We start from the raw sequence: 144,179 nt of genomic DNA on the forward strand, positions 1-144,179 counted from the left end.
TCACAGGGAAGGAAGCAAAGATGAGGGTTTCCACCAATCATCTGCAGCAGCTCGCAATCTTCACCACTGTACTGACTGGTGGAGAAACTGGCACCATGTACTACCTGATGCAGAGTAAGTACAAATTAGGACATTTTTGTGTTGTGAGGACATTTCAACCAGTCCTTACAACTTCAAAGGGCTATTTGAGGTTAAAGGCTTGGCTAAGGTTAAAGTCAGGTTTAGGGTTGGGGTTGGGGTTAGGCATTTAGTTGTGATAGTTAAGGTTACGGCATGCATTACGTCAGTGAGTGTCATTGCAACTCTAGAAAGACGTGTGAGTGAAGACAGGCTGTTCTTTTTATGTGACTGCAGGAAATGCAGAGCTGTATTTAAACTAGTGCAAGCAAGCGTCTGTATATGCTGTATCCCACATGTTTTTTTCTCTCACAAGTCATGTGACATCATAAACATCCAACATCCGTCTTGGAAATCTGTGCCCCTTTGGATGGACATCTCCTCATGTTGTTGCACCACTTGAGACTGGCAGTCTCTGCTGACTCCAACTAAGTAAGCCTAGAACTGGTGGCTGCTAATCTCTGTGTTGTACCAACATTGCACTGTGAAGCAGAGCGTGAGGCCTTGGTGGGGTTTATGTTGGCCAGTTATTAGCATCAGTCTCACAGACTACTCTCTGGGTTTTCTGTTGGGTCCCGTAGTCTTGCAATGGTTGGCAGGGTACCAAGGCATGTCCAGATGCTGTTGGATATCTTTGCTGCAACTCAGGGTTCCAGAAGTACAGGCACACAGTACTCCACAACCATGTTCTGTTGCATGAGCTAATAAAAGAGTCATTCAAAGAGTAACTCACCTTGCAGTCTTGACTTGTGATGTCCTCAGTAAAGAACTTAGGGTAGTGCTGTCCCAACTTCAGCATAGCTCTGAGTGCCCTGTTGCATTTACCTCTTGATTTCTCACTACAGCTGAACCATATTATTGTGGAGGAGGAGGCTCTGGCATGTGAGCAGCAACACTTGACACACTTGACAGACCAACTGGCCCTGACAGCCTGGTCAGGGTTAAGTGGGTGGGGACACAAATCATAAAGAACTCATTACTGATCAGAGGGGCTATAGTAATACTAATACATCTTCTCTCTCCAGTTCATTCTGGGCTGCACATACTCGTGGTGGTGTATGACCTCTATTCCAACTTGGAATTTCCAAGTAGAAGAAGTGGTCACCACAGGGTCTGTTACAGCATTTGTTTTCATAGGCATCCTCTCCTCTCTGTTTGCTTGGTGCAGAATCCCTAAGGCCATCACCATAGATAATGGCCTGCAGTTTGCCTTGGCTGAGTATGCAGCCTTCTTAGGAATTAGGGGAGGTTCAACCAGACAGTAAAGAATTGCTGGCAGATGGTCTTCAGCCACACTGCACTGCATGTGGCGTTAGGTGCCAGCCTGCTATTTGTATCCACAGTGCATAACAGCCTTTCGTGTTTTAGTGGGGGCTATTCTTCAACTGGCAGTTCAATTTCCTTCAGAGCATTCACTTTTAGTGAAGCTGCAGCTGCTTTCACCTCTTAAATGTCAACAAAAATTTCAGCCTTTCTCATCTTTTACTTCTCAACTGACTATTTAACTGGTTTCATACAGTACCCTTAGAATGAAGTTAAACTGCTCTTAGTCAGTACACTTAAATACTTAAACAGTTTTCAACATTTCTATTTGCTGTTATTATTATTCTATAACCCGTTTCATTTTCATTCACTCTTCTGTCCGCTGTTCAATTAGAGAAATTTGCTGGGTCAGACTACTACACACTGGCTCTGCAGAAATTGGAAGAATGTCCAGAGGCCATGGAAAGCCTAGGGGTCCCACCTTTAAAAGTCTACAACATCCATCTGACTGACAGACACAACCGTGTAGATCACAACACTGCACAGGTACCATGTGCATTCATTAAACTATTACCAGTTTCTGTTTCTCTTTACATAGATAACACAGTTTGCTGAACAAAAAACACAAATGCAGATTCCAGCAGACAATCTTCTGCTTACAGTACTCTACATGAAGAGAAATGTGTTTCTGTTGACTAAGCTCATCAACTGTGTAAAAATAAACAAAAAAAGTATGAAGTCTGAAGTGAAGGGACACACCTTCCCCATCCACTTGCCTCTATAAGACATTCAGTCTCTTATAAGCGATCTAGAATGCTGCTGCAAAGCTATTAGTCAGGTCCTTCATGAGGTCTGTAACACTGATCTTGAATTTGCATTGTGTTGCAGATCAAGATCCCTGTGACTGGGTCAAAAACTGGCGGTTATCTGTATACTTTGTCAATCAGAGACACTAATACCAACAGGTTAGTATATTCTGTGCACATTCTGTTCTGAGTTCACTGGAAATAATGGTGACAATTGTCTCAATTTATGCACTTACCATACTCACATTTGCTATTCGATTACATAAGTGTGATCACCCTGTCTGGAGACATGCAATGCACTGCAAGTGCCAGGATGGTGCACTCAAACGGTTGAGTGTGGGATGATGGACACTTACATGTCATTCGAACCAGGGCACAAATAAGAGTAAAACCTTCATTTTTAAGTCAAGTGAACAAAGCAGCCTTATCAAAACACACTATGCCAATGAGTATACATGTAAGTGTACTAACTGAAGTATCTGATTTGAGACACAGCAAATGATTTTTAAAGTTCAGTTTATTGTGACATGGCAAGGCAAGGCAAGTTTATGTACAGTGACAAAAAAAGTAAGTGAATTATCTCCATATAAATTTATCTTAAAATTTGATCAGATCTTCATCTAAGTTACAGTTCTGTGCAAATGTTTTAGGCACTAAAGGTAAAGTGAGGATGCTGTAAAAAAAAAATAATAATCCCATGATTAATTTGTATTTATTAATTAACCTCATTTGAAGTGCAGTAAACAGAAAAAACCTAAATCAGATCAGTATTTATTATGACCCCCTCCCCCACCTCCCATCTTAAACCGCTCCAGTTCTTCTCTGTACACCTGTACTTGTAGTTTTTTTTCCAGCATCTTGGAGAAGTTGCCTCAGTTCCTCTGTGGATTCAGGCTGTCTCAGTGTCTTCTGTCTCTTCATGTAATCTCAGACTGACTCCATGATGTTGAGATCAGGGCTCTGTGTGTCAGACCATCTGTTGCAGGACTCCTTGTTCTTCTTGTCTCCGAGGAAAGTTTTTTATGATGCTGACTGTGTGATTGGATTCATTGTCCAGCTGCAGAATTAATCTGGGACTGATCAGACACCTCCCTAATGTGATATCTTACAGGATAATATCAGGGTGGCTGTCCACCAGCTGAAGCTCAGGAGAAGTTGGGTGGTGCAGCAAGACAGTGACCCTAAGCATCAAAGTAAATCTACTACAGAATGAATAAAAATATAATAAATAATAATATAACAAAAATCCACTTTTCTTTTGGAATTGCCCAGACCGAGCCCAGACCTTAACCCAGCAGAGATGCTGAGTATGGCAGAACTGAAGCAGTTCTGTATAGACTGGTCCAAAGTTGCCCCTGAATGTTGTGCAGATCTGGTTCACAGCTACAGAGAGAGCTTGTTTGGATATTGCTACCAACGGAGGGTTGATCAGTTCTTTAATGCAAGGATTCACTTATTTTTTTTCACCAGCACTATGAATGTTTAATGCAAGTGTTCAATCTGTGGACTTTGGTCTGTGATGTTAGTATAGCTCCTCCCACAGAGCCTGCCCCAGCCAAGGTTAATGATGTTATGTTCATGTTGCTGAATGCATGTTCCCTAAACAGTAAGGCTTTTCTTATCAATGGCATCATTACAGAAAAAAATAGAACAGAAATATTGATATCCTCTGTATTTCTGAGACATGGCTGAACAAACAAGACTTTATTACATTAAATCAAACCACCCCCTCAGGCTATGCTTATATGCAGAAGCCTGGCTCCGAGGACTGTGGTGGTGGGCTGGCAGTTATCCATTGAGCTGACATCCTGATTACAGAGGTTGCAGTACCACCTGCCACCTCATTTGAGTGAACGGTTTTTACTCTGGCTGGGTCCTCCCAGCTTCAGGTCCTTATATTCTGTCCACCTAAAGCTTCCAGCTCCATGGACTTCCTGTCTTAGCTGTCTCAGCTACTTACCACTGTCTGCTCTGCAACACCATCCACACTCCTGTTCAGGGGCCTCAACATACATGTTGACTCCAGCAGCTGCACGTTCGCCACAGAGTTCCTGTTGCTGCTGGACTGCTTTAACTTCACGCAGCATGTACAAGGCTCCACCCACACTAAAGGTCACAAGTTGGGTCTCGTCTGCACCTCTGGCACACCACCCAACAATCTGCAGTGCCTGGACTTGGCTGTATCCGACCATCATACCATCACTTTCACTTTTCCTGTCTCCTGTCTCCCTGCCTAGGCAGTGCCATAAATGTACCATCACTAAAACCTCCCTCAGACGCCACGGTGGATGACTTGGTGGCCCTTTACATGCTGCCTTATCTGGCAGCCTTGACTGTCTCGCTCCCATCAAAACCAGGTCTGTCTCTTTCACCCATCCTGCCCCCTGGTTCACCCTTGAGTTCCGCACCTTGAAGGCTACCGGTCGACGGCTGGAGAGACTCTATAAAAAAAATGGCCTTGCTGTCCACGTCTTATTCCACCCTTATTGGTAACCAGGAAAACAACCCCAGAATGCTGTTTTCCACCATAAACCGTCTACTGTGCCTTCTCCGTGTCGTCCAGCCTTCTGGTGCCCCAAACCTCTGCTCCAACTTCTTGGACTTTTTCCAGGCAAAAATGGACTCTATCCATCAGCAGCTCCTGGCACCTGCCACCGGCACCCCTTGCATCCCCCAGCCTCAGGATTTTGTGGCCCCAGCTGTATGCCTCCCCCAGTGCCAGCTTTCCTCCTTCGCGCCTGTAGATGATTACCTTGTCAGTGAGTTGGCCAAGTCCAAAGTTTCCACCTGCTCCCTGGACCCCATGCCCACAGTACTAGTGAAGGCCTGCCTTCCTACCCCATGCCCATGATGAATAATAATAATAAATCTTATTTATAAGCACCTTTCTAGACACTCAAGGACACTGTACAACATTCAATTATCAATAAAACAACAATGGATAAAATCAACAAGGACATTATTAACGCTTCACTCCTAACTGGGACAGTACCATCCATTCTCAAAACTGCCTCAGTCACTCCTATTCTTAAGAAGTCTGCTCTGGACCCCAATGACCTGAGCAACTACTGGCTGATCTTCAACTTTCCTTTTCTGAGTAAAATCTTGGAAAGAGCAGTTGCAGCACAACTACAACAATATATGTCTGACCATGAGCTCTATGAACCCCCTCAATCTTGCTTCAGGGCCCATCACAGCACAGAGACTGTCTTAGTGAAGATCACCAATGATCTTCTTATCACTGCTCACTGGTACAGATCTCTCCTGGTTTCAGTCCTACTTACCTAACTGGCAACAGTTTATCACCATTGATGGATCAACCAACTCTGCCCCGGTGAACCATCGTGTGCCACAAGGCTCTGTCTTTGGTCCCCTCCTCTTCACCATTTACATGCTCCCCCTTGGTCAGATCATCCGCCGCCACAGTCTGAAGTTCCACTGCTACGCTGACGACACCCAGCTGTACCTTAGGACATCACCATCTGCTTAGCTCCCCCCACAGTCCCTTGTCAACTGCCTCCATGAGATAAAAACCTTGATGACCACTAACCTTCTCAAACTGAACAGCAATAAAACAGAGCTCATAGTCATGGCAGCACCCCCAACCTCACTCACCTGCACTGGCCTCCGGTTAAGTACCGCATCACCTACAAACTCCTCGTGCTTGTCGATAAATTGCTCCACAACCTTGCCCAACAGTACCTATCGGACCTCCTCCACCAGCATACCCCATCATGAAACCTGTGGTCTGAAAAGACACTTATTCACTCAGGCCTTTGGCAGCTAGTCTTTTGTTTTGTTTTTGACTTGACATTTTCTCTGAAAACATTTTTCTTGAAAGGTGCTATATAAATTCAAGATATTATTATTATTATTATTATTATTATTATTATTACTATTATTATTATTATTATTATTATTATTATGTAGATGTTGCTTAGAAGAGGACTGAAAATAGACATCTGAAGAACTCTACGTGAGATTTTTGTCCACTCAGGTTCATGATTACCAATTGACACAAGTATTTCCTGTGTTGCACACATGATTTAAACCACTTTAACACAGAACTACAAAGTCCCACCTGTGTTTCCAGCTATTGAGTGTAATCTTATGGTCAACCGCATCAAATGCAACACTGAGACCTAGTAAAACTGAAACTGAAATTTAGATGTGTCACTGCTCAGTCAAATGTCATTCAACAAGTGCAGTCTCACTGCTGTGATGTGGTTGAATTCCAGACTGAAAAGCATTAAAGAAGTTGTTTTGCACCAAGGTTGAAGATCAAGTGTGACAGGGCTTTTGGTTAGGTTAGCTTACCTGAGGAACCTAGACCAGAAACCTCACTGTCTGCCTTCAAATTATATCTCAAAACGTATTTATTTTTATAATATGTAATTGTATAATTATGTCACAAGGTGTATGGTACTACTCTGGGTGACTTGTGATGTGACTTTGAGATTTTGATGCAAATTAGGAGTGACATTTGGGGGGTTTAGGCAAATAATGTGAGCTTTGTGCCATTGATTCATTATATAAATTAGTGATGAAAGCTAGGGAGTTTTAAGCAAATAAGGATGTGTTTGTATGTATGACACATAAACTAAATCTTTGCAGCAAATGTTCCTATACTGTTATGTCACCCAAGAACACATTGGAGGACATTTTTCAAATAAACATGGAATATATGTAAATCTAAACAAACTCAGCTCCTCTTATCCATATTTTTTTGAGGGGGGTTTACTGTATGCCAAGGTTTATATCACATTGCCAGTAGTGGAGCAGTCAATGCTCTGTATGTACCATTGCTGACTTGTTTGTCTCTCCCTGCAGGTGGAGTCTGAAGCAGGTGGTGCTAAAGCTCCAAGAAGGACAGACAATCAACCTGCTGACTCCTCATCAAGCAACTGCTGCACAGGAACAGAGCACACGCAGGAGTTAGACACATAACACTGGCACTGACATACTCCATGTAATAATGATCAGATTAGAAGTCTAAATAACCAATAAAAGGGAGGTACAGTATATTTACAAAATGGCAAATTCTCAGCTCCAGTATCATTTTGATGAGACAGCTGACTGTCACAGGGCTTCTAACAGACTGCTTTGGATTGTTGTTGGGTTAAGTATGTGTTTGGTTTTGAATGAATAATATGATACAGGCGGTTGTTGTACTGTCGTGATGCTCTGTTTTTTTTTTTTTCGTTTTTTTTTTTTTCTTATTTAATTAATTTCCTCTCAAAAACCATGACATATTTGAAAAGTCCCACAGGTGCAGACCAAAGTTAATCAGCATATATCAAGGATTCAATTCAATTCAGTTTTATTTATATAGCACCATATCACAACAAAAGTCATCTCAAGGCACTTTTCATATAGAGCAGGTCTAGACCGTACTCTTTAAAATAGGCATTTACAGAGAGAGACCCAAGAAATCCCATACATACATACATACATACATATTTTGTCTTCTAAGATAAACAGTTATCTTCTGGCTATAGCTGTCAATCAATGCCATTTTTAAACAGATTGACAGAGCAAGAGGGAGAAAGAGAGGATGTATGTGTGTGTGTATTTGTATGTAAGAGCAGGATGAACCATAGCACAGGACATAAACCTGTGGTTTCACTGACTTAATTTACCACAACGTCCTGCTTCCTGTGCAGATGCAGATGAGGGAAGTGCAGTATTTATTATTTTATTTCACCCACATAAAAACTATGTTGTATAACATAAACCTACATAGGCTATAATCATGTCTGGCTCTCCTGTGAGCTTCTTCTTTTCAAACAGCAGGGTTACTGTGGTGGGGATGGAAGTCTCAAGGTGTTTCAGTTTTTTCCAGTGTTTCCAGTGACTAGTTTGCATACAGTTTGCAAAACACCAAACACATTGTTGAGCATTTAGCTGCAAGAAAGGTGTTTTTCTCAGACGTTGGTGTTAACCAAACCAAAGCTTAAAGAAAAGTGAGATTTGGACTTAGAGTCATCAGGAGCGCACAAACAGGATTCCAAATAAATAGTAATGTTGATCGGCTGGATGTGTAGATACAGGTAGTATTAGAGTAGAATAAAGAATGAACAAGCAAGTCTAAATAGTAGGTCTTCTGCTGCTTTTGTCCACAGATCATAAATTGAAAGAGAGTCAGTCCAAAATGTAGGAGCCATAATCTCAAACAGCTCTATTGACAAGCCTGCTGTACATCTCTGATGAAGCCGGTGCCTGACCTCATCTGACCATGCAGAGCTCTATTCAAAAATCATTTTGGATTAAATTGTAAATTTGATGGGGAGCCAATGGAAATTAAAATCAGTGTTATGTGAAACATCATGGAGCAGCAGCATATTGGATCACAGTGGAAAAGCTGACTCAACAGAAACACATTTCTCTTCATGGAGAGTATAGTGAGCAGATTGAATGAATTTGTTGATGTTCACTGCACTTGAATGAGATACACTGAGTTTGTTTCTTTTCTGTGCTTACTTATACATGGAAATTACTTAAAATTAAGATTTGAAAAAAAACTTTTATCAGTTTAGATTGTTTTATTTTGACAGTGTCACATAAATGGTGAACAATGGTGAACACAAATTAACGTGGTGTACTGTGCTTGTGTGGGTAGATGTGTGACTTTCAAGGGGAAAGAGTTTGAGAGGAAATGAGTTGGTGTTTAGCACATTTTTTCACAGCTGTCAGTTCCAGGAAGGAAATTTAAAAAATCAAATATATGTAAATATTTTTGTCTCCATGAACTTGATTCTTGGTGTGTGTGTGTCTTGAAACCACTCAGTGTGTTTGTATATCAGTTCGATCATTTTTTAAAAATGAGCTGCATTATCATTTTCCCTCTTGTCTTATGTCATAATAACCCATAAGATAGTTACTCAACCAATGATCTACGTGTGAAAAATAGGAGGGGGTTCATAGACAAATCTTAAAACTAAACTGACTCGGACTCAGTCGACTCAGTGTCCAACCAATACATTGACCTGGGGCTATGGGGGTTGAAGGGCCGTCATCTTTTGTAAATTAATTTGTCAAGTGCTTGTGGTTTTTTTGTCAATGCTATTTTTTGTTTTTATGCACACATTCAACCTTACTGCCTCATACCATACTCCTGGACATGACTCTCATATTTTACCTAAAATCTCCATATTTAAATGTCTTTGTTAATCATCTGGGATGTGAAAATGTCAGATTTCCACAGAGATAAAAGAAAGGTCTTAAAGGTCAAAGCTCAGTTATGAAATCCTGCTGCTCTGCAGAGTCTCTCTCCTTCCAGCCAGCTGACAGTGTCTTCCACCAAGCCCCGGAGCTGAGCATCAGAGCGGCAAACAGAAACAAGTCATGCTGCCCTGCCTCACACTATGCTATACCTTCCATTATCATCACCCATCTCTACATTCACTCCTCTCAAGTGTCTCCTCTCAAAGACCCCACTGACACTGCTGTCAGATGAACTACATATTTTAACCAAAACCATGCTTGATGGAGAAACATCCTGTAGTGGCTACCCAAACTTACCCTCACTCTTTCTAGTTTCAGATGCGCAAGATGGAGAAGTGAAATGCCAAGATGTTGGTAAAGAGGAAGAATAGAGGAAACTGTATCAGATAACATCTGCATTGTTTTTTGTGTAGAAGCTTTGCACCTCTTTCACACATAAAAATGTATCAGTGTCTGAACTATGTTAGTGGAAGATTAATATTAAATTCTGTTAGAGCATGGTGTATATATATAAGTGTCAGTCCAGCTGAAATTACAGCATATTAAATCAACATCATTCGGTTTAAATGCTAAATGGTCACTCTGCCAACAAAACAGCATCTCTGCTTGTAGGCTATAGTCACAGCTTGTTTTGTCTCTGACACCTCAGCTGTCAATCAAACATGTCCAGTCCAGCACAGCTCATTTATGACCAGGTAGAGTCAACAAACTAAATCTGCAAGGTCAGCCACGTAGTGGGAAGGGAGGATTGGATCTCTGACAGCAGTGTCAGAGAGGAGAATGTTGCCCAAGAAAAGAACAATATTGGATAACTCCTCACACCCTCTCCATGACGTGCTGGTCAGCCACAAAAGCATGTTCAGTCAAAGACTCATTCTCCCACAATGCACCACGGACCACCACAGGAAATCATTCCCACCCATGGCCATCAAGTTTTTTTAACCCCTCCCTCTGAGAAGCAATTGTTCTCTTAACAGTTTTTCTCCAACCAGGTGCAATAACCCAATATCCTGTACATAATCCATCTGTAATACATTGTAAATGGCATGTAAATATTAACTATGTACATATTGTTTATTACACATGGGGTTTATCTTTATATATTGAAGATGGGTGTTGGAATATTATTATTTTATTATTATTTGTTTAATTCTATTTTTGGATTTTTTTCTGTTCTATTTTTCTATTTGTATATGTGAAATGGAGCACTGATGCTTGACATAGAAGTCAAGCAGGTCCTATATAGAGAAATATTTGAAACGTTTTGTTGCTGTTATTGCACAGAAGACAGTATTTAAATTATATTTATATATATTTATATATTCTGAAAGGCACATTTCAATTAGTTAAGAAACAAATTCAATCCAAGTCAACAGTGTTTACAACCAATACAAATAGAGTTACATCTGAAGACGAAATGGCTGCTGATTGGTCAGTAATACTATCTGACTTCCAAGAAACCTCACCCACACTGCAGCACATTTAACTGTTTTAGGACAGCCCCCTTTTAGCAGATGTTAGCCTCTCACTAAAACTCAACTTAAACTCAATCAGCTGTAGTGAGCACTCCAGTCACTCAGTGCCTCTTTGTGTTCCCTGTTGTCCTCCACCTCCTGCACACCTAGCAAGCTCCACAGGTGAGTTCAGTCAGCCTTTAGGACAGTGACATCAAAAAACTGAATTTGTTTGTTTGCATTCATAGCATAAGGTGTATTTCACACCTTATGCTATGAATGTACATAGTTTGCTGATTCATTTGAGATATGGGTATTTATGAAATATGACATGCATGATCAAGATAGAGTGTGCTTTCAATGTGAGTTTTAATCAGATCAAACTAACCACTAGTGGTAAGCTGAATTTCCAGCTTCATACTAAATACTAAAATAGGTTCATTTTTTTCTGTGTAAAGGTGCATGTCTCATGATTGTTTTGAATTGTTTTCAATTACATGAAAAAGACTTCATCACAGTTTGTTGCAGTGACAAGCAATAGCCCGATTCAACCAGAATCTATGGTCTTATCAGCCAATACAAAGCTGCGGAGTAGCACTGCAAACTACACATGTGAAGTTCATTATAAATAACTGTAAACCATTGATTTACACACATAATGACCATTTTAAATGTAAAATAGACAAGCCCCAACAAGACATTTAATGTTGTAATGTTACAAAAATATGTTCTCAGATATTTTATTTATTTTGTTAATAATGGCATTCTATGCATATTTGTGACTGATGATGTATAAGTGAAGGTTCATCGGGTTTTAAAAGGGTGATTGGACACAACCATCAAAAAAAAAAACATTAAAAACTAACTACACTTTTGTCAAAAAACATTTTTTATTGAATTGGTCAAAAAGTAGAAGTCCTGATGGGTAACAAGACATAAGGTATATAAATATAAATAGAAGTGACATTTTTAACAGATTTGATTGCTCATCACAAAGAGAAAAAGTATTTATTAATGGATTGTCAACATTTACAGCATTAATATTGTAAACCCACAGCTTATTAATTACTAAAACACATGATAAACAGTGATGATGCAGAATGCATCACAGGTCAGGAAATGAGCCACAGTCCTCCTTTAATGAACTTTCACAGTGTTACACAGGGCAGATAAATTCAGAACGAGTCTGTGTAAGAACACATAAAACATATACTAATATAAAAGGTATGAATAAATCAAACATTGATCTACTTTACAACTTATAAATCCACACATAACTGTTTCATTAATAGCTATCAATACAAGCTCATCATGTGTCAGGATAAATTATCTCGGCAATAAATACGGTAAATGAATATACAATGTCAAACAAGAAAATAAACTCACAGCTTTCTGGGGGATACACCAGCAGTGACAGATCGGAACATGGTCTCTACAGCTCTGCTCTAAGCAAACTGCAGAGAGGAAGGTGAAGACCTGCTTCCTGTTTCCTGTTACTGTTTCGTACAGACTTTAAAGTGAGGAACTGTGCTGCTCACGACAGGATTTAAAAAGGTGTAATATTACGGTGAAATCAATTAATTCCAGTGGAATCAGTGATACTCACAAAAGTTCCATGCAGAGTTCAACTTTTATTAACTGTGATAAGCAAATGTCAGCCAACAGCAAGCTGTCTTATAAGTGCTGACCATCTACAGAGAGTTGGGGAGTCCAAATGAGAGGAAGCCACCATCACCTTTTATCTGTGTTGTTCCACTCATTTTGATTTAACCTTCTCTGTCTAAGTAAAAACTGGAGCAATGCAAAAAGGAGCAATGGTTTACACACAGTTAGGAGATTTGATGATACAAATAGGTCTTTTGAATAAACTTTGTCAAGTTATTGTCCCTTAAATTACAAGGTTAGGCTAGCTTGTTAGCAAACTTGATAGTTTGCTAACTGACTGTTCTCATTAGAGAAGTGTATTTTCCCTCTTCAGTAACCTTTTAATGAAAGAACTGGTGTATAATGGTGAACAAAATGCCAGGGAGAACTAAACAGAACAGTTGAGAGTAAAAGAGAAGATGCAGGCTGGCTAGGAAGTCAGTGGTTAGTATGCCAGCTGCAGCAACTTTATCAATACGTCACCAGGCTTCCAGCCTCACCTATCTTGCATGAATGACTCAGTGTCACTTTGTGTTGTGATCACACTAAACAGTGATGACCCACAAACCCAATCTTTTTGTATGAATCATTTTGCAAGGTATTGTGGGATTCCAGCTGATTGACCTGAAAAGTGTTCCCATGGCTATACACTGCAATGCAAAAACAAACAAACAAAACTGACAAAAACAAAAAAGCAGTGCAGTGGTGGCACAGGAAGTTAAGTCTTCATCAGCTGTGAGGACATGTCTGCGAAGGCGAAATGTGTGATGTATTTATCAACAGGACACAGCAGACTGAAGTCACTTTTATTTTTTTATTTTTTTTTCTTATTATTTTTATCAAGTGTTTGCAAGGTGTCTCTTCTTACTGCATATGCATTAAAAGGAGAGCCATGCAAATGGAGATTTGCTAATGGAGGTTAATATCTAATGGATTTACTGAGGTCTCACAATTTGTGACTGTTGGTTTTGCAGGAAAAAAATTCTCCACCTCTGAAAAACAGGTGTTAACATAGTTCAAATAGGATTTACAGAGGGAAGGTTGTGGTGAGGAGAAGAAATATGTGCTAAGGTCACAAATAGGTCCAGAATATATCCAACCCACAGCAGTGTTAACAGAGGCTTAGCATGTTTTAATAATGATCCACCTCTTGTTTTTGTAAGGAGCTTCCACTTTATGGACACTTTGGCTCCCACAAACTTATTGTAAGACATTCTAATCTTGTACCTGTGGTGATAGAGCAGGACAAGACATTAATTATAGGGTTGGTGGTTTGATGCTCCTACAATACTATAATATCCCTCAGAAATTATACTCTTTAAGATCAGAGGTAAAAAAAAAAAAAAAAAAAAAAGCTCAACCCTGTTTAGCTGATAATGAGTCATTTCTGGGAACAAGTGTTACATACCAGTTGAGAGAATCAGGAGTTTTTAAAGAGCTGTAGTAAGCAGTTTCTGTTCTGTTCTCTCTCTCTGTTTTGAAGTTGATGGAACATGCCTGAATAACTGACTTAGCTAAGTTATTTCGTAACACTACTATGTACTTTTATCTTTAAAAGCAGTTATTCTCAGTTTGGCCACCCTTATTTCTGGATTTTTTGTTTTGTGAGAGGTTTGAGTTGTCCAGATCACTTTGTGAACCAGGAACCAGGCGTGTTTTATGAACAATTTCTTCAGCTACGAGCAAATAGACTAACATGAGTCTTTCACATTTCTGTGCCACAGGACAAACATCAGCCATGGACAATGATGAAAACTCATTTAAGGACTTCTTGAACCTACTTGATGATGAGGAGAACACAACTGACCCGAGCTATGTAATCAGTGAAACTGTCAAGTTCTGTACAAAGACAACTGTCAATGAGTTTGGTGCAAGATTCATCCCAGTTTTCTACTATGTCAACTTCCTCTTGAGTTACCTTGGCAACGGGCTTGTCCTCTTCATCATCTACAAGTATGAGAAGCTCAACACAGTGACAAACATCTTCCTCCTGAATTTAGTCCTCTCCAACATTCTCTTTGCCACCAGTCTCCCTTTCTGGGCAACCTACCATCTGTCTGAGTGGATTTTTGGCAAGGCTCTGTGTAAGATAGTCAGCAGCGCCTACTTCATTGGCTTCTACAGCTCCATCCTCTTCCTCACACTCATGACATTTGACCGATACCTCGCAGTGGTGCATGCAGTGGCAGCTGCTAAGAGCAGGAAAAAGGTGTATGCAATCATCAGTTCAGTGGTAGTTTGGTGCATTAGTGTTGTGGCAAGTGTGAAAGAGCTGGTTCTCCAAAATGTGTGGGAGAGTCCATATTCTGGACTGATGTGTGAGGAGTCAGGATTCCCTGAGAGCACTATGGAGCGCTGGCGTCTGGTCAGTTATTACCAACAATTCCTGCTCTTCTTCCTCCTCCCTCTGTTCATGGTGATGTACTGCTACATCAGCATCACCGTCCGCATCCTGTCCACCCGCATGAGAGAGAAGTGCCGTGCCATCAAGCTTATATTTGTCATCATCTTCACTTTCTTTGCCTGCTGGACACCCTACAACATCGTCATCCTCCTTCAAGCTATACAGATCTCCAGCACCAGTGAGGCCAGAGATGAGTGTTCTGACTCTGAGAGCTTGGACTACGCCCTTATATGTGACCCGGAACATAGCCTATCTGTATTGTTGCATTAGTCCTGTGTTTTATACATTTGTTGGAAAGAAGTTCCAGAGCCACTTCAGAAGGCTGATAGCTAAGAAGATCCCCTGTCTGAAGAGACACATTAGCCTCAGCAGCCAGAGCACCAGAACCACATCACAGAGAACTGCTTATGAGTACTAGACAGAAAGACTCACTCACACACACACACACACACTGCACAATCATCTGCAATGTAAACACTTTTCACACACACTCTTTGGCATGAATTGAGAATACAAGTTGTTAAGATTTAGAAATAAATATTATCAGCATTACAAGAAAACTGAGGTTGCAACAACAAAAAAGTGAGCCCTGATAACACAAGATCTTTTTCTGATTTATCTCATTACAACATCCAGAAAGGTCAATTTACTTGTGTTCTTTAATTGGGGAATGGCATGAAACCACATCTCCAAGTTTACCATTAACTTCATTAGATAAACTTGTCAGTTTGAAGACTACTCAACTTAAATCATCTAGTTCTCACATTTAGATTGCCAGGTTTTATCATACTTATTGTAGCATAGGCTACGCTGTATTTGTGCAAAGAGATTCTTCTTATTTGAAAGAGGTGACTATGATGAGAGTTTTTTTTGTGTCTTTATATTTGTCTTTACCATCAGTTTTACCAGCAATAGCTTCCGTATAAAATTGCAAAGTGACTCTGCTGTTGATCATGTGTAGGTATAATGTGGAAATGGTTTTGTTTAGTAAAGGCTGGCTTACCAGACATGCAAATCAATTAATTCCAAGGCCTCAGAAAAAATGGTTTGAGGTAATTTCATTGAAAATTCAAGGCCTGTATAATCTGATAAGATAAGGTTCTTAAAGGTTAGGACCAGTCTTTTCTATATTACTCTTACTGTCAATGAATCCCATGATAACCAGTACTCTCTGGCTCAGTACTCTAGCAGTGGGTCTCAGTCCCTTTAGTTCCTACTAGTCCTACTTGACTTTTTAAAAGGCCTCAAATGGAGAAATCCACAAATGCTAGTTATTACTGACACCTGTGGCCTCTGTCCTGTTGCTCACCCTCTCATGCATATGCTCTGTAAGTAGGTGTACGCAATCATGCTAATGTTCTTACTGACACTGTTACCAGTCCTCACTGTGGCCTTGCTGGGTGTGTACAAGTCGTAGTATGACCATTGGTGATAACGTTCCTGAGCCAACAAGCAAAGGTTAGCCAGGTAGCTGTAAATTAGCTACACTGCAGGGATCCAGCATTGGTTTGTTGGCTGATTAAGTAATTATCAAACAGCAAGCTTCTCAACTTACTAGCTAGATCAGCCCCAGGGGTTTGAATGAATTAGTAGATGTTATCCACTCAGCACAGTAGTTTGCTACCGATTTGTCCATGTTAGCAGGAAAGCTAACATCAGAAAGAATTTGCTAAATACCACAGTATCACAACAGATTTCACAGGCTTTGGAGTGATGTTAGCTCATCTGTCCAATAGTAGAGCCAGCTCGGGGTCGGTTTTGATCCCCAAAGTGGGACAAAGGCCCCTCCATGAATTAAAAACCCTGCTGACCCTAATTTTCCCCTGAGCTGTCATCATTCATGTATGGCCAACTGGACTTTATGAAATGAAGTTTTCTGTTTTGTGTTTGTGTTTTTCTTGGTGCTGGTTGTTTTGTGACAGCGATGGCTAACGATAGTACACTGTTGGAGCTGTAGCGGCGCAGAAGAGAGGCCTTAATTGTATCAAAGCACATGGAAGTGAGCATCCTTACATAGTTACATAGAAATTAGTCTACAGGCTATTATAGGCAATGGAGAAGGTCAGGGAATGGCAAATCTTTTATGTCCCATTACAGTCTTTTCACACATTGGCAATAAAAAAGGAAATTATTACATGTAGATTGCTTCAAATTCTCCCATACAGTACCTTTAAGTGCTGTGCTGAAATAACTGGACACTGGTTTTTAGTGAGCATTATTCAAATACATGCTTGCCTAGTGGGTTGTGTCCATAAACTTTAAATGACACGATAGTTGAGGCAGACCCCCAGCAGCAAAGTGAAGGACATAGGCAGTTGTCCATGTTTCTGTGTGCTGCTTGATGATTAACACATCTGCTTCAGACCTGCTCTTGGTCTGGTGTTTCAGTCTTGTTGATTTGATGTGCATGATAGTGCATGTTTGTAATATTATGTCCAAGTGCTTTAAAATTAAATGTTTTTAACCTTCCAATAAATATGATAATCAAACTTAGATCTGACATCTGTCCTTTTATGGAAACATATTTTCTACTTCTCTTCTGCTGTGTTTTGTGGGATTGGACAAATTATTTCATGTTTCCCTTTTCTGACAGAACATCTGGAGGAGTTTTCTGTTAGCTAAGCACATTTCTCCGGTGAGTAAGTACAGTTAAGTCTGGTGAAACAACATGACGTGCACATTGTGGTAATATTTTGAAACAGCACAATGAAAAAAAGCTTTATGATGCATGCAGGGTGAATCAAATAAACTGGGTCTTTAAACAACAACAGCACTGAAAGTATTGTAATAACATTTGTTTTGAGGTATTACACTATAAAAACACATATTACAAATTTCTAGTAGTTTTTGTTAACATTTCATATTTAAAGGGGTAGTCAAACAGTTTAGGATTGTACTTCCATTTTTCCATTTTCGGGATGTGTCTGTGTAGCTTATGCTATGAGACATTACCTTAAATATGACTGTTGAGAAAGAAAGGCACTTTCATATGTATTATAGAATGTTTATTTCTTTCAGTACATAGGTCCTTGTTGAGGTCATTGCCTATGATGCCTCCCATCACGCCTGCCACACACAGCATAAACTGTAAGCTACTTGTAGGCTACTTGACTTCAGACAGCTGATATTACATTGTCATGTTGTGCCCTTTATAGTGAACTTTTTTCTATATTTTTCATTAATTGACAGATTAATGGATGGATGGACAGAAAGTAATCCCCCCCCCTTTTATTTAACCCTGCTCTCTCTGTCTCTCTCTCTCTCACACACACATACACAGGGACACATTAAGGGAGGCAGTGAACGCTTGTTTTTATTTGTGGTCCCCACCAAGCTGGTGTTTCTTGCCAGGAGTTTGTTGGAAAGGGGGAGAGAAGTGAAAAAGTTGTCTATTGTGACATTTCTCATAAAAGGTTCCATCAGTTTCAGAACCACAATTTCCCCTAGGCTCTGTGTTGCTGGGTGATCAGGATCCCCAAACAAGGATATCCAGCATATATTTTTGTCTCCACATCAGCAGTGAGCCAGAATTCTATGCCGAATTTGACAGGTTTATTTGGCATGTATTAGTTAAAGTGCAGTTGGGCCACCTCTCTCTGTCAGGATGTTTTGGGACGGGGCTCTCCCAGTCCGCAGTCCCAGCTGTATAGGTCTCCAAACGGTGCCGTCCTTGGAAGTCTCACATACGTACAGGCTGAGCTGGTTATAAATAATACAAATATGTAGGATTAGTTTAGAGTACCAGAGTGCTACTACGATGCTACGAAACTAGGATGCTATACACTCCTAAGTGGCCTGAGTGTGTCTGGAGGGTGACTCCTCACTTGTCACTAGAAGCAGAGGCCTTTTTGTGATCTGCCATCCTTCATTGCTCCTCATCCTCAGTCAATGACTCGTTGCCCAGTAAAAATGGCAGGCCATCGTTCCCTCCCCCCACCGATTCCTCCTCCGCCCTGACAGATTCCTCCTCACCCACATCTACCGTTACCTCTCCTCCCTCCGGCTCTCCCTCACTCATGTCTTGGAACAATAACTAGGCCTCCTTGGCATTCATCCACCTTTTCTTTCGTCCCATGTCTAAAACTTATCACTAGATCAGATTGTTACAAAACTACTGTCACTCTACGACTGCTGTCAAACTCACGTGCGTTGCTTAACAACCGGGAGTGGCGCCAGTGGGTGTGCCCTGAAAACAGCTGACCGCTGAATATAAAAGTAAGGAGTAAAAATTACCCCCTTGGCGATTCTAGTGTTAAAGGAGAACACAGTCAAGCTGCTGTATAGTTGTATGGAAATCTAATTGTGTTGTGTGTGCAGCAGGAAATCTGTGATAATATGTGGGTGACCACAATACAATATTTATTGTGATGTTTTAAAAAAAAAAGGCAAATGAAGACTTAGAAAAAATCTGTTTATTGAACAATGAACAAAGCATTCATTTTAAAGTGCAAAAAACAGTCAGTTGTATTCCCCAACATGTAGCTAACCTCAGTCTGGCAGTGTCTGTACACTGTTTTTTATCTGACACCTTTTCCCCTCTCTCATGACACAGGGAGACGGAAATGCTTCCACATGTCAGATCTAAGAGACACTGGAGCATCCATAATTTCAAAGGACTCCCACACTGGAGTCCGTCAGCTTTGCTGTAGATTTAAAGAGGGAGAGAGTGGAGCACTCTCCCTTTGCTCTACTCCACCATAGGTGTAACAAAACTACAGTTTTGCCCAGAAGGCCTATTGCCTGTTACAGTTCAGGTCCACAACACACACTTTTGTTATCACCATATCATGAATTTGATAGACCATACAATCCCTACTGGACATGTTTGAATCATCCTTCCACTAAATCCACTGAACTAGATCCATTCATGAAACAGCTGAAAATATCTCCTGCTGCTCCTACAACTTCACTCAACACCTGCTGCTATAATTAGAAATTACTAGTACTGCTATTCGTTTTATTGCTAGGTTAGCAGTTAATACTTTATCACTGCTATCATTACTGTTAGGTGGTGGGCCAAGGGGAGATTTCATGTATTGAGACAATCCCTGCAGATGGAGGACCTCATTTTTGTTAACAACATTTTTTAACAACAACATGAATGTAATAGGGCTGTCATCTCTCTCCCTGGCTAAATAAACTAACCAGTAACATTAATCTTAACACAGTGTGTGAGTATAATTTTATACTCAGCTTAGCTCTTAACTTCTTGTATAGGGTGGAGTGTGCCTTTCAGAATCATGTCCAGTCAATTTAATTTACCACAGTCAAGGTAAATATAAATACCTTAAAGATGATCCAGATAATCAGGAAGAACCTGAGATAATTTTCATGTTTCTTTTCAAAGGGTCCAAATACTGTAGCAGATGTGATATTTTGGTTTTTCCTTTTTGATAAATTAACAAACAAAAAAAAAAAAAAAAAAAGAATTAAATTTTAACTTCGTTATAGGGTATTGAGTGTAGAATGATTAGGAAAAAACCTTACTGCAGGTGTAGTAAGCAGAAAAGACAGTGGCAAGCCCAGACAGAAAAAATTACTTGATGCCCTCCCAAATCATTAAGCAGTGAAAACAGCTTCCTGGTGTTTCACCTGAAACTCGACAAAGAAAAACCCATTTCACATTGACATTGCCATTGTCACATTGCAAATGACGCAGTGCCACAGAAAATTATTATATACAGATTATCCCTGTTCTTTTAACATAAGAAAAGTATTTTTAATATTACATTGATGGTGGATTGGTCTGAATGGATGAGTATTTGCTATATACATTATGTGTCTGGTGTAATGCAGAAAAAATACAAAATAACGCAACTTACATTAGCAAGAAGGATCAATCCATCTAGGGTCTCAAAGAAGTGAGACATCAGAGTGACCCAGTGAGAGGACTTGTCCAGACATCTGCAGTGGCTGGGTTGTTCTTGAAGAACTCCATCATGGCTCCTCCACACTCCTCCACAGCTAGCTCAAGTCCATGCAGCACTTTGTAACTTTAGGTTGTAAATAAAACTGAGCAAATGATTCACATTTGGCACAAAGTTAACATGGTATGCTGGGAACACTGTAGGGTATAGATTTAATCTAAGCTCCATCACTCATTCATGGTGATGTCTATAAAGATATGATTGCAAAGCTTCACTTTTTTGGAAGTTCTTACTGCACTCAGGGAGGCAACATGCAAGGACTGAGTTAGGAGTTTTTTTGGTCCACAATAATGCTAGATTGATGTCCCCATATGTGTCATGGAAACATGTTGACAATTTAAAAATTGAACAGTCCAGGGCATAAAAGAAAACTCAGCCGGAACAGAACATGTGAACAGAGGTGGTTTTACCAGAGCAGCTTTACCAGCTTCATCCAGCTCAAACTGCCATTCATTTCGTGCTGAGCTCAATAACATTGGATCACAGGTCAGCTACAGCTGAACAGCAGCATTAATATTTTAATATTATTTTCTGATTATTCTGTCACTAGCCTCGACACAGTTCAGTTTTACAAGTGCAGGGACAGCTGAACTGAAATTAACATTTTAACTGTAGGTTTTGGTAGTTTTGTTATTATTTTGGTACTATTCCACTATCTCCAATGGTCTCAGACACAAGAGAATGATTTTTCCTGCTTAGCAACTTTACATATATATACAGATATTTTAAAGTGGCTAACATTAGCTGACAAAGTACTCCCTGAGCTTGTGTAAAGTATGTGTACGTCTGTGGTGTTTTGTGTCAGCTCAGACTATAATCTCAAAACTGAATTAAAACTTAAGTCGAATGCTATGTTAAATAAAACAGTGTTAGCTAAAGAAGCCAAACATAAGGGTTGGTTAATGAGTCAGAAAGAGATCTCAGGCTTGTTGGATGGTGAGATCTTACCATGACACAATACAAGTTGATTGGAGATATGTGTTCAGCCTATAGATGCTAACGAGCAAAACAAAAAGGCTCTCATCTATTATTCTAAAGGATGAAGATGGGTGAAACGTTCCCAGTCCAGTCAAAATGTGAGCTCACATCTTCTTTGTTTTCCCAAAATGCAATTCAAAAAGTATTGTTTGTATTGTTTTCCTTCCTCCAAGTGATGAGTGATGAGTGACACGATTTGTTTTGGAATAATAAAATTGGGAAACAAAGCACAACTAGTATTTTTAACACATGCTGGTTCCCCATAAGCTAAGTCCTTCCAGCTAAGGTGAAAGTAGATGACCTTAACTAGCTACTTTTGCTATTTTAGGGCAGCACAGCTAAGGATGGATAACTGAAACACGTAGATATGGTCTCATAGCAGGGTGTTTCTTGTTCATCTATTTTCACCTTAGCTGGGTGAAGATAGCTAGTGTGGCGGGTGGAGGGATGGAAACAGGGAATGTGTTAGCCCGACAACGCCACGTGGGGAGTTTCCCCAGGAAATAGATAAATAACTAACAGGTCACGCCAGGTTCAAACAATCACCACAGGGAAAGAGATGGTTGGAAAGAAACTACTCAAATCAAATTTATTTAATAAATAACAAGAACCTATATAAATCTATAAGATTCAATAGAGCGTCAGTTATACATCCACAGAAAAAAATACACTTGGCCCAAAAGGGGGTGGGGGGCTGAACTGGACAGGGCTGAGGCTGACCACAGCGGCCCCCCCAAAAAAACCAAAATCAGGGGAAGAGGAGAAACTAACTTGACCACCCGTGCACCATACACTAGATTGTGAAGAAAACCCACCACCAGGGATTGGGTCGCCGCCGTGGGCCCGCAGGACCTGTCCACAAAGAGAAGGAGAATTAACAGGCCTCAGTGATCGGTGCAGCTCACGCTCACACACTCATATACACATACATGAAAGCGCATGCACACGTGCACACAAAAACTAATATGTAATAATAAGAAACAAAACTGGATTAAATCACCAAACTGATGTTAAACAAAAAAAGAAGAAAATAAGAAAATAAAGTAAACAGTGCTCCGGCTGCATCAGCTAAGGCCAACTGTTAAAAAGTGTTGTCAGTTGAACTGTGGCCATGGATAACAGATTCCGCGCAGGAAGGAAAAGTCGTGACCCTAAGTATGGATTGGATTTAAACAACTGTATTTATTCTAATTTTATTCAGACAACGCCTTTATTCATCAATGATACATTGAGCAGTTTGATAAATTATTTTGTTAAAAGAACAAAATAGACTAAAATATGCTTTTACTCCCTAAACTAATACCAAAACTAAGGTTTCATATAGGTTAGATAAGCAGCATTACAACCCTGAGATTAGGCCCAGTCCAAGTCTGCATATCCCAATCTGTCAGTGATTTGATCTGCTCCCTTGAAGTGCTGCTACAGGACCCCCTACGACCACCAAGAACCTGGTTAAAAGGTCCATGATTGGTTGATTTCTTCATATTGATTTTTATTTCATACCTTATGTGCCTTGTCGTGCTTTTTCTGTGTGTTGTGTTGTAGTTAAAAACATCTGTTATCCATGTTGTTGATGCCAAACCCTGCTGCAAGCTTTGTGTTAAGAGTATAGTCGTTAGCCTATACCTTTCTTTGCGCCCCCCCCACTCTCCCCACCCTTGTCGTACGGACCCTGCTGCCCCCCTCGGCCCTCTCTTCATTTCAGGGAGCCCTGCATTGTTGTACGTAGCGGGCCGTACCAAGTGTGGCACAGACTAGGGGTGTATTGATTAGTCCGGCTGTTCAGCGGTTGGACAGCTCCTGTCTGTCTGACCATGCACCTGGAGCTCGAGGCCCAGCCCGTAGCACAACCGTGTTCTGTTCACAGGCTAATTCCAGAGGTTGTTTGTCAGACCCCGCTGGAGTGCCGCTGGGCAGGTTGATAAGAGAGGAGAAGAAAGAGAAGACAATACGCACAGGACACAGCCATTGCTTGTAGCTTTTCGCTGCTAATAAAGAAAACAGCGTCTCGGCTGTATATCACCGGAACAACAGACAGCCCCGCGGAGGCAACACCGCTCTGACATCCACCTGGACCCGCTTTGATTGTGTGGATATTCTGTGGAGATGTCTTATGTGACCGCTTTGTTGTTGCTACCAGTCCTGTGTAGCATCATCAGCCCCTCCAGCTCTGCATCCTCCGGATCCCGTAAGTAGACTAATAAACACACACACACACACACACACTCACACAATGGCTAATTTTTGCTCTTGCTGGGCTCTCTGTGCAGTCAGGGATGTGGACTACAGTCAGGACTTTGCATGAGGCCAGACTACCATCATAAACAGCAGAGCTGGGGATCATACAGTATACACTCATCATCATCCATCACCTCTGATGGAGGAGGAGGAAAACATGATCCTTGAAGAGTTACGTGTTTTTAATGCTGGATTGGAATCAGTCGTATATTTTATGAAGCCTTCCAGTGATTAGTCATAGATCCTGTGCTGGACGTGCAGACACAGACAAGAGTTCAGAGCTCAAATTTGTGCTGTCAGTGTATCAATGAATGCCAGTTTCAGATGTATAGAATAATAATCTGTACACCCCCCCCGCAATAATGACCATTACCTTCACCTCGCTCCACAAATATATCCAAAAATTAAAGGAGCCTTTCACACTACCTTGCTGGGTAACATTTTCTAACTTCTCTATTTAGGAAACACACAGTACAGTCTATGGTTTACAACACTGTAATATAGTAGTAAGCAGATGTAGAGACCATGTTTTAAGTGTACAGCCTCCATTACCTGCATTATAGATGCTTCATGGGATGAGTTATAGTTGTTGACACATACATTAAAACACCTTAAAATCTATTTATGTCTACATAAACTAGCCTATATTGTGATGTGTCATGAATCTTTTTTTTTTTTTTTTAAATGTTTACTTAATGCTGAGAAATGCTACTGTAATGCTACCTTACTGATTCTCTTCGGGGGGAACTTTGTCTGAAAAAACCCAGACCCCTGATGATGTCATCAGGGCTATTCAGGGTTAGGCTTGAGAGACTTTAAAAGAAAGTCTATGGATGTGTAAATGGAGGTGAGGTGTTTAAAAGATGCAGACCTTTTAGATAAGCTAAGATCAAATAAACTTTATTGATCCCACTTAGGGAAATTCATTTCACTTAGGAAGCAACTCTAATATTGACTTGTGTCATGGAAATGATAGGGTCCTATGGGGTATTACTAAACTTAAAATGTGAATATTATGTGCTTTAACACCAACTGTCACCAATTGTCATTTGCACTCATCTGTCAGTTACCTATTGCAGTGCATAGGACACATGGTCTACTCTAACTTTTAAAATATAATGAATGGTACAGTCTTGACTGATCATTTCAGTCAGATAAATCAATGGTGGCTGAAGATAAGAAAATTTGGTCCCACAGCTAACAAATAGGTATTATAAGTCACAGGTGTGACTTGGTGTGTCTAATGTAGCATATCATAAAGTGCACACTCACACTCTCCAACTACTTCACTGTTGTCTTATTCCACACCTCTGTATCTAACACATGTAAAAAATGAGAAAAACAACATATGTATGGTTTAAGGTGCAGGTTCTGTTCTGAATTTTAAGTTTACCAACAAGAGCAGAATACAGTGATGACATGCAGTATCTCAAAAGTTGATGTTGACTGAGGGGTTTCACTGAGCTCTGTGCCAGGTCTGAACAAAACCTAGCACACTCATGATGGTCTCCAATGAAAAAGAAACATGTAAATAAGATAACTTTGGAATAGCTGAAAGGTAGTTTCTTGTTCCTGTGTCTTGCTCTTGATCTGTTGTAAAAATGGTACAAAACTGGAAAAACAGCCAAAACATGGCAAAAAAAGGTTTTGCACATGACTTTGGAGAAATTAGCATTCTAAAAAAGGAAGTAAAAAACACAAACACTACTTTGATAAGAAGCAACAATGAAATGAGACTTACAAGTGCTCAGGTAATCGTGTCATCTGACTAATAGGAACATGCACTAATTTACCAATTAGTTTGCCAAGATTCCTGAATTTTACTTCAAATTCAGCAGAAAATTTAATGGGAACATATCCAGTAGAGACAGAGGGAGGCAGGTTAGATACTTGGCTTATATTGACAGTTGCTGCCCAGATGTCCCAGGTTGGAGAGCTTGTAGCCATTTTTGTGTAATGGCTGTCTTATTAGCTGCTCAAAGTAAAAGGTATTCATCCTGTACCATCACTTTATGATGACAAAGGAGCAACCAATGTCTGATCCAAGTATTTGACAATGGCTGAAGCAGTCTCATGTCAAGAGGATATATTTGATGGACGGACCCCAAAAATATAAAATGATCTGCCATTTAAAAAAAAAAATTTTTTCCAGCAGTAGTTTTTTTTCCCAGCAGCGCTTTCACCAGGACCTTGAATCAGGCAGTTACCCCACATACTAGTTCTCTTCCTTGATCAGATGTTTTCTCTTTAATTTTGTATTTCTCTGTCTTTCTTTATCAAATCTCTGATCTGGAGATATTGGACAAAGGTTTTTGTGTATTTAACAGGTGTTAAATGTAAAAGACTCCCTATCAAGGTGCAACCATTGCAGGTCTTAATTATATTCCCTTGCTTCTACTCTTTAATCTAACTCTGTATCTCCTCTCTCCCTGACATTGCCCTCCTCCTCCTCTCTTATCCCTGTATCCTGGAACATCCCAGCTTGTTTGCTGCCTGTCATACCCACTGTGGCTTGAGGGCAGAGTAGTAAAATTGCATCTGTGCAGTACACGTTCATCCATAGAATAGCTGGTAACAATACAGGTTTTGAGTTCCTGCTGTTATACAGTTTAGCATCCTCAGTACCAGTTAATGTTATAGAACTGGTTCCAGTACTATTTTCCATCCCAGTCCTTATTGAAACGTTGTTTCTCTTAATAATTGCTGTGTACAGCACAGTGCCACAGATGGCTTTTGTTTTAAGAAACTCAGCACTTCTCTGCAGCTCTCACTGCATGTCTTAACAGACCAGCTGGTTGGGCCTTTAGTGACTGAACAACAATTAAAATAGGAAACACAGTACAGTCAGACATATCATTCTACTGATGAATGTTTTTATCCAGCAAACAACCGTTTTAAGATTGCAGAACTGCCAGGTAACCCTGAAAATAAGGTAAAATGGAAGTCTGTTTTGGCTGCAGAGAGTGGCATTAGGGTGATATCTGCACACTAGGCAAGAGGCAACAGCTGGAAACATTAGGGAACAATGTTAGAAACTGAAAACTCTGACCTGGTCCTAGATCCTCTTTTACTCAGGATCCAGGTGACACATCCTCACTACTGATATGAAACATTATCAGTATATTGGAAATGCCATCTGCAGTAAAACAGATGGTGTGGCATAAAATGCTGAATGGAATACAAACTGGATGGGAGTGCTGTAACTCTTTATACATTGCTGTAAGAAGGGGCCGAGGAAATGGATTTGATATGATTCTTGAATCAAGTAGTGTTAATCTTTATTGTCTAAACGAGATTGTGCAGTTCTAACTTTTCTGATTTCAGATCAGTCAGTCAGTTGGTCAGAGACATTTAGTCCTTTAGTAGTAAGGGCTCCAATTTCACATTTGTGTACTATAGTGAAATGTGATCATGTTGAAGTTTGGGAGTTCATTTGAATGTGTCACAGCGTAGTACAGTTACTGGCAGTGGTGGTGTGAAATCCATTACGTTCACACATGACTGCTTACTTTCAGTTGTTATTTGGCCAAAAAAGTAACTTCACCAAGTGACATTACCGGTAAATGGGAGTAGAATTCAAACTGTATCATTACACAGCAGCACACTAGAGGCTGAATTGTGTGAAGTGAAAACTTGAAACAAAAAATGTAATTATCCTGATAATTACAGTGATTTACCATATTTTTCACTCAACATTCAGCTTGGCATTGTGTTGATGTCAAATTGTGGTTGTGGTATCAAACTCTGTCAGTCAAAGAGATTTACTATAAACACTACTCAGTGATTTGATTCTTATGTATTTACGTCACATAAATGATGCCATAAAAGTATCTAACTGTGTTACCCAGCTCTATATGATGCAACATAAAACTTGTGGGGTAAATAGGTCATAACGATTCCTAAAGACATATCTGTACAGATGGCTGTGAAGCTCTGACAGTCTGAAGATCTGAGAGATTGATAAGGAAAACTTCTGTCCTACGTTCCAGCTTTTCTTCTTCACATGTATTTTGACTATTTGTAACAGCAGTGACACAGGTAGTGGTCAGCCTGCTATAGCAGTTACATTTCTATGTAAGATAATTAAATAATATGGGGGTTAAAGAATAAATCGCTGTCATGTTTATCACAGACAGCCTGTCTATCATTACTCTAAGCTACTCTATCATACAGAACATGACCACAATAATCACTGGAGACTGGGTAAAATAACTATAACTTAGTCTAGTTCTGTAACTTCCTGTATAAATTTGGAAAGCTGCTGGAAACTTTGTCTTCTGACTGCAGCTTTGTGTTACTTCCTCCTGTTTCAGTTGCCTGATCTTGTCCACTGTCTAGGTAAGGTGCTGTTGATCTTGAACAAGCCCAATGTTTGTCATTTTGTGGACTGAGGAAATATGTTGATCCAAACGGCAGTCCACACAGAAAATTATTTTACTCTCTATTTTTGTTGTCTGTCGTGCTTAATGAAGGGAATTTTCTAGGATTGGACTCAGGTAGGAATTTTGTCAGTCGAATTTGATTTGGCTGTTCAATATGATGATTTGTTCTTGTTTTTTCTGGGGGGTGGAGGGGCCTGCACTTATAAGTGCACCAGAATGACCACCCATCTTGGTTTGTCCAGGTAAAGTGAATATCTGCAGTTAGTAAAAATCTAACTTATTGCTAGCTGGTTAATTATATCTATCTCTCTCTTGTCTTTCTTTTTCTTTTTGTTCTCTCCCTTTCACCTCAACCGGATGTCACCACTGTCTTCATTTGCTGCAACGGTTGTTTATCATGATCATGATACCGCAGTGGTCTCAGTCATTTTCCACCAGTGGGCCACTGACACAAAATGTACACGGCAGAAACACTGCACATATAAAGTTGGCATCTTAGTCATGACTCGGTTATGAAATCCTACCACACTCTGGAGCGTCTCTCCTGCTGGGCAGCTGACAATGTTGTCAGCCAGTTTTAAGGTGCCACAACACTAATAGTTTTTACTTTGGTCGTGCACATTCCCACAACAAGCATGAAGCTCTCGGCAGGCAGAACTTACCTGACACTGGAGCGGATACTAACATAACTAACTACACAGTTAGTTATGTAGTTCTAGTAGTTTACAGCCTGCCAAACTGTTGATCCTGAATTGCTCTGTGTGTGCACTGTAAGGAAGGAAGCTGGTATAGAAACCATTAGGAACATAAGCTGCTAGCAAACACACTGGAACCGCTATTTCTATTATTATTAACAACAGTGACAGACTGATCAAGGCATCATGTTGCTAGAGCTTTCTGGTTTCACTATAGGCTTATCTCCCCTACACCCAATGGGTGGGGTAAATAAAATTGCTAATAAGTGAAAACGTTGCTAATTTATTTTTGTATAATCCTCCTGGATCCTTACTGTTTCTGTTCAGTAAATTTCTGATATCAGTCCATATGACAAAGACAGTCTGGCTGGCAGCTGCCCTCTCAGCTCCTCGGGAGCTGCTGCTGACAGGACATCTGCTTCTGAGGAGAGAGATGGTTGAACAGAGGTTGGGGTCAGGGTAGTTAGAACAGATGGACACTTTGGTAGTGCTTACAGACTGCTGACATCTTGTTTTTCATATGAATTCACAGTACAGTTGTTATTTCTGTAAGTTGACATACATACAGTATAATAACCTGTGCCATCCATCTCATCCATGCTTGTCAACTCCTTTTTTTGGTAATTTCCCTTTTCTGACCCTTCACGCAGAGATGATATATCCCATTCTCCCCAAACAACCAATGAGCACAACAGCAGACCTATTGGATTCACTGCACATATACTGTATATATGCACATAATAAGAAAATATGTTTGATGTTCAGAAAAGTTATCATTAAATGTAATCTGAGATTTGCAGAACTGTCTAATACTAACAGCAGGAGACACAGGAGGGACAGTATTGTTGAAATGATCAAATATCACATAAATGAAGAGCAAGTATTCTCTTGTGGTATAGATGAGCTCTTGGTGGCGTGTTGAGGTTGTTTTTCAGGTTCTCTGTTGAGCAGATAATCTCTTTCTTGTTCATTTAAACTGCTTAATACATGCTGCTTGGCTTGTTGTTTTGTAATGCATATGAGGAAGCTCATTACCATGCCCCACACCTGTCACACACGCGCGTGCATACACACACACACACACACACGCGTATGGAGCTCTTACCCCTCCCCGTTGGCAACTCCATCTTATATCAATTCTGATGAATGTGTCGGGAACAAAGACCAACCTATACAATCACACACAGACGCACAGAGAGAGAGAGAGAGAGAGAGAGAGAGAGAGAGCCTTTTGCTAACAATATGTCCAGTTACTAGGCAAAAATGCAATTTTATCTATCAACAGCCAAACTGCTGATCAGCTCATTTTTAATCTGTTCAGGTGATTTTAAGGACAATTTTAATGGTATTTTGCCTGTGGCAGTTAACAACACATATAACTATTTAGCAGCAGTGAAATGATAATAGACACCACTAGGAATTCATAGTGTTAAAAAAAACCCCTCATGGCACAGAAAGACAGCTGTGAAGGCTGATCTGGGGACAGGGGCAAGTGCCTCTAATTTTTGATAAAAGATAGAGAAGAATGGACAATGTCTAAACCAGTTATAGTTTTGAGTTGAAGGGGTGTGGATAAGGGGAGTCTTGCTTAAACCACACATCAAATGTGTACCTCTGGTCATTACTGTCTCAGAACCATGTTACACCCTGTCTAATTTATTACTTTATTCATTGAAGCCTGCTGACTCCCTGGTTTTGCTCAAACTACTTTTTATTAACAATATGCTGGTGGTAAAATATCAAAAATGACAAAGTGTTTTTAATGTTTTTAGCAAAAAAAAGTGTATATAGTTGCTTGCAGACTCTGGCATGCAGGAGTGTACTTGTTTCTTGTGCTGGATGCCGGTTGCAGTGGGAAAATGTTGTATTTTCCAGTTAAACCTCACCACATTAGTGTAGCCCCACTATTACAATGCCAAACAGCTGTTTGTTTTCATTAGGGTGCAGAGCAGTACTTCAGCAGCAGGGTTCTGACAACTGTAACCATGGGAATTAAATTGTATCATTGGCCACTGATGATGAGTATCAGGGGCCACTGATGATGATGAAGGCCCAGTGATGACTCAGAAGCAGGACTGGAGTATGAGAATGATGATATTAGCTAAGACCACATGAGCTCTGAAAATGGAAAAGGATCCAGTCCAAGTAGTGGAGAAGCTAGGACAGATGAGGCAAGCAAAAATGGCAGCCCAGCCTCCCCTGAGAATCATAGCTTGTAATATATGTCACAACTGACTGATTTCATTGCTTATGATCTCTGTGTCTGTTTTTTTGTCCTTCTGGTTCAGGGAAGTGTGAGGACAGCTTGGCCACGCCTCTTCCTTACAGCTCCTTCACCAGTTCATCAGTGTATGCCCGAGGATATGGAGCTGGTTATGCTAAACTCAATCGAAAACAAGGTATGCCTTTGTTACTGTCGCATCGAATAGTGATTCTGGTTAGTGATGTGCCTCTCCTGATATGCAATGTGAATATGAAGGCATGACATAGGGAATCCTTTTCCTCAGGGTCAGAGTTCCTGTTCCTCTGGACATGAGTGTATGTTTGCCAGCATTCATTCATCACCCATCTTGTTCCCAAATGGGATTTTTTCCAGTCACGGGAAACACAGGGAATGAACTCTATCAGATAATCAGATGGAAATTAAGAACAATGGCAAAAGAAAAAGGCTCTGTTGAACCATGCTAATTTTATTAATTAATTAATTTTTTTCTTCAACATTGACAGATGGATAACTTCTGTCCAATCACAACACTAAAGAAGATGCTCATTTTAACTTAAGCTTTTTCAGCGTTTTCAGCTTACATGATTATACATTAGCTGCTACAACAGCATGTATTCCCTAAATTAAAACATGAAATAATATGCTAAACTTAAAAATACTCTTTTTCTAGTAGGTAGATGTAAAATAAGTAACCTACGGGCAATGCTCTTAAAAGCATGAAATGTAACATTCAACATTCAAGAACAAAGCTTGACAACATTAGTGGAGACATTGTTTAGACTGACTACATTCACTATTCTCCCTAACGACATAATTTATGGGAGAGGAGTCTCTTCAACAGTACATGCTAACGCTTTTTGCATGTGTGTATTTTATGCATGCATATTGTTTTTGAATGTGGGAAAATAATAATATACAAGCTGTAATGGCCTATTCAAATTTAAATATACAATCTATAAGCATATCACCAATATATATACACACAATATACACCTATTAGATTGTTGGAAGTAGTAAATTCGTTGACCTGTTGCTGCCCTACTGACCTAACACTAAACTACGCAAATAAATAAAAATGGAGGAGGACATTAGTGAACATAGCTGTGGTGATAGGATAATTACAACACAGAAACATCTGAAAAGCAGAAATGTACCAACAAAGATAAGTTGGCTTGTTGACATTATCAAAATCATTGCAACTCTTAGGACTTGTTTGCATTAATTTGTAGTTCTTGATGGTGCTCTTTCCCTTGTCCCATCTTAGGTGCTGGAGGCTGGTCACCCCTGGATACAGACCGTTACCAGTGGTTACAGGTGGACCTGGGTTCTAGAAAGCAGGTGGTCTCCATAGTGACTCAGGGTCGCTACAGTAGCTCTGATTGGACCAGCAAGTATCGACTGCTTTACAGTGACACCCAGAAAAACTGGAGGCCTTATCTACAGGATGGAAACATCTGGGTAAGGAGGAGTCTTATATACTTCATATGTCACTTCAGATATTGTCCAGCAATCATCAAATGAACATGTTTTTGTGATTGTTGTGATGTGCAGTCTAGAAAAATAGTTACAGGGCAAACAGGAAAAATGTATAAACATTTTGATAATTGGGTCAAATATAGCACATGGCAGACTCACTGACTCTATGGCAACATTAACCTTCTTGTCTGCATAAACAGAAGTAAGCTACTGCAAAAAATAAACAGGACACTCAGCATATATTTTGACAGTGTGAAGACTTAGAATGTCCCTTCCACATATTTATACTGTATCCAACAAACATACATACTGTCCTCAACTATAGATATAATAAATAAAAACATAGCAAATGGACAGTGTGTAGCTGTGACTAGGAGAGTGCTCCAGATCAGGTACATCTGAGTCTGTCAGAGGTGAGGCTTGAGGAAGACAAGAGGGAGATTATTTAATATATATCATTATTATTATTTCCTCTTATTGTTATTGCTAGTAACAGAATACTGCAGCATGTTTGTTTTCTGTGTGTTTCAGACATTTGAAGGGAATGTGAACAGTGAGGGTGTGGTTCGCCATGAGCTGCAGCATGCTATCCTGGCTCGCTACATTCGCTTCATCCCACTGGACTGGAGCAGGGAGGGACGCATTGGAGTACGTCTGGAGCTCTATGGCTGCTCTTATTGTGAGTACAAGAGGATAATTCCACCAACCTATTCTACTCTGTTCTAAGTATCACTCAGATGATGTGAATAAGGTTAAATTTACTAGCAAATGTTTTCCATTATAAAAGAACAATGCAGTATATAAAACAATCTGAAAACAAAAATACAATAAAATGTATAAATTTTAATAAAATTCCAGTTTTCCTATAAACAGTGGTCAAGGTAACAATAAAAAACCAGCATCAGTACAAAACCTCCATAAAAAGAACCTGTATATTTGTAGGTAAAGGGAGGGCATTTCAGGAGTATGGGCAGAAGAGTCATTTCAGAGCGGATCCATTAGCATCACTCCTTCATGTGGGCTGTGTTCAATCCTCTGCCGCTCCTTCAGGGTGTGTTGTAGCACTGTGACATTCAGTTCTCCATGTCTCAATGCTCTCTCCTGGAAACTGCACGGAGTGTTTTTACGTCCTAAAAAGTACGACAGGTGTCGACATGTCCCACCAGTGAAGGTGTAGTCTCTTAGTTAAATATAGCTGGTAGTAAAAAAATAACTTCAGTAAATGAGCAAACAGGCAATAGAAATGATAACATTAAACCAGGCTAGAGGTAAAAAATAAAAGTAAGTTAATGATGTGTTTAGTGGATAGATAGAGATAGAGTAGAACAAAGCACCTGAAAATGGACATTTCATTTGACATATGTTTCATCATGTTTTACAAGCTCATGTGCCTCCTCCCCGGGCTTTGTGATGCTCTTGGATCCACTCTTGAAGTATAGATGGGACTGCATGTTGGGTTTCAGTCTGGTAGACTGGTCTACTGGCAGTATCCCTGCCAAACACCACAAAGTGCTTGGTAGTCTAGCAGATGTTGCAGGCCTGGAGAAGGGCTGACATTTTCCAAGGCCACTGTGCTAGCTTGCTTTCTGTCAGGGATCTCAGCAGTGACAGCAGAGTCTGGTTGAATTATTTGCAGTGCTGTTGCCCTTTGTGTGTGTTGTCCAACTCTTCTGGCATCCATACAAATGACAGAGCTCACGTATCAGTTATAATTCAAAGGCAGCCTGGTTCGTTAAGACATCATATTTCTGTACTAGCAGCCTAAATAGGACATCAGCATTACAGATGTGTACCAGGGCGATATTTCAGTACCTGCTTCACTCTGAGGTTACACCAAATATCTACAGTAAAAACTACATCTGTAATCAAGCCTCTCCTAAAATATTCTGTATGAGGAGCTTTTGTCTGGAAAGTATTTTCAGCAGCACAGACACTGATGATCATAGAAATATTAAAGTACACCTATAGGAATACTACAGTAGTGGGTCTATGATGTCTCAAGGAAGTTTAATCGACAACTGGACTTAGTTGTAGTCTAGACTACAACTAAGTCAGTGCTTCGATTAACTTCCTTGAGATAACTATGACCTGATAATGAGATATTCACAGCTGTGTCTATGATGCTCTTGCTCCTCCGCAACGACACTTTACTACTCGTCACTGTGATCATGACGGTGTCACCACTCTATACAGTGCATAGGCTACAGTACAGAGTTGAGTATTTATAGTATATAGTTTAGAGAGATCCGAGACCAAACTGACAAAACGACAGGACTGAGAGAAAAAGGCACAATGATGAATCTGTCATGACCACGGACAGTGCCATGGATTTATCAATACACAACACAGTTAAGCTACTGATATTTCAGAGCCATGTTCAGGGCCATAGAACTGGCACAAACCTCAGATGAAGGATCATTGAGTCAGGTGAACTAGACTTACATATTCACTAAACAACCCCTCTGCCCCTGCAATCTCTCTGATACTAGAGGATGGAGAGCGGGGAAGGCAGGTTAACAAGGGTGATGGCACCCCCCTCATCCCTCATATTGCCTACTGTAGGTGATCCTTAAATTTATCTGTGACAGCCCATTTTAGTGCCCACAGCTCCGAATGAAAGGAACTATAGTTCTTGATGTTGAGCTCTCAGTTGTGTAGGCTGTGGCTGTCGTCGCTGCACCTTCAAACCAGTCAGTGACACCTTAAAATGGGGTAGAGGATAAGCATCTTTGTGGTCAAGACCATATTGTTTATATTACTATATTTACAAAGAGAGACCCACCATGAGCAAGCACTAGGTGACAGTGGCAAGGAATAATAATAATAATAATAGTAGTAACAATAAAAAGTAGGACTAATAATTTTAAATATAACGGCAGGCACTGTGCAGGATTGTAGGAGCAGCAGGAGACTTGTCATCACAGATCAGACTCTACAGCTCCAGAGGCAGAAATACCTGCAGAAAGAGACAGAAGAGGAGACAGAGACTAAAGAGCACAAAAGTATGAGAAATGGAAGGTGTCAAGTTAGTGACGTGCATTTACCATGCAGTTAACCAGGGTGTAGCCCACATGGGTGTTTCTAGAAGAGGTTGCGACTAAGCAACATGACCTGTGTTTCAGGTGCAAATGGAATAATTTTTTAAAAATGAGGACATTCATATTTATCAATGAAGATGGTAACCTCATCAGCCACATCCCTGGGCTCATCTGCCTCTCTGTGCATTTTCTGTTCAACACAGGTAACACAGTTGTGGGCTAATTCCAACATCAAATGAAAGCAGAAATGCATGCATGAACTTCCTAAGATTTATAAGCTGGGGAAAACGAAGGCAAACAGCTCAGTTAGTCACAATAAGGTGGGGATGTGAGATTAAAAACTCACTGCATAAGCAAATGTGAGGCTTCTACAGATCTTATTTATGTACTTCAACCATCTGTATGTTGTGTCATCATCGACACGTGTTGAGATGCAACTTTAAAATTCACTCTCAAAATTCTCAAATAAAATGGGGGGTAAATACAGTGCACTATGTTGTAAGTAGGGAGTGATTTCAGATACAGCCCATGTTCTGATAAGAATGATAAAGGTGCAATTAGTCTTGCTTCAACAGATCTGACAGAGGAACCAAGCTATGACAATATCATCAAACAGGTCTGATGAAGTAGAACAATTGGGGTTTGGTCTGCAGGGCCTTTAAGGAGTCCAATTACAGAAAAAACAGCATATATAAGAGGGAGATTTAATACAACGGAGAAGAATGGAATCTGCTTACAGCAAGGTCTGCAGATTATGGAGGCAGGTGTTTCAAAGATTGATATCTCAAGACCTCGGAACCTCTGCACATAGATACCACTGGGTATAAGTAGAATCTGTGGCGAACCACTGTTTAACTTGGACTTTCACTCCACTATCTGAGATGTTATCTAACATTCTCGGGTGATTGATAATGTAGCATACACATTTCAGGACATGATTTAGAAGAGGCAGTGGATGCGCTCCAGGAAAGAATCCTGTCTCCGGAGCTTTGCAGTAGGGTCACTCTCTGTCAGTCGTCACAGATGCTCCATTTCTAGCTGTGCAGATCAGATCAGATCAGATCAAATGCTTGTCATTAGAAATACTTGTAATCAGGTTAGCCTCCATGAAACTGTTTTCCAGGCTATTCACATGGCGTAGTCAGTTTCTCAAGGTCCAAAGGCTCTGAAAATATATTTTTCATACAACCGTCCTCATCTTGACCAGCCTAATGACAAGATTTTGAATCTGTGACAGAGCCTCATGAAGTAAGTATGGATAGTTATGTAGATAGTGTAGTTCTTACTATGACTTACCGTTAACTAATTTTTGAAACATAAAGCTGCAGATATTTTCTTATGGTCAACAAAATCAAATCCTACGTTCAGTGACCTCACTATGTTGTTTTTAATTGTGTTTAGAAAAATACATAAGGACAGTGACTGTTGAATCCCAGTGCCATGTCAGGAGATTTAAACAATTAAGTTTTTGTTCTTCATTTCATCTGTTAAATATATTAGTTTGTTAGTCTAACTGTTAGTAGTGTGCTTAATTTGTACAGCCTTTTCATATGATCTTTGAATCCAATACAACTTGAATAAAAAATGTTTACCCTATACAGGACAATCTCCGCTCAGACCCCCCCCCCCCCCACTAATTCAACATGGTGCAGCAAGCAGGCACATCCATGAGATTTGACGGCAGAATTATTCAAAGAATACAGAATTTCCTTTGTTTCTGTCTTCCAGGGGCCGATGTGATCAGTTTTGATGGCCAAGGTGTTATCTCCTACCGCTTCAGGAGTAAGAAGATGAAAATTGTGAAGGATGTAATCTCTCTGAAGTTTAGAACCACAGCTAGAGATGGTGTCCTGCTCCATGGAGAAGGACAACAGGGAGACTACATTTCCCTGGAGCTCCGCAGAGCAAGACTGCAGCTCAGCATCAACTTAGGTAGCTTTCGATAAAGTCTGTGTGGTTTCAAGCGACACACTATTATATTCCTATTCTATTCTATTCATATTCCTTGGACAGTATTATCTAGTGTTGTCAGAATAGACATGATAAACATTTACAACCTGTTCCTGTCCTGTGTGATTCGCTCGCTTCTCTGCAGGCAGTAACCAGTATGGTTCCATCCAGGGTCACACCTCTGTGATCAGTGGGAGCTTACTGGATGATGACCACTGGCACTCAGTTGTTATAGAGCGTTACCGCAGGAATGTCAACTTCACCCTAGACCACCACACTCAGCAGTTCAGGACCAATGGAGAATTTGACCACCTGGACCTGGACTATGAGGTAAAGACATTTTCTTCATCTCAGCCTCACGTCACAATCCTGGCACTTTACCCCTAGTTCAAAGGTATGTGAGTGAGAGTGGTCATTTTAGTACACGCTGACAGTATAAACCATCAACACACTGATACTGTAAACCTACTAATGAAGTTTGTTGAGCTAAGCAGTAACAAACCACTCTCCACTGTTTAATGCAGTGTTGTTGCCCAACATCAGTTAGGCCCTAGTTTGCATCTGGACAGGGATCTTTGTTTTCAGGCCATTCACCATCTCTCTCTTTCCCTTGTTTTCTGTCTGCTATGTAACATTTTGCCTTTTCTTGATTTCCCCTTGTGAGCACTGAAATATGGGGTGTAACATTGCAGGGTCATCACTGCTACTGTTACATTTCATTCAAAATATTGAGTTAATGGAATTTGGACTTAGGGTTAGGGTTAGGGTTAGGGTTGGGGTGGTCCACCAGTTTTTGTACAAACAGGACCAAAACTGAAATTTTGAATAATAAAGTGATTTACATAAAATACTAAAGTGTGAAAGTCACGATGGCTGACAGGGTTTATCCCAAAATAATTTGTAGAACGGTTAGAGGTTAGGGTTAGGGTTAGGGTTAGGGTTAGGTTTACATGTAGCACATTTAAGTAAACATAATAGAAATATGTGAACAGAATTATGTAGAGTTCCTGACAGTAAGTGTATGTGTTGGTCACAGTAGTATAATGTATATCACAGAGGGATCAGTGCTCTTTAGTTCATGTTGTCAACTCTGCTGTGCCCTCAGATCAGTTTTGGAGGGCTGCCTGTATCAGCGAAGCCGAGCTCAGGAGGCAGAGAGAACTTTGTGGGCTGTATGGAGGGAATCACCTACAACGGAGACAACATCACTAACCTGGTCCGCAGGAAGAAGGTGGACACCTCCAGTTTTGTAAGACAACTTCCTCTGGCTTTGACTGTGTGTGTGTTTAACAGAGATCTGGATTACACTGTTTCTATTTATCTATCTTTGTCTGTGTCCGAAATCACTCACTCATTCCCTACCCCCTACTCACTATATAGGGAATTCAATATAGTGGACTATATAGTGGGCTCATTGGTGAAGTGTTAAAACACTTTCGAGTTGTTTTCTCTTTGCCGTTAGTGACGTTATTGCTGTCGCACAATTAAAACATGTCAGATTAACATTGGCTGGTGAACGATCCATAATAAATATTTTCAGTTTGCAGCTGCCTTCTATTACATCAAATGTGAGACACATAATAAACGTATTGCTCTGCATTTTAACTTTTATTCTTATATTCTATTTGTTTTACTGTATTTTAACTTATTTTTATTTTCTAATTTCTAAACCCCTCAATAACTATATTTAATTTTAATTTGAATTTGAATTTTAGATTCAGGCAGGCAGGGAACGATGGCTAGGAAAGGAAAGGTACAGGAGTGTGAGAAAGGTCAGATGACGGGGGATGGTGGGGACATGAGGGTTACTGCAGGGCAGGTAGGAGTGGCTGGATCTAAAATAATGTGGTGAGGAGTTTGCATTTTCTCACTGTGCCTGGTGGGTTTCATGTGGGTGCTCTGTGCTTCCTCCTACAGCCCAGAGACATACAGAGTAGGTTAACTGCCCATATGTGTGGATGTGAGTGTGAATTGTTGTGTGTCAGCTCTGTGACTGACTGACCAACCAGCCTCCTCACCCCCCTGAGACCCTCTTGATGATGAGTGAGTGTAGCTAATGGATGGATAAAATATTTCACCTGTACTGACACAGTGTACCATATCTGCTACAAATAACTGGTAATAATGGTACAAACAGCTCAGCACTGAAACCTTTTGGTTTCTAGCGGCTTTCCAAAATCTTACTGGCTTGGAGAATTAGAAACACATGTGCATTTACCAGGCAGGCAGGGTTTATTGGAAGTCTCATTATTACATTATGGGAAGTTCGGGTTGTCTCAGTAGTGACTGCAAGACTGAATATCTCAGCTATAATATATCTTTTATTGTTATTTTCCTTTAAAATTGACTCTCACAAGTCCCAAGATTAATGAAAATGCAGTGCTAAATAAGTGGAGTGCCCCTTTATTCTTAAGACAACTAAAAATATACATTTTGTCTTTACTTGATTGCTCGTAACATTTTTCTGTCACTAAGTTTGTCATGGTTGATTTTACTGAATATAGTGAGACAGAGTAGTGAGATCAGTGACAGTGCTTCTTATGGACACACTGATACATTGTCCACAAAAAAAAAAAAAAATACCCTGATGAGAGACTGAAAGGAATGTGGTAATGATCTGAGCTCTTCAGTTATCAATCAGCTGATGGATCTAACAGACAGTTTGCTCTGACCTCTGTTAGAGATTGTTGTGCTCTCGTGCTGCACAGACTCCCAGAGTTATGTGACATAATTTAGATGAGAGAGGCCATGAGAGAGAAACTGTTTGTGAGAGAGCAGCTTACACTATTCTGTGTGGTTCACATAAGATCAAAAGATTTTACCAGCAACAAATATATCCTCCAAATATTTCCTCCATTTTTTTCATTAGTCCATCATGATCCCCAAAAGCTCAGACCTGCACCTGAAAATTGTTTGAAAAAGTCGCATTCCATAATTCCTCTCTCTCTCTCTCTCTCTCTCTCTTTCTCCCACTGTAGCGTAACCTGACATTCTCCTGCACCGAATCCAACTCCTCTCCGGTCTTCTTCAACTCCACATCCTTCCTGCGGCTGCCAGGTCAGAGTGACAGCGACACTCTGTCAGTCAGTCTGTCTTTCAGGACATGGAACCCCAACGGGCTGCTGATGTTTACAGCGCTGGCTGATGGCTGGGTGGAGGTGGGTCTGACGGAGGGCAAGGTCACTGTCTACATGAATGTGACACAGAGGAAGAACACACGTATTGACATCTCATCAGGTGAGCTCAGCCCATTAGTTGTCAGAATGAAATTCAGGAGCCTTCTGTGTAATTAGTTGTCACTCTTCATTACCTTGTTACCTGCTTCAATTTTTGTTGTTGTCAATTTATCCTGTTAAAGTTTCTGGACTGAAGTGTGTTTTTCCTCTCAGGCTCAGGTCTCAATGACGGCCAGTGGCACAGTGTCCATTTGAATGCGCTGGAGAACTATGCAATGCTGACAGTTGATGGAGATGAAGCATCCACAGTCAGAACAGCCATCCCCATTCAGATCCAGACTGGAGGAACCTATTACTTTGGAGGTGAGTAAAAAAGATGACTTATCTTCCAGTGAAACACATAACACAGATACCATAGTCAGTTTCTTTTAGTCGTGTTAAAGTTGTTTATAGTGTGTTACCAACCAACCAGTTGTCAGGTCAAGTCAAGTCAGTTTTATTTCTATAGCGCTGAATCACAACAGAGGTTATCTCAAGGCACTTTTCATGTGGAGAGATGTATCTCTGAGTAGGTGAAAACGCGCATATTAGAGCATTAGAGCCTTTTATCTGCCCTACATGCTCCAAAGAAACTTACATATATATTTTGTAAGCTGATCCCAGTATTTTTATTCAGTTTATTTCTGGCAGTGTGCAGAAGGCTTTAAAACATATTTATATAGACCTCCTTTATTTAGACCTCTATACTGATAAATCAGGTTTACAGAAAATTTAGTATAACCAAATATATTCAGGGTAAAATTAATCAGAAAAGCCAAAAAGCCGCAGGTGCTTGATCTCATGACCTTAGTAGATAGGGAGTGAAAAAATATGTTGCATAGTGGTTGTAATAATGACCTCTGACCTCCTCTGCTTGTCCCTAGGCTACTTCATGCATACTAATACCCGATCATCTCAGCGCTCCTTCCAGGGCTGCATGCAGATGATCCACATAGATGACCATCTAGTTGACCTCAGAGCTGTGGAGCAGGGCCACATTGGAACCTTTGAAAATGTTAGCCTGGATATGTGTGCCATTATAGACAGGTATATGACTCATTCAAAATTGTAAACCGGCTGTCTTAAAAATAGCAGCAGAAAGCAGCAGTGTGGCTCAGTGGGTAATTTTGGTGCCTCACAGCAAATATTGTGGTTTGCACATCATTTTCCTTCCATTGTTCATCTGTGTCATGTCAGGTGTGTTCCAAACCACTGCGAGCACACCGGTCGCTGTTCTCAGACATGGGACACATTCAGCTGCAACTGTAGTGGCACTGGATACACTGGAGCTACCTGCCATACCTGTAAGTACACACACACACACACACATACACACACACACACACACACACACATACTGTCTGCTGAGCTGTGTGTTGCGCCTCCTTTGTAGCGATGTATCAACAGTCCTGTGAGGAGTATAAGCACCAGGGGAAGAACTCAGGGAGCTACTGGATCGACCCAGACGGTAGTGGATCTATTGCCCCCTTCAGAGTCAACTGTGACATGACAGGTGAGATGCCACTATTGGAATGGTGTAGAGCTAATCTATTTGATTTTCTCATCTGACTCTGGGTACGACAGTGAAAAAGTCTATCTTCCAGAATAGCTTTTGTCAGTGCTTGCTTCAAAACGCGGCTCAAACTAAATTCTGCAGTCAACATTTTTCTGCTGTGTAGTGCAAGTGAATCTTTCCTGAAGACAGTGTGGAGACTATTGATGGTATGTTTACTGTTTTCCTTTTAGAGGACAACGTTTGGACCACACTGAAGAACAATTTGTCTCCTCAGACTTCAGTCACCAGTGCAGACCAAGAGGGGAAGGCAGTGTTGCAGATCACTTACAATGTGACTGATGAACAGGTACACATATTTATTTGACTAGTGTCACCTGATTTTTTTAGTTGTGTCGACTAGAGCAGTTGAAATATTTTTTTTCTGTGTGTATTGCACAGGTGCTGATAGTAACAGGATACAAACACACATTAAAGTGTGAAGGAAAAAAGTGAAAAGAGATCATATAAACATGCTCAACTGAGAATTCTGCATTAGAAAATACAATACTACATCTGGGATTAATGTAACCTCTAAAATAAAGGTCAATGTACAAAAGGTTGCCTGAGTCCTGATAACTGGGGGCGTGACCACTTTGAACTTATAAGTCACTAATACGGACCTCTAATACTGACACACATGGTTAATTCAGTATAGCCTGTGAATATTCTCATTTCATTTTTGCAATTGTATTTCAAGCCATGGTGATACTAGTGATGATAACACATCATGAAGCTTAACATGCAACTTTTATAACAGTATATAACAAGGGGTATGTTGTTATGGCAAGAAACGTTTCATGTCTCTGTCTCTTTTGTCTCCTCCCTGTGTGTCCAGGTGTTGTCTGTCACTGGCAGTGCAGAGTCCTGTGAACAGTATGTAGCCTACGCCTGCCGAATGTCTCGTCTGCTCAACACTCCAGGTAAACTATCATCAGCAGAGACGTCACAGCGTCATCTGTGACTTTGCACTCATTAATAAACCCACATATGGTTTTATATGATTCAGTTGTACTGTGTATGCAAGTACTTATCAATACAGGATCACAGGTTCAAAGCTACTAGAGTGAGCAGGATATTTTCAAATTACAGCGTGTAGTTTGTCTCAAGAATCAATCCAATGAAAGTGACAGTAAATTGACTCCAGGTTTTTGGTTTGACTCCTAGATGGCGTCCCATTTACCTGGTGGGTAGGAAGAGCCAATGAGAGGCATTCCTACTGGGGGGGTTCAGGACCAGGGATACAAAAGTGTTCCTGTGGTATTGAACACAATTGTACTGACCCCAAACACTACTGCAACTGTGACGCTGACCTGCGCACCTGGTGAGAGCATCTGTATATTCACACTGCATTGTACTGTCAGTATTATATCTGTCCTTACCCTCACTAAATATATCCTTGTCCGCTGCTTGTTGACAGCCAAGAGTAATGAGTACATTAATGCTTTGGCTATTAACACTATTACTACATAACTATAATAATGGCCACATGACATGAGAAGCAGGATGTCTATAGACTATGTATTACTCCTTTCTACTATATGTTGTTTGTTTTCAGTGCACTATTGTACAAGGGGTTACTTGGAAGTAAAAGCAAAGGCAAACATTGAAATTATTTCCAGCTCTGTCCATTTGAAACAACTTTGTCCTGGTTCAACTTTAACTCACTGATTTTTTTTATCTGTTATTATCTGTTACATTTTTATTTTTATGAGGACACATGCAAACTATTTGCAGCATGCTGATTAGAAGTTTGTTTTTGAAACCTATTCATTGTAGAGTTTTGTCAGAGAAGTAAAATGTGAAATGTTTATAAAGGGGAATATTACAGGTCAGCATGTCAAATGCATAGAAAACTTAATTATTTCAATGTAAAAAAAAAAATGAGCAAGATACACAATTAAAATATATCCTGGAAATTCTGTTATTCTATATTTACTTACATTTACTTGAATATAGTCCATTATACACTATGTATAAAATCTGTGAAGGACTGCATGTGTGTGTAATCAGTAAAGTCATAACATACCCAGGCTGTAAAAATGATTAATTGGCTTAGACATTAGTCTAAATGGTTTCAGATATTGTCTAGTGTCATATGATCCTGACTGACATGTTTGTCTCACTGTGTGTGTGTGTGTGTGTGTGTGTGTGCAGGAAGGAGGATGCTGGCCTGTTGGTGTACAAAGACCATTTACCAGTCAGACAGGTTGTGGTTGGTGATACAAGCAGAGCTGGATCTGAGGCCAAAGTTACGATAGGACCACTGAAATGCCTGGGGGACCGTGAGTCTCTCTCTCTCTCTCTCTCTCTCTCTCTCTCTCTACTGTCTACACACTCACACACATACTGAGAGACAATGAGATATTTCATATCATCAGAGAAATATGAGTATCTTTATCCATGTCCTGCTGTTGTTTTCTAAAGGGAACTACTGGAATGCAGCATCCTTCACCAGCCCTGCCTCCTACCTCCATTTCCCTTCCTTCAGAGGTGAAACCAGCACTGACATCTCCTTCTACTTCAAGACTTCCTCCACTCACGGAGTCTTTCTGGAGAACCTGGGAACCACTGACTTCCTTCACATTGAACTCAGAGGTGTGTGTGTGTGTGTGTGTGAGAGAGAGAGAGGGAGAGAGAGAGATTGAACACTGTGCAAGGTGTTAGAATCTATTTGAAGACATCTTCCTCTTGTTTTTTTAAAGTAAAGATTTCTTAAACCTAATCACCACAATGAAGGTATACTCTGCTCTCTGTGTCTTTTCAAAAAACAGCACATAAGGAGTGTTAGTGTTCAGTGTTAGGTGCAATATGCCCCTGTTCAGGATCATATCTTTACTTAGGAGGTTAAGAGGATATTATCAGTTAACTCTAGACTAACCAGGTTAATTCACTCAGAATAAGGTTTTATTTGGCTAGGCTGTTGAAGGGATGAGTGTTTGATGAAATGGTTTTAAGTAAATGTAAAAAATGTGTCTTTTTCACTTACTCAGACACTAACTCATAAAAAAGCAGAAAATTGTATTATCTTTTGTTTCTATATGATTTTCAGGTTTTACCACTGCTACCAACAATAAACTTGAGAGGAACAAAAATGATAATAATGAGACAAAGAATGAGAAAAGACAGAAAAAATAGTGGAAAGCAACAACATAATACAGTACAGACACACAGTTAAAAAATGAACTGGTAAAAGACAGTTTAGTGAAGTAATGTATACTTGTATACTTGTGATTTGACTTGTCTGAAAGACTCAGGCAGGAGTTTTAAAGCTGTGGAGCCTGGATTGAAAAGGGCACATTGTCTGGAGTACTTAAAGAAATGTCTTCATTTGTTGAAAGTATGTATGTTTTAAGAGCTTTTGTCTGCACTGATTTGTCTGCAAACAAAATGAGAAATCATGGAGGGACCTCGTCTTTAGTTGAAATCTCATCTTGAAGCTATAATGTTACTGATGTTTGGTCTTCATCCCGGTGCTCCCAGGAGGCTCGGTGATCCTCTTCTCTTTTGACGTGGGCAGTGAGCGGGTGGAGCTCAGTGTCCGCTCCCCAGTGCCTCTGAACAATGACCAATGGCATCGTGTGGAGGCTGAGAAAAACATCAAGGAGGCGGTACTGCAGCTTAATGGACAGTACAGAGAGTTCAGACCCAGCCCCCCACAGGGACACACTAGACTGGAGTTCTACAGTGAGCTATATGTTGGTAAGACACACGCGCCTGATGTACTGTAGTGTTCGTCACAATGATAATATATCATGTCATGCAATCATACACCACTGTATGATTGGAACGTTTGTGTAGTGATGAAAAAATGACTCGTGACCACCTGAACATAAGGAAATAACTGATAAATTCCACATGGTCATGTGATACTTCCTGACTGAGGAGTGCCTGACAAACAGAAACATGGGTGAAATGGTGGAGAAAACCAAACCAGCCATAGGGAAGGGAGCCAAGCTGCCCCAGCTGAACCATAGAAATAAACAGTGTGGCTAGGAAGACACTGGATAGAGGAGACTCTGGACAGGACTCTGACAGGAAGATGTATGAACAAACCAGGCAGACAACTTTTATTATTAATAGATATCTATTGTATTTGTATCTGTGATACTGTATGCAATACAAGCAACATCGGAATGTATACTTATGGTTATAATGATGACATGTATTATGTATACACTATGACATAATTCATTAATGTAGCCCTATTTACCACCACTTCTTTTCATGCAGTGATACAATACAATACAACAACATGCTTAGTATGTCATTCTGATCATAATTTATAAGTTCATATAGACAACATTTATAATTTACTAGGTATTAAAAGCACTAATAGTATGCAGTATCTGCATTAGCACAGAGAACAAAGAACAACTTATATGCCCACCACCTCCATTGTTCTATATGTGGCATATGTTTTGATGGTCCAGCTAGGTTTGTTGACTGTTGAATTGGAGAGAATCCCTGTTGCTGAAATGGAGCAGCAACAAGGATTCTGCTGAAGAACTGATCCCCACCTAGTTAAAACAGTATTGGCATGAGCACATCAACAGAGTGACAGCTGTACACCTGCATGAATATGATTCACATGGTAGTTGAGCTGTTGACTGTGAAGCATGAATTAAACAGCTGTAGACAAATGCCAATGCTTTGTGTCTTATTTCACAGGTGCCTCGAGTGGTCAGAGGGGTTTCCTGGGCTGCATGCGGGCTCTGAAGATAAATGGTGCAACCTTTGACCTGGAGGAGAGAGCAAAAGTGACTCCAGGGGTGAATCCAGGCTGCCAGGGCCACTGCAGCAGCTACGGGATGCACTGCAGGAACGGAGGAAAGTGTGTGGAGCAGTACAATGGATACTCCTGTGACTGCTCCCTCACTGCGTATGATGGACCCTACTGCACTGATGGTACAGCCTCCTTCACTTAATTAGATATGGTTAGATTACATCAAGTCAGATTAGATGGCATCATCTTTCATTAGATTAGATACAGCAGAGAGAGTGATCAACATTTTGATGGGGTTTTAATTACCCTTCTTTCTTATGCTGCTGTTTCTATGTGTCTATGTGTGTGTGTGTGTTAGATGTGGGCGGCTACTTTGAGACAGGAACCTTGGTGCGTTATGACTTCCTACCTGAGGTGGGACCTTTCGCGTTGCGGGAAGTGAACAGCCTGTCAGGTGTTAGTGTCCCTAGTGAGGCCAACCTGACTCAGGAGGAACTGGTGTTCAGCTTCAGCACCTCCAGCACTCCCAGCATTCTGGTCTACATCAGTTCCAGGACTCAGGACTACTTGGCTGTGGTGCTCAGGCACAATGGTGGGCTCATCTATATAATCTATATTATTTCTCAATAAATTTGTAGAAAAATGTATATTTAATGAACTACTGTTACTTTACTATTCTGTGTTAAACCTGCCTTATGTCTGTACCTGTGTGTGTGCAGGCACGCTGCAGGTCCGCTACAGCCTTGGGGGGCTAATAGAACCTTACACCATAGATGTTGACCATCGCAACATGGCCAATGGACAGCCACACTCTGTCAACATAACGAGGAACTTAAGGGAGATACGACTACAGGTTAGTACTTCCTGCCACTACAGTTGTACCTGATCATGTTACATCAGATACTGTCTGCTGCAAATATGAAGAGAACAAACTGTCAGGTTGTATTAAAGTAACAGCATTCAGCATTTTGGGAAAATAGCTTATTTGCTGTTTCAAGGTGAGATGTTCAGGATGGAAGTCGGTCTCATGTCTGTATACTCAGTACAGAACAGAAACATGGTGTAGTAAGCTTAGCTTAGCATAAAGACTGGAAGCAGGAGGTAACAGCTAGCATGGCTCTGTCCAAAGTTCAAAAATATATCTACTGGCTCCTCTAAATCTCAGCATGGTGTATCTTGTTTGCTGACTGCAATGGAACATACATAGAAATGTAACAAAAATGAATGTTTTTTCAACACGTAGTCTTTAATTACATTACACATATTTCATAAACTGTTAAGGTTAAGTTTTATGGATTGTAGTTTCTTTTAATAATCAAATTCTAGATAGAAGATGAATGAATTTAAAGACAGAGTTCACCTGAATTGAAAACAAAATAGTTTGGAAATAGTGAATAGTTTCCACTGAAAATACTTTCTATTCAATTAATACTTCTAGTGAAAACTGTTCACTGCACATTGTGTGATCTGCAAAAATATCATAAATAAACATGATAATAAATTAGTAATAAGTAAAATAGTTTTCACCTCCTGTTGAGGTGGAGCCAGAGACAAACAGATATTACAAAACCTGGACAAATCAAACCGATAAGATGAGCAGGTCTTTGTAACGGATCATTAAACTGTTCCTCTCCTCTGTCCATATTCTCCAGCTGGACCACTACCCAGTGTCCACATATACCCTGCCAGAGACCTCTGACACCCAGTTCAACCTGGTCAAAAGTATCTTTCTTGGAAAAGTCTTTGGTAAATGTGTAGATAAGTGTGTGTGTGTGTGTGTGTGTGTGTGTGTGTGTGTGTGAATTCTACGCAGAAAGAATTGACTGTTCTGAGGGATGTTGGGCAGTAAGTGTTGAGAACATTCTCCCACTTCTCATGAAAGCTTTCTGAATCTCGCTGTGTGATCTGCTGTCTTTCTTGTAGAAACAGGACAAATTGACCCTATAATAATCGAGCGCTACAACACACCAGGCTTTGTGGGCTGTCTGTCAAGAGTTCAGTTTAACAGCGTGGCACCGTTGAAAGCTGCGTTGCGTTCAGGCCTGTCAACACCTGTCAGCACCCATGGGATTTTGGTCCCGTCCAATTGTGGAGCCTCACCTCTGACCATCTCTCCCATGGCCTCAGCTAGTGACCCCTGGCACATAGAAGCTGGTAGAGACACAGATAGATAATACAGTTTCAAACAACATATATATAACAGATATGCCAAAGTCAAAATTCAAAAGAATAGGGACTTTATGTCATCAAATTGATAACAAATGTTTGCTTTGTCCACAGCTGGAGCTGTTTTCCCCTTCAATGAGGACAAGGCCAGTGATGGTGGAGTGGATCGCAACTCTGCCATAATTGGAGGTAAATCTTGTTCAACTTCCAACTACCAAGTATAAGAGCTGCAGATGGGAACCATCTTTAAAGCTGGTGAAACCTGTAATGACCAGACAGCCCACACAATTTAGCCTTGACTGTCAGAAAGGAGCACACATAAATTAAACACTGTAATCCCACAATAACAATTCTTGCATGTTGCTGTATCAAAACTGAAAACATCTGCCAAGAGCAGTTTGTCTTGTTAATTCATGCTGCTGGTAAAGACTGAAACAAAAACAGAGGAACAAGCTTAATTGTAGACTTACAACCTCAATTCATCAGAATTCAAATTCAGCATTGCTGCTCTATGTACAGACTTTATCTTTTTGTGAGTGACACCAATGAGATGACAGCTGTCTGTGACCCGAAAGAGACTGGTGAGCAAAAACGGTGAAAAGGGTTTGTACAGCCAAAGTGCTTTTCTCATCATGGTTGTCTCCAGCAGGGGATGATTAGCAGAGCCTTCTGCTGTGTAAAACGTAACACTAGCATTGTTTCTCAGATTTCTTCATGCTTTCCTCCGACCTCACACGTTAGTGACATAAACCTAAGAAATACTGTTGAGATCTTGACAGGTCCATCCAGTTCCCAGTACTCAAGACCCCTCTCATGCCCCAGTCCTGTGTCTAGGGACTAAAAGTCAGGACATGTCGTCCTCTGCTGCATTAATTTTACCACTTTGACCACAGGTGCTGTGTCTCTTGTGAGTGTAGATTTAAGAACATTAGATATTATATTTTAACTGTCTGTTGTTTTAAATTTGTGCTCATTTGTTTTGTTTCCAGGCATCATCTCCATGGTGATCTTCACTGTCCTGTGTATCATGGTCTTTGTGATCCGTCATATGTTCCGTCACAAAGGTTCCTACCACACTAATGAAGCCAAGGGAGCAGAGTCGGCAGACTGCGCTGACGCAGCGATCATTGTCAATGACCCAGCCTTCACCGAAACCATCGATGAGAGCAAGAAGGAGTGGTTCATCTGAGCTCCTCCCAACAACATGGACTCATGACGTTAGGATGTATGTAGTTTTCTAAGCATAGGGAGAAGTAGTGAGGTGACCACCTGTGGAACCTTGAGGAAGTGCCGAGCGGTTTATTTAAAAACTTTATTGACAATGGACACAGTGGCATTACAGTGTGGGTATTAAAGCACAGGGCACAACACTGCTTGGCAGAGCCCATGTGTGGAGATGTGGAGCAGTTTATTTTCATTTTATTTACAATGGACAGTGTGACAGGATGACAGCCTTCAGATGGTGTAGAGGACAGTGCCATGAAGTTACAGGCCATGGATGAGTGAGTGTTTTCATTAGTTTTTACTTTATTTTTTTTATACAATTTTAAATTTAATTTCAATTTAACTTGTGTAATTTATTTCATTATTTATTCATATTTAAGGCATCTATTTTTTCATAAAAGTTCTTTGTTTGTTTCTAAGGTTGTTATCTTAATGCCTTTGTGGGATGTGATGGTTTTTCAGATTAGAGGACGATGGCATTAATGATAATAATTATTAATCCATCCAACAATCCAATAATCCTCCATGTCTGTAGCGATGCTCATAAAATACAGGGTTTTTTGTATTGAATCATATAATCATTTGCCTTATATTTATTTCAGTAAAGTTTAATTTTAGCCTTAAGACTGAAAAGTTTGTGTGTGTGTGTGTGTGTGTGTGTGTGTGTGTGTGTGTGTGTGTGTGGTGACTGGTTTGCTTGCCTGTAAAGGAGATGTAGCCATGACTTTGTCTGCATCATCTGGACTATGAGCCAGGGTGAAATGTAATCACACTTCCATTTATTTTTGCATCTGCATAATAAGTGACAGTGTCTCTTAATGACTTTTGAGCATTGATTGTTAAAACTCTCAATGACTGCATCTTTTGTTTTACTGTTTTTGCTGCCAAATGAGTTCAGGGGTGAGTTCAGCTTCTGAAGAATGAACCGAGTCCTGTCAGTCCACAAGAGGCCTGAGGCAGAGGTTGTCTTTTGTTAGCAATACCAGTGTATATGATAATGTAAAAACATCCAAAAGTGATACCATATAACACAAGGTTTATTAATATAATTATTATTTAAGGAACGTTACATTTTTAAAAAAATTATTATTGCATGCAACCTGACTCCGAGTCAGACAAGATCAAGTTCATCATATCATTTAGCATCTAGTACAGAGGCAATGAGTTTAGCCTAGCTCAGCACAAAGATTGGAAAAACTGCTAGCCTAGCTCCATGACAAGTCAACAATGCAACTTCCAACAACTCCAAAGCTGTCTGATGTCTGTTCTTGTATGTTGTTAGCTAGTAAGCCCCACCAAAGAGCCAGCTTTGTTGACAACTCCACTATGAGGACAGGATGTTAAATATTTTTGGTTGGTCAAGAGACATGTTAACACTGATGGGACTTCCAATCATTGTCTTTTTTTCTATTTCCATACAAGATAATACACAAAAACACAAGTTGGAGTTGTTGGAAAGTGTTTCACATCCAAGCAGTTTTGACATAAATTAAAGACTGAATCCAAAAGAAAAAAGGCATTGTTGTCTCCCTGTTGATTTTAGTGAACAGGAACAGGAAACAACTTTGGAAGAATTCTGAAAGGAACAACTCTAGGCAGAAAATATGGTATTATAATAATATTAGAAACAACAGGTTTCAACTTTAACTTGTTAACTTGTTCAGTATATAGATATAAGTATTTTGGTTGCTCTAGGGTGAAGACACACTGGAAAATAACCATTAAATGCATTTGTAAATGACAGCTCAGAACAGTGCCTGTGATATTACAGGGATTTGGTTAATAACTGGCAGCAGAACAGCATCCAGTCACTAATAGAGCAAAGTTGAGACCAAAGATTTTGTGAGGTCAGAGGCAGAGATCAATACAAGTCTAACAACAAAAAACATTTTGAGACAACTTGAGCACTACAGACCTGCTGGTGTTTTTTTTTTTTACTTGTGATAGAGGCAAATTTGTGCTATGGTAGGCTAAATACATCGTGGACATATTTCTGTATTGGATGCTGATGATGAAATGAGATGAGTGAGACATACTGATACAGATCATCTCTAACTCTGTGCAAGCAAGAAGCAAAACAAGCAACTTGCCAAAATACTTGTTTTTCATTTCCTTTAAAGGGATACAAAGTAATCAACCTCTATTGGCAGCATGGTGGAGTTATAGTTTCATCAGCTACAGAGAAAGTCTGTCTGTCTCCATTAACATAGTCATTTGGGAAGAGAAGTTCACCACTTTTAAGACTGGGCCACATGTTTTCTCCCTTCTGGCTGAGCCTCAGGCTCAGTGAATTCTTAAGATGGACTGAGAGGACTCATAGTTCGGGATACTTATATATCGCTCAAAACCTCAGCTCTATATTTGATTTTTATTAAGTAAAATGATGTGTCTGGAAAAGAATGTTTGTTACCCACATATAAAACTATGGCTTACATCCTGACATTTGATTGTATTGCATTTGTATTCTTTTGACTGCACTGCAGTGTAATGGCATGCTGTTTGACACTGAATGACACATTTCTGTTTGATAAGCCACTGTAGCATCACATTGCTTTTTCTTCATGTTATATGTATAAAAATTTGCCAAACTGTTCTTCTTTAGCTGATTTCTCATTCCTTGTGCTTTTCTCATTGTCTTGAAAAAAATGATGCTTCCTCTTGGAAAGATCAGTAAAACATTAGTACAAATCTTACGCTGGCTAATCTCAGATTTTTGACCACACACAACTGGATCCAGGTGATTGACATCTGGGAGAGATCTAATGATGATGATTGCCCCACAGAAAATGACAAGGTATACTTCAGGAAACAGTCATAACAGATGGAATGTACATGTGTTCAACCTGTATCTGGCAAACAACATGCAGCTTTTTGTCTTTTACTATACAATTAACTATATTTTATTCTATACTTTAGTGGTACACCAATCTTTAAAATGTAGTTAAAAAGTGCTTTACAAAGCACAAGGAAATACAAGATAAACTAAGACAGTAAAATGATTAAAGATTTGCTTTAAAGCACATTTGTAAAAGTGTTTAAAAAGGATTTGAAAGAGCAAAGAAGGATTAGGGTAGAGCAGGGGTAGTGGTGGGTACTGAGGGGGGTTAAAGATCAGCAATACAACCAAGCACAAGGTCCACTAGTGTAAGGATGCAGGCATTTCTTTGTTTCAGTTCAAATCCTGACAGCTGAATTCTGCAAGCAGTAGACAGGTGGTCTACTGATGACACTACTGATTCAGGACATTACAGTCAAGACAGGAGATAATGACTGCATGAATAATTTTTTGCAGAGAAAAAAAATTCAGATTTAAGAGATGTTCCTGAGCTCATAGAAACAATCCTGAAACTTCTGCTTTAATACAGAACACAACAAAAGTGAGTACATCTCTGTGAAATATCACTAAAATGTTAAAATGCATAATCCTACAATAGCTGTGTTATTTTGAAGTTGAACTGTAATTTTTTTGATCTCGTGCATATTTAAAAACACACTGGTTAGATAAATGACATTGAAGATAAGGGCTCAGAAGTGCAAACTCAATTCAACAAAAGTGAATGTACCTGTGATTTCTAATTAAGGCTAACTGCACAAGCAAACCTGTGAACACTCACTTTTGGGCTGGGTTGTGTTTAATGCAACATGGCTTCATGTGGTAAGGTACTGCCTGAACAGTAAGAAAACAGATGGGAGAGGATATAAGAAAGCAGACACACAAAACACACACAATACAGCACAAATCTCACAGACTAAACTTTGTCAAAGTATCTGAAACTGAAGAAATCTTCAGTCCAGTTTGCCCCAGGGTTCAGCTTCTCTTTGCACAAGAAGGACCAGCACAAAGAAGGTCCCGTCTAACTGGGCATTGTCTGCACTGGGAGGGTGTTGACCAAGCCCGAGGTGTGAGTGTGTCACCACCTCTGGTGCTTGACACTGAAAAGGTCAAACAATCATTTGAAGAGAAAGTTCTGGTAAAAGCAGCTCTTGCTCAACATGATCCCCTCCTCTCCATGTCAAGGGAATCAGCTTTGTCTGAGATGTTTTCAGCCAAAGTCACTGCTGGTAACTGGGCTGACCACATGGAGGATTTTGAGGGGTTAGCCAAATTTTTGTCTGAGTCCTTCGAGAGTTGAAAAACTGAAGATGGCCTTCTCCTTCACCAGCTAAACCTTTGCAGTCCGCAGGATTATTCCTTCCCCCTGACCCAAGGATACATTAAAAACTGCCTTTCCATGCTCCTGGTCACATAGTAGACATCAGCATGGAACAATCCACTGACCCCCCCCCCCCCCCATGTGAAGGTATACAGCTTTGGAGAGTATTTGGATGGAATGGAGAAGGGTGGTTTTTCCCTGCCTGTGGATCTGTCGCTAGTGGCTTATCTGGCCCTGTCTTACAACCGCAGTGTGCACGGCCCCACGACCCTCCCCTCCAAGCACTGCAGGTACTCCACTTCTGAGCTGGACAAAATTTACCAAGCACAGGCTGGCACCATTCATGCACTAAGCTCTGTCACCATGCTTCATACATATCAGGCAATGTGTTTGGCAGAACTCAGAAGGTCACAGGTGTCCCCCAACTGTCTGCTGGCACGAGGTTAGTTAGAGGTGTCTCAGATTTTACACTTGCGTGTCCTGCTCTACCTGGGCAGAGGGATGGTGTCTACAGTGGTGGCACAGAGACAGCTGTGGCTGACTCTCTCCAAAATTCCAGACAGGGACAGAGCAGTGTATTTGGATGAGCCAGTGTCAGCAGAAAGTTTGTTTGGCCAGTCGCTCAGTGCCATTCAGTGAAGGTTCAAGCAAAAGAAAAGGCAGATGGAGGCTCTACACAGTATTATCCCAAGGCAGGATGCAAAACACAACCCTACCACGAGCGCATGCAAGCCCAAAGCACCACCACTGCTTCCAAAGCACCAACCAGGGGTTTGGGCTCCCACACAAAAGTGTGTTGGGATGTTGTGGCCTTTTGTTCCCTCAGGTGGGGCTACCACCCAACAGATTGGGCAGCCCCAATTTTCTTCGGGTGACCACTCTCAATGTACATATTGTAAATGTTGACATTTTGAAACAGGTTCATGCCATTCTAAAGAAAAAGCTAATTAAAACTTTGTGATTCAAGGCAGACAGATGTTTCTGTTCCAGGGGATTGTTTGCAACAATCCAATCTCAATTTTCATGGGGTGATACACTCAGACCACAGGTTTGTGTTTGAGAGTAAGGCCTATGAATACCTTCATTTCATTTTCATGAAATGTGTCAATGCAGTGTTGTATCTGGGAGAAGAGAGTCTGCATTTTAGCCCACCTAGATGATAGGGCTCTAGTAGTGACCTCCAAGGAGCAGGCAGTGGAGAAGCTAATGTCAGTTCTGGGCTTTTCAGTGAATTTTCAAGAGAGTTTGCTAAGCCTGAGCCAGCAGTTTTCTTCTCTTGGGCTGCAAATATGCTCTGTTTCCACCCACATGCACTTTCCAGATTATTTTACAGTAACTGGGCATGATGGCTTCTACGTAGTACCACTCAGGCTCTTGCAGATTCAAGCCTTTCAATGCTGCACTCCAGAGGAGGCTCATGATAATGCTTTCTTGCATGTTGGTCTGCTACCTCAGGGCCTCCAGGGCAAATACCCACTCTCCTCTGTTCTTTTCCATAAAAGAACGAAAGCACACCCCAGGTATTGGAATCGGTGGGCTTTTGTACAGGAGCATCAGGACCAAAATGTACTCCCATTTCAGTCCTTTATTGTTGATTTTTTTTAAATTACCTTTCTTCAAGAGCTGCTGGATAAGGTTCTCTCCTTTTCCATCATTAAGGTCTATTCAGTGACTTTATCTGCCTGTCTACAATAAGGTGATGCCGGGTGCTCAGCCTCTTATGATGTCTTTTTTAAGAGGTGTCCATCAGCTGAGGACCGTGGGGTTAAGTCCAGTGCCCCCTCTTGGGATTTGGTGTTGGTGCTTAAGGCTCTGTGTGGTTACCCATTTGAGCCTAATGAGTCTGGGTATATGGAATTTCTGCACTGGTCATTGTTTTGTCCTGCGCAAATCGGATGAGCGACCTTCAAACCTGGTCTGTGCATCCCTTGTGTACCCAATCCACTTCAGAGGGTTCGAAGGTTAATATTATGCCCAGATGTGGCATATTTGCCTAATGTCATCCCTGATGCTTATAGCTCTAGTGGCTTTTGAGCTCTTGAGCTTCAGTCCCCCTCCTTTTGCATCTGAAGATCTGAAGTTCCATTCCTGTTACTTGCACTTCACCTATACAGACCACCCACTGTGCGTTATGTAATCAGCTGTTTGCTGTTTGCCAACCCAGCCAGTGGCAAAGATCTGTCTAAACGTCAGCTTTCTAATTGGATTGTGAATGCTATCTCTTTGGCTTACAACAGCTGGGGCCTACCGTTGTCTTAAGGTGTGGGGGCATATTCAATCAGCATACAGTAACGTCATGGGGATTGTTTAGAGAGGTATCTATGAGTGATATCTGTGCTGCAGCCATCAGTGCACACTTTTGTTCAGTTTTACCATTTTAACGTGACAGCCCCTTCAGTGGCTCATGCTGCCCTTTCTGCTATGTCTATAAAGCACTAGGCTGCTGGAGGTTTGACCCCGGTTTGGTGGCTGCTCTGCAGGACGTGAATATATGTCCCATATTTTATGTATTCAGGTTTCAACAGGATTTTGCAACGTCATAAATGGTCTGCATTTATACCCTTAATCTACATGTTCACTGTGTAAAAGATAATTATTACTAGTCTGAATTGAAGTTAACTTTTGACATTATCGCCATACAAAAAACAGCTGTGTTAAACATTTGGCTGCTGTTCATGTGAAACTAAAACAGCAGCAAATCATTTTTGCAACTAAAAAAAAGAACAGAGGTGAGCTTGTGGTTTTTGTGTCATGATGCATAGAGAGGTTAACATATAGCATTATCACACTGTGTTTCATGCTACACAAGATGCTGGCATCAGTTTGGGTCTTTCATCAGTTTTGCGACTCTGCTGCTATTCTAAGCCTCACCAACTGATATTTGTACCGAACATCCAAAAAACCCTAAGGATAATTTGCAACATGAACATGAACTGTAATTAAAATAATTCTTTATTCTAAATTAAACTTAACAAATTTATGAGTGCCACATATGCCACTAATATATCTTTGGACTGGTAATATATATAAATATATATGTATGTGTATATGTGTGTGTGTGTTTGTGTGTGTATGTGCGTGTAATATAGTACTTCATGGTTGTTACTCTCATATTTTTACTTAATTGGCCTTAATTTTCTCAGTACAGAAGGTTTATCGGAAGATGTTTAGGCAAGGATTTTAAATAATTACAGAGAAAAAAGACTTTCCACTGCTGGCAATGCATCACTCTATACCAGTACATTGTTCTTATGTTTCTCCCCTCTTGTTAAGGTGAGCAGCACCATGAGACATTTTGCAAGTATTTGGATTTTTGTGAGATGCAAAGACTCTGCATTCAGTTTGGCTCATCTGTGCTTCTCTCATGCAACTTTGCAACCAGCAACATGGGTCCACACTCCTGGGGCTGACTTGGTCCATCTTACATCTGGAGGGCAGATTAAGTTCCTGCTCCCCAGAAGGGGTCGGCTGGAAGCTTTTCCAAACAAGGGCTCAAAAGGGAACTACTCCATCTGCATTGATGAACTTGTGAATTCTGACCTAGGGTGTTATCATTGTACGCAGGGAGACAACTGTCTTCAGGTGGAGTTGGTTTCTGGGACAGGTAAGTGGATTTCTTTTTGAAGGTTTTAAGGTAATGTTTCTTCCTACACCGATCAGCAGTCTGTCAGAGACAGACATGTGGCCACTTCCTTTCCATGGTCACAAACCTTATGAGCTAAATACATGAGAAGTGGATGAGCTTGAGTTTCCTGTGAAATGTGTCTTTGTAAAACCACACTAATGATGCAGATACACAGAGAGAAGAGATGCAGCTGCAGATTTAGCAGTGCACTGTACGTAACAGGATGGTGCACTTAGAAGTGTCAATAAGTCAAATTGTTACTGTGTACACTTCTCACCCACAAGGGTCTCCATCTTGGCCACATAGCTAAAAGGAAGGGACCACCAATCGATTTTCAAATCGGTGAAAATGGTGGCTGAGGAAGGAGGACACATCATCAGCACTGATGGCAAATGTTAATATTCTGAATATAAAATTCAGAATAAATCTGTGTTCTGTCAGATCCTTTACCTTCAGAGATGTTGGACTAACATGAAGTAAACAATACGCATCTATAAAGAAATGATGATAATAAAAGTTAACATTAATTTTAAAAATCTAATTTATATATATGTATATGATTTGTACTATTTTTAGACATGTGGTTTAAACTGTCATTATGTTGATGTCTAAATCTGTTGTCATATGATTAATTGCACTGACATTGTTGTGCTTATAGTGGGGTGGCATAGCTGAACATATCACAACAATCATTCATTTTGTGGTGAATTGTGAAAAGCACAAAATTTGGTACATATGTTGATGAACATACACCAATCAGCCACAACATTAAAACCACTTGTATAATATTGCGTAGGTCCCCCTTTGTTTGGTCAGGGCATGGTCCTGTTTCCATGCCCTAGGACCTCTGAGGGTGTCCTGTGGTGTCTGGCACTGGGATATTGGCAGTGGATCCTTTTGGTCCTATGGGTTGCAGGGTGGGCCCTCCAACATCGGACTTCTGCTGCATCCCACAGGTGTTCAATCAGGTTTGGATATGGGGGATTTGGTCAGGTCAACACCTTGGGCTCTTTGTCATGTTCCCTGAGACATTCCTGAGCAGTTTCTGTGGTTTGTTGGGAGCACCGTCCTGCTGGGGGAGCCTCCTGCCGCCACAGAGTGCGTTTGCCATGGGGGGGTGTGCTTAGTCTACAACAATGTTAAATTAGGTGGCATGTATCAAAGTAACATTCCAGATAAATGTCAGGCCCCAAGGTTTCCCAGAAGAACTTTGTATTGTAAAGAGATGATTAATGTCATTCACTTCTTGCACCCTGGTGGCCATGACAGCAAGGCAGGTGGACAACAAGGTTAAAAGCATTTTAGAATGAAGAGACTGCACAAGGGAGGACATTTATGTTTCATTTCCTAAGGGTGAAGGATTTGAAATTAATTGACACTGAGAAAGAATGTAAACTGAAGCTTAAACAATAAAAGAAACAAAAAGGCAACACTTGGGCAACAAGAAACACCTGTCAGTCACATGTGCCAGTATTTTTGGTCACTTTAAAAATGGGTGGATTCAGACAACAGGTACTATATCCTGAGATGTTTAACACATCTAGATGTGCAAGCTGAAATTCTGAATTCATGTCTCAAATTCTTTTGATCTGAAACTCAAATGTCTTCAGTGTACAACAAAAACAAAGGAATAAGCCTTGCCATTCCAATGGTTTTGAAGGGGACTGTATGCAGCCATACCAGCAGAAAGGAATTCACATGAAACATATTAATAAAATAGATTTATTAGGTTGAACTCGATCTCAATATTTAAAAAGTGCAACATTTATATTTTATTGACATAATTTAAAAATACATTAGATCATCTCAAAACTAACAACATAAATATGGAAAAAGGCAACCAGTTCACAAAAGTAAAGAATCCAGTTAAACATCACCCAGAAACACACTTTGTCTCACAAGGCTTTTTTAAAAATGTAAAAATCTGAGTTGGCAGTGATACTTTGAAGACTATGTGTGCAAAACCATTGGCTGAATCACAATATTTACTAATACATGCAAATATATATAGACATACTCATAAAGATTATTAAACTTTAACTCCAAGCCACAATTTGGACAGACAAAAGTAAAACTGTACATGACAAATGTTTACTTTAGAGCACTGCTGGTAAAGCACTGAAGATCCAGGAATGAAACAAAAATGATCATATTACATCATCATTAACGTACACACGCATAGTATGCACTAATAAAGTGATAGATCAGTATTTGTACTGATATGATAAATATTACTGTGAGAAGATACTTGAGTTTTGTGAAGGGACACTGTTGATTTTATGAGCTGTCATTCATCAAGGTGAAAGGCAGTAGTTTGTTGCTGCTGGACTACATACATACACACACACACACACACACACACACACACACACACACACACACACACACACACACAACACAACAAAAAATATTAACAAATACAAATGATGACTGCAAAAGAGCCTTGAGCTGAATAAGGTAAGACCAAATTATCACTTCAGGAAAAATTATGGATTCAGTCTCACATCTATATTTTGTAGGCTTATATGTGTGTGTGTGTATGGCTATACTTCGTGAAGACCAATCAGAGTTTAAGGAAAAATTGGGACATTTTGTTCAGTGATCACCACTTCCAATGGCTGTTTGAGGGTTAAGACTTGCTTTGAGGGTTCAGGTTAGAATCACATTTAGGTTGGGGTTGGGTTTATGCATTTAGTTGTGGTTATTGAGGTTAGGGGTAGAGAATGCATTATGTTAATGAATGTTCTCACAAAGATAGAGTTACAAACGTGTGTGTGTGATCACTTATGAAAAAATAGACTATAATTTCTATAGTCTGTGCGTGTGCGTGTGTGTGTGTGTGTGTGTGTGTGTGTGTGTACTGGTGGTGAAGATTTGTGTAAAAATGATCAACACATGAATATCAGAATACAACATGCCTAATCAGCATCTGCAGTTCAATTTAAAAAATATAAAGATGCATAATAAAGGTAATGGGAGGGCTGTTTGAAAAGGGCACTACACTACACAAAAAGATCAGTTTACCTATCTTGTGAGTGGAGCTAAAAGTGCTGATGTAAATCATAAAAATAAAACCAGCCTTTTTAGCCTGGCTTCTGCTTACTGGGTAAAGTCATCAATGTCTTTCATCTATTTGCTTTATTTTCCAATACATACTGAACTTGCATCCTGGCATATTTTTATTTTTCTGTGTGCATAAGGCTTCATCTTTACTAAATACAGTTCTGCCAGTCTTATTCTAATCTTAGTTTGTCAGTTTGTAATTCATCAAGTGTACCTTAGAGCTCTAACACAACCTCTTATCAGCTCACTTTGACATTTTCAGAGGTACAGCACAACAAAAACAGAGCTACAACTAATGATTACTTTCATTGTTGATTAATCAATTGATGTGTTCTTTCAATTAATGATTTCAATCTTTAAAACGTAAAAAAAAATAAAGTGTAAAATATATATCATTGCAGTTCAAGTGTAGTGTTCTGTCTGACCAACAGTCCAATTCCAAATTTTACAATGATATAAGATCATGAAAAGCAGCATGTCCTTAAAGTTCCAGGACCAGCTGGTTGCCATTGATGCAATGAGTCAGTAACACAAAATCAAAATATTAAAGGTATTAAAATTTGGAGCAAGCAACATGAGATGATGTAATATAGACAACCCCAGGGGAACACAGACTGTAGAGTCTAGATGTAAGGTACACCTGGATATTTCAGAAATAATCCTTCTGGTAACAGTGGAAACCACCAGAAAAAAAAGAAAAAAAAAAATATTTCAAAGGCTTCCCATAATACTTGTAGAATTAAGCATATCAGGAGTTAGCTACCATGTGTTTGTTATTAGGTTCATTTTGAAGGTCAATTAGATTGGAAATATCAACAGATAATTTGTGCAAAAATGGACACATTAATAGGAACACCTTACAATATACTATAAAATTCACAAATGACAACAGCATGGACTACAGGTTCACACATGACCATAAGCATTACACCAATTTTTTTCTTTTGGATTGAATTTAATTGTCAGGTGTTCCTTGTTATTTTGTCTAACCTCTGTGTCCATGTACATAAAATATAATATAAAATAAAACTGTATAAAACATACTGGAAAAACCTGTAAATTATCCCCAAAACTATTTGGACACCACACCTACCTGAGATCAGTCTCCCTATCAGTCCCCACCCTTTTCCTTATAATCCCCTTTCTAAGACCTTCTCCAGTGTTAACAAGGACATACCAGATCTTTTTAAAGAAATTATTGTGACAGTTTTTAGGAAATTAGAAGACAAGTAAGAGACCCAAAAAAAAGTGTTACCATAATCATATACATTACTTAAAGGACAGCAAAAACCACTGGAATTTATGTATAGCCAATATAACAAACACTGTGTATAAAGAATGCTGTTTTCTGTTGTAGGGATGGAAATGCACACACATCTACATCCAATGATCATACTCCTGTAACCTGAGGTCAGTGTACTGTATGTTCTAAGTGCATCTATGATAGTGGTTCATATATGAAAATCCATCTTTAAAGAGGTCAACCAAAAAGCCATTTATAGTAGGCCAACCTTAATCAGCAGGTTCAGCTCAGTCTGGTCTGCCTGTTGAGACTAACCCTTTGGTCTGATCCCAGGAATTAGTGTGAGTTCCATTGTTTGCTCCCTGTCAAGTGAAACATAGGCATAAACAATAAACCCACAAATTTATTGATTAACCAACATTACCAATCTCCTAGCTGGCCCAAATTTTTTAACTGAGAACAGCTATGACCAATTACATCTAGTGTCATAACAAATGTAATGTGTACTGAAGAAAGAATTATATTTTTGTTCATCGTTTTTGAGGTACGATTGTTGTCCAATATCACTTCAACAGATTCATCCTGGAAATAATCCGATGAAAACACAAGTCAGTGTATGCAAAAATACACATTAGAAACGTGCAATACAAACAACCGGTATGCAAAAGGAACCTCAGCTGCAGTCAGTGTCTGTCAGTGTCTGGGGGCAGTGAAGAAAGCCGTGCAAATACTCCAACATGTTAGGCGATCAAACCTGTGCACACTGCAGCCATCTGAGCCAATGTGGCACATCATTCTGGTCACACACTGGACAGTTTGTCTGTGTTGTTGTAATGGTGATGTTAATGGCCTTTGTGTTTAGTGTGGAATCTCTCCAACAAGGCTCTCAGGATGTTCCCTGGGATCTGCTGGTGCTGGTCTATCAGAGACTGGACTGCCTGCTGCACCTACAGAGCAATAAACGTAGTTAACAGCATTAGGTATAACAAGCAAACATTTTTGCCAACATCCAGCTGGACACCTCCTCAAATTTAATCACAATCAGAGTGGTGATATTTAGTTTGACAGAATGGTAGAATTTGAATGTACTGAAAAACAGATATTAACCTCAGAATCCATCAAATTACTGTAACGCTTGAAGATTAATTTTGCCCTTGCAATCTTTGACATCCCTTACACATATGATGAAATGCAAAATATTGTTTAGTGTCGTGCTTGGGTGGACGAGCATTAAAATCACAGCAGTAGGATAGCTTTAGCTGACTCACTTTCTCTGCCAGCTCTGCAGCAGTTATATTGGGGTCATATGGGATGGGATCACCAAGGAATGTCCGAAACTTCACAGGAAATCCACCATAAACGGGGGCTGCAGGGAGACGAAACCTCTCATACACCCAGCGGAAAAATCCTGGGTAGAAAGAAACAGAGACAGGGAGAGAGAGAGAGAGAATGTTAAATGGAGAAACATAAAGAAAGTAGTTAGACAAGACTGCAGACAATGACGTAATCAATGGGCTATTATGAGATCCATATCCACTTAAGTTAGGTCAAGACATTCCCCTTGTTACCACACTGGCTTAAGGATAAGTCTAGTGATACTCTATTTATATCCTCTGGTCAACAGAATCCATGTGCACACCCAAACCCATGTGCAAATGTGTATCTATGCCATAGAAGCTCCACAACATATTCCTTCATTACCATGAATATACTTTTATTTTGACTCAATCCCACATTTGCTGTCCAGCCGCCAGAATTACTCAAAGCCAATGTTTCTCAACAAATAATGGAGATCATCCCCCACCTACATTTCATGTGTCACTACACTCACAGCTGGACATAACAATGTCAAAATAAAACGTGTGCATGGAATGACCTGTGCTCTGTTTCCCTGCATGAGTGACTCTGTCCTATGTGAACCTCAAGGTGTGTGTCCATCAGTGATACCATCAGCTTGGTGATGTTATCTTTGTAATTTAACTTACTGAGTGTTCCCAGAGATCTGAAGCCTTCCCGCACATTCTGAGTAAACATTGGAATAACTGGCTGAAAGAAAGAGAGAGCAGAAGAACGAGATGATTAGAGAGCAGGACTTCCTACACTGTTGAGTGGAGAAGATGCTGCACTTGGACAGTGCGTAACACCTGTTTACTGTGGTCGTGGAGTAACGAGAATGACTTTAGTTAACTATTATTCTGGACGTGCTGTGAAAAATATGAAATGTATTTAAGAAAAACTGAAAAAGTTCAAAACAGATACTAATCTGATACTGTGACTTCAATTTCTAAAGCTGTTTGTTGGTAACACATGACACACTAAGTTTTAGCTATTTAATACATACAACAGATGTAAACAACTAAAAATGATGGTTACTCATCTGCTATTATAGCACTCCTGATGCTTTTCTGACTAAACACGTTGCACATCTATCCTTTCAGCTGGTTGTTTTTAGTGAGACAATCCTGACTGTCTGAAAATAACTTTGTACAATTAATAGAAAAAAAAATCCATATTGAAAATTTTCACAAAATGAACTAATATCACAGATGTGTATCTAGTCAATGTGCAAAAAAAAAAGGAGACAAAAAATGTTAATGGGTGTAGGGCATGTCGTGTACTATGACAGAGCATGTCAGTAATAAATAACATTACAGTAATGTTTAGTAAGGAATTTATGACAAAAATTTGAAACTCACAAAGCAAACATTATCTACAATATCATGCCCTAAAGCTTTAACAAAAGCTCTGTGTGTCAGTGATAGCAAATTTCAGCAAAAACCACCCACCACTTGAGAGTCAATGGCGACCTGGGCGAAGCCTTTGCGTTTGCCCCACAGAAGAGGGTAGGTCTCATCACTGAACAGTGCCTCCCGCACTCCTCCTGGAGAAATCCCCAACAGGTGACCGTTCCTCAGAGCTCGCACACACTCTTCCTGAGGACCATGGATCACACTGAATACTTCCAAAAGTAACTTGAAACCTGGGACAGGATGAGACAGGGTAAGGATACAGAAGAATAGAAGAGAGCCGAGGGGGGAGGGAAAAGAAATGAAATAAAGCTGGCATTACAAAAAGTGAGGAAAAAACTGAAATACATGGACCCAAATGTATTTAATGGATTTGAAAATGCAGCACCTAAAATTCTTACCAATGCCGGGGACAGGTTATCTTTTGATTGTCTTGTGAGATTCTCACTGCATCGTATTAGGCGATCACAGAATCGTGACCCATACACTGTGATTAATTGTGATCATTTCATGACTTGCAGGGGTATTTGCAAGGTGACTTCAATTGTTCCCCCAATAGCACCAACAACAAATGGCTCTGTATATATCAGAGTTTTCAGAATGACAGTGAAGCTGGAAGCATCCATAGTCACTGGGCAGTCAGACTCTTGATTTATTCCTTCCCAATCAGGAGGGCAAAGATAAGTATGTAGGTGAGCAGCACATACACTGTGTGAGCAGAACATAGTGTGTGAGAAGAACATACAGTGTGTGAGCAGAATATACAGTGTATACAGTGAATATACAGTGTGTGAGCAGCACACCCAGAGGTTGAGATTAAATTTGTGCAATGCTCCCAAGTGTTCTGTGTACCTACTGATTAATGTAACAAAACAATGTAGAGGCTGTCAAATCTGGCTAGTCTGCTTCTTTGACTTTTATCATGTAGTCTGATTGTGGCATAAAACTTGTTTTACATCCTTTTTGGTGATCAAATGTAGAAAGGCAACTTGCACTTCAGTCAAGGATGGACTAATACTTAAGCACAATAATCCATCACTACTGCTACTGAGTACTCAAACTAGGCATTGGACGATATGGAAATTTCACTATTATTCTGGCCAAAATAATCACGATAAACAATATTTTCATGATTATCATGAAAATATATTTCATGATAATCATGAAAATATACTCAATAAATGGCTCCAAAACATACTGAAATCACTTTACATTACATTTTTACATTACATGCTAACATTACCTGGCTAATGTTAGCTTAATTCACCGGTGACCAAAACAGTATCTCAACATAACAAGCATTTAGATGAACAACGTTAGTATAACTGAACCAACACTTAGGCGAGTAACTGACAGCAATGTTAGTTAATTTTACCTTGAGTCCTTCGTTTTGGAATAGTATTTCCACATCCGATTTAACTTTTTAAACTTAACTTTTTAACTGTTTTGTGGGGGGATACAATGGGCAAACCGAGCCTTCAGCCATGGTGACAGACTGTGTTTTGGAATGACTGGAAAATTGCAGCTCCCCCAGTTCAGTATAAATCAATGCAGGACTGTATGTGGGCTAGCTAGACGGCTTTTCTGTAAGTCGTTCGCTCTTTTTTTTTTTTTTTTTATCGTGATGGGCGATAAAATCGTATATCGCAGGGTTGCCAACTCTTACGCTTCTGGCGTGGCACACAATCTCACAGCCAGTGAGAACTAGCCAATCACAGCACAGTAGGGCGGGAGTTTCTGCATTCAAGTAGACCAGTCACACTCCCATCTAACCTGGCTGAAGGAAAGTGACTATGACATATATTGATTATGGATTAATTAATCAACGAACCCAGGCCTTACAAACATAAACATTATTTTTGTTTTAAAATTAATATTAAGCTAATGTATGTAAAGAGCCAGCTAGCTTACGTTAGTTGTCTAATGTCAAGTGCACAGCAGAGAGAAGAATGAAAGCAAGATGTTGCAATGGTACTTGATTTTTCTATGCAACTTAGCCAGCTTCTATGAATGTTTTTCAAGAATGACTTATAAACTTTGGCATTCTAGATGACAAGTTTATTGAGATACTTTAAGAAGGCAAAGGGGAAAGAAAAGAGATGAGGGACCTGTATTAGTAATCAGTGCAGAGGAAGACAGGGACAGAGGCAGAATGAGGGAAAATGGAGATGAAACACAAGTGCAGTGTTTAGAAATGAGACTATCACAGGTAACTTGGCTAGTTCATAATACCATCCACCAAAGATGTCACAAGTGAAGACACCAAAGTTGCTAGCCAGCTGTGTTTTTATTGTAACTTTTGCTAGCAAAGATTGCTGTTTACCACACTTACATCCACATTTTGATTCCAAGATTGTAAATTGTTATGATTTGTATGTAATATGTTAAGTCAATGTCTACACTTGTGTTCATTTAGCTAATTAAATATCTATATCTCTTCCTCATAGACCAGAGAGAGAAAGTGTGTCAATGGAACTTAATGGAACTGTGTCCTATTGGGTCAGTGTATGTCTAATATTGTGAAATTGTGAATATTTGCCTAGGTAGAAGTCCTGGGGTGGCATAGTCAGGCTATATCCTCAAATCTTACACCTAAGGTCCTGCTCCTTCCAAGTATTAGCAGCATCTGCACACTTTATTAAACCATGATGGTGAATCAAGTCCAAATATGTGCCATGATTTAGTGCGCATACATGTGATTAAGCCCATGGCATCAAAATCTCACTCCAGCCAGGTACCCAGAGTATACCCTGGTATATTGTTCCATCCCTAGCTGCAACTACGAATAATATCTATATAAGTGTAACTCCAAATACAATTATTGTTTGTGGTTAAGAATGTAAGCAAGAGCAGACACGTTCACATACCTAAATCACTCATTACTCATACTCTACAGAAAAACTAGTCAAATTTCCATATTATTACAAAAAGTGTGCAAATTAATGCACATTCCTTATCCAGCCATTACACTAACATTAGAGGCTGCTTTGTAAAGATAAACAGTTGGTGGAACCAGTTGGTTTTGTTGCTGTTGCAGGTTTTTTGTCTCCTCAGTGGTGCAGAAGCTTAAGTGGACACTTAAGTCACATGCTTCATGTAGGTCATCATTTATTCACCAAGTCTGTTTTCACTACACTTTGTTGCATTTTTTCCCAGTGTTTTTTTATGTGCAAATTATAAATGCTCATAAAAACAGGTGGGGGACACAGAGAGAACAAAATCAAATTTTGACTTAAGTTACACACAGTCTGATTTTTTTAATCAGAAGTTTTAGCTAAGCCTTAGTATGTGTGAAAGAAGCTACAAAAACAACCAAATGAAAAGTAAACTAAACCATACACTGAGTATTTTTTTTTACCTCATGAGGTCAGTAGTGCTTATGGTGACTGACAGTATAACCATTTACGTGTGTTCAAATGTGTGAAACAGTGTGAGCACCTGGGATCTTGAAGAGGAAGTGGTCAGCTACAGAGTGGCAGGTCCGTCCCTTCTGGATGATAACACTGGCCAGGAAGTAGTAGTAGTCGATAGGAATAGCTCCATGATAATACACTATCAGCGCTGGTCCTTTGTCAGGGATCTTCTCCATCCCGTGGATCTCATAGCCTGGTAAACAGGTAAAATTATATGAGGCATATATGGCATGCATGTTATTTAATTAAAAACTAAGTACTGTCTGAAAGTTCAATGAACTGCAACAAAAAAAAACATGCAAAAACACAAAAATAAAAGTTAATGAGGAAAACATATTCACCAACACATGCAGTATTTAGAGAAAAATGTGGCAAAGAGATAAAACACAACCAAACCACTATGAGGCAATAATAATGTAAAAAGAAAATAAATTCTATTACTGCTATTTGATGTCTTTTCTGATTTTTTTTTTATTTTTACATTAGACCATTTCAATAGTATTTTGTCTTTTTTCATGTGTTTTCTGAAGTTTCAGTGCACTGAACATTCAGGGCCACCGTGGATATGCCTGTATTTGTTTAGGGTTGGATGTGAAGTTGAAAACAGCAGGAAGATGATTAGTACAGATTCACTTAGCTATTACAAGACATCTATAATTGGGGGCCCCTGGCAAAATGAATACAGGCCCATCTGCTTTTGTAACTGTTACTCTCAGGTTCCCACTTTTCATCAGTGAAACATTAAAACATTTCTAGGGCATACTCTTGAAATAGCTTTCTTGTCATTAGTGTGAATGCTGAGAGCATCAGATAAACAGTTGGTGGAACCAGTCGGTTTTGTTGCTGTTGCAGGTTTTTTGTCTCCTCAGTGGTGCAGAAGCTTAAATGGACACTGAAGTCACATGCTTCATTTATAATTATCATTTATTCACCAAGTCTGTTTTTTTCTGAGTTTATAATGGGTGTGTGTTGCGCTGGGTGACATCAGCCACTCTAGCCATTCAGTCCTTCAACTTTTTCAGAAATGTTTGTGCTTCACCTCTTCTCCTGCCCACACCTCTCATTTCTCACACACAGTTTATACCTCAGATTGTAGATCATTTTGTGCTCTGTCACACAGTGTGACTCCCTAAGCCATAGGATTCACGTTTTTTGAGGTAGCAGCCTCTGATCACCAAGAGGAGCCCTTACCTGCTCCATTGATCTCCATATTATCTGTCTCTCTCTCTCTGTTTGTAAAACAGCCAAACCAGGCCAGTTTTTAAACTGCCATCCTGTGGTCATTTTTCACTTTATCTACACAAATGACACATGTCTGTGTTCAGTAAAGTCTCCTGGTGCTGGTAGTCACCTCATTTCATTGATAGCAGCTATGGTTTTTTTTAAATCAGTAACACAAATTCCAGAGGTGGGTTGAGCCACCTCTCAGTACTGTGTGACTGTGAATGAGGGCCAGCTTACTGCAGCTGCCTGTACACAGGTGATGGACATCTGGTCATTAAGACCTCCTCTGCTCTCTGTGCTGTTCACACACACACACACACACACACACACACACACACACACACACACACACACACTCACCTCCTCTCTCACTCTCTCTCTCGCTCTTTCTCTCTATCACTCTCTCACTCGCGCACACACACATCCTGCATACTTTCTGCTATAGAAACCATTCAATTATCGAGAGGCTTAAACTATTACCCTTTTTACATTTGTGCTTATTCAACTTTCTTCAACTCTTTATGCTTTTTAAAATGTTCAACTTTGCTATTGCAATTTTGCTATTCAACCGAATAGTTCAGCTGTTGGTTTTAACTTTCAGCTTCTGCATCTACCCTCTCTCTCTGCTCATTTCCACCATTTTAATCACTGCTTCAGAAATTACTTCTGATTTCCAACTGACTTCCAACTTCTATGTTTTTCTTCTTCATTTCAACAATAATTTCAGCCATTCTCAGCATTGCTTCAGCATTCACATACATTTTCCACAGGAAATGCATTTTCTAGTTTCTTCTGTTATCAAAATATATATGAAAAAAAAGAATTGTTTTCAACTTATTTCCTAATATTATATGTTTGCTTGTGATAAATTCAAATACATTTCCCTTTTATGGGCCTTTCTCACAGCGGACATTTTCACTTGCAAAGACAGTACAAGTACAGTACAAAGGACAAGGACCCTGAAACTGTTTCACCGGGTGGTGTCTGCATATCTGACAGGCTATAGATGATATCTGTGTTGACTAAACTGTTGAAATGCTGACAATAAAATCATAGGTTACTGCCATAACCAAGACCTAATTGTTGCCGTTAATTCACTAGACAACCGATGCTAAGTCAGAAGTGGGAGAGATTATCCCACAGATGCACCCCACACTCTCCTTCATGTATTTGTAATTTTCATTTCCCTCTGTACTTGTGTTTTTCTATATTTTCATTTCACCTATATTTCATTTTACCATGTATGTATGCTGAGCATCTCTGGCACCATGTCATTACTGACCTCCAAGCATCTGTACCTGCAGTAAGGTTTTCATCTGCTCGTTTAACTAGCTATTATTACTGCCCACTGATACTTCATATGCACACATATCTGTTCATTTCTATATATTTAATTAGTTTATCATGTATTATTCTTTATAAAAATCTTGCAATTAAAGCAAGTGTTTTTGCAAGCATACAACTTTGCATACACCACCAAAGTTTTACAAATCGATCCTTTCCACCCTCTACACTCATCATTCACAATACAATTCAAATAATGCAGCTTCCTGATGCATACCAACTCTTTATTTTCAGAACTGTACCTGGATCTCTTTCTATGTTCACATTATGTTTAATTTTAAGTCTGTCTTCATTCACTGTTTCTTGTTTTTATTGCTCTACAGCAAGGCAGTAATGGATAAGTAACCCAAAAACAGGAGGAGGGAGCCACAAGTAAATACAAACAGGTTGGTGCCCTAAACTGTAAGACACTAAAGAAACACTGAAAACATGAACAGCACATGTCTTTTGCTAGAGATATAAGGCAAAGTCAAGCTTCAAATTCACATGTGCTCTATGGTCACTCAGTGTGTGTCATTTTTTTCCCCACAAATGCCTTCCAACAAGCTCTCGGGTCAGTATCAGAACTTACAGAACAAACAGTGGATTTGCCTCACTCTCCATTTCCTTTTCCTTTATGGTGATAGTAGTCGCTATATGAGTGGATTTTGGATAAATGAAGCTCATGGTGTCTCACCGTGCCATATGGCTCCATGTCCATCCCACAAAGTGGCCAGGGTCTTCCTGGCTCCATCCCACAGGTTGTTGCAGTAAGCTTCCCTCAGCTGATTTTTCCTCTGTTGGAAGAAAACACCAGGAAAAATAAGGTTTGGAGTAACTCATGGTAGGACAACAGAAAAAGATATGTTAACAACCTGGGTCTTATTTCAACTGTCTTGTCCAAAACTGTTCCAATTATTCATATGTGTAAGCTTCATTTCATGTGATTGGACATGACTGTCAACGGATTTGGTCAATTTTGCAGATGCTCATTATTATTCTCTCATATGACCTTCGATACATTACTTAGAAACACATGTACAAATAGGTTAACGTTAGACTTGTGGTCCACAACTTCAAACAACCATACAATGTAGCACCAATTGGCCATTACTGATTGATGACTGCTGATGGCACCATGTGTTACGCTACGACATTCTGTCACATCCTGTCCTATTTTATATTCTGCTATGACAACAACAGAGTTATATTTTCCTGCTGTTAGCTTGCTTTTTGCTGTTCTGTAACATGTCTGCTCAGACAGCTTTACAGTGATGGACAGAGAGGTAAAACTGTTAACTTGACTGTTTGACCAAAGACACTGAATTTATAAATGTATTCCCAAGTTTACACTACGCTTGCTTGAGTCTAAGACGGATGGTAAGCAGTGAGAGCAGTTTGATTTGTGCTGGTTCATTGGTTGGACGAGCTGCTGCACGATGTCTGTAGCCTGTGATTGCTTGCTCAGTTCCAAGCTCTAATCCACACTGAGCTTGTTTAATTTTTTGAGAATGTATTTGGTGGCTTCTGGGTTCAATTCAGAAGTGTACTGCTAAGTGTTTGTCACTGGTCTCAGTTAACAGACCTTTATTTGACTATTGTACCATGTGTTACATTTGTCTAATTATGTGAAAGTATGCACACACTATGTAGTAGTAAAAGTATCATGTTATAGCACCAACAATTATTATTTATGCCTAAAAGTACTGAGGTACTGGAAGGTATTTCGAATCATTTGTGAGCGCTTGTACACTTTAGTAAATGACATGATCTGTGGCTAATTGTTCATGCAGAAAGAGTGTCTGTGTACCTTATAGACATGAAGGAAGAGTATAGACAGGTAAAGGAGGATGACAATGAGGAAGGGCACGATGAAGACGATGGCCAGAGGTGTGAAGACCCACAGCAGGTACTCCAAAACACTCAAGTAGTCCTCCACCTGACCAAGGCCTGCCCATTCCTCCCAAGCATGAAACACACACACCTGTGGACCAAGACACACAGATGAATAATTAGATCCAGCACCACAGACAGAAACATCAGAAACATCCTTATATACCACATTCCAGGGCAAACTATCCCATGTAACTATCCTACATTCACACAACTGACTGGTTGGACGGGTATGCAATATGCATCCTAAAATCTAAACAAAGACTCTGCGAACAGGGCATTTCAAACTATAAACCATACCAAAGAAAACTTGAGCATGATATTATCAGGGACTGACACCAAACCAAAGTTGTAGTCAGTCAGTTAATTGATTAATCAACTTCCTAATCCTCTCAGTTATAAATACAACTATCATTATACTTATCGTTATACTTTTACCTATACACTGAAACCTTTCTGTTCTATTATCCCTCCCAACTGTTGCCTGATACATGAAAAGAAATGATCTTACATTCATTTGACAATCTCCACTGTGACACACATGGGAAGCACATTTGGGTTTCTAGGTCAAACACTTAAACGTGTGAATAGCAACAATCCTGCAATGATGACCAACCCATTCCAACAACTGAGTTACAACAGCCTCTTTATGAAACTGTGATCACAAACCCAGAGATGCTCAATTAACTAATTAACTAGTTTCAACCAAGTAATAAACCACAAGTAATTAAAACAAAAGCACTGCATGAACACAGCCAGTTATATTTTCAGAGAGAATAAACAGCTGTCATGCTGTAAATGTCAGTACTGAATGGACAGGGTTCATACCAGGAAAGAGACAGTGTCTTCTGCTGCCATCAGACAGGACTGGTTCCTGCTGTCTGACATCCTGCTCTGCTGTCAGTCAGTGAAGCTGCAGACAGGATCAGTCAGCCTCAGGATGATGAATCACACTGCATGGAGAGCATCTGCTGCTATATACAGGGGAACTACAGAAGAGGAGATGAAAACACCACTCAGTACAATAACTTTATGTTCTCTTGTTGTAGTGCATTTCATTTAGGTATAATACACGTCTGTGTTGGGGAAACACAGGTGCATTTTGGGGGGGGGGGGGGGGGGGGGGGGGGGTGATTGTTCTGTCAGTAAGAACATTTTGTGGAGCAACTTATCTCTCTTAGTAAGTAGGAAGTTATTTGAGTAGCGCTAACGAATCACGACACCCGGCCCTGATTGAGGCACTCAGTCAAATGACAGCTATGTTGAATGTGATATGATTCAAGCGAACTTTAATGCCTGGATTATCGTTACAGCCTAACTATAAAGAGCAGGAGAGCAGCGGGAAACTAAAGACTCTGACAATAACAATAACAGAAGACAAGGGCCACGGTAAATCTGTGAGCTAACTAACGTTACAGAGCGGAACTGGAAAATGTGAGAGCTGACAGCAACTTCAGCGTTAACGAACGTCACGTACACTAAATACAGAAGACGTTACCTTCTGACAGTCACTCTGTGAACTGAGCCATCAAAAGATACCACCGTTCATTTAATGTTACACCAGCATAACATATAAACCTGTTAGCTAACAACTGTCCTGGTCCTTAGTCCGGAACACTAAGACTGTAACACAGTCAGATGTTATGGTGTTTCAGTGTCCCTGGAAACCTAGCTACCCGTAGATGAGTTCCACCCACCAGAAATAAACTTCCTGTACGACCACGACTTGTTCGACACGCAAACTTCAAAATAAAAGCGCAGAAGATAGTAAAATAGAAAACGCTATTTTCAACTACCTGAGCACATACAGCCTGCGCGAGATAAAAAATTAAGGGATGCTAAGGCTGAGAAAAGGCAACCAAAAGTGGTTAAATGTGTGAGTCCAATTGTAATTCCAATATTTGAAGTCCAGAAATATAATTCCAAGAAATTGTTTTACTGAAACGTGGCATCAGTCCAATGTAACGGACATTGGCATCTTTAAAATAATTAAAAACATAAGTTCGCAATCGTTCAGTGTAATGACATATTGTTTTCTAAGTTCATTAAGAACTGTACAGTATGCAGCATCTGCGTCTCCTACTTCATTCACAAAAACAGAATGACTGATTTTGAGTTTGATTTCCGTGATTTGTATCCTTTAGAACAAAAAATAGCAGCAGGGGACATTGAACAGTGAGTTTGCGTTCTTGTTGTCAAGTTGTATCTTTGAGTGTATGAGACAACAACACTTCCATCCTGAACAGCTAAAGCCGGAAGTGACGTTTTGAACTCGCCCGAGGACGTGCAGGTACCGACACAGACGGGAAGCCAGTGTGTCAACGTGTGGTCGGGGGTCGTGTTCCTGTGCGCTACAGAATCACTGAGCTGATCGTCATGATGCTGGAGAGGAGTAGGGTGATTCTAGTGGCGGATCTCTTCTTCAGCAGGAAACGTTCGTCTGAGGTGGAGGAGGAGAGGATTCACTGCTTCTGCTCCAGAGCATTCACACAGTGAGCCTCTCTTCACTTTAATGTCCAACATTAGTAGTACGGATAGGTGAAGCTGTGGAGTCGTTGGTCCACAGCAGCTCTTCCTGATTGTCTATGTTGTCTTTTTCTGTCCAGGGATCGGGAGCTGTATCGCTCTGATAACAGACTACTGTCTGACCTGGCAGACACTGCAGTCCAAGGTGTGTTATAGCATTTCATCACGTTTAACATTATGATTTCACTGGGAATGACTGAGGTCATTAACATTATTATCTAACAGGGAGGGTGACATCAACTGAAGCTGAGGGATGATTGTATTTGAAATTCATTTTTCCCTCCACCGACAGAGTCTGATGATGAAGGGGAGGAGGAAGAGGAGGCTGAGGAAGTGTTGGATGAAGAGGCTCAGCTGATGGCCAGCATGGGTCTGCCTCTGGCCTTTGTCAGCTCCTCTGACCAGAGGAGAGCAGTAAGTCCGACTTGCTGCTGGACAGTCCCTACAGGACTGTGTGTGTTGTGTTATGCTGTTTCACTTAACTTTATGAAATACTGAATTGAACGAAAATGTTTTGAGCAGTTGCTGCTGCTGAATGAGCGTGTTTTTGGTCATGTGACAGGGGAGGAGTTTGAACAGGAAGCCTGTCACATACTGGGCAGAACCAGCTGAAGAGGAGGAAGATGAAAAAGAGCCTCAGATCAAAGGTAATCCAATTCACTTATTATTCGAATGTACAAATATGTAAATAGAACAGGTTGTTAAGGCCAAGCAGGAGGGCTCATCCAAATGTGAAAGAACGGTAAACCAAGTAGCTTGATCAGATGCCTCATAGCTAGGCAGGTAGGCTCTAAACCTATGCAGTGATTACACTCCTTAGCCACTTATTAGGTACACCTATACAATCCAGTACAACAACTCTGCCACATATTCTCCCTTTATCAAGCTTAAATGGCCAGTTTTAGGTATAGATGATGGATGGATGGATGGATGACAGTGACAGCTCAAAACTGAACATTATTATCTTTATAAATGTAACATTTATGGTTGAGCTGTTGTATTGGATTGCATTAGATTTAACAGGTGTCCCTTAAAAAGTAGCCACTGAGTCTATGTGTCTATGCATCCAGTTGTGGCTTACTTCACACAGTAACAGTTTTGTCCATATCATAGAAAAAGTTTGGATCAAAGCAGGGCCTCTCCTGCTTTGAAACTTTGATGTGATGATTATTATATATAGTTATTATTATTATTATTATTATTATTGTTGCTGTTGTTGATGATGATGCTTTTTTGCTTTTGTGATGTCATTTGACACTGCCTTGTGATTTCTGATCCAGCTGAGAAGGAAGTGTGTGATCCACAGGAGGGAGGAACAGGAGGGATCCAAGATGCTGGCTGGGAAACCTACTGGGGTAAGAAGGAGAACATGATGATTCCAATAAACTAAAAATACTTTTACACTGTATCACTGTACACTGAAACCAGTGAAATTTGTAGTGTTCCCTCACTGGGCTACATAAATGTTTAGACATGTTTCTGGCATTGTTTGTAGATGTAACCATATAAAAGCAAATTTAATGCACAATGGAAATCGCATCAGCTAATACTCAGTACCCTCATATGGAGGGTTGACAAATACAGTCCCACATTCTGCATCATGAACAACTCGCAAAGGTTGCAGCAGCACAAGTCATGCAATCATGACAGTCAGCCTCTGCTTAAAGATGTTCTATTGGATTCAAGTCAGAGGACATACTTTGCTAGGTCATAGTTTTCTTTTTTTCTTTTTTGAAATCTCATGTATGATTTTTGTGGTGTGTTTGGGATCATTGTCATGTTGCAAGTCACCAGTTAACCTGCATGTGTTTGGACTGTGGGAGGAAGCTGGAGAACCTGGAGAGAACCCACACAGGCACAGGGAGAATATGTAAACTCTACACGAGTACGTGGTTCAAACCTGGATTGCTGCCAGGCAACAGTGCTAACCACCAAACCACTGTGTCGCCCTCTAATTGGAAATCACTGGTGTAATCACTTTTATTGCATTGAGGTTGTACTCTCTGGCCTGTATCTTCAATGTAGTCTATCTAACCTGTTTGTTTTTAATTATACATGAGATCAAATACCCAATGCTTGGACCTAAAGATAATACATTAGTTGTAGAATGACACAGTGTACAGGGTGTACTCAGTTTTGTTGTATATTGTATATATGGAACTTGGGTCACATGATACCAGGTGGCTATTCATGAGATTAAAAGGAGTCAGGACAAACCATTCAACATCTCATATATTAAATATTGCATCTCCATTTTTCTCCACTTCCTCCGGATCTCCTGAAGCTCATCAGGGTGAAGCTCTGCTGTGGAGCTGCTGGCTGGAGAAACATCCAGAGACTGAGCTGCTGTCTGCAGAAGATCCAGGGACAGTGACTGCTCCATGGGACAACCAGGAAACAAAGGCTGAGTGGGAGAAACATGCTGCAGACACCTACTACTTCTTTTGGGAGCAGTATTCATACTGGGCAGCACAGGGCTGGACCACTGACCTGGCAGCCTGTAATGGGAACACTGGTGGAGAAGCAGCAGCAGCAGCAGCAGGGGTGATGGACAGAGACGCAGAGACACACTCAGATGAATGGAAGGATGGACAGACTGAAGCTGAGAGCCAACAGAGAGAAGAAGCTAAGGCTCATCATGATGATGATGTTGAGGCTTTGAAAGATCTGTTTGGACAGAGCTGCAGATTGGAGGCAGGTGGGAGCTCTGTGACTGACTCACAGACACACAGACAGTGTGGGAGTGTGGCTGATATCAGAGAGCAGTCAGAGGGAGAGCTCTGTGGGTCCGATGATCCATCTGATGGTGGGAATGATCGCAAAAGATCTGCTGCATCCTCAGAGCAGAATGAAGGCCAACATACAGGTAATAACCTCTAACTGAAACACGTGTAAAACAAATACATTTATCTTTGCTGAGAAGAAGGTGAGAGAGGCGTTTCTGCTGATAATATATGCTTAGTCATTGATTTTTGTCGGAATATAAGATGTGTCATGATCCAGGGAGTGGTTCTGACTTTTAGAGCTCTGTCCAGGTGTTGAATAGCTGCAGTGTCTGGCTCATCAGTGGTGGTCAATGGGACTTCATAGATCAGCAGTGGCAAGATAAGTCTTGGCAGGATTCCATTCTGGTAGAATTTCTCAGGAAGTCCACACCACCGTGATAACCATGGTTTTGGCTCTTCACTGGTTACCTTTATTGCTGCAGTGTCCTTCAGGGTTCAGTTGAAGGTTTTACCCAGGCTCTTGACTGTGTTCTTTGCCATAGTTGGAAGCTGGACACCTTCCAAAGAGAAACTGTGCTGATCAGCCACTTCCTCAGGACTAGGGACCTGGATTTGCCTAGAAGCTCATTTTGACCCTTGAAAGTCCCATGAGGCACCACCTGTATCTTGGCACTGATGTTGTCATCACAGTCAGGACATCCATGAAGTCTCTGACTGCGGCCGGCTGGATGCCTGATCTGAACGGGGGGCCTCAAAATTCTGCCTCTGCCAACTTGACAAGCATGCTTATAACCAAAGCAAACAAGAACACAGATATTGTGCAGCCAGTGATGATTGCTTTCTCTATGCAGATGTTGATGCTTCGAGGACTCTCAGATTGAAACTGTTTAATGGTCCAGGGTTCAGTGCTGTCTCCACTAGCTTAATGTGAAATGGATCTGTAGGCATTTGCTCCTGCCTCACAGATCAGCTGAGTAACCACTCCTGTATGCTTAATGCAGTGTGACGCCCCCACCCCGCACTGCTATATCAACTGCTGTATCAACATATACATTCTTCATATGCATATTTATTTGCAAAATTTTGACATTTAATTTCACAATTTATCTGTTTGTATATATTATATTCTAGTTAAGTAATACTGTTTGTATTGTTTGAAAACGGTTTGACTGTTGATTTTTCTTACATGAATTTAGCTAATTTATTTCAGAGTTAATATCACATAGTGGGGTTACAGTAATAGTTATGGAATAATGCTAATTAATTTAATGTGTATTTGGTGTGAATTTGCTGGATGATGTCTTGTATGTTTGACTCAGATTCCCAGCAGGCTGCTGGTAGCCCTGACAAACAGCATGGCTCAAAGAATAAGATGTCAAGTAGAGAAGAAGATGATAATGATGATGATGACAAACTTCCCAGAGGAGGACATGCTAAAGTCAAACGCAGGTGAATCTGTACTGTATTTGTATTGTAACTCTGGGTTACCATCTTCTCTTCTGATCAGGTACAGGTTTGTGAAAATAAGATTTAATTTTAATATCCCATAAACTGTTGATTTCCTGCACATCTAAGTGCTTCAGTTTGTCCTTTCTTGCACTTGTTTCTTTATGGACATTTCCCTGTATTTTGTAGCAGGTAATATCAAGTGATGTGACAGACTCCTCTTTCCTCTCTCATTTCCTCATACAGTTTCTGTCTGATAGAGCCAGACTCGCTTAAACACCAAGTATGATAATAATGCTCAGTGTTTGGTCCAACAGGTCAAAAAAGGCAAGGCTGTGGTATCAGGTTGTGATTGTAACCAGGTTCCAAACATGGCCCTGGGCAAAATGTTCAAATTTTGTGAGTTTAAAAAAAATCTTGGCCCACTGGCATTCCTGGTATTTGCAAGAATTCCTTCACTACATTTCACAGAAATTAATGGTATGGCAATCATAACTTGAAAGAGACATGACATGTTGAAGTTACAGTACCTGATGTTTCTGCTATGATTTCAAATATTCATTAGATCCTTAAGTTTGAAGTCTTTCTGATTTACCGTCTCACAGGAAACGACAGAAATATTTGAAATGTTTGCAAACAAATAATATTTTTAAAAAATAGATATCCACAAGAAAACGTAATGTTTATCCTGTGGGCTTAAACTGCTAAAAGAACAAGAGATGTAGGTGTTTAAATAATAGTCATATTTCTATCTTGACCCAGTATTTTCTGTTTGTCTTCAGTCATGAGCTGGATGTGGAGGAGAGCCCACATCTGACACCTGAGGAAGCCTGGAGTAAACTCGGACTCAAACACAACCCAGAGCCCATGTAAGTCTGATCTGTTCATCCATTCTTCCCTACTTATATCAATGAAAGTAGGTTAAATATCAGAGTCGTCTCTCAGTATCACACAATACAGTTCAACAACAAAACAAACTATATCCTCGAGGCCAAGTCAGTTTTTATTCATAAGTTATTTGAAGTGTAACTCACTGCTTGGCCCTGGCCTTAAACTGAGCATTCAGTTAAATTAAATCCTCTCCAGAACAGTTTGAACAAACTGAACATTAGAACCATAGAGGGAGGATTTATTACATTATTATTATTATATTATTATCTCTGCAATCTTGATTAGAATTTTTCGGTAAGTAAACACATTCCCAGTTTTTCCTCTAGCACCATCAGGCTGAAGCACAGTTCACTGCTTGGCCTCTAGTGTTTTAAGTGTTTTAATTTGGGCTGCATTAGTTCTTAGTTAGGTGGACCTAATGGCAGCTGGATGTACTGTGTGTGTCGTGGTGTGTATGCATATTGGAGCAGTTGTTACACAGTAAATGTGTCTCGATAAGGTTGGATGACATTGTATTTGTGTCTGTGTTCCAGGTTCAACAGTGTGTTAAACTTTAAAGGCGGCACTGGTCAGAGGCATAAGAGGCAGTGGTGGACTAAGAGAGCGGTCCGCAGCATCAGTAAACACACAAGGTTCTTAGAAACAGAGGAAGACAACACACAGCCACACATCAGCACCTCCCTCCAAAAGGTACCATCTGTAAACTGTGGCAGGGTTTACTCTATCTTAAGAACGGGGACAGACAGAGGAGATCCTGATTGGATTTCTTGGAAGGGATTGATTGGTGGTACAGTAAACTGTGAATTAATTTGAGCTGACTCAGCTGAAGTTCAACTCACTGCTTGGCCTTTATTCTAGAATTTTCTTGCTTCAGCAGTCCAGTGAATAAAGTCTGCTCAGACTGATCCAGACTGATTTATTAAAGCCCACTTCAAACTCATTCTGGTGGAGTTTACCTGCAGTCCAGGTGCTGAGTGCACAGTTAGGGTGCTAATACAGTGTAAACCACAGAGCACATGTGTGCTAGTCTGGCCCTTGGAGCATGTTAAAAACTAAAATTGTTTTTTGATTCGTCTGTGCACAAGTAAACAGTATTCACTTTTGTGAAAGGAGGTATTTTTACATGAAAGATAATTACCAGAATGTTGATGCAGTAATTTTCATACGTACTTTGGCATGGCAGTTTCAAGATGCAAACAGAATATTCCAAACTTTATAACAAGAGCGAGAAAGTGACCCTATTTACATTTATGTTTTTATTTTCAGCCACATTAAAGCATTTGAACGCAAATCTGGCTTGTGTTGATATGTATGTGGAAAGCATGGCAGCTGGGAGATTAAACCACCCCCATGGATGATTAATGGCGCAGTAGAATGGACTGTAGATTTATTATTCTGAATGTTGCTTAAAGGACTAATTAAATGAAGATTATGTTTAATTCACAGGTCCAAGACTTCCTTAAAAAGAACCAGGGAGAGACACAGATCACTCCATGTGACCAGGGGGTGATGGGAGGAAGAAGTACACAGGAACGTCCATTTCTGGGAGAAGTGATGGGAGAGGAGGAGAAGAGAGAGAGGAAGGAGATGAAGAGTGCTGAGATTGGAAATAAAGAAGCTATGGCAGAAGAGAGCTCTAATTCTCTCACGTACAGTTTAGATAGAGACAGGAGGAAGGTCACTCAGCCCAACACCTCCTTCAGCTGTGCGACTGAGACTGGGGATAATGAGAGGGAGGAGGCACAGAAGCAGCCTGGTAGACAGTCAGCATATATAGAAATTCCTGACTTTCTCCAGTGTGATGCACCTGAAGATGACAGTGGTAAGCACAGACTTTTTCAGGTGATACTGATGGCATATTTATTAGTTTGTAGAAAGATAAGATAATCCTGAAAAAAAAAAAGGTGCAGTCTAATGAACAATAATAATGCAATAATAATGTGTGTGTAGAGATGGGTGTGAAAGATGGAAAGAAGCAAAAGAAGAATAAGAGTAAGCAAGGAAGGAAGCAGCAGATCCCAGCAGAAATGGCAGCTGAACCTGAGCTGGCTAAATACTGGGCGCAACGTTACAGACTCTTCTCTCGCTTTGATGAGGGGATCAGGCTGGACAGAGGTTAGTCTGCATTTCACATGCACATCTATAAATTTATTTCATCCCCATCAACACCAAATGAAACATATTAAAGGATGAAGGACTGACAGCAAACATTGAACTAATATTCCATTTTACTTTAAGTCACATCCAGTTACAGTCACATACTCCAAAGAGGGTTAAAAGATAGATTTTCAGGTTCATTTTGATGCAATACTTTCATGCCCATAGGTCACTGTAATCGTTCCTCTTGTCCATACTGGTTTCAAAGACATGTAAAACAGTTTTCTTGTTTGAGTTTTACTGTGTGGGCATAACCTAGCATTGCCAAACTGCTCTCCCTCTCAGCTCATTTTCAGTTTCACGGAGCATTTGGTCGCAGACCAAAATTGATAGACCAACAACATCAGAGCTGAGAAAAGTGTGAGGTGGCACACTGACAGCAAGATGTAAATAGACTACTGTACACACAGTACAGTGCAGTGCACTGCTTTTAGCTCAACATAACAAATGTATGACATGACTTGATTTAGTAGCCACCACTTACAGTTTGTATGTGAGGTGAATGTAAGGTGAACACCATGGACAGTGATTCCCAATTTGGTCACTTCCCAAATTCTGTTGGTAGTACAGCAGCCACATCTATCTAGTCAAGAAATACTGTGAGTGCAGCTGTTTGTTATTCTTATATGTTTAATGCTATCGTGATGGCAGATTCAACAGACACCTCCACATCAGCGGCAGCCATCTTGGTTGTTAATGAAAGCTTCAGCAGCGCTCCCCTCGTCAGTCATCGTGTCAGACCTGCCTCATGGTAATCAGTCTGAACAGGAGAGGGAGATTATAATCAGGAGCTGTTTGCTTGAACATGACTGTTCTGGTTTCCACATTAGTGTGGGCATAGCGTGATTTAGAGGTACATATTGCATATGATTTGAAAAATGTGTGAGTTCTATGGTTGTAGTCTTAGCTGTCTATAAATCATGCTGTTAAAAGCAGAAAATGTTTTGACTGAGAAACATGTGCTTCCAGTCTTCACTAGTTTCTGTCATTAGCTCAGGTGCCCAGACAACCCTCTGGGTCTGAGCTGTGTAAGCAGCACTGAAATTTAACAGCACACAACAAAAAAACAGGGAAGAGACACAGATGACTGTAACTGACTGTGACAGAGCATCCACATTGGTCATTTAGTATGGTTGGCTTGTTTTAGTTCATCAGACCCATACTGAGGAGAACTGAGAAATGCATTGTGCTGATTTTGAAGAGATTTGGGGTTTGGAGGCATTATTGGATGCTCAAACAAAGTCAGAGCTTTCTCCCACCCTCATAGGTTTGTGATGATGCCACCCTCAGCCAATGTGATAAGGCAGGAAATTCTTCAACACACAGCATTTCTCAGACTCTGTCTCTCACACACACATCACTAACAGCTTTCTGTTTTTCAGAGGGCTGGTTCTCTGTGACACCAGAGAGGATTGCTGAACATATCGCCCTCAGACTGGGGCACAGCTTCTGTGACAGTCAGCTGGTCATAGACGCCTTCTGTGGTGTGGGAGGAAACGCCATCCAGTTCGCCCTCACTGGACAGAGAGGTAAACCAAGTGTCTGCTCTTGCACCTCTGTTCACCGCTATTGCTTTTTGATGCCATTGATGAAACTTTTTCAGTTTGTCTGGTAGAGACTTCTACAACAGTTTAGGGAAATAGAGTTGGTCTTACACTTAAGACAAGACCTGGGCTTAGGGTTTGAGGTCAGAAGTACTTGCCCTGAATAATAAACCAAGTGGATCAGTTTTTTCCATATGTGAGTCACTGATTTTAATTTGGATGTCGTTGTTTCTTTCTCTTGTTTAAATGTTAGTACAGACTATCTGTGGCAGTGCAGAGCTCCTGTTAACATACATTAGGCACCAAAATTATATTATCAGCTGATTCAATTTTATTACAGCTACATCTGAAAGTATATATATATCTTAAGTAATCAGATTATTCCAATAATCTCAGTGATTTGTATTAAAAGCAACTAATAGTATTTCAGAATTATTTTAAGATAGAAATTGTCTACCTTTTGAAATGTTCCTAAGATTAAAAAACTACAACAACTTTGCTGATCAACAGCAAGCTCTGCACCCACAAGTGGTAATAAATTTTGGCTCCAAGTCTGAGCGGTTACAATGGAGAAAGCCTATCAATCTCTTGACTGGTGTTCCAGTGGCATAGGCCCACTCACTGAACTGAAACACAGCAGAACAGTTTATATTCCTCATAATTCCAGGCTTCCAGACCCGGAGGTGCTATCGCTATAACAAACACACCAGTTTGAATCCTTAAAAGTCTGATCACACAGTACTCGTTCAGTCACAGTATGTCATGTAATCAACCATGAATAACAGATGAAAAGTATCAGGTTAAAATGGCCGTACTGTAAACCCGCAGGAATACAATTCACTGTTACTATTCAGGTTGGGAGCAAAAAGCTGGAGAATGAGGTAGTTTTCCAAAATATTTTCCATCATTTTTTTAAACCTCTGTTGTTTCTAATTGACCATGCTCTCTATCATGCCGCTGCATCTGAATAAACAAAATATAATAAATATTTCAGATAGACATTTGTGGCGATCCCTTTGGGTTGGGCTCAGAATGCTTCAGTAGACCTATTCCTCATTACATACTGACAAAATGTGCCAAGACTTATGATGAATGGAAAAATGGTTCACCAGTTATGGCCAATTTTCACTAAGCTCCACCCCTTGCAAAGGTGGCCATGGTTTTTCCAACTTATCTTGCTAATTTATAACAGAAATGACTATTTCTATCCCCTAAGGCTGTAGGCTACATGGTGAAGCATATTCATAGATCCAGAATTTCTCAATGAGGAAGTAAGTGAGGATGTGCTCTCAGCTTTTTTTCAACTTTAATGTTGGAACCATGATAAACAAATATTAATCATAGCAGAGTATTTTCCATACTTTACATACTTTTTGTTTTAACCTTGACTATCCAGTGAGTCCTAACAGAAGACTGTAATAGTAACTCTACCTGTACTGTATAGTAAGTCTACAGCATTACACTTTCACTTTCTCATTCTCTTACTATGTTCCTGTTGTGTGTTGTACTTTCAGTTCTGGCCATTGATATCGACCCGGTGCGATTGAACTTGGCGCGGCACAATGCTACGGTTTATGGCGTGGCCGATCGTATTGAGTTCCTGCAAGGGGACTTCCTTCAGCTGGCACCCCGTCTCCGTGGCGATGTGGTCTTCCTGTCACCACCATGGGGAGGACCAGACTACCTGACTGCTGAGGTGTTTGACATCAGGACCATGATGGAGCCTGATGGATATCCTTTACTGCAGAAGCAGTGGTGCTGTTACACACAACAAAGGTCCTTGGCCAAATTTGAACCAGGCTTGTTACAGTTATCTATATAGCATGTGTTAAAGGTATAGATGGACATTTTAGAAAATACCATGTCTAAAGCTCACTTGAGTGGTTTTTATTTTTATTTATAACATAGCCCAGATAATCCACCATAAAAAGACAAATTGTCAGTTGTTGTTAGAGGTGGGGGAAAAAATCTATTCTTAGATGCATCCCAGTTCAGATGTGGACATTTAGCTTTGCTAAAAAATGACATGGAAACACTGATTTATTTTTGCACAGTGAAGAAAGAGAACAGCACTTAATGTACACAGCGAGAGTAACATGTATTTGTTGGCTGCTCTGATACTCTCAGCTCAGGTGTCAGGTGACTTAGATTCACCCATCGCAGGAATGCACACAGCTAAAGAGGAAAATACTGGTGTTACTGCAAGTTAGAACGACTGACAGTGGCAGCACTATGGAAGGAGAAACTTGAGGTGTGGCAGGATTTCATAAGTGAGCTGTGAGCAAGTCATCAACTTATAGTGTTTCCACTGCATACATTTTGCAGTGGCGGTCTGCCGTGGGAAAATTATTGTCAACGCTGCAAAGTTATGAAGTGGTGACAACGGTGATACCTGGTCAAGGCGAGAGGGAGAGAGAGAAAAGAGAAAAGGACAGAGAGGGGTAGATTTAACTAACTAAGGCTAAGTTAGATTTGTAATAACTCTCCTGGCACAAACCCCAAATCCAGTAAAGTTGTTATTGGCCGTGTCTGTCTCTACCATAGGGGTGTTGCTAGGCATAAAACTCTACTGAGGCGCAGGCCCCCCACCACAAACACCCCCCAAACTGTGCTCGCGCATGACACATGAGGAAGCTGTGTGCATTGTAGTTTACCTGCTGCTCAAACACAGTGATGCACTGACGTACAGAATGTGCGCATGGGCTAAAGCTTCTATTTGGAGTTAATACTCTTGGTACATGTTGGAGTAGAAATACATCTATTCTTTTTCTGTTGGTGTGCCGTAATTATCTAAATTTATGCATGTAGAGATTCCCACCTCTAGTTGTTATATATGGATTAAACAAGTCAGATGTAATGTGGTGATAGGTGGATTTTATAACCTTTGGACAAAAGCTAGCTGTTTCCAGTCTTTAGGCTGAGCTAAGCTAACCTGGCTGTAGCTTCATATTTACTGCACAGAGTGATATGTAGTGGTATAAATAAGCATATCTTGCAAAATGTCAAACTACTCTTTTAACCACCAAGGTGCCCCAAGAAATGATTATTATTATACAGTTGTTATTTGACTGTATAATGATCTTTATTGTACAATGGGCAGTAAATTGTTCTGTAACATCCGTACAGTGTAAAGTAATCCGATTTGATAGCTCTGAAAAAAATGTTACTACTTTGAACTTGATACTGAATATTGAATATTATTAGATTTTCTTGATACTGTGTCAGCAAAGTGTTTTTGATGTTGTAGTTTGTGGTGTCTATAATGGAATGTTATATAATAAGGTGTTTGTGGTATTTCCTTGGTTAGTTAGTTAGGAACTTTATTGTCCACAATGTAGAAAATTGTCTGACAAACGAGCATAGACATAGCGTCAGTAAACAGCAAGATGGGCTTACTAGGCATAAAAAACAATAAGAAGCTATACTGAATATTCTTCCTTCCTTCACTAGTGACTTTCTGTGTCAGTGGTCTTATTTGCCTGTAACTCCTTGTTGAGCATAAAAGCTAAAAGTACAGAGGGTGGGAGGGATCACTCAGGATTCCTGCCCCCTGAAAATCTTGTTTTTGCTGACCTGTGGAGGTTTAACTTTTAACTTTGTTGCTATAATGTAAAAGTGCCCAGTGTGACATCACTGTTGGCTGTGGTTACAGGTGAGGCTGAGGCTGAGGGTGAACCCTTTTTGGACTCAGCTGTCCTGTAACAATGTCCACAGGAAAAACTGGCAGCTCTAAACACACGAAATATAAACATGTAATTCTACATTGCAGCTTGAAATAGTAATGTTTATTAGAAATGGATTGTGTTTATATAAAAGTTCAGGTTTCATCCTTAACACTAGCCACATTTGAGATTTTTCGCCTGGCCAAACTGATATCAAACAACATAGTGTACTTCTTGCCTCGTAATGCTGACATGGATCAGGTGTGTATGATCATTATGTTTCTGTGTTGGTACATGAAGGTTGAACAGGCCATTAATTGTTGCTGACATCATTTACTGTGTAATATATATCTGCTTGCTTGCAAAGAGCACACAAGTGTTTTACAATAGTTTCATGTGTCACATTTCATTCCATAAACCAATTTGGACTGACTGGTGTGACATGTGTCTGTTAATATATCATCTCCCCATCCATCTCTCCACAGGTAGCCTCTCTGGCTGGTCCAGGAGGGAAGGTAGAAGTAGAGCAGAACTTCCTCAACAACAAGCTGAAAACAGTGACCGCTTACTTTGGCAGCTTGATAAAACCAGACAGCTAGTGACCCTGTTTCCTGGACCTGTGAAGATTTCTTCCTGCACATAGGGAATGGAGCAAAAATCCATTTCTACTCTATTTCTCTCTTTCTACCAGGGCCTGTTACCTTTTCACCAGGGATTCATTCAAGCACTAAAATGCACAACAGCTTGACTTACTTTCTTATACTTCAGACTGAATGTGATGATCAGAAGACTACTCTGTATGTCTGATTGATTCATTCTGATGAATGCAGGTGGTTTATAAATCCCTCAGATTAAGTTAGCACTGCAGTTTTACAACTATCTATATGTTATGATTTTTTTAATTGTACATTAGAACCAATAAATGTTTTTCAGAATGTTGTGTTGTTTGTTCTCATCTTCATTGTTGATAGGAAAACATGCCATTGCACTAGTTTCAGTTTTGGTCTCAGGTTAACCTAAATAACAACAGAAAGAAGTTGGATCACATGATGAAAAGCTGTATGACTTCACATTGTAATTATACTGAAGCTGGATTGCAATGAGATTACATGAATTGAATGGAATTAATGCAGTTACATGAGATTTGCCATTGCAACATAGTTCATAGGAATTTGGTTTGGTTGAACCCCATCATTTGCTGTCGGGAGACCATTTCCCTCTTTTGTGCACTGTGAGCAATCTAACTGTGTGAATAAGAGGTTTTCCCAGCGTTTTGAGGCTTATTCAGCTCAGAATGGCTTAATACTGTATTATCTGACCAGGACAAGACAAACTAAGAACTCAGCCACACGGACATGAAAGTTTCTCAATGTATAATATTCATAAACATTCATTATGGTTGAAAACCATCAGTTCCCAACGTGACACCTTTTTCCTTCAGTGTGCCCTGTGAACTAGGCGAGTGTGAGATATTGAGCTTGTCGCTGCTTTTTGTCCCTTAATCAGCTCAGAATGGCCGAATACTGTGTTCTTTGATGAGGAGAAGAGAAAGTGAAATCTCAGTCACACTATTATGAAAGTTTCTCAATTTTCAATGTTTATTGACATTAATTTCCTCATTACTGGACTGTATTGTCTTCTCTCAGTGTGTAAATAAATCCACTCACTGTCTCAGCCACACTTTTGATCTTGGTTTAGCCTATGGTATTAATATTGAACATGTAATAGTCTTCCCACAGAATCCCATTCTATCAGACCACACAAATATCATGTAGGCTTGAAAGAGTGTGGCATTCCACCAAACTGGAAGAATTCCGCTTAGCCTGGCAAGATAGTCTCAAAGAATTAAATGTAATGCAAGAGGCACCTATTACTCATCATTAATAGAGGATAATAAGAACAACCCCAGGTTTCTCTTCAGCACTGTAGCCAGGCTGACAGAGTCACAGCTCTATAGGATCCACGCATCCCTATAACCCTCAGCAGCAATGATTTTATGAACTTCTTTAATGATAAAATTTCCACCATTAGAGACAAAATTAATTACATCCTGCCTTCAACCAGCACTGATTTGTGTCGAAACACAGGATCCATAGACTCAACTGCAAAACCTAACCTTGACTCCTTTTCTCCCATCGACCTCCCCCAGCTCACATCAATTATTTCAGCATTTAAACCTTCAACTTGTCTCCTAGACCCCATCCCAACTAGGCTGCTTAAGGAAGCTCTGCCCTTAATTTGCAGTCGTGTATTAGATATGTTTGGTAACAGGTTATGTTCCGTAGTCGTACAAAGTATTTGTAATCAAACCTCTTCTAAAAAAGCCCACTCTAGATCCATACATATGAGCCAATTACAGACCAATATCTAACCTCCCCTTTCTTTCCAAAATCCTAGAGAAAGCAGTTGCAAAACAGTTGTGTGACTTTCTACAGGATAATAGTTTATTTGAGGTTTTTCAGTCAGGATTTAGGTTGTATCACAGCACAGAGACAGCACTTGTAAAAGTTACAAACGACCTCCTGATTGCATCAGACAACGGACTTGTTTCTGTACTTGTCTTGTTAGATCTCAGTGCTGCTTCTGATACGATTGACCATCACATCCTTTTACAGAGACTGGAGCACTTTATTGGTATTAAAGGAACTGCACTAAACTGGTTTAAGTCCTATCTATCTGATAGGCTTCAGTTTGTACATGTTAACAACTACTCCTCCATATACACAAAAGTTAGACATGGAGTTCCACAAGGGTCAGTGCTTGGTCCAATCCTCTTCACTCTGTATATGCTTCCCTTGGGCAATATTATCAGGAAACACTCTATAAATTTCCATTGTTATGCAGATGATACACAGCTTTATCTGTCAATGAAGCCTGTCAGCTAGCCAAACTCCAGGCTTGTCTTAGGGACATTAAAACTTGGATGACATGCAATTTTTTTTTACTACTGAACTAAACTGAATAAAACTGAAGCCATTGTACTTGGTCCTGAATACGCCAGAAATACATTTTCTAATGATGTAGTTCCATTAGACGGCATTGTCCTGGCTCCCAGCTCCACTGTAAAGAATCTGGGAGTCATCTTTGATCAGGATATGTCCTTTAACTCACACATAAAACAAACTTCTAGGACTGCCTTCTTTCACCTGCATAATATCACCAAAAATTAGACATTTTCTGTCTCAAAAAGATGCAGAAAAACTAGTCCATGCATTTGTTACTTCCAGGCTGGACTACTGTAATTCATTATTATCAGGCTGCCCCAACAAGTCTCTAAAGACTCTGCAGCTGATTCAAAATGCTGCAGCACGATTACTGACAGGAACTAGGAAAAGAGACCATATTTCTCCTGTGTTAGCCTCTCTACATTGGCTCCCAGTCAAATCCAGAGTAGAATTCAAAATCCTCCTCCTCACTTACAAAGCCCTTAATGGTCAGGCTCCATCTTACCTTAAAGATCTCATCTTTAAGAGTAGGCTTAAAACTTTCCTCTTTGATAAAGCTTATAGTTAGGGTTGGCTCAGGCTTGAACCATCCCTTAGTTGTGCTGCTATAGGCCTAGACTGCCAGGAGATCTCCCATGATGCAATGAGCTTCTTTCTCTCTCTCTCTCTCTCTCTCTCTCTCCACCGTATGGATTGATATCCCATAAATTCCCTTTCTTTCTTCCCTTTCCTATAGCATTGTGCTCTTCTGTCTCTCTCTCCTCTTCTGTCTCTTTCTGCAGGTATTTCTTGCTCTGGAGCTGTAGAGTCTGACCTGTGATGTCGCTATTCTATACCAACCCTCTCATGTTTTTCATTGCCACTGTCTCCTAGTGCTGCTCATGGTGGGATTTGTTGGGTCTCTCTCTGTAAATACCTATTTTAAAGAGTACGGTCTAGACCTGCTCTATATGAAAAGTGCCTTGAGATGACTTTTGTTGTGATATGTAGGTGCTATATAAATAAAACTGTACTGAGGCCAGTGTGTCTAAATCAGCTTTTTGTTGCTTTTTGGTGTTTAATCAGCTCAGAATGGCCAAATGCTGCGTGCTGTGACAAGGAGAGGAGAAACTGAAATCTCAGCCACACGGACATGAACGTTTCTTAATATCTAATATTTCTATTTCTAATCGACTCTAACATTCATGTTAAATTCAAAAATGCATGTTCATGAGATTCATGAGATTTCAATTTTTTTTCTCTCCTTTTCAGAGGACACAGCGTTTGTTCATTCTGAGCTTATTAAGCGTCCAAAAGCAGCAAAAAGTGGATTTTGTTAGAGCACCCACAGAAGGCAAAAGGTTTCCCCTTGGCCACTGAGTGTTTTCATACATCCTGAATGTTTATAAAGATTAGAAATTGACAAACATTCACGTTAGAGTGGCTGAGATTTCAGTTTCTCCTCTCTTTCACTCAGGACACAGCATTTGTTCATTCTGCACTGGCAGAGAGAGAGAGAGCAGGAAGACAGCCAGCTCTCTAGCCAGAGGGGTTTAGGCACACAGAGGGAGAATACTGCTGACAGAGAGACAGCATTAGAGAGAGAGGGAATGATACAGAGTGAACTGGCTTTACACTCTCTGAACAGCCACTGCTTTGCTCACTGATCGCTGCTGTAAACACAGGATCACTTCTGTGGCATACAGATGTCGTGGTTTGTCAGGGACAAAGGAACAAAATAAAAGGAAAGATAGACACGAGACTGGAGAACAACATTGTGTAGTGTGAGGCAGAAAAAGGGAAGATCACAATAGATTTAGACAGTAGAAAAGATACAACCTAACAAAGACATCATCGAAACATTTCAGAGGAACGTCCAGATACCAAGAAAGGAAGGAGACAGCTGCAAAGACAAAAACTCTGTGTTCCAAAAACCAACAGGAAGAGGACAGTTGGAAACCGACAGACAAAATAATTCCATCTTCGACTCTCCTCACATGTAAATGAGAAGAGCAAATAAGAGATAGAGGAGAGACAGGCAAGAAACAAAAGGGACAGCAGGAGGAGAAAGACACCCAAAAAGAAGAAAGTAAAGGCAAGAACTACAAGAGGGACCCTGGAGTATCTAACCAGTGCTTGGCTCAGCCCAGCAGGGAAGATGTCCAAGTCCTCCCATCTGGGCAGACCCAGATCGGGGGGGTCTAAGAGCCCCAGCTTGAGGAAGGAGCTGCAGGGTAATCGCTCATGCATGTTGCGGATTGGAGAGAGGCTGATGAGGGCAGGCAGTGAGGGGAACCTGGTCCTGAGACCCATTCCAGCCCAGAGCCAGAGCCATGCTTCTTCAGCTGAATCAGGGCAAAGATCGAATGAGCAGACATCACCTCCAGCCCTGGAGAATAAAGCCACTGAGGATACAGGAAATAACTCCAGTAAAGGTAAGGAGCCTCTCTCCAGCATAGTTAACCTAACATAATACTCAAATAATGGATCACAACATTAGTCAAGACATTGTACCGTAATATTGCATTGCTGCAGTCAGAAGATGGACTTTTGTGTCTTTTCTACATCTTGTGAAAATTGGTAAACACTAATTTAGCCACATTATAGCCCACATCTATCTGTTTCATCTGAATATATCCCTGAATTGTTGGTGATATACTGTATCTGTAATGTCTTTGATCCCATTCAGAAAGCTTCTTGCTGTATTTCAGTGGCTGTCAGTTCCCCAGAAGACTTTCACCAAACCTGTTATAGCTATATAAAGACTAAGATGTTATTTTGTCAGTGAGCATTTGTTGTGTCACAAACATTTGAACAGTCCCTCTTAATTCCCAGTATCCTTAAGGTAGAATTTAATTTTCAACCAGTGGAGGAACATTCTGTTTCATTCTGATATGCTTCAGAGACACTGCTAAATAGGATATTTATTATATATATGAAATTATATAGTATGTTCAAAGAGCTCCATGAAACAATGACATGTTTATATGTTTAAGGTCTGTATGATATGCCGTGAACGCAGCATAAGTTAAATGACATCTCTGGGTCATTTAAAGTCATGGCTTTGATCATCTGCCTCAGTATTTTATTTTATGCATTTATTCAACATTCAAATGCTCAAACTGGGGAGATGCTGTAAATATGATGAAATCTTGGACCTGTGTGTTTCATCATGTATGTTCCAAACAAAAGCACAGAGAGAGAGAGATATCTGCACATGAAGTGCAGGACAGATGCACTGCCATTCACTGCCACTCTTCAACCTTCAATTTGACTGTATACACAAACCCCTGTTACATTACTGCATTGTACGTACAAACACGAATACATAGATTTCTTCACATCTAGGCCACACTGAATGTGGGGAGCAATGTTATAAACCAAATTTATCCCAGATATGTCAGAAGTGCATGTCAATGGATAAGTAATAAGAAATGCCAGCACACTCTGGCTACTAGAGAGGACTAAGTCTCTAAGTTTGCAAGTTTATTTTTACATCATTCCTTTTCAAGGTCTTGTGCTCCCTAACCAAAGAAACACTGTGAAATATACAGTAGCAGTTCATGTTTTAGCTGTGTTATTTACAGGAAAAAATCCTGCTTTTCTTGATGCAGTCAGTTTTTTTTTTTTTTCAGACCAAGCTTCTATTAGTCAAAGTGCCTAAAGCAATGTATGTGTGTGTGTGTGTGTGTGTGTGTGTGTGTGTGTGTGTGTAACAGAGAGAAAGAGTGTACAGTGGGCTATTATTCTCTTTCAGAGGACATTTCTGTAACTTGTTATAATGAGGCAACATGACTAAGTTTTGCAAGTCAAACAAAGAGTCCAAAAAACTATTAAAAATACAGGGTTAGGGTTTTAGAAAAACACTGCAGTTTCCATCCCCCACCACATCACCATTGAATCACAGTTCATTTCAATGATGAGGGATAAAAAGTTCTTTTGTCAAGTCAAAAAGTATCTGTGCTCCAGTCAGTGTACATGCCTCTGTTCTGGGAAAAAGAGACCTCATTATTTTCATCCATGGCACGCCACTGTTTGTCAGTGAAAGGGAAGGCAGGAGAGTAATGAAAACTTGTCAGTATTGTTTCATTGTTAGAAGTCGATGTCAAAGGTTACTTAATGTCCTAGATAGAGTAACATAACTGAAAAATGTGATGGTTTCATCACAACTTTTGTCATCCTCAAGATTGTTTGGTTTCTTCCTTTTGAAGACATTTATACACAAAAATGCACATGAATTCTATGAAGACTGACTTCAAAACAAGATGTCACGTTATCCAACCACATCTTAAGACAAGAGTATTTTGCTAGTTCTGAATAAGGGCACTCTGAGGCAGTCTTAGGTAACAATCTCAGATGCACTGTTAACAGAGAGTAGCTGTGGATAGAAATAATCAGCAGATGGCAGTAACCAGCAAGCCTGGCAGACATATCTGTTCCTTTGAACACAACAATACTGTGGTGTACAGCAAGAAGCAAATTATCATTCAGATCAAACAAGATGGAAGAAGAGATGATCTTCTACACTTTCAGACAGCCTCTCATCAAAAGCTGTGAAGTGTTGACCTCAATTATTCACATGAATGAAATAATACTGGTGTTTTGACTTGTGTTCTTATATGGTCAAATTGCAATGACAAACAAAGGGACAAATGAGACACAAATTTGTCCACTATGTAAGATTTCCCCTGGTCAGTGGTTACAGTTTTTTCTGTCCTGTCATACATTCCTGAGCAGGGAGCTGAAGTATCCATATTTCCTAGTCCCTGTGGATTTACAGCCCACTGCTGATTAGTCATGTTCCCTTTCATATCATTACATTCACCTCTTTGACTAAAGCGAAGCTAATGTTTCTGTGTTGTTTACTTCAAAAGCTGGAGGGAAGAGGATGAGAGGAAGTAAAAGATGGCAAGTGAGAGGCAGAGGGAGAAAAAGGCAAACAGCATGATGGCAAATAAAGTGTAAAGTGCTTTTACAAACCTGCCATGAGCAGAAAGTGGGCTTACTAGGGACAAAAAGAAAACCTGACTTGCTTTCAGTGAAACCAACACAGAGTTGTCTATAACAGCACTAAATAGATACTGCCATAAAATGCTGTGAAATAATGTCAATATTTTCCATAGAATATTAACATTGTAGTTCACTTGAAGAGTCCTTTGACTATGCAGCTAAACTACATCCACCTCTGGTTTACAGCCACACTAAACAGGATTGGTATTTGGAAATGGAACCATGTCACTGTCTCCTGTATGGAGACCTCACAATGAAGCAAGGTTTACATGGGAGCTTGAAAGTTACAGATACAGTGGCTTCAGAAAGTATTCAGACCCCTTTACATTTGTGCACTTAATTGTGTTCTAGATTGAACTGTAAATGACTTAAATTGACATACCATAATAGCAAAGGAACAGGATAAAGTCAAAAATTGTAATCTCTCATTTACAAAAGTATTCAGACCCTTTTGTTTCATTATTTTAAAATTAAATCTACAACACAAAAAAAGTGTACAAAAAGTGACAGTGTGAATACTTTATGAAGTCAGTATGCATTCTTTGTGTGTACACATACAGACAAATTAAATTAACAGAGAAACCTAAATAAATGAGTGACGAAACATAACAAATGCAGATGCTTCCTCACAGTAGCACTGAATGGTGCAATTAAGCAGTTAACATCCAGTCATGCTCTGTGTCATTTAGAAAAATGTAACCTTCCTGACCAGAGACAAAAACATTCTGGACCAAGTGTACACAAACATCGCAGCAGCATACAAAGCTGTACCATCCCCACACTTCAGCTCATCAGATCGCATCTCTGTGATAATGCAGCGATCTTATAAACCTGTAGTCAGCAGAACCCAACCAGTTGTAAGGACTGTGCAGGTATGGAGTGAGGGGGCTCACTGTTTTTTGGAGTACAGATTGGAACGTTCAGGGATCTCACATGGGGGAGCACACCTCTGCTGTCCTGGACTACATCAACTTTTGCACTGAGGCTGTACTGACCACCAAAACCATTAGGGTGTTCCCAAATCAGAAACCCTGGTTGGACAACAATGTCAGATCTTAGTTTCATGTGAGAGATGCTGCCTTTAAATCAGGAGACATGCTGGCCTACAGTGCTGCCTTGAAGGGACCTGAAAAAAGGCATCGGAGAGGCCAAGAGCAGATATGAGCAGCACATGGAGGGACAATTTGAGAACAATGACCCTCGGAGCATGTGGAGGGGAATTAAAACCCTGACCAACTATAAAAGCAACACCACACAGGTCAGTCAGGACAGGGACCTCCCTAACAACCTGAACTGGCTCTTTGTTCACTTCAATAAACAGCACTGTGGAGGGAGAACTGAAAATACCCCACCTGAGGAGGAGTAGACACTCATCCTCCAGCACTAGGGTCCACCCTAAGACCACCAAAGTGGCTGGACCAGATGGGGTGTACACTGAAGACCTCTGGCCATCGGCTGGTGGGGGTTTTCACTAATATCTTTAACCTCCCTCCAACAAGCTGCACCCATGTGCCTTAAAGCCACCACCATCTTCCCCGTGCCCAAAAAGTCAACTGTCACCACCCTTAAAGACTACTGCCCAGTTGCACTCACCCCAGTGATCATGAAGGACCTCAGAGAGGATCATATTGTCCCACATCAAAGACACCATGCAGACCTGGACAGTCACCAGTTTGCTTACTGAGCAAACAGATCCACAGAGAACGTGGTCTCCATCGACACTTCACACAGCCCTGTCTCACTCAGAGCATCCCCCATAAAATGGTTGTAAAACTCATAAACCTGGGACCCTCCACCTCACTCTGTTCATGGATTATGGGCTGAGTACTCAGCCCTGCCCTCTTCATCCTCTTCACCCAGGGCTGAGTCCCCCTCAACTCCTCCAACACCATAGTGAAGTTTGTGGATGACACCACTGTGGTGGTTCCCATTGGTGACAATAATCAGACCTACTACAGACAGCAGTTCCAACATCTGGCCAAGTGGTGTGCAGACAGCAACCTGGTCCTGAACACCACCAGAACAAAGGAGGTCAAGTAGGACCACACAGTCCCCACAGGACCATACAGTCCCCACTGTACATCAGTGGAGAAGATGTAGAAAGAGCAGGCTCCATCAAGTTCCTGGGTATTCACATCAACCTCAAAAAGACACTGAACACCTCCAGCCTGGTGAAGAGAACTCAGCAGAAGCTCTTCTTCCTGTGGAAGCTGAAGCAGGCTGGTCTCCCCCACCACTACTCATAAACTAACTCACGATAGAGATCATTTTCTGTCAGTGCCAGATCCATCAGCACAGACAAAACCTACCCCTACCATCAGGGAAGAGATACTGTGCTCTAAAAACCTGGACTACCAGGCTGAGGAACAGTTTCTTCCTCAGAGCTATAGCCTCTATCACCCCCCTTCTTCAACCCCCCCCAAAACAGATAACTGACACCAATTTGAAGGACTCTCTGTTCTGCTTTGTGTAATAATTGTTACTCTCGGCTATGCAATATTTGTTACTCTGGTTGTGCAATATCTGTCATTATTCTACCTCCTTGTATTCATTATGGTCTTTATTGTCAGCCTTATTATTTATTGTTTGTCCTTATTTATTGTTTTATTTATTTTATTTTCATTTTATTTATTTATTGTTTTTATCTTGTGTTGGTTTGTACTTTTTAAAATTTTGTTGCCACAGGAGTGTCAAATTTTTTTGTAGGTACTCCAATGACAATAAAGCTTCCTTATATCCTTGAAAATTCTGAGCAAATCCATGTATCATTCGTTCATTTGTTTTTCAAAATTAAACCAAAACTAAAAAAAACAAAATAATGACTTTTTTTCAATATTTGTTTCCAGAATCAAAATGAAAAACAGATAACTACTTGTTTTTCCGGTTTCTGACTTTGTGCACAAATGGAAAATGGAAAAAACGGGCGGATTTGGGCATTCTATCGAATTTGGATATTTTGATTTGATGCAAGGCGTGTGACCTGGAAGTGAACTTTGACCTTACTCGCAGGATGAAGGCAATTGATAAGGTAAGTGTTCACATAGACAAATTCCTTTCATATGCATTGTTTTATTGGATTGTTTTGTTATAACACTGAAGTGCGTAGAAATCTGATGTGTGTGTGGCAGGTCCTGTCAGACAAACATTTCATCTAAAGTACCCAGCATCGCTAGTTGATTTAGCTAATGACACTGTGTGGCCTAATTATTACAGTTACACTGTGAGGGATTGAATTAGAGCAATAATGAGTAAGGCTACATCATAACATTAGTAGTTACTAGACAAGTTTATTTACACAACAATAATACACAGTGTTGATGATAAAACTGAATGATTGAAGGCTGAAGACAGAGTGATACAGAATATTAGAACACAAAAAACCAACATGATGATTTTTTTTTTTTTTTCTTGTTCTTCTGTAGCTTTACAGGTAAAGTGTTTATTTTATGGACTTAGTCCTACCTGTAGGGGCCAGGGTTCAGAATCTGACTCATAGTCCTTTGGTGCATGTCTACCCCTCTCTTTCCCCTTTTTATGTCTGTCTGTCTCTGTCATATCAAAATAAAGAAAAAAGGGGGGGCAATGGGACAATTTAGGACTACTGATTAGGTGAAAAAGTGATGATTACCACTGAATGGGTGATGTGATGCTGTCAGTTTTCAAGCAGACGAGACCACCAAATCACGACTGTCTACTCATACCTGTAAGACCAACTTTTTCTGATTTGGGGTTGTAAAAAAATGTTTTCTGATCTGATGAACTTTTTCAATCAGTCTGAAATCTCTTCTTGTGTTTTAACAGAACCTTGGTGTGGTAAGAATTTGGCCAATAATCGGGTGAACTACCCCCTAAAACAGGCTCTGGTTCACCTGCTGGATCAAAAGTTGATCTATCTATTTGGAAAATATGATAACTTTGCGACTGGGGTGAAAGAAAAAATATCAATTGGAAAGAAATGGCTCAAGGAGTAATCAACAACACTAATAACGTGAGTCCTTCAGTGCCTCATCCCTGTAACACCATATGATGACGACAGTAACACACGAGCTGTAAAAAAAAAGGTTTCCCCACCTAAGTTATATACTATAAAGTCATATCCACTGTTGTACTGACTTTGAAACTTGCAGCATAACTTTAGCTTTCTGGCTCATTGCTGAGTTAAACAGAGTAGCTACAACAGAGTGAGCCACAGCACCAACGTGAATGAAGCTATGGACTAGCCTATCTGCTGTTGTCAAGTGGTATCTATGGTCGGTCGTGTTACTGGAGTAACGAAAAACGTTTATATTGCATACGAACATTATGGGATGGTAATGATTGTCAGGTATTAGTCCAGCTCCCGGACGTTGACTTGAATTAACTTTTTTGGCAAATGTGGTATAAATGGGATAGTTAAAAAAGCGGGATGATCAACCCCTAGATGTGCAAAGGTCTTGAGGCACTTAGCGGAGGCGTGCCTCCTCGTCATGCCTATAAACAGTTTAATGCACACTGAGTCGTTGATTATCCCTTACTTGTTTTAAACAAAAAATACATACCTGAAAAATGAAACCAATTTTCTCTGTGGTCATTTCTTCTGGCCTTTTTCTTCTGGCCCTTACCCGTTTTTTCCATTTTCCATTTGTGCACAAAATCGGAAATCAGAAAAACATTATCCGTTTTTTCATTTTGGTTCTGGAAACAAATATTTAAAAAAAACGAGTCATTATTTAGTTTTTGTTTTTTTTGGTTTTATTTTGAAAAACAAATGAACGAATGATACACAGATTCAGAGCAGGCCCAGTTGATTCTAATTTTGTATCAAGATGGCAAGATGAAAAGATGTGAGTGACTTTGAAAGAGGGTTCATTGTTTGGCCACAGATGGCTGGAGTTCAGTCACAAAGACTGCTCAACTGGCTGGTATTTCAATAAGAACAGGAGCTAAAGTGACATCTGCATTTAGCTCTATGGGAATGGCTTCAGTAAATAGGGTTTACAGCTCACATTTGATGCACACAATGCTTGTGCATTAATGCAATATGTAAGGAGAAACAGAGGAGCAGGAGCTTCCTCTAGTGAGTGAATAACAATGCAGGGTGAGATTAGACCAGACTGTGTCAGCAATAACAGTCCATCAAAAATTAGAGAGGGGTATTATAGTGGTATTCCAGTGTATGAACCCAACATTACAAAGATGAATGCACAATTGTAGGTAACCATGGAAGCGCTGGATCCAGGTGGATTCTCCTGGAGGCTATGTCTCCAGTTAACACAGTGACGGATTCTGCCGGTGTCTCAGCAGTTGAGCTTTAGTTGAGTTTACTCAGAGACTTTCTGTCTTTGCAAACTTGATATCTTTCAGGTTTCTCTGCAGGCGGTCGTGTAATCACTGGGCCTGTTTCGTGGGTTGAGGAAAAATAAGCTGTCACGTAGTCTATTTAATGTTCACTTTAGAGGAGGCTGGTGTTGGCCAGCTCTAAAAGTGTCAAAAATCTTCAGAATAAAAATGCAGAATTATCAAAAATAAGCTTCTAAGTACTCACATACTTAAAGAGTAGAGAAAGTCACTTGCGTGTGTAGATAAAAGAAAAAGTTACTTGAGGAGCATGTGGCGGAAAGAGAACAAAGGAACATAGAAAATTAAAGTGCACGGTGAGTGGCTGTGTAGCTTGGAGCTAATTTCAACCAAAGGTGTTTATCTTTCTCTATTCTCTATCTTCTCTTGAGGATATTGTCGGGTTTAAGAAGTGGAGTGAGGTGGTCTCAGCCAGTCATGATTCATTGTCCTCACTTTCTTTGTCTCAGAACAAAATGTGATCTTTTAATAAATTAAATAAATTATTGATGTGGAACACTTCGGCACATATCACATATTCACCTTCCACCATGATTAATTAAGACATTATACAAAACGAGATATAACTTGGTGACACTAATACTTACAGAAAGACAATGCATTAATACAAACATAAATTAAAACACATTACTGGCATTTCTTAACACAATTAAGTTGATTAACTATAAAGCTGCAAAAGAATAAATAATAATAATCAGTAATAACTGAGTAGCATTACAAGCTGCGCGCCTACGCAATCGCGCACTGCTCCCGCTTTCTCAGGCTCTAACTTATAGTAAATGTCAATACTTTGAATGTTTATCACTTAATAATTATGATCCTGCTTATAATTATTCTCAAAAATATTTTAATAAGAATAAATTCACGGGTGATTTAGTCAGTGCAGAATAAATAGAAGAATGAAAACTTTTCTTAAGAGGCTTAATCTCTGTGTGTTTGTGTGTGTGTGTGTGCGTGCTGCTTAACAAGCAGAAATTCTATTTCCAATGGCATTCTTGTCCATGTGCAGCTGCAGTTGCCTGGTTGTTTGTTCTTTTTAAGAGACAAGAGCACACAGGTCAAGAGACAAAGTCACAGCCACCAGGTACTAACAAGCTCCAACAGCATTTTTACAGTGAACATCAGCAGTGGCACACAGACCTCAGCCTTAACGCTCCCGTCTAATCTGCCTTTTGTCACATCAGTCCAACCAGTTTCCCGTTACACCTTTATTCTCTTTTCTTAGCATTAAAAACTCTTAAACTGACATATTTCTTTCATCACTATGCAGCACACAAGACTCTTTTTTTTTTTTTTTTTTTTTTTTTTTTTTTTTACCAAAAAAACTTACTTTACCCTAGTCTTACTTTAAACTGGCTGATTTTTCTCCTCCCCATTCCCAGCTCTTAAGCATTCCTCACTTAATTAATAAAGTAGGACTTACCATGAACCTCAACATCAACCTCAGACTTTTGTTGTCTCTCTTGACACTGTCTAACTTCACACAGCTTGTGCAAGATCAAACATCAAAATGAGGATGTTACGGCCGTAAGTGTCTTTTTTTCTATTGTGTGGATTTTCTCTCTCTGTGGCTGTGTACACACAAGGAAGACACTATATCTTGTTGAGGAGCCCAGTTGCAGACGGGAACTGTTCTTGTGGCGTGAGGTCTTGGTTTTGATGGACCGCAACCTCCTGCCAAAAGGGAGTGTCCTGAAGAGTTTGTGACCAGGATTGGAGGGATCGGCCATGATCTTTCCTGCTCGCCTCAGGGTCCTGGAGGTGTACAGGTCCTGGAGAGAAGGCAGGTTGCACCGATCATCTTCTCAGCAGACCGGATGACACGCTGCAGTCTGCCTCTGTCCCTGGCAGTAGCAGCAGCAGTGTACCAGATGGTGATGGAGGAGGTGAGGATGGACTCAATGATGGCAGGTTGAACTTCTTCAGCTGCCGCAGGAAGTACATCCTCTGCTGGGCCTTCTTGATCAGGGAGCTGATGTTTAGCTCCCACTTGAGGTGAAGTTGTGTTCTTCCTGAAGTCTACAACTATCTCCACTGTCTTCACAGTGTTGAGCTCCAGGTTTTCACTGCACCACATAACCAGCTGATCAATCTCCCTCCTGTAGGCGGACCCAATGAGGGTGGTGTCGTCAGCAAACTTCAGGAGTTTGACAGACTGGCGACTGGAGGTGCAGCTGTTGGTGTACTGGGAGAAGAGTAGTTTGGGCTTGCAGTTCGTGATCTGTCTGAGCCCTCTATAGACAGAAGCAGACTCACCTGCTGAGAACTGATGTTGTAGTTTTTCAGAGTACAGGTGTTTGGCTTCTTTCACCGCCTTACTGAACCTGTACTTTGACTCCTTCAACCTGTCTCTGTCCCCACTCCTAAACGCTTCCTCCTTCTCCAGCCTCAGCTGTCTGAGTTTGGCTGTGAACCAGGATTTGTCACTGTTATAACTCACCCTGGTGTGTGTTGGTATACAGCAGTCCTCACAGAAGCTGATGTATGATGTCACAGCATTTGTATACTCATCCAGACTGTTGGTGGCAGTCCTGAATACATCCCAGTCTGTGCAGTCCAAGCACGCCTGGAGATCCTCCACAGCCCCACTGGTCCACTTCTTTGATGTCCTCACAACAGGTTTAGAGATCTTTAATTTTTGCCTGTATGCAGGAATCAGGTGGACCATGACGTGGTCAGAGTGACCCAGTGCAGCGCGAGGACGGCGTGATAAGCATTGCTTACTGTGGTGTAACAGTGATCCAGAATGTTCTCCTCTCTGGTCGGGCATTTAATAAACTGTCTATATTTGGGGAGTTCATGGGTGAGGTTGCCTTTGTTAAAGTCACCAAGGACAATAACTAAGGAGTCCGGAGGCCTGTACTACAAAGGGAGTTTAACCTACTCTGATTTAGCTCGGGGTCATCAAGCAAAGTCGGGGTTGACAAACCCTGACTGCCTCGATCTGTGTCTCTGTCGGTAAATTGAGTCGGTGTTAACTTAATTGGAGTTAGTGCGCGTGCATAAAACGGGCGTGCACCGTATCTCTCAGATGAAGAGCGCATGTTAATTCTGTCGGTTTATGAAGAATGTAAAGAGAGCTGTCAACAAAGCCAGGGAGACTTACCACATGTTCTCTGGGTTCTTAATCTGTAGTATGAGATGTAAGGACACGTGACATATTCGGATACTTGGATTATGTCTGAGAATGAGCTGTTCCTGTTAATGATGTTCTGCCTGGAACACTCAGGCTGTATATGTATGAATGTAATGCTGTTATGTTCAGTATGAACTTCATGTTAACAGTATTTCAGCCTCAGTGGAAACTGAACCTGGATCAAATAGAAACATTCTATAAAGTAGTACACGTTCATATTTCCATCATTAATACTGCAAGTTTTGGTCTGTAGTCTACAGTTACAACAGCCTGTGGCATTATATTGTCTTTCAGGACAATAACCCCCCCACCCCCATTTAAATTATTATTCAAATCGATAATATGCAACACTATTGACGCTAAATTCTGCTGCTTGACTGCGAGAAAAAGATACAATTAAAAAAAAAACAAACATTTATTGGTCCACATGCATACTTTTTCGGGGGGTGGGGGGGTTGGGACTGACGGTCTAGACAACCCCCGTCCTGCAGAGTCAGCCTCTCTCAGTCATTGTGCCAATATCGATTTGGTTGTTCCACCTGTGGGGCGGAGCTTAGGTAAAAGTAACACCTGTAACACAGAGTTAACCACGAACATAAATTGCTCGGAGCAGTTTAGAGATGCAGTGTAAATTACCAAGGCAGCAGACCCCGGGAAAAACCTATCCACCTTTCGTAGTACAGGTTAACCAGGAAGTTACACCTGACGTCACTAAGTTACTCCTGAAGTTACCCTGATAAGCCAGTAACCTCGCTTTGTAGTACAGGCCTCAGTACACCAGCCACTGTTAGTGTCAAAACAAATTCCTCTACCTCTCGTCTTGCCAGATCTGCTCTGAAGAGTTGAAAGCCTGCTAGCTGCAGCACAGAGTCCAGGTATCACTCCACACAGCCAAGTTTCAGTGAAGCACAAAACAGAAGATGCTGCTTCATTTGGTTTTGGCGTGACTGTTTGGACAGCAAGATGGCAACTTTGCATTGGCTGTGGTAAAGATAAAATGCAGAGCAGAGCAGACCAGACGGTTTCTCCAAGCTAGCACAGCAGTTGCAGAAAGCGGTACTCATAACTGTTGTAATAGTCTAACAAAGATACACCAGTAACAAAAACAATACTGCCCTACCAGCTTTGTGAAACAAAGTAAAACTTATGTTACCGTCCTGTCAAGCACAAACAGAGCAACTTCCGTGTCTGTTTTCAGGCCTTTTAACTCCTGGAAGTCCCTACAGCCAGAAGGCCACACCAGTGTTGACACAAGCCTTCCCCCTGGCCTGTTCATAGCCTTTCTTTTTAAATGGACTCCTCTGTACGTTTTGTTGTGTTGTTGATTTGTGCCATTACCCTGTCTCTGCTTTGCTGCATTAGCATGCACCGGAATTTCCATCATTCTCGCTCCCATTGACCCCTGGATGACTAACTGTCCACGTTGTGAGGGAAAATATTCACACAGTTCTGCCCAGCGCAGTGAAGAGCTGAGATTTACCCCCAGGCCTCCACTGAACTAGATCAATCATATCTGCTTTGTCAACAACAGAGAGATAGGGGGAAGGGCGGTTCTTAAAAGAGAGATAAGAAAAGATGAAAAAAAAGGGGATGGAGGGGAAATAATTATAGTAAAGCCTCTGCTTCATCTTTACTCCTCCCCTTCCTGTTCTTCCACCATCTTTTCTATTTCTTTGATTTTCTATAGTCAATATAAATATTCCAAGTGAGATTTATGAGTTGTATTCCCTCTCCCTGACATGTTAGGCATTATTCAGGTCATCATGTCACTGTTATCAGGACTTGATGGGAGGAATTTATACATCTTCCTCTTATGCCATAGCTGCATAAGTATATGTGTGCTTACTGTAGACACTGTGCTTCACTTCACTTGGGACTTTGAAAATGAGAAAAATGATCAGATTTGGACAATGGTCCTGCTGGGTAAAGGCAGTGATGTTAGTGGTATCAAAGGAAGAGCGCTGCACTGTGCCGTCTGTTTGCTTTTTATATCCATGGACTATTGCGGGAGACATCAACAATTCTCTTACCTTGAATTGTTTGTGCTCAGTGCTTTAAGTTAAGTTGAGGATGTGTTAGGCTGCAGTGCCAACATGCAGACAAGATCTCACTGTTTGACCTTTGCAGCAAAGTACTTAATGTGACAACGTGCTCATGAGAAATCAGCACTGACTGTATTAAACAATACAAGGAGGATCAAACGGTGCTGGAGGGGTTGGTTTTCTTTATGAAAGGTTACTGCTGCCCACAAGTGAAAGCAGTCTGAGTCTGTAAATGTGTCTGAATGCTGATGCTATGTGTCAGTATGCAGTTGTTGCTATCATTATGTTGTCACTGACATATTTTGTAATTTAGCGAAAAAATGTAGATACCTAATTGAGCTACAGTAATCTATAGTGGGTATTCACAAAACTGGCAATAATAGCAAAAAACATCTACAGTAAAATGAGTGGACGCAATTCAATATATAATCATATATAATATATACACCAATTTTTCCAGGTTTGGAAAATTAAACTCTTTCTTTTTTAAATGATCTTACATTGTGCACCTTTAAATTCAAACATTATACATGTAAAAAAAAAAAAAAAAAAAAAAAAAAATCAATTTCAATTTTATTTATATAGCCTGAATCACAACAGAAGTCATCTCAAGGCACTTTTCATATAGAGCAGGTCTAGACCATACACTTTAAAATAGGTATTTACAGAGAAAGACCCAACAAATCCCACCATGAGCAAGCACTAGGCCATCTGCCTCGACTGGTTGGGTTATTAGCGGGGGTAGAGAATAGCGAGAGAAGAACATAGCATAACACGGGTTCCATATAAGATGGAAGGTGATGCCAATAATACAGTAGTAGTAATGATAATAGTAATAATTAGAGTATTAACTGCTAATGTAGCACTAAAACTACTAGCAGTATAAATAATTTGTAATTCTAGCAGCAGGTGTTGAGTGGAGTTGTAGGAGCAGCAGGAGACTTGTCATCACAGATCAGACTCTACAGCTCCAGAGGCAGAAATACCTGCAGAAAGAGACAGAAGAGGAGAGAGAGATGGAAGAGCACAATACTACGGGAAAGGGAAGATACTGAGTTAGTAACATGTAACATGGGATATGAATCCATACTGATGGAGAGAGAGAGAGAAGCTCAGTGCATCATGGGAGATCTCCCGGCAGTCTAGGCCTATAGCAGCATAACTAAGGGATGGTTCAAGCCTGAGCCAACGCTAACTATAAGCTTTATCAAAGAGGAAAGTTTTAAGGCTACTCTAGCATTCTGGGAGCGCAATGTTCTAGTGGGATTGTAGGGAATTAAAGTATAAGCTCTTAGGATGGTGCCTGACCATCAAGGGCTTTGTATGTGAGGAGGAGGATTTTGAATTCTTATCTGGATTTGACTGGGAGCCAATGTAGAGAGGCTAACACAGAAGAAATATGGTCTCTTTTCCTAGTTCCTGTCAGTAATCGTGCTGCAGCGTTTTGAATCAGCTGCAGAGTCTTTAGAGACTTGTTGGGGCAGCCTGATAATAATGAATTACAGTAGTCCAGCCTAGAAGTAACAAATGCATGGACTAGTTTTTCTGCATCTTTTTGAGACAGAAAATGTCTAATTTTGGTGATATTACGCAGGTGAAAGAAGGCAGTCCTAGAAGTTTGTTTTATGTGTGAGTTAAAGGACATATCCTGATCAAAGATGACTCCCAGATTCTTTACAGTGGAGCTGGAAGCCAGGAAAATGCCGTCTAATGGAACTACATCATTAGAAAATTTATTTCTGATGTGTTCAGGACCAAGTACAATGACTTCAGTTTTATCTGAGTTCAGAAGTAAAAAATTGCTTGTCAATTGATGTGAGCTGGGGGAGGTCGATGGGAGAAAAAGAGTCAAGTTTAGGTTTTGCAGTTGAGTCTATGGATCCTGTGTTTTGACACAAATCAGTGCTGGTTGAAGGCAGGATGTGATTAATTGTGTCTCTAATGGTGGAAATTTTATCATTAAAAAAGTTCATAAAATCATTGCTGCTGAGGGTTATAGGGATGCGTGGATCTATAGAGCTGTGACTCTCTGTCAGCCTGGCTACAGTGCTTGGTTTCATTTTTAGGGGGCGATGGAGTCTAAAGTTGTATGTAGTGAGTCTGCAACACTGTCTACAAGATGATCAAGTTGGGAAGGAGTAGCTTCTGCTAAATTAAGATAAGGCACTGGACTTAAGTTAGTGGGAATCATTTCCTTGAAGCTACTGTATTATCGGAAATATACATATTTTCTGCTACAGAAACCATTCAACTATCAAAAGGTTTAAACCTTTTTACATTTATGCTAATTCAACTTTCTTAAATGCTTTATGCTTTTTAAAATGTTCAAGTTTGTCTGCAATTTTGCTATTCAAATGAATGCTTCAGCTGTTGGTTTTAACTCTCTGCTAATTTCAGCCATTTTAAACTTCAGCAAGGACTTTTGACTTTCAAATTTTAAGTTTTTCTTCTGCTTTTCAACAATTTCAGCCTTTCAACTTTTCTTCTGCATTTCAACAATAATTTCAGCCATTTCCAGCACTGTTTAAACGATATCGAATCAGAAACAAGGCTCCTCTCCTCAAACTTCAGACTAGCTATTAGCATGTCAAGAACATGTGTGATCAGCTCAAAGGTCAAATTGACACAAGGCATATAGGAATAAACAATTAAAAATTCCAGAATGGAAATGAGCTCATTATATACTATAAGAATCATCTCTTGATTGACAGTTAGTTTTATAAAGAAAAGTAATATTAAAGAACTGTACTGAGCACCAGAGATTAGACACACACACACACACTTTAAGTTTGACATTTGACATTATTAAGTTTCATAGAAAATTGTTAAAAAGAGAAATAAAGTGCTTGTTTGCTTTAAGTCCTTGAAAGTACTGTCAGATACCAAACAACAACACCAACAAAACATTACATAATTCCAGTTTGTGTCTACCTTTGTGGTTTGAACTGAGTCTCACAGTGGACTGTGCTGACATTATAAATGACTGTAATCTACTGTTTGAAAAGTTACAGGCCTTCATGGAGAAGCTGTGTCACCCTTTATACACAGACCCCAGAGCAGTAAAAAGAGTGCAGAGGCACAAGCAACCGTTCAAAAGTCTTTTTAATGGTGATAAAAAAGGTTTAGGGGAGGAAAGGTGGTTGAAAACGCCACGGCTGGACAGATCATGGTGGTGGAGACTGCTGAACCGCCGCTGAATACTCAGGGGAGAATGGCTTATGACCGGGGCTGGCAGAGCATTGGCACAAGGTTCAGGCATGATCTCTACAAGGAATACAGGGGGAGGCAAGGTTAACTGATGTATCGGCATGAGAGAACACAGCGGTAAGTCTAGCTAACAGTAGCAACACTAAAGAGAGGCTGCGAGTTACTGCAACTGAAGTGAACAATCTGGCAGCCAGTCGAGTAGAAGACCAGGAGTAAGTACTGTGGTAATGAATTGATCAGTGGCTGCTGTGCCCAGGTGTCACCGATGCTTTCTGCCTCTGACAATGAAAATTCCCCAGTGACTCGTGGTTCCAAGTGACAGATCGCTGATCTGTCTCGTAAATTCACCATTCATCCCAGTCTGGACTGACAACTGATTTTTCAGTTTTTAATACTGGCCTGAAATAATCTAAAATCTAATGTTTAATAACTAGCCTGTAACCTAGTGTAGTATATTGGATGGTGATGATGTGAAGATGATGAAGAGAAGATCTCCGCTGACACTGTCTTGCTTGTATGTAGAGGTTTATTGCAAAGAAGTCCAGAATCAAAACAAGCACTGCAGTAGACTGTGAGAGGATCCGAGCCAATATGGATCTCTCTCCCTAACAGCTCTCAACATCAGTATATATATAGTTGTCTTTATGATTTATAGCGAGACATCGGGATCTCACTCAATGACCTCACTTTTCCAAAAGACAGAGAGAAGGGAGGAAAGGCCCTCTCCCTGTCCCTTATATATATATGTTCATGGCTACTAACCTAAACATGAACCCAAAGAATAGAAAGACATACATGGAGTTTCAGGCATTCCAAGAGAGTAAAAACCATATATGGAACTTCAGACACTACACTACTTAATATTATTAACTGTTTCAAAGTAATTTGGTGCAACTCCCAAGTTTTTAGGACACGCTGAAATGGGAGATCTGAGCTAACATCTACCACAGAACTATAGTGCCATCTAGTGACCACATCTAATTCAGCATCATCTAGATACTACAAGTTGATAAAATAGAGGTAAAAACTGAATTTGGTGCAGCTCTTATGTTTTCAGATACTAGGACACACTGAAATGTGTATTGGGAGAGCCTATCTAATATTTACCACGGAACCATATTGCTATCTAGTGACCACATCTAATTCAGCATCATCCACGCAATGTGCCATCATGCTTTAGTTTATTATGGTTATAATGTTGTATTTGACAATCAAAAAACTGTCTAGTAAGTGTCCATTTATCAGTAATAGTAGAAACAATTGTGCTAAAGGTTTGAAAGCAAAAAGAAAGGTTTTATGCAAAATTATAATTTATTTGGTTCCTTCCCTGTTTCCCACAGTACTGTTTGTTAATGTCCATAATCATCTTCTTTAATGTTGTATTGGGTCATGGTAGTAGTCAGATGTTCAACTTCGATGCATAAACTCCAAACTAAGGAATTTGAAAGTATAGAGAAATTACTGCAGGTCCACAACTCACCATGTGCCAGCCACATAAGCACCAAGGCAGAAGACACAAGACTTATTACTACCAAAATGCTTGTTATGACAAACTCTAAGTGGGGGACAAAAACACACCTTTGCCTGACCAACTGAAAAAGACAAAGACTGTCCAAACAAAAGGTTCTTGTAAGTTCCTTCCCTACTTGTCAGGCCCCCTACTCTCTCTTGTTGACTACCAAATTGAGGTTACCAAAAATCAAAAAGGCCCACCCCTTGAATGGGTCTACACACAAACCACAAACCCTGCAAACCACACAAAACCCACTGAGGACAACTTCATCCCAGTCAGGTCATAAATAACAGCAAATACCGTGGCACCCAGGCGTGCTAAGAGCCAGTAGTTGAGTCACGGCAATTTACTACTGGTATTGTGACAATTGTAGGGACAGATCATAAAGTACATTAAACACTTGGAACACCCTAAGGAGCTGGGTCAGGTCACCTAATTTACCTAATTTTGTGAGGACCTGTCACTGACATAATGCATTCCCTAACTGTTACCTTAACCTTAAGAATTAGGTATTAGGTTTACTAATACCTAATTCTAAACTTAACCTTAAACCCCCAAACAGCCATTTAAACCTGTGAGGTCCAACAGCACTTGGTCTATATGAAAGAGGGGGAAGGGGAGATGACAATATGTCTATATTGTCACATTTGTATATGCTGTGTGAGTTTCTTAGTGAGATATTTTTTATAATTGAAAAACAAATTATTTAATTAATTCATTATCTTTACTGCTTATCCATTAAGTGCCACGGGGGGCTTGAGCATATCCCAGCTGACATTGTTGTGAGAGGCAGGGTATACCCTGGACAGATTGCCAGTCCATCACAGGGCTGGAAAAAAAATACATGAAATATGTAACATGTGAAGGTAACATTATTTACATAAGAAAGATTTAGAAGATAAGAAAGTATATTATTTTTAAAATCTTGCTAGTTAACGCAATTTTTATTTTTTTTTACAACTGTAGATAATACTAATGTTATATTGACATGATTTTTAAACTTATGGGTGTTTCATTACTACCACACACAATAAAATAAATCCTCATAGCTATGTTCAAAAAATTATTTCTGAACCAACCAATCCAGCCAGTCACAAAACGTCCTCATTCCAGATAGCAAAGCTCCAGGAATGAGTCATGTTTTGAAAACATTATTTTTTCACTGATAGCTAGAGGACAGTCCATTTCCTAATTCATCTACTCACTTCTAAATAGCCACAGTTGGAAGTCTTTGTTTGAATTCACAATTGAAGTCAGAGTCAGTGAGATGTGGATAGATGATCACTTACACAGTGTCTCTACACCACTGATGTGTTTCCTCTGCAGTGAATTCAGGCTGTCACTTTTTTACAGTGTATATGTGTATAAGATAAGATAAGTTAGATAAGATAGACTTTATTTACAGGTTACAGCAGCAAGAAACAAGAGTGACAAAAATAGAAAAAGGAAAGATAAAAATATTATATAATACAAAAAGGCACAGAAGGGTAAAAAATACATAAATAAAGTGCAGCAATCAGCATTTAAAAAATCTGTAATAAACATAAATGTGCAGTTTGTAATATAGGAAAATGGTGATAATCAGTGAGGTAGATGAAAAAGTTCTGTACCCTACTTTAATTCTACTGGACCTCAGCTCAGCCTTTGACACAGAGGACCTAAATGGCTCAGCCAGCTATCTCAAAAACCTTAGAATAGACCACATATGTTGTACTGGTTCATCTTTTCTGTTGAGCAACTCCTTCTCTTTCATACTCTCTTGTGGGACCAACAATGGTTTACTCTAGGCCTCCCCTTATTTTGCACAATAAATGCTAAGCTTGGGAATCATGAATAGATGTGGATTTTCATTGCTACACAGACGGTACGCACAGAGCTATATGTCCTGATAAAGCTTGTTACCCCCAATTTGTCATCTGTTATGTCTTGCCTTGCTGAACTGGATGTCCAAACATTTCATGCAGCTCACTGACTCCAAATCAGATATCACTATAATTAAGCTTTCTGGCCTCAGCACTAATCTTATTAAAAGTCTCTCACCTAGTCTGGGTGTATTATCAAATAAAAAAAAGATATAAGCTAGATGTACTATCTGACTCAGAGTTGTCTTTTGATAATCAGGTGACTAAAGTTGTCCAGTCTTACTTTGTTCAACTGACACACTTAACCAGGATCAGGTCATATATTATTCTTTTGGTTTGGGTAGGGAGCATGTGTCTGGCTTGATCAATCTATATATATATATATATATATATATATATATATATATATATATAAATAAAATACATTCTACCACACTTGGTTTTTCTAATAGAGGGTTAACTGCAGGGGCGATTCTAGGATCAGAGGTTTAGGGGTGCTGAGCACCCAGAGAGCTGCCGGCCAGGCAAGATAAATTTCACTGTTTTTCACATTTTAACACAATTTCATTCCCACATTTGTGAAAGAAAAGCATAACACTTTTTGGGAAAGTCTGTGACTAAACCATCAAATCTGATAAAGGTTATTTAAATGCTGAGCCACAGCAAAAGAAGAATGGATGGAATCATAAAAGAAACATATCGTAATCCTAATTTCTGGAGGAAGACAATTCATTTTGATACAGCAGCTCCTCAACATACACATAAACAGTATGTATGTTTCTGGAGTAAACCAGCCTCCCATAGTGAGTACCAAACATTCAAAAAAGTGACCATGGACTTATTTTTTGGACTGTTATTTTAATTGCAATGCACAACATGTGAAACACTAACAGAAATTGACTGCCTTTTTCCTTTTTGTCTGTATTATATAATACAAATACATAAATAAAAATACTCAACTAAAGTTAAGTGCTTGAAATCCACAAAATAATAATTCTAATAATAAATAATAATAATAAAATAATAAAAGAGAGGCACCCCTGCCTATGATACAATGTATGTAATCATCTTTGGATACTGGATTGTGTGTGTGAGTACTGTGAAAGTGTTGTTATGGAATTGTGAAATAAAATCAAACAATTAGCTAAATAAATAAACTTGATACTTGACCAGTGCAGACAATGAAAGTCAGTGTCACCTCTTATGAATGAAAAACAGAAAAAAGTGATGTAACATTCTGAAAAGTTCAAACCAAATGCAAATAATATAGCCTATTCAGAATTATACATGTTGCTTATATAAAGTATTATTTATTACCAGAGATATTTTGCACAATTACTCCAAAACATGTGTCAGGTGTATTGCATACCTCTGTCATTTACCTCAAGAGACATCTGTTACATTTACTCTCCTACATATACTATTTTAGTGTTTTTAAGATGTAAGAAATTTGATAAACTGTTATTCTTAAGTTTATTATTAGTTGTTGGCAGTGGAAGTAGTAGAAGAGTGGGATATTTAATTTTATCTTACACAAAAGTCCAAACTTTTATGTTTGGCAGTTTGATAAATACTGGCTACAGCTGGCAGACCATAACTATATAAAATCAAGCTTTATTTTCCATGGATCTTAATAAAACAGAAGTGGCAAATTGTTGTTTGGTTCTACAGGAAGCTTAGAGGACAGTCATTTTTAACGTGCAGGTGTACTGAGGAAATCACATGAATGTCAGCCTCTGGCTCACTAGTTTACAAAATTTAACACAGTGTGCAGTTTGAATTTAAGTGAGACAAAATGTATGTTTAAGTATCTCAGCATTTTCAGTTTTGTATTGTCAAAATGAAAAAGGATAGCACAATGTGACAGTTACATAAATCAATTTTATTCATATAGCACAGAATCACAACCAAAGTTTTTTCTCACTTTTCATATAGAGCAGGATGAGACCATACTCTATATAGTTATACACAGATAAGTGAAAGTTTTAAAGCCATACTTGTCATCCTGTCACATCTTTTCCTGTCCTATATCCCTCTCTCTTCCCTCTCTTTTCCTCTGTAATACTATTTTGTTTGCTAATTCTTTTCCTCTCTCATCCATTCCACTCAGATCCAGGAAACTCCCTGTCCAAAGTCTCTTCTTATATTGCTGTGGACAGCAGCACTAAGCATCTGCTGCAGAAGAAACAACACACCAACAGCATCCTGCTTGGGAAACCAGACACTTCCCCCTACGGCCCACGTCCACACTCTCCCAGCACCTTACCCCGAAGCTATGCCACCTCTGCTGGTGCCAGCAGCAGGGAAAGCCAGCTGGACAACCTGGTGATGCAGCATCTGGAATTGGAGAGGAAGAAGGAGGTGTTCCTAGACCACCTGAGGCAGAAGTATCCCCATCATACTGCCATTATCATGAGAAACCAGGACCAGGTGAGATTTAAGGCTGTGCTGGCGTGCATTACCTGCCAACAGGCTGTTGCTGATGAATACTGATTTTTTTCTTCACATAAATATTTACATCAGACCCAAATCTTTGAACTGTAATAGTAATGACACTCAGCAATACTGCATACCTGAAAAAGAAAGCATTGTCCTCAATTAAACTAACACATTCATAAACTGAATGCATGAATTATAAATTGTAAGGTAAACAATTCGGGGAGCACTCAGTTAACTTGCGTTGATGTGCGTTGATGGCAACAGTTCTGACAGAGACTGCTGCCCTTCAGAATAATAGAAGTGTGTCAGTGTCAGTGTAATGTCCTTTGATATTAATTATTAGTATGAGACGTTCTCTCCTGTGTACTGCAGAGTGACCATCAGACGCTCAAAACAGAGTATAAAGTAAACACTGCAAGAGTGAATATTAATGCATCATTTACACTGATCAGCCATGTACCACCCATATAGACATTGTTGCAGATCGTCTGTGATATTGACATTCAACATGCATATTCTGCTCATAGAAAAGCATGCTGCATATTAAATAAAGAGTTTCCCTAACTAACAGCCAACTGGAGATTCCTGTTTTCCACAATAGAGGGGTTTGGCTTTGGGCAACTAGTCATTAACTGGAACAAAATTCTTTACATATCACCTTCACCCACTGTCATCACCAATGGACTAACATCACATAGATTCACTCTACACTTGGGGATGTCCACTCTTTCCCTCACTATTCACCATTTTCATTGAACTGTTAGCAACAACCATTTGTACACACCACAAAATCAGCCTTTAAGTTGATGATTTATTACTGTTTTTACAAGACCCCCCATCATTGTTACAAGAAATGATTAAATTCATTTATTCATTCTCTATTATCTCTGAATACTCAATAAACTGTAATAAATCCTTTCCATTATACATCAACAGCTGGGATGTGACAGCCCATACATCACCTAACCCTCTGTGCACAAATCACATCACGTACTTAGGCATCAATGTTTCCCCCAGGTTGTCAGAGTTGTTTGGACTCAGCTTCACTCCACTACACAGAACAATAGATTATAAAGCTGGATGAATTTACCACTATCCATCATGGGCAGAATATCAGTCATCAAAATGACAATACTGTTAAATTAAACTGCCTATTCTCAATTATTCCACCACAGCCTACCGTCTCCTGGTTTTAAATCTCTAACTCTGTCGGCTAATCAGCTTCAGTATATACACAAATGGACTCATCCCAATCCATTAGAAAGCATATGTTAAAATATTGAACAAACTATTTGTAAGGACAGTCAGATTTCAGACCCACCTTTCTGAAGTCAGTCAATCAGAAAAACACCCTTGCTTCAAAACACCAACAATAGCAGCAGCTGTGACAGCCTGGTGGAAATCTCAGCATATCACAAACACTCTTCTTGCACGATGTGGACACCATCCTAACTTGTTAGCAGTTAACAAGCAACCACTTCCACATGTGGGTAGAAAAGGGCATCGCACAACTTAAACACATTTTTCATAATAATAAACTGGCCTCACTTACCCATTTGGTTCAGAAACACAGCATCCAGAGTAAATATTATATCTACAAATCAAATCCTCCAGACCTTCCCCCTTCAAACTTAGAGCTAATTAACATACCTTCTTCAAAAGAATTACTATAAACTATAAAAACTATAAAATATTCTGAATAATATCACAATTGAACAACGCATTAAGCTTACCATATGCTAGATGAGAATCAGATTCATAAGTTGTTGGTTTCTGCATCCAGATCTGAAGAAATATTTATTCCATGATTTAAAAAAAAATGCTAACTTGCAACTTTTACAGTATAAGGTACTCCATCAATCTCACCTCACTGGACATTTAAAATGGGATTCACTTTGGAAACATGTTTACATTGCACACTAAATACTCCAGACACCAGAATGGCATTGGGCCCTTATTCCCTAATTAAATGATTTTGGGAAAACAGCACTGAGTCACTTACCTGTCTTTATGGAATGTCACATCCCTCTGCATATGAGGAGACATATCCATAACCAACTTAAACAATTGAGGTGTGTCTGGGGCAAGGCCAGCTTGCACAGATGCTGTGGAGGGATCCAAGGCAGTCTCAGATATATCCAATATATATCCATTATTAATTTGGTGCGAAGACCCCATTGTTTTCCACATGATTTATTTTTTCTTACCTACTACTAAAATGTAAAAATGAGGTGCTTGGGATGCTTAAAAAGTCCTGATGTCAGACCCACTGAAATTTTGATGTAATATGGGTTTTGGGAATGGACATGGTAAAATAGCTTGATTGCACAACCTACAAATTTTTAACAAAGCAACCCCTGGAAGGCATTTCACCTACATGTATGAAATTTGAAAAATTTTGACATTTTTCAGTTTTCAACGAAGGGCGTGCCTGTGGTGGCCCTTCAAATTTCAAATGTCGTGCCATGAAATAGAAAGTTGCATTTAACTTGCTGTAACTCAAACATACTTTGCCCAATCTGCCCCAAATTTCATCGGTTTGTCCTGAACACATCTAAATTCCAGTACACAGTTATAGTCATAGCACCTATTGACAACAGGATATGATGTGGTTCATCCAAGTGGGTTGATCTGATTCAAATGTGGCCAGACAAGCACTAATGTCGCACAGGTGCTATATGGTGAAGGCTGTGAGCCCTTACTGTGGTGCCCTGGCAAGTTTCCATGAAACAGGAAGTTACTGTAACTTCCATATGCACTGTCCAATCTGCCCCAAACTTAACATGTCTGATAAGTGTCATGGCCTGAACACATGTACATGCCAATATTCAGCTGCAGTCATAGCGCCACCTATTGGAAACAGGAAATGATATGTCAGTGTACTCCTCTCAGCAGCTTGACATGGACCTATTTCACATTTGGTCAGAAAGTGAATGAGGGTACATATCAAGTCTGAGATCAAAAGCACAGAGGCTTGAGCTCCTCTTAGGGTCTATCTGTGGAGATAGTTGTCTTCGTACATGATGGAAATGTGCAACTGATGGGCACAGTAAGTGACTTTTGGCTCAATTGTTCTGCATCCAGCAGTCGCGAAGTTGCGGAAGCATGTTGTACAACCTACGGCTACAGGTCCCCTGACAGGTGTGAGTGTGAGGGTCTGTTCAACGCTGCTTGCAGCTTTAATTATTATTTTATGTTTATTATTATTTAATTATTATCATTATTATTATTGGTTGGTTTTTACATCCCACCCCAGGCTAATGTGGGGACTTTACAGAGCAAAATAAAATCACAAACTGCCAAAATACAAACGGCATATCAACTGCCCCACCTGGGATAATAGCATTCTGGACCACTGCGACTCTGTTCCCTGTGTAGGTTTGGAATTCTCTGATCACCGCTTGGTCCATCTCATCCCAACCAACAGGCAGAAATAAAATCTGCAAAGCCTGTGTTTAAAAAATGAAGAAATGGACCAGTGAGACAAAGCAGGAACTGCAAGACTGCTTTGACTGCACAGATTGGAGTGTCTTTGAAGCTGCAACTGGCAACCTGGACGAACTGACAGACACTGTGACATCCTACATCAGCTTTTGTGAAGATCTGTGCATGCCAACCAAGACCTACTGCACATACAACAATAACAAACCATGGTTTACAACCAAACTAAAACACCTTCGCCAGGCTAAGGAGGATGCCCACAGAAGTGGGGATAGAGTTTTGTACAAACAGGCCAGAAACACACCGACCAAGGAGATCAGACCGAGTAAGAGAAGCCACCTTGACAAACTGAGGTTTTCTGCCAATGACACTGCATCAGTGTGAAGAGACCTACAAGACATCACCAACTAAAGAAGATGCCCTCTGCTGAGGCAAACAAAAATCTGGCTAACAACCTGAATGTGTTCTATTGCAGGTTTGAGAAGAACACATTCATACCCTCTCACCCACTCCAGCCAGACGGCTGGATCCCCTGCAGTTTGCTTACAGGGCAAACAGATCAGTGGATGATGCAGTCAGCATGGGACTGCACTACATCCTGCAACACCTTGACCACCCAGGGACCTATACAAGAATCCTGTTTGTAGAGTTCAGCGTGCACTCTCTCTCTCTCTCTCACACACACACACACACAAACAAGACCTATCAGAATGGGTTAAGTATGGTTACTATGTATGTTGTTTGTTTTTGTGTTTTTGGCTTTTGTTGCTTCCTTTTGGTCATAATCATGCAGTCCTAATCTGTGGGACCTGCCTAATTTTGTGTAGGTCTCCCTGTGTGCAGTCCTGGTAGCTCACCTGGTAGAACGCACATCATTGTCAATGCACCCCCTCTGCCCTCTCCTTTCCCTTTTCTCACACACAAAGAAACAAAAATCTTGAGCACAAAAACACTAGGAGGTCTGCTGTTCAGCCCAGAGCAGGAGACCAACATTGTAAATATGGTCATTGCAAATAACAGTGATTGAGTCACTCTGCACTGTCTTATCTACCTAAACACAATTCAATTTGGATAAAGCAGCTGTACAGAGGAAGGATCACAGACTGTGTGAAACAACTGAGATATGAATATGTGATATCATATTGACTGATCCCCTTCTTCTTGTAATGTGCTACGCTGTTTTGTCTTATCTCTTTCAGAGACTCATGGATCTAGAAGCAGATGTAGTGCATCATGAGCTAATATATATAAAGGAGACAGATTTCAACCTTGCAAAACAAGGGATCACCAGAATGTCATTGGACACTGCCATTATCAACAACCCAAGAAAACATGGTGCCATTTTTGTGTGCTGGCATTCCTTTCAGCTGATACCATCAAGATACTCACTCAGCAAATTAGAAAGTAATGTAAGACCACAGCCTCACTCCCACATGCCCTTTTTCTGTTCTCATAGTTGGACTGGCTATTGGGCATACAAATCCCAGTGGGCCACTACATCAGTGGGCAAGTGGTGGTGGTGGTGTGTGTACTGTATTGCTGCAAAACACAATTTTATAAGTGTTAAGTGAGTTTTCAAAGTTTTGCATGAATTGCTTACTTTTGCAAGAGATGTTTAATGTTTTGCTGTTTTGGGGTAAGGTTTTGTGGTATGTGTGTTGAGTTTTGCAAAAACAGCCTGTGGTTTCAAAGATAATGGCTATTAGGCCCGTTATTTTAAATTTGCATCCAAATAACCCAACTTTACACTTTAAAATGTGTGTGCATACAACAAAGTCCAGTTTTGCGTGCAGGTGACATCACTTGCCTGACTTTAGGTGGATGACTAAGGTCAAAGTGAAATTTCACAAGCAGCAGGAGAACACTGTTCAAGAGCAGTAACCAGACATTTTTACCAGACATTATGGTCTATGTCAAATTTTTGCTCTCACTAATTACTAAATTATGATCATGACTTTGTTCATTCCATCAAATCTTTAGTCTTAAATTATTCATTTAAGTTGACATTCTCACTATGGGCCAAATTAGCATGAATTAGACATTTGAGTGCTTGATTTACTAATATTATTGAGGATATATAAACATGTAATACATAAAATATCACTCACTCATAGGATGCAACAATAGAATGAGCTGAGAATTGTAGGTGACTGTCCATGTTAAGATTCAATTAAGACCCAAAAATAGAACTCAGACATTTTTACAGTAAGAGGATTGGTTGAGACTGGCTTTAACGGTGAGACTGTGAGACAAGATGGCATGACTTGTCGTATAGGCTCAGTTTGACAGTGGTAGGGTTAATAATACATTCAAATTCAAATGTACCAATATACAGGGGGTGACAGTTTCCTTGAGTCAGTTTTTAACTAAATATTTTTGGAGAACAACCTTTCTTACTTGGTTCATATTCTGGAGCTGAGGCTTGATGACAGCCAGCAATGTGCTTGTTGACATCAGCAGAATGGAGCAGCAGAGGGAACTGCTGTGTCAGTCTCCTGGTATACTCAATCCAGGCCAGGTGGGTTTTTCAGAAAGAGGTGTTGGTGGTGAATACACATCGTAAGGCACTCTCTAGGTCCCTCTTTGCCTAACAGTTTGTCTGTGGATGGAGTACCCAAGGCCTGACAGAATGCCCACTAAACCTTAGATATGAACCCTGGTCACAAAGAACAGAGGGAAATACCACAGAAAATGTGGTTGACAAAGAAGTCTCCAATTTCTTGGGCTGAGGGAAATTTGGGAAGAGCCAAAAAATTAACAGCTTTACGAAATGCAACTAAAGTGAGTATGACAATATTAACTTGAGATGGGGGTAATCCAGTAATGAAGTTCAGGGGAAGGTGGGAACAGGGGTGACTAGGGAACAGGAGAGGACATAACAGACCCACGGGAGTGTGATGGGGCACCTTTCCTCGGGCACAGAGTGCAAGCTGCAGCATAGGCCCAGGTATCTGAGTCCATACTTGGCCACCAGATGTGTCTACCTAGGGGATTGTGATGGTCCCTAAATCTCAGGACCAGTTTCCTTGTTGCTAGAAGGGGCTCACTGGGTTTGTGTGACTGCCCATCTATATACAATATATAGGTGCTCGAGTCTCTCTCTCCTCTCTAGGTTACTTGGTTCCATTGGACTTTGGTTGATTTATTTTTTATTTTCTTAGACCTGTTCATGTTCACACATGCACATACTACAAACATTACAGATGAACTGACTGGATGTTTAATTTGATTTTCTTAAATAAATTTGTTTTACTTTAAAGAGTCATTTGTGGTCTTCCTTTGAGCTGGGTCATGACAACATGGGAGCTCATCAACAACAAAACAACAATTCAGAATACACAGCAGCAATTCAGAAACAACATTCAACAACACAACAACATTCCCAAAACAAAAAACATTTCACAAAACAAATTCTGAGTCTGAGTTTAGATGGGGCCAAGGGAACAGTCTGACTCACCAGTATGGCATGAGAGAGACAGATGATCAGGAGCAGGTGGAGGTTGCTGGGGCGGCTGCGTGGCTAGCAGATAAGCTGGGCAGGATGAGTAGACACATTAGTAAAGAGAGTTGATTTGCTAACTGAGTCATTTGAGAGGGTTCAAAGGAATTGCTCATGGTGATCAACACAGACAAAGAGATGTTTTCACAGTACAACATAAGTTGTTATTGTAGATTTTTTGCACAGATGCATTATTGAGGGAAGGAACTGGAAGGGAACACCCAGCATGCACAGACACAAACACAGAGAGAAACAAACTGGAACCAAGCAGGAACCACAAAGGAGTGAGAGAGAAGCTTATGGCCCATGGCTCTAGTCAAAAGCATATTTCACATTTGGCAGCTATACATAGAGTTGAAAACAGACACATGGACAGAGTGTAGGATGACTGATGAAACCATCAAATCTTTGAGCCAGTGTTACCACTTGGTTCAGGGCTGGCAACAAAAGGGCGGCGACACACACATATATAAATTCAAAAAGTAATGTATTTAACTTTGATTAATAAACAACAACAAACAAGTTTTGAGTATAAGTAGTAAAACAATCAGTCATGTATGTGATAATTGAGTGAAAATATGGTGTGATACTGATGTTGGATGGTGCAGCAAACCAAACAAAGGAAGAGGGTTCGAGGAGGATGCCAGAGGCCCAGCTGAGAATGTGAGACTGCCTAGAAGGCAGTCCTTTATGCCTTTTTGGAAGCCCAACTCAGATTGGCATGTATGAGCAGACTACCCTCCCAGCTCCACCCACCACCCAACTCCTAGTATCTGCAAAGCAAGCAGGCAGAGAGGGAGACTACAACTAGTTAAGTTCTTACAAATATTCAGAACAACAAATATTTAACTAAAGTAAACATCTTAACCACACTCTGATAAATGTTAACTTGTGAAATGTCTATATAACCTGCAGAGATTCTCCTAACTGGATCATCACAACCACCCACTCAGCAACCTTGGTACCTAGGAAGAAAGGTGGAAGAGACAGGAGGAAACACTGCAGAAAGAAAAACTCAAGTTGGCTTAAACAGACATAGCACAGGAGATGGCATCAGCCACTGTACATTCAGCTCCCTTTCCAGCTCACATGTTGTATGTCTAACTGAAATGGCTGCAGGAAAAAAAAAAACACCAGCACATAGGATGCTGATTTGGGTTTTGGAGAGAGTGGATGTGTAATAAAAGTTAGTGGATTATGATCGGTGTAGAACACTAAAGTCTTGCTCCATCCCCCACATAAACATCAAAGTGTTTTAATACCTAGATGAGTGCCAGTGCCTCCTTTTCAATGATGGAGTAATTCAACTGATGTGAACTGAACTGTTTCACCGGGCAGTTGACACCTTTTTTATTAACCTGCATGACAACAGCACCAGCTCCCACCTTACTAGCATCCACAGCAGCAGTGAGTGAGCTGTTTCATGACTTGTGCAAAAACCTGCAACATGAAATTTGAGCCCTGGTCAGTTTGTGTGGCCTAAGGTCACCCGAACAGAGAGAAGGACTTTATTAGTGCTTTTACCAGTGTAGAGGCCGTGATTTTATGCATGGGAATGGCTTCGGGAAAATGAGTTGCTGAGCACATAATGGTCAAGAGGAACTTGAATTGGTTGGGAAGGTCTAATTTGGCTTACTGCTGAATTAGCAGACATGATGTTTTACAGTACTGCCTCACATCTCTTTTTAACCCTGGCCAGAAAAAATAGCACAAAACATGATCAGTTTTATTCACCCCTAAATGGCCAGCAAGTGGATTGTCAAGTGGATTATGTGCCAATTTGAGGATTTCCTGTCGATGAATTTGTGGATGAATTTCAACCTCCAAGAACTACAGTTTGTGTCACAACACTCCAGTCATCCTGTGTGAACACATGTGGTGGCATCCATTTACAAGCATCAAAAAGGAGAGTTAAAGACGGATCACGTTTTTGATAATAAGTTGCTTTCTCGACATGCACACTTTAGAGCTTTAGAGCTCGGCTCTTTAACTCTTTAACAAGAGAGGAAATGGCCAACGATGCGGGAGAGACCACAGATGGGGGAATCGGAGCAGGTGGAGAATCTACCAGTGGAGAGGCCAGACAACCAGAATCAGCCATGAAACTGTCAGCCAGTTCTACCTCACTCTCTTCATCAGGCAACTCCTGCTTCTCCCTCTTTGACATTGCATGACAAACAGCACAAACTGAGAACACCTCTAGGCATTTGCGCTTGAACTCGTCAGATCGCTGAGGCACAGCAGTTATTTAAGAGTTAAGCAGAGCTTCACCCCGAACCAAATCGTTGCCCAAAATGAGAGACACACCTTCTATGGGGGAACTGTGCCCATACGCCTACACTACACCCTTTAACCAAATCACAATCAAGGTGAATAGCATGTAGTGGTACCCCAACGGTCTGCATTTCAGACACCTGGATCAAAGTGTTGGATTTGATAGAGGATTTTTCTGATAGTGGCAGGACCTCCTTCAGTATGATTAACTGTGAGGCCCCACTGTCTCCTAGGATGGTGATAGGGATTTTAGGATCCCCCTCTGACAAAGAAACAAAACTTTTCATGCCAAAGGGAGCATACACCTCAAGATCAGACTTGACTGGAATGGACAAAGTGGACAAAGTCTGCTGGCTGGACAAAGTTTCAGTTTTTAACACCAGGCACCAGTGATCGAACAGAGCCTCCTTCTCATAGCCAAACTCAACATAAGTCAGGTTATCAGTTTTTGTAAAACTGGCTAAACTTTTGACAGTATGCTTCAGGCACCAATTCATATGCCCTCAGCACCACAGCTTTAACTTTGTCATAGTCCAGACTTACTTCAGGTGTTAAGGATGCATAAACCTCCTGGGCTTTCCCAGTAAAGACACACTGAAGGAGCAAAGACCAAACATCTTTGGGCCATTTTAATGTATTGGCCACATGCTCGAACAGGGTAAAATACTTGTCTACATCCTTTTTACAAAAAGAAGGGACCACGTGAATGCATTTGCTGACATTAGACTCAATCTCCTTTAAAAAAGCTGCCTTTTTGTCTCTTCCTCCATCTTACGAAACTTCAGTTCATTACTGAGCTCTTTTTCTTTTATGTCTAAGCGGTGCATTTCAACTGACTGAGAATTTCTCCCAGATCCTACTTACCGACAGGCATTCCAATTTTAGGAGTGGCATGGTCAGAAGGCAAAACTCCCTTTGTAGAATATAACTCAGATTTTTAAAACAATCACCTGTTCTTTAGTACAGCAACTGGAATTTATCAAAACTAGGGTGCACCGCAAAGACTTCATGCTTAACCTCCATTCTCAGAACAAATATCACCAAAAAAATACAAATAAAAAAAGTTGGGGGGAACAAAAATGGAAACAGAAAACACAACCCTGTGACATGGAACAGCATGCACAAAAACGCTGCTCAAACTGAACGGCAGGATCAGTGGCGTCCCATAATCTGAACAATGCCAGTGTGTTGGAAAGACACGTGGAGACGAGCCCCCTAATATATAATGGCCTCCATAAAGAATACAAGGAGAACATAGAAGACAAAAAATCAATGATCAAACCCCAAACTTTATTGATCAAAATAACCAAAACTAAGAGGAAAACAAAAGAAAACAGAGGGGACTGGAGATCCTGGTCCTTGTGGCTCAGGAGGTAGAGCAGGTTGCCCACTAATTGGAAGGTCAGCAGTTCGATCCCCAGCTCTTCTAGTCCGTGCCGAAGTATCCTTGGGCAAGATAATGAACCCCACGTTGCCCCTGATGTTTGTAACATCGGTGTGTGAATGTGGTGTGGATGTGCTAGAGCGCTTTGTGCGTGGTGCAAGCGCTGTATGAATGTGTGTGTGAATGGGTGAACGTAACGTGTAGTGTGAAGCACTTTGAGTGGTCAATATGACTAGAGAAGCGCTATATAAGTACAAGTCCATTCCATTTACCAAAAGGAACAAAAGATGGGAAGGCGCTGGGCCAGCCATGTGATGGGCTGTCGCTCCCAGCATCTCCCCCTAAGCTATAAAAAGAGAAAAAGAACTAACTTTAATCAAACAAAAAGACGTACAACTGAGCTACCAAGTCTCTAGCCCAATCTAATATAACAAAAAACCCAGCAACATACTGCGTGCTGGTACAAAACTGTTTGGGGAGTAGAAGGAAAAAAAGAGTTAGGAGGAGAAGAACTCCACACAGTGTACTCCTATTTGTCTCCTTTCTGAATAACAATCTCAGTCAGGTGCTTCAGAAGAGAAGGAGATGAAGGAGAGGCAAAAGAGAAGGCTATAGAGGGGGAGAGAGAAAGAGAAGGAGAGAAAAAGAGAGAAAACAGGCCACACATCTACAGGCCGCACGTTACATGAAAATGAATGATGACAATGAAAGGCTGATCCATCTGTGGGGCTGCTGGGACAGAGGCTTCACAGAATTAAAAGCTTTTTGGCAGGGAAGTGACAGTCAACTTAATCTTTGGGCTAAGAGGAGAAGTGAGGGGGGGCATCACTGTGGAAAACTCTTTACAAAATCCACAAGAGTAGAGAGAGTTCTTTCTTTATAATTGGAACTGGTCAACTGCCAACACCTTGGCTCTTACTGGCCACACCTGTCCTTAGCCAACTACCTTGTCCAGATAGATGACTGTTGTCTTAGCAAACTCACATTTTGCCAAGACTGATGGTGAGGCGAGTCAAACTTACTGACGAACTTAGCAGAGCAAACCTGATCCATACAGTCCTCAATATGTGGGAGTGGAAAAGAATCAGGCTTAGTCACTTGGTTCACCTTACAAAAATCAGTACATGGTCTAAAAGTACCATCTGGCTTCTTTACAAGCAGGCATGGAGAAGACCAACTGGATGCACATGGTTCCAAAAAAGTCTGCTTGCAGGCCACCGCTGTGGAGTTCTTCTCATTGTAGCCTCCTCTCTCAGGTCCCCTCCACTGTAAAAAGTAAAATAAAATCACAAGGACACTTCCGACAGACATTTTCACTGTTTTGGATTGTTATGAGAATCTTCTGTTGAATAAAGCACAGTTCAACGGTTATTTTTCTGTAAGGTTTAATTCTTAGGTTTGCAAATGGACCCACTGCACTCTCTCAAGCATGAGATGCACAATGAGTACAGAGTACAATAGATTATAGGTTAAATGCAAAAGAAACAAGGTTACGTCCGGAGACGAAAAGGAAAACATCCTCTGGAGACTATACAACAGTGTAGCCCTGAGAGAAAGGTGTCAGAGATTACACAGCTATGCAGCCCTGCATCAGCTCCTTTTGTATGCAAATTACTCAAAATTAATATGAAAATTACTATTGCAGAATATCAAATCACAACATTCTCTTTTATTTTGATCATTAGCTCAGATCATTATGAAAAATACAGTAAATCAGAGTTGATTTTCTTTTCTTATTAAATGCATCATTGTTTTTTTTTTTTTTCAAACAATTTCAGTGTCATCAAACTAAAATGGTGGGACCCAGTCCAGAGACCCATGAGAGAGGTCACTCTGAGACAGGTCCAGGAACTGTCCCACAGAGTTTCTAACTGCAGAAGCAATCAAAGTTTTAATGCACCGAACAGCACAACAAATCAAAATAGCAATAACTACCCAGAAAACAAACATAGGTTTCAAAAGTTTCATTAGTGTCACTTTCCCATCCTCCCTCAGTCAGCCATGACCACAGGCTCCAGTGGTTGAAGTCAGAGTCTTGGCTTCTCTCTTCATGCAGCAAATCATTAAGATGTGAAACAACATGGAGTTCTTTCAGCGTCTCATTTTTCTCTGTGTGGAGAACATAATGAACATAATTAGCATGAAAATGGGTGAGTGTGGAGAGTATGGTGATACAGAGTACCAACTTTCCCAAATACGTATGCCATGTCGTACATGAGTTCTCATTCCCATGGTCCCACTTGACCCCACAAGTTGCTGTCACAGTCTGTCTGTCTGCATGGTGAAATTCCCAGGAAGTGGTCGCTGTCAGTGAAACATTTCTCCCTGTTGTGTTACATGTGTCATGTTCCGGAATCTAGCAGTTGAACCTCTGTAGTTCACAATGCTGATGTTGCACTTCTTCAAGTTCTCAGTCAGGTCTCCCACAACTCTCTCTGCATAAGGAGCACTCAGGGTGAAGGCTATCATTACCCCCAGGACCTCTGAAACATTCAGTGGGAGTTTTGTCACAGGTATCAAAGCACCAACCCTGTGAGGAAGTTGTGTGCAGACATAGCAGCTCTCATTGGTAATTTTCCTGGCTGCAGCCATGACTACTGCATATCATGAGTTTTCTTCAGGCTTTGTTGGGTTCTGAGTTAACTCAGGTAACAGTTCCCTCTTTAATCTGCGTGATGGTTTCTCAGTGTTGCTGCTGCTGGAATCGCTGTGACCCTGTTCTTGGGCTGACTGAGGTGTAACTTCAGACAGGAGCAGTGGCAGGACGATGATGACAGCGAGCAGGAATGTGCTCCGCATTACTCTGAATCTGCCACCCCTCCAGCGCCACTGGATAGTCATTGGCGTCATTGCATCAGCAGTGTGACCTTAATCTACCCCTGTAATCAGTGTGCTGCCTCTTCATGAGTTTGAGAAACGTGTGGCCCTATTGACAATCCACACCTTTCTCTCCCTCACAAACACAGGTGTTGGCTCACTTACTGATGCTAATGCACACTTGAGGTGTTCTGTGGCCTTTGGGAGAGTGTCCTTTACCTATTTGTGAATATCAGAAAGCACAGAGGACAGGTTTGCACAATAACACAACATTTCATCCTTGCACTGGCTGGTGCAGGGAAGTGGTCTTTTAACAGGCCTAATCCCCGTCTCCATCGGGCGTGCAAAGAGGATCTCAAAGGGGCTGAGGCCGTTTGTGTTTTTCACACAAGCTCTCATGTGTATTAAAACAATCAACAGTGCCAATTTGTTCTTGGATGGTAGGTGCAATGTTGCCTCATGTCAATTCCAAGATACTCACCGACACTCTTTAAGGCTGCACTCACAAAAGGTGCTTGAGATTTTTGTTGGAATTCCCCATCGAGGAATGATTTCTCTGATTAAACTTTTGCTACTGCTGTTGCATCTTGCTTAGAGGTAGGAAAAACCTCAATACACTTTGAAAACAAATCAACAATGACAAGACACTTGGAAAAGTTGGAAAACTGCTTTGTGAACCAATATTTTTGAATTTCAGTCATCATTCCCCCTTTTGACACATGGCCCTTGCTGTGTGTCAACTTTGCATAATAAGGGAACATGTATTTGGGTAAGCAAGGCTTCCCACTTGGCCCATACCACACTTTCCTGCAAATCAGCTGTGGGTGTCAGTGGTGAGTCAGAAACAGCAAAACAATGAAGTGTTTTTCTTCTGTTTCGTAGCTGCCTTTCCTGCAGCATCCACTCTGGCATTTCCCTGTGAAACAAAATCAGGATTGTCAGTGTGTGCCTCACATTTGCAGATAGCAACCTGTGTGGAAAGGAGCGCAGCGTCAAGAAGATCAGCAACCAAAATATTATGGGCAATGGGTTTCCCAGTGGATGTTAAAAACTTCCTATTGGCCCAAAGGCGGCCAAAATCATGCACCACTCCCCATGTATATCTACTGTCTATGTAGATGTCAGCTGTTTTGCCTTTAGCCAATTTACATGCTTCTGCCAATGCAACTAACTCTGCTGCCTGTGCAGAGTAATTTGAGGGGAGTGATTCAGCCAAAATGGTGTCATGTTGTGTTGTTACAGCATAGCTCGCTTGGTTTTTACCAGTTGCTAGGTCCCTTGAGGCTGAACCGTCCACAAACAGTTCCAGGTCAGTTCTGCAAAGGTGTGTCCCGCAGGTCAGGTCTGAGGGAGCAGGTTTCTGTTATCACTGCCACACAGTCATGTGGTTGTCCATCATCTGATGTTAGGAAAAGAGTAGCACTGTTAAGAGCATTGCATCTTAAGTAATGTTAGGCATTTCAAGCAACACTGTGTTATATCTGAGCAACTTTGCTGTTGACAAATGAGAGGTTTTCTGTTCAAGCAAAATCATTGAAACAGCATGAGGAACCAGCAAAGTGAGGTCAGCATACCCCACAATGTCACGTGATGCAATCCTGTCTTCTCAGCTGCTGCCACAGCTCTGAGGCAGTTAGGGAGTCCTGCAGCAACGGGATCAAGTTTTGCTGAAAAGTAAGCCACAGGTTTTTGTCATCCCCCATATTCTTGTGTCAAAACTGAGGTCATGTACCCCCCCGCTTGTCAATAGTTTGTGTGAATGGTTGTACTGTCAGGGAGACCCAATGCAGAAGGTGATTGCAAAGCCAAGTTCAATTTAATGAAAGCTTTCTCTGCTTCTGGTGTCCATGTTACCTTATCCTTGGCTGTGAGGCCTTTCCCATGAGCAATTGCAACCGATGGTTCCTCCATTTCAGATCTACTGTCTGCAGTATGACGTCATGCCTAAAACTCATAACCTGTTTCCCTGTCTCCGGTTGTGGAATGTTTTAGATGGCTTCACTATGTTTGGGTGAGAGGGTTTGCTCTCTGCTGTGATCACATGACCCAACAAAATATGCTTTTTCTTTCCCCAAGACAAATTGTAATTTAGACAGACTGGCTTTGTGGCCATTATCAGCTTTCATCCAGGTGGGTTGATCTGATTCACCTCAAATGTTGTCATAATGGTGCTTTATTGTGATGGTTAAGTCTTCATGGAATGCCTGTGCTGTTGCACTGGTTGGATGCTACGCTATGAAACAGGAAGTTATTGTAACTTTTTTGAAAGCTCAACACTGTAACAGTCAGCCACTTTTAGGAGCTGATCCTTTTTGTAAGAGTTTAACAAATCCTCACTTGGGAATTGAACAAAATTTTTAATTGAAGCCATTTCACAAGTTATCACCAAAGGCAATTTAGGTAGGTTAGTGGTGGGATATATTTAGCACTGAACCCAGTAACCCTTTCAGCACACTGAAAATCACACAGTCATACAAGTGCACCTGAGTAGCTAAACAATGCGAGGCACTCTTAATTGACCACCAGGCCAACATCTACAGAGCAACACACCGTCTGGAACACTTGTAATCCACAAGCATAAGCCCATTTTGACAACCTCTAAAAGTACCAGGACAGACCAAAATCTGTGTGGCACATTCCCCAAAACATTTCCCAGCACTAACTTGGCTAGAATCCCTGATAAGCCCCGATTTTTTACCACCTGGTTCAAGGCTGGCAACAAAAGGGAGACACACAGATATATAAAGCAAAAAGGAATTTATTTCACATACATAAACATAACTAAATAGTGTTGGGTGTACATAGGAAAGTAGTCAGTCATGTATGATTTTTGTTGTGATATGGCGCTATATAAATAAAATTGAATTGAATTGAATTGTATGTAATGTATGGATGAGTGAAAATATGATGTGATGCATGTTGGATGGTGCAAACCAAACAAAGGAAGAGGGCTGAGGAGGATGCCAAAGGCTCAGTATCCCAGTATCTGCAAAACAAGCAGCAGACCAGAGCAAAGCAAGCAGGCAGAGTGGGAGGGGTTGTCACTCCAGATACCTTTTTACTCTAAATTATATCCCACAGACAGGTATTTTTCTTGACTAGTTTCAGGTAAACATTAATTAAATGTTTTGCTGTATGACTTTATCACTCTTTGCACTTACAATGCACACATAATAATTTTTGCATTTGCTGGAGATTAAAGCGTGTGGTTTTATCAAAACTGAAATAGTTACAGGCCGACTGAAGGACTCAGTCTGTTGACATTAAAGAAGAGGTTCAGATTTTTCTCAATACATAAAACTGTGTTTATTATAAAGAAACAAGTGTGTTTTGGAGTATATGCAATGTTGGTCATAGCAGAGAGTACTAGACAGGATGTGTGACAAAAATCCACAAAAAGTGTCCCACATGCAGGAAGCAAGATGCTGTCTGTCACCCCCTAACCCTAATGCTACTTAACAGCCTAAATCGCATATGATCTGCCTTAATATACATGATAATCTAATCTAGCAGTCAACTGTGTGGTGTCATAAAGTTGACAAGTTGAACGGTTATACTAGTCAGACTGGTAAAGCCAGTATTATTTACTGAGGTGGAGTTGTGTTGTAATAGTGCTCCAGTAACAGACGGAGAAACGCAGTGGAAGAGAGGTGGGGTTTTACACTGCACCTGATTGTCACAGAAAAACACGCCGCAGAAAGACGGAAGTCACAGAAAAAGAGACGACAAACAAAGAAAACAACTTTTAATTGACGTGAAGAACCGGGACTTGATTTTTACCACCAAACCTGAGTTGACGAGCCAAAAGTTAGGACGTTGAAGCGACTCCATTCTGCAAGGTAAGCTTGCTAAACCTATTTAAATGTAACTTTAACCTGGTTTAAGGATGCGCAGCAAGTAGCTTGACTAACCAGCAACTGTTTTCAACCTGCTTAATTCTTGGTCTGTGTTTGCATGGTCGGACTAACCTGCTGCTCTAACTGTATCGTTATTTGGGTTGTTCAGTGCCTACTCAGCTGCATAGCGCTCTGCACTACGGAGAGGCGTGGTGCGCTAAGATCCAATCAGTAACTGTCCATTTTCTGTCGCGTTCATCACTGACAAATATCTACAGCAGCCACAGTAAAGGAAGAAACGATGACGAAATGTTAGGGTCTACTCTTCCGTTCGGCGTTAGTTTAATACATTAGACACGAGTTACACCAATGAAATGCCATCTTGTAGAACTGCCTTCTGTACAATTCCCACTAGTTAGGAGTTACCACCATTGTGGTAATGATAGTGAACTGACAACTGTAAAAGATGTTATTTGACTGAAAGAACATTTTCTTGACTATGCATTCTTATTGTTATATTAACTAAAGACGTCTATGTACGAGAGAGTCTCCTTCACACCTGTAGCTCCACAAAGATTGGTGCACCTGAGGGCCAAGTGCATGGAAAGTGAAGCACTTGTCAGAGGCTACTAAAGTGATGCTTTTGTCTCTAATTATACTGGAGATATCTCTCATTACATTCAGATGAGTCATAAAACAGTGTGGATGATAAACTACAATCTACAATTGCAGTCTGACTAGAGAGAGTAATTCCTTGAAAGACTGATTTTTCACTATGTGAAAAGCAGAGGCGGTCCTGGCTAGATTTGCGCCCCGGACGAACCATCCCTTGCAGTATATAAATTGCACATGCTTGAAAAATCCCTGAAGAAAGCAAAAAAAGGCAACTCTATATATAATCTTAAATACAAAAAACATAACAAGAACAGAGAAAAAACAAGATCAATAAATAAAATACAGTATATAAATCGCACATGCTTGTGTAGGCATATGGGTCTATGTTAATTATGAAATACAATTTATTTGGAAGCAGTTTGTGTTGCGTGGCCTGGCATCAGTCTATCCCCCGCCCCCCTCCCCCTTGCCTCTGCGGACACACACAACCTGTATGATTCTCAGCAGCAAGTTGACGTGACAATGAGGGCGCCCCAGCGCCCACTCCACTAACTTAACATGGAAATGAGTGGTAGTCTAGAAAACTGGCGAGTTTTGTTTAGAGTTTAGTTTTTTTGATGGCGCTCGTGTGCCCTCGTGCGGCCCCACATAGATTGCGCCCTGGGCGGTCGCCCACATTGCCCATAGCAAAAACTGGCCCTGGTGAAAAGATATCCTGTCCTCATCACTAGTTTTGGCAAAAGCACCAAGCCCCGCTGGTAGAGTGGGGCTTGTCCGGTGGGGTGCTGCTCACAGGAATAGTGTGCTCAGACAGACGGTGTATTTGCATATGCTTGTGCAGATCTTTTGGTGGCACTATATGTTTGCTACAACAGCATATTGCTTGGTTTAGGTCCTTCACTTTGCCAGCTACATCCAGTTTGAAATCAAAATAATCACAAAGAGGTGATTTTATATTAATTTTTCACTAGAGGTCTTCCATCGTTGCATTTATTGAAAATGACGTGGGGCCCCATTGTCACGCTCCCTCAACACACACACCTGCGCAAATATATCAGCAATTGCTTGTTGTGGGACTGATGATGGCCGCTCGGAAAATTTTTACATATCGCCCAACCCTATTAAGTCCCTCTCTTTGGAATATTTATTTAAATTACTGAGTAGTATCCCATCATTCAACAAGAATACATAGACATTGCCAGAGCATTGCTGCTCTAAGCAAAAAGAGCAAAACGGGATACACTAAAACATCAGTTGCAATGATTTATTTATTTAAGGATATTTCCTCGATATTTCTGTTGTTTTTGTACCAAATTTTTTTCTTTTCATGTCAGTGAAGAAAGCTCTTCCAGGTGAGGCCCCCTATGTCATGACGAAATCAGAGATACATACTTCCTCCAAACCAAACACAGAGTGTCAGTCAAAACAGTCAGTAAGGTGCAGACATTCAACAAAGTCTGGCTGCTGCTTTATTACTTTATTTATTGCGGCGGCTGTGGCTCAGGAGGTAGAGCAGTCGCCCACCAATCTGAAGGGCGGTGGTTCGATTCCTGGCTCCTCCAGTCCGCATGCCGAAGTATCCTTGGGCAAGATACTGAACCCCAATGTTGCCTCCAATGTTTGTCATCGGTGTGTGAATGTGTGTGTCTGTGCTAGAAAGCACTATTGTATAGAGGTGCTGTATGAACGTGTGTGTGAATGTGATCTGTAGTGGGAAATTTTCTGGAATTCCACCTATATAGAACAGGTATTCACCTATATTGTAACAAGTTGTCAACCCGTCTTCTCTGCTCCTCCACTACTTGTGTGCAGAGGGGCACAGACACAGAGGGGTTAGCTGAAATTACATGAGTGCACATAAATTAGGAAAATAACATTAATAAAACCTTTAGTGTTCTTAATTTTTCTTCTTTGGTTTCTTTGGGGGATGGGAGGTCATACTGGGGGGCAGGCCATCCCCTGCACCTAAGAATTTATATGCCCTCAGTTTCTCTAAAGTATACATGCTTTGTTTCATTCAGATAGGTGTATATGTCTGACCTGTAATCAGGTCAGATTGTCCATCCATTGAGTCAGTGTGTACAGTTAGGTCAGTCTGGTCCCACTTGTTAATAGTAATAATAATAATAATAATAATAATAACCAAGTATTCTTTACAAAAAACAAGACACAGGACACAACAAGTAAACAAAGCGGCTAGAGGCCATAGGCCTTGTTGAGGAGGTGAGTTTTGAGGAGTTCCTTGAGAGTCCAGTGATGGGGTGTTGCAGAGCTCCGAGGGTTCCAGAAAGCGGGGCCTGCCACACTTTAGGCTCTGTTCACAAAGGTACGGAGATTGGTGTGAGGGATGGGAAGCAGATCTATGGCTGAGGATCACACCATCTGGAACTATGCGTATGGGTAAAAGAGGTCAGACAGGTACTGAGCGGCCAGCCTGTACATGGCTTTGCTGGAAATCCTGAACAGGACACCCAGGTTGCAGACTTCCACCTCACTCATGCTTTATATACTGTGCTTCAAACCTTGCACTGCTTTGATTAGACCTCTGTAAATAACTTTACCTGCCAAGTCATAGTTGTATACAGAATCACTCTCTCATATATAAGAAAATGCACAAAATGAATTAAATTAATGCTCAACACGAGTTTAATACTGTCTTACTTTATGGATCATTATCTTCACTGTTGGTTGCTATAGTCATATGCACCAGGCCAGTCCCGTTTAAGTTTTAATTATACATCCATTAAGTCACCTAGCATTGCACTCACGAACCCGCGCCAGGACCAGGACGTGGTTTGCTCATTCTCGTAACCCAGAGGCATGCTGAGAGTAACACTACTGCGTATATTCAGTGGGCCCCATAACGTGGAAGTAAAGCTGTGTTGGCAAGAATGCGAACACAGCTTTCACTTTGGGTGTACAAGGACTGGATGGCTTGCATCAGCGGCCCCAGTACCCCATACTCCCACAGTACCCCCCATAGGATCCCTTGGGGGACACAGTCATAAGCCTTCTCCAAGTCCACAAAACACGTGTAGACTGGATGGTCAAATTCCCATGACTCCCTCAGCACTAAACTGCAAGAGTAAAAAGCTGGTCCACTGTTCTGCATTGTTCCTCCTGAATCTGAGGTTTGATAATTGGTCTGAGTCTCCTTTCCATCACCCTGGAGTAAACTTTTTACAGGTACTTTTTACTTATAAAAGTAGCTTATGTACTTTGATGTAGGGGAGACCACATTTTGAACACATTTTCATGACCACTAGAAGATTGTGTCCGTTTTGCTTTCCACTGTGAATCAATTACTATAGGTAAACAGTCTGTAAAGTAAAGTAAAGTAAGTATATTGTGATATAGCGATATCGACCGATATTGTAGATACTGACGTAACATATTACATACAAATCATAACAAATTACGAGCCCTCATTCTCATTCCTGCTGCCTCTGTTCCTGTGTTCCTCTGAACTGTTTGTTAATGCTGGGCCCTCATCTCTTTCTTTTTCCTCCTTCAAGTATCTCAATAAACTTGTCATATGGAATAACAAAGTTTATAAATCATTCTTGAAAACATTAGCAAATATTAGTAGCTCAAAAAAACTGAGTACCATTGCAACATGTGTGGAGTTACTTTCCTATCTTTATTCAAGAGCATAATCTTTCAGTTTGAGAGCATAGTCGCTGTTTCACTTTCAGATTGTAATGCTCTCTCTTAAAACTCTTCTTTCTCTCAAATACTCCCTGCTGTCAAACTGAAAGACCACGCTCTTGAATAAAGATGGGAAAGTAACTTCATAAGCACGTTGCTTTCATTCTTCTCTCTGCTGTGCACTTAAAGTTAGATAGCTAATATAAGCTATCTAGCTGTTTATGTAGTTTAAGCAATTTTAAACTTTAAACTCTGTACCCTGCACAGCATTTATTCATACAAATATTAGATAATGCTAGTTTGTAAGCCCTGGGTTTGTTCATTAATTGATATATACTGATATTGGTCATAGTCACTTTCATTCAGCCAGGATAGATGGGAGTGTGACTGGCTTGCTTGAACATCTTCTGGGGTCCTGGCTACTTAACGTTAAGTATAGTCATACAGCAACACCTGCCCTATTGTGCTGTGATTGGCTAGTCTTCACCAGTTGTGAGCAGCTGTCTATCAACACGGTAGATAACCAACCAAAATACAATCGCTGGTTCATCTGGTTTTGGCGTGAAAACTGTTTGGGCAGCATGAGAGTGGGAGATTGAGAGTGAAAGCATTTATCACATGCTAGAAATGTGAGAGTTGGCAACGCTGGTAAGCTATACCACTGTCAGCACAGACATTGTGTCCTCCTTCCTTGGCTCCAATTTATACAAGTTTGAAAATACATTGTCCTTCCCCTTCCACTACTGGATTTTCTGATTGTCAGATAGTCTGTATGAAAAATTTACAAAATGATTGGAATTAATAGTCAAATCATGCTGAACAGCCTAATCTGATCTGCTGGCAAAATTCTGAGCTGTAAAGCTGTAAATTACTACAGTGTTGCTAGTCCGTTAAAATTAAAGTTGAGGGGAAGCATATCTTGTGCAGTTATAGCTGTACTGTTTGTCAACTGTTTGAATAGGTAGTCGGTATTTGCTGCGGGTTACCACTGTCTTTTGTCATATACGGATATGTTTGTAATTATTTACACACATGGAGCACTTTATTAGGAGCACCTGTGCACCTGCTTATTCTTGCAGTTATCCAATCAGCCAGTCACGTGGCAGCAGTGTGATGCATAAAATCATTCAGATACAGGTCAGGAGTTTCAGTTAGTTCTCACATCAGAATGGGGAAAAAATGTGATCTCAGTGATTTTGACCGTAATGTGATTGTTGGTACAAGATGGTTTGAGTATTTCCGAAACTGATGAAACTGCCCTGGTACAACAGTCTCTAGAGTTGACCCAGAACTGTGTAAAAACCCCCAAATCATTCAGTCAGCACTAGTTGTGCAGACACAGACGTATCATTGACGAGAGCTCAGGAAAAAAATGACCAGACAAATTGGATGTGACAGAAAGGCTACAGTAACTCAAATATCTACTTTTTACTTTGGTGAGCAGAAAAGTACCTCAGAATAACCAGATTCTCAACTGGATGTTTCTAGCATCTTGAATCACTTTTAACAAGAAGAACGAGAGCCCTCTGATGTCTATACTTGTTTGCATGTGATGATGTAGAGAGCAGACACAGAGAAATTAGGGTGTATCCTTGTGTGTTTCAGAGTACTGTGGATGTGGGGGCTGTTAGCCACAGGGCATCATCCAGACCGTTGTGGCTTACCTTGTCATTATAGTGTAGTGACTCAGTTTGTGTGTGTGTGTGTGTGTGTGTGTGAAGAAGTCTCTGCATGTGCTTGTGTGCACATGTCAGGCTGCAAACATCAGCTCATCAGCTGACCATTGATGAAAACATCTGCTTACAGGACCATGTCACATGGCTGGCTGTCAAGAGTAAACCCACATAGGACAACTCACCTCCCATAAACTCACTGTTTTATACACACGTTTGTACTCCTGTGCTTGTGAGGACTCTGACATAAAGCACTCCACCCTCGCCATTACAGCTTCATGTCTAACCCAACCTAATTCTTGCCCTCCCAAGAATAATTCTTGCCTGATGAGATGTTATTTTTATTTTATTTTATTTATTTATTTTCATTTTAACTCTTTACTCATCATGTTAATAGCTGAGATATGGTGACCTGTTGACATCATTGACAAAACATGTTTTTTTTAATGCCTTGTACTATATTGTAAACTTGAAAATGTGACATTTCCAGTTTTCTGCTAATAAGGTATATTAATGGACTGCACTTATATAGAGCTTTTTTTTGTTAGCATTTTTAAAGTTGAATAAACACTTGCGTACAAGCCAATACACACACACACACACACATCAAAAAAAAAAAAAAATTAAAATACACTACAAAATAAGTTTAAAAAATTTATATTAAAGCAAAACAAAAATATAAAACATATACTACACTTACAGAGAGACTATAAATCCTCCACACTTCATAAATCATTCACAGTTCATAAGATGAAAAATAAAGTGAGTTATAAGATTATAGGATAACTTAATGTAATGTAAGCATCCGCAATAAATATAGCTCTGTGTCAATAGTGGGGACAGACATGAAGAAGAAAAAAAAAAAAAGACCTGCTTCATGTTATATATTCAATGCATTTCTCCCATCTTTCTTCAAATGTATGTGATTTATTTTGAATTCTCATAGTAATCATCTCACACATACACACAAAGGCACATTGTCGGCCACCGGGTCACTTCGACCCAGAGGGCAACGCGAAGGTTAAAGGGGAAACTAGTCAGTGGTATATCTCCGCAGTTTAATTCCAGCTCCCTTCTTTTATTTATATGAGGGCTTCCTGTCATCCATACTTTATATTTTGTAAATTTGGTAAGATGAGCCCACCCTTTTCTTTTGGTAGTTGAAGATATTTCATGGTTGGTTTCTTGTTATTCCATATTAATTTCATTATTAATTTATTCCATTGTTTAATTGTATTTGAGGCAATATACACCGACCAGGCATAACATTATGACCACCTGCCTAATATGTCCCCATTTTGCTGCCCTGACCTGTCAAGGCATGGACTCCACTAGACTCCTGAAGAAGTGCTGTGGTATCTGGCACCAAGATGTTAGCAACAGATCCTTTAAGTCCCGTAAGTTGCAAGTGGGGCCTCCGTAGATCAGACTTGTTTGAGCATCTGTGAGATGTGCTGGACAATTGGATTGAGATCTGTGGAATTTGCTTTCTGCGGTGGACAGGGATAGGGGTCAGCATGGGCACCCTGACTGGTCAGTGGCTATGCAACCTCATACGCAACAAACCGCAATGCACTATGTATTCTGACCCCTTTCTATCAGAACCAACTTCTTCGGCAATTTGAGCTACAGTAGCTTGTCTCTTGGATTGGGCCACACATGCCAGCCTTGGCTCCCCACATGCATCAGTGAGCCTTGGCTGCCCATGACCCTGTTGTCGGTTCACCACTGTTCCTTCCTTGGACCACTTTTAATAGATACTGACCACTGCAGACCGATAACACCCCATAAGAGCTGCAGTTTTGGAGATGCTCTGACTCAGTCATCTAGCCATCACAATTTGGCCCTTGTCAAACTTGCTCAAATCCTTACGCGTGCCAATTTTTCCTGCTTCTAACACATCAACTTTGAGGACAAAAAGAGTTGTTCAGTTGTTCCCTAATATATCCCACCCACTAACAGGTGCCATGATGAAGAGATAATCAGTGTTATTCACCTCACCTGTCAGTGGTCATAATATCATGCCTGTCATCAGTGTATATGGGTACTGCTTTATAAAGGAATAAAAATCTTGGTAGAATATTCATCGGAATTATTTTTGATTCTTTCCCAAAGTGAGTGTGGAATTGTTAACCATCTTTTAAAATATTCTTTAATTTGATTTATCAACTCGCCACAATTTTTTATATAAAAAAATATCTAAATTTTTTTGTTCCATTTATACAAAGATATTTTATCCTTTCCACATCCCAATGGAATGCATATTTATTTTTTATTACATCATTAACTGTGCATCCTATAACCATCACCTCTGATTTATTTACATTTAGTAACATTCAGTTAACATGAATTGTGTCCAGATTTCTCAGTTCCGTCCTTTAGAACTTTGACTGTTGAGGCTCAGACAAATAGATTATAATATCATCTGCATACATCAATTCAATTCAGTTCAATTCAATTTGGTTTATATAGTGCTGAATCACAACAAACCGTACTCTTTATATTATGATATTTACAGAGAGAGAACCAACAAATCCCACCATGAGCAGCACTAGGCGACAGTGGCAAGGAAAAACTTCCTAATAAAAGGCAGAAACCTCGAGCAGAGCCAGACTCAGGGTAGGTGGCCATCTGCCTCGACCAGTTGGGCTGAGAAAGAGAGAGAGAGGGAAAGGGGGAGAGAGAGGGAGGGAGGGAGATAGAAAATAGAGAATAGTGACCAAAAACATAGCATAACACGGATTCCATGAATGTAAAGTGATACCAATAACACAGTAGTAGTAATGATAGTACTGATAATTAAAAGTAGCAATAGCAATAAAACTAGAAGCAGTACTAGAAATTTCTAATTATAGCAGCAAGTGTTGAGCTGGGTTGTAGGAGCAGCAGGAGGTTTGCCATCACAGCTCAGAGTCTACAGCTCCAGAGGCAGAAATACCTGTAGAAAGAGACAGAAGAGGAGAGAGAGACGGAAGAGCACAAAACTATGGGAAAGGGAAGATGAGATTGAGTTATTAACATGTAATATGGGATATGAATCCATACTGATGGGGGAGAGAGAGAGGGAGAAGCTCAGTGCGTCATGGGAAATCTGAGATAACTAAGGGATGGTTCAAGCCTGAGCCAACCCTAACTGTAAGCTTTATCAAGAGGAAAGTTTACTCTTAAAAAGCCTACTCTTAAAAGTGCAGAGGGTGTCTGCCTCCCGGACTCAAACTGGGAGAAGATTCCACAGTAGAGGAGCCTGATGCCTCCCATTATACTCCTGGAAACTCTGGGAACCACCAGTAAACCAGCATTCTGGGTGCACAATGTTCTGGTGGGATTGTAGGGGACTATGAGATCTTTAAGGTATGGTGGTGCCTGACCATTAAGGGCTTTCTAGGTGAGGAGGAGGATTTTAAATTCTATTCTGGATTTGACTGGGAGCCAATGTAGAGAGGCTAACACAGGAGAAATATGGTCTCTTTTTCTAGTTCCTGTCAGTAATCTGCTGCAGCATTTTGGATGAACTGCAGAGTCTTTAGAGACTTGTTGGGGCAGCCTGATAATAATGAATTACAGTAGTTCAGCCTGGAAGTAACAAATGCATGGACTAGTTTTTCTGCATCCTTTTGAGACAGAAAATGTCAGATTTTGGCGATATTATGCAGGTGAAAGAACACAGTCCTAGAAGTTTGTTTTATGCGTGAGCTAAAGGACATATCCTGATCAAAGATAATTTATATCACCAGAATATGATTTTCTCCTGCTATATAAATTGCTTAAATTTTCTCCTCTGTATATTCTGCCAATGGTTCGATACACAGTGCAAATATCAATGGGGATAAAGGACCTCCTTGTTTAGTACTTTTAGATATTTGAAATGTATTTGAGAGCACACCACTGACTAGTGGGTGACACAGGAGTGGATTTTCACTCCCGTCCCATCCCACTCCCAGAAACATAATCCCGTCACAATCTCAAATCAAATTAAAGCTGCAAGGAGCGTTGAACGGGCCCTCGTACCCTATGCCCATCAGGGATGCGGGCAGGACTCAGATCAATGCAGCTGTGCACCATTGCAATCATTGGACACTGCACTTACATCTAAATATCATTTGGCCCAGGTGTTTACCTTTCTCATTATCCCCCCCAGCCCCCACCCCACACACCCTAGATATATAAACATGTGCAACTCCTCTGTTAAAAAATAACGAATCATATCCTGAGTATTACACATTTCATTTGTGGTTGCCAGTAGGTGTTGCTTATGAAACAAAATTGGCACAGGCTGGACCCCTCATACATGTGAAGCATGATATTTTTCCTGCTGCCAGTAGGTTGCACTGACCGAAACTTGGTACATATATGTGTTCAGGCTGAGTGAAGTTTGAGGCAGATTAGGTGATGTATGCAGGTGCTAACACTTGTTGGAAGCAGGACCTTATGTCTTAAGATTTAAGGATATAGCCTGACTATGCCACCCTGGGACTTGCACCTAAGCAAATATTCACAATTTCACAATATTAGACATACACTGACCCAATAAGGGCACAAAGTTGTGGGCTGTTTTCATTCCCATCTGAGTTGAGTCTGGATTCATACCTTTCTCCCTTCTGTTTTCTCCTCTTCTCATACGGGTCCGATTTCTCTCAATTTTACCCACATATAGTATTTCGAAACAATTCTAAGACTGAGTTTGTTTGAGAGTTCTGTGAGACGACACTTCTTCTTTCCGTTCTCTTCACTTTTCCTCATCCCGAGGTCTTCTGCTGTTGCTTTGTACTATTTTATTTTTATTTTTGAATGCTATCTGTTTATTGACACTTTCTTAAGAGTGAGACTCTAGCTTGTTTGTTATTTTAGCCTAGCTTAGCCGTTTGTAGCCTCATTAGCCATCTTAATTTATATTCTCACGCAGGGAGAAACTGATCTAGAAAATTTACAGATTGTAGATGCTCAGACTGATGCCAGATCTACTGCATTGAGTCTCTCTTCCCACTATAGTAGTCACAACTTTCCCAAAATTCTCAGCCACCACGTACAAATCATTGCTCCCATTGCAGTGTAGTGTTCTACAAAGCATTGAATAAAAGACAGAAAACACTAGATGCCTCATTCCTATTAATATATCATCTATCAGTACTTTGTCATGTCAGCCTGCTACTGGCAGCACCAGGCTCAACAAGACCCTCAAACC

The 144,179-nt window shown here is 40.4% G+C and overlaps 6 protein-coding genes across 10 annotated transcripts in view; 5 read left to right on the forward strand and 1 right to left on the reverse strand.

Moving 5' to 3' along the window:
* Positions 1-9,023, forward strand: part of LOC108896731 (cytochrome c oxidase assembly factor 1 homolog) — an 11,863-nt gene extending 2,840 nt beyond the window's left edge. The window contains exons 2-5 of one of the 2 annotated variants that reach the window (XM_018695962.2): positions 7-114; positions 1,775-1,926; positions 2,269-2,345; positions 7,017-8,935. In XM_018695962.2, the coding sequence (XP_018551478.1) occupies positions 7-114; positions 1,775-1,926; positions 2,269-2,345; positions 7,017-7,125 (446 nt within the window). In that variant the 3' untranslated portion in view covers positions 7,126-8,935. Of the gene's footprint in view, positions 1-6; positions 115-1,774; positions 1,927-2,268; positions 2,346-7,016 lie in introns of both variants that reach the window. The other variant, XM_051070200.1, reaches the window with a different exon arrangement.
* A 1,873-nt stretch (positions 9,024-10,896) lies between these two features.
* On the forward strand, positions 10,897-17,405 carry ccr12a (chemokine (C-C motif) receptor 12a). The gene is given in 3 exon segments (XM_018695961.2): positions 10,897-11,047; positions 14,233-15,137; positions 15,139-17,405. Coding segments are annotated over 2 exon segments (1,083 nt in total). The 5' UTR covers positions 10,897-11,047; positions 14,233-14,246; the 3' UTR covers positions 15,331-17,405.
* A 5,215-nt stretch (positions 17,406-22,620) lies between these two features.
* Positions 22,621-53,396, forward strand: cntnap2b (contactin associated protein 2b). The gene is made up of 25 exons (XM_018695965.2): positions 22,621-24,005; positions 31,421-31,531; positions 32,621-32,814; positions 33,364-33,511; positions 37,599-37,802; positions 37,966-38,150; positions 38,926-39,069; positions 40,799-41,057; positions 41,210-41,359; positions 41,920-42,082; positions 42,233-42,339; positions 42,429-42,548; positions 42,782-42,897; positions 43,426-43,510; positions 43,755-43,911; positions 44,745-44,872; positions 45,015-45,185; positions 46,071-46,289; positions 47,259-47,495; positions 47,672-47,905; positions 48,033-48,166; positions 48,966-49,059; positions 49,237-49,467; positions 49,594-49,668; positions 50,469-53,396. Exons 1-25 carry the CDS (start codon positions 23,924-23,926, stop codon positions 50,666-50,668), a joined length of 3,948 nt encoding a protein of 1,315 aa, XP_018551481.1. The 5' UTR covers positions 22,621-23,923; the 3' UTR covers positions 50,669-53,396.
* A 6,794-nt stretch (positions 53,397-60,190) lies between these two features.
* On the reverse strand, positions 60,191-75,047 carry tmem68 (transmembrane protein 68). Of its 4 annotated transcripts, XR_007813088.1 has the most exons (11): positions 74,887-75,047; positions 74,217-74,377; positions 73,306-73,479; positions 72,193-72,292; positions 68,974-69,141; positions 65,575-65,768; positions 64,774-64,834; positions 64,057-64,196; positions 63,543-63,735; positions 63,057-63,150; positions 60,191-60,810 (listed from the first exon to the last, which is right to left on the reverse strand). XR_007813088.1 is itself a non-coding variant. In XM_018695964.2 (9 exons), the coding sequence occupies exons 2-9, from the start codon at positions 74,274-74,276 to the stop codon at positions 63,631-63,633; spliced, it is 1,002 nt and encodes a 333-aa protein (XP_018551480.1). In that variant the 5' UTR covers positions 74,277-74,377; positions 74,887-75,047; the 3' UTR covers positions 60,191-63,630. The 4 variants fall into 4 exon arrangements, 1 of the variants encoding a protein (XP_018551480.1); XR_001963160.2 differs by having other exon boundaries at positions 60,191-63,150; XR_001963158.2 differs by having other exon boundaries at positions 63,057-63,735.
* Positions 75,048-75,640: 593 nt separating this feature from the next.
* tgs1 (trimethylguanosine synthase 1) lies at positions 75,641-89,275 on the forward strand. Its single transcript, XM_018695963.2, has 15 exons — positions 75,641-75,880; positions 75,995-76,059; positions 76,207-76,328; positions 76,477-76,561; positions 77,195-77,269; positions 78,199-78,780; positions 79,960-80,089; positions 80,869-80,955; positions 81,511-81,667; positions 82,424-82,799; positions 82,928-83,092; positions 84,517-84,663; positions 86,193-86,409; positions 88,523-88,601; positions 88,826-89,275. Exons 1-15 carry the CDS (start codon positions 75,765-75,767, stop codon positions 88,937-88,939), a joined length of 2,517 nt encoding a protein of 838 aa, XP_018551479.1. The 5' UTR covers positions 75,641-75,764; the 3' UTR covers positions 88,940-89,275.
* A 3,516-nt stretch (positions 89,276-92,791) lies between these two features.
* On the forward strand, positions 92,792-115,888 carry LOC108896729 (uncharacterized). The gene is made up of 2 exons (XM_018695960.2): positions 92,792-93,699; positions 115,482-115,888. The coding sequence occupies exons 1-2, from the start codon at positions 93,423-93,425 to the stop codon at positions 115,862-115,864; spliced, it is 660 nt and encodes a 219-aa protein (XP_018551476.2). The 5' UTR covers positions 92,792-93,422; the 3' UTR covers positions 115,865-115,888.
* The last annotated feature ends 28,291 nt before the right edge of the window (positions 115,889-144,179 follow it).

The sequence above is a fragment of the Lates calcarifer genome, linkage group LG4 (assembly GCF_001640805.2).
Source record: "Lates calcarifer isolate ASB-BC8 linkage group LG4, TLL_Latcal_v3, whole genome shotgun sequence".
In the NCBI taxonomy this organism is placed as follows: Eukaryota; Metazoa; Chordata; class Actinopteri; family Centropomidae; genus Lates; species Lates calcarifer.

What these genes read in the sequence shown, in the direction of transcription:
- cntnap2b (XM_018695965.2), top strand. Translation starts at nt 23,924, where the DNA reads ATGTCTTATGTGACCGCTTTGTTGTTGCTACCAGTCCTGTGTAGCATC. An exon ending in TAAGGGAGATACGACTACAG is followed by an intron (nt 48,167 to 48,965) that starts GTTAGTACTTCC and finishes CATATTCTCCAG; the next exon opens with CTGGACCACTACCCAGTGTC. An exon ending in CTTTCTTGGAAAAGTCTTTG is followed by an intron (nt 49,060 to 49,236) that starts GTAAATGTGTAG and finishes TCTTTCTTGTAG; the next exon opens with AAACAGGACAAATTGACCCT.
- tmem68 (XM_018695964.2), bottom strand. Translation starts at nt 74,276, where the DNA reads ATGTCAGACAGCAGGAACCAGTCCTGTCTGATGGCAGCAGAAGACACT. An exon ending in TCGCCATTGACTCTCAAGTG is followed by an intron (nt 64,835 to 65,574) that starts GTGGGTGGTTTT and finishes TCTTTCTTTCAG; the next exon opens with CCAGTTATTCCAATGTTTAC. An exon ending in CTGCAGAGCTGGCAGAGAAA is followed by an intron (nt 63,736 to 64,056) that starts GTGAGTCAGCTA and finishes ATTGCTCTGTAG; the next exon opens with GTGCAGCAGGCAGTCCAGTC.
- tgs1 (XM_018695963.2), top strand. Translation starts at nt 75,765, where the DNA reads ATGATGCTGGAGAGGAGTAGGGTGATTCTAGTGGCGGATCTCTTCTTC. An exon ending in ACCATGATGGAGCCTGATGG is followed by an intron (nt 86,410 to 88,522) that starts ATATCCTTTACT and finishes AACACTAGCCAC; the next exon opens with ATTTGAGATTTTTCGCCTGG. An exon ending in GTAATGCTGACATGGATCAG is followed by an intron (nt 88,602 to 88,825) that starts GTGTGTATGATC and finishes ATCTCTCCACAG; the next exon opens with GTAGCCTCTCTGGCTGGTCC.
- LOC108896729 (XM_018695960.2), top strand. Translation starts at nt 93,423, where the DNA reads ATGTCCAAGTCCTCCCATCTGGGCAGACCCAGATCGGGGGGGTCTAAG. An exon ending in AGGAAATAACTCCAGTAAAG is followed by an intron (nt 93,700 to 115,481) that starts GTAAGGAGCCTC and finishes CATTCCACTCAG; the next exon opens with ATCCAGGAAACTCCCTGTCC.